This window comes from Trichosurus vulpecula, chromosome 4, assembly GCF_011100635.1.
Source record: "Trichosurus vulpecula isolate mTriVul1 chromosome 4, mTriVul1.pri, whole genome shotgun sequence".
NCBI lineage: Eukaryota > Metazoa > Chordata > Mammalia > Diprotodontia > Phalangeridae > Trichosurus > Trichosurus vulpecula.
Genome location: NC_050576.1, coordinates 148,184,846 through 148,329,024, shown reverse-complemented (window position 1 = coordinate 148,329,024; position 144,179 = coordinate 148,184,846). Strand labels below are relative to the sequence as shown.

General features: G+C 37.7%; 2 protein-coding genes across 5 annotated transcripts; one reads left to right on the top strand and one right to left on the bottom strand.

Moving 5' to 3' along the window:
* Positions 1-22,647: 22,647 nt before the first annotated feature.
* On the top strand, positions 22,648-31,844 carry LOC118847577 (cytochrome c oxidase assembly factor 6 homolog). 4 transcript variants are annotated; one of them, XM_036756113.1, is made up of 3 exons: positions 22,648-22,734; positions 24,446-24,597; positions 31,235-31,844. In XM_036756113.1, the coding sequence occupies exons 2-3, from the start codon at positions 24,454-24,456 to the stop codon at positions 31,328-31,330; spliced, it is 240 nt and encodes a 79-aa protein (XP_036612008.1). In that variant the 5' UTR covers positions 22,648-22,734; positions 24,446-24,453; the 3' UTR covers positions 31,331-31,844. The 4 variants fall into 4 exon arrangements, 3 of the variants coding, with proteins under 3 accessions (XP_036612008.1, XP_036612006.1, XP_036612007.1); XM_036756111.1 differs by lacking the exon at positions 22,648-22,734 and adding an exon at positions 23,002-23,184; XM_036756112.1 differs by lacking the exon at positions 22,648-22,734 and adding an exon at positions 23,201-23,220.
* Positions 31,845-32,906: 1,062 nt separating this feature from the next.
* TARBP1 (TAR (HIV-1) RNA binding protein 1) lies at positions 32,907-108,527 on the bottom strand. The gene is made up of 30 exons (XM_036756110.1): positions 107,437-108,527; positions 105,606-105,703; positions 104,011-104,080; positions 102,415-102,563; positions 101,234-101,286; positions 99,398-99,495; positions 96,174-96,309; positions 93,598-93,694; positions 92,731-92,820; positions 85,864-85,999; positions 80,287-80,386; positions 78,604-78,776; positions 67,806-67,903; positions 67,288-67,449; positions 63,645-63,832; positions 63,004-63,262; positions 62,717-62,905; positions 61,979-62,178; positions 61,714-61,785; positions 59,887-60,007; positions 55,042-55,152; positions 52,442-52,591; positions 50,944-51,030; positions 47,468-47,664; positions 42,308-42,389; positions 40,080-40,251; positions 36,584-36,775; positions 34,168-34,292; positions 33,573-33,709; positions 32,907-33,222 (listed from the first exon to the last, which is right to left on the bottom strand). Exons 1-30 carry the CDS (start codon positions 108,482-108,484, stop codon positions 33,057-33,059), a joined length of 4,956 nt encoding a protein of 1,651 aa, XP_036612005.1. The 5' UTR covers positions 108,485-108,527; the 3' UTR covers positions 32,907-33,056.
* Between the last annotated feature and the right edge of the window lie 35,652 nt (positions 108,528-144,179).

Sequence of the window (144,179 nt, the reverse complement as noted above, 5' to 3'; positions counted from 1 at the left end):
AACTTTGTCAACAAATATTTTTTGAGTACTCTGAGGAAGCATAACACCATACTAAGCTTTCATGGAGGTATGGGGAATGCTTACCAAAAAAAGAGAACCACGCAAAGTACATGCTGAAAGTGGGACCCAGGTTCCTCATTTTATCGTTGATCACAAGTGCTAAGAAGCATGATAATATTAATCACCTCCACACCAGGATGTAATCCTGACACTTTTGGTAAGAAGATGGAAAAGCCCTAAATATAATTGGATTTATTAAAGAATAAAGAACTGCACAATTATTTTTTTAGTAAGCTTTCCTTTTTTGTGCAGTAGGGAATAGGTCAGTCACTATGAAAGACATTTGAATTCTGCACAGCACAAGGAACAGAAGTCAGACTGACGATTTAATGCAACATTTAGCATTCTGGCCTTTTTTGCATGGATGAAAGAAGAGGTAGAGAGACATACAAATATGACTAGAAAAGGCCAAATATCACACCAGGGGAATGTTCACTTTATATCAAGTTTCAGCATCTCTTAGATGACTCTCTTTATACCATTAAAATCTGAGGTTCTTCAGTGCTGCATCTCTATGGGTTTCTATGGAAACCAGCTCTATTGCCTAGGCAACTGAGGACTCATGCTGGCACCATTAGATTACAAAATATGAGATTCTTTTTCAAGTTGAAGTCTATTCAGAAAAAAATCATGATACTTGACTAGGTATAGAAATTCTTATCCTTTATTCCCTTGTACCAATTTAAAACCCTCTATTTAATTTTTCTAAAAACCCAATCAACAAAACTTTCTCATTTATAAATCCTTCAGCTCATTGTTATCATCAAGGATTAAGGCAGACATACTTGCCTGGAGCATCTATGGTCAAATAGTTTGGTAAAATGATTTTCCTAAAATTTTGAAAATCATTCCTCTGAATGACTGAAAGTCAAGGTAAAGAAGGACACTCAATCATCAAGCCCTAGAAGCCCAGAAGAAAAGGTCAATGGACAATAGACTCCTTTTGTTTGAAGTATAATATTAGCTGACACTTGACTTAAATTGAACATCTCCCTAGTATGATACTGATTTTTTTAGGCATAACTAATCTGTTAGATCAGAGAATCAAAATACAAAAAACAAAGCAAAACAAAACAAAACTCTATAGACATGGGACAAAATAAATAATGCAAAACCTAACAAGAATAAATAGTAAGTTCTGCATTTAGGTTACAAAGATAATAATTGTCATAATATCATTTAATAGTGCTTTAAAGTTCACAAAGCAATAATATGAAGGCACATTCTGGGGTTTTTTATCATATAAACATTTTATTAAAAAAAACTTCCAAGTTATAGTCTAGGGTCAATACAGAGGGTTTTTTTTTGTTTTTTTTTTATGGGCTTTTTTTACATCTATGGTATTTTATTATCATAATTAGTCACCCAAATTACCTAGAAACAGTAAAAAAAATCCTACTCAACCAAGAAAGTTTCAGGTATATTTACAACACTGTACTTAGACAATAAAGTCTTTAGAAAAATTTTCAGGTACAAGCACTTTTCTTTACAGGCTTTTATTAACTGCCCATTATATGCCAGGCACCATTACACAGTAGAGAAACAAAACCAATGGTGAAATAGACCCTTATCAAGAAGCTTACCTTCTAACAGGGAAAACAACATATACATGTATTAGTAATACAATAGTACTACTAAATAAGGAAGAGGAAGGGGAGCAAACACTAGCAACTAAGGCAACAAAGAAAGGCCTCATGCAGAATATGGCAGTTGTTCAAATCTTGAGGGAAACCAAGGATTCCAAAAGGGAGATAGGCAGAGGGAGCATAATGCAGGCATGGGAGATAGCCCATGCAAAAATAAAGAGATGAGGAAAACAGCGAGATGACAAGTTTGGCTGAATTAAGGAGTTCATGGAGCAAAATAATGCAAAATAAAGATGTAAAAGTAGGTTGTGAAGGGCTAAATGCCAAATAGAGGAATTTATTTTTGATCTCCTGTTGGTTATCAAGTAGAAAAGTGGCATGGTCAAACCTGTGATCATTTTTGGGGCTGTGTGAATTAAGGAAGACAGCTAAAGGGCAGGTCACAAGAAGATTTTCGGCTATGAGTTGCCTAAAAGCTAAATACAAGCTAATACTGTAAAAGGACTGAACAAAATAAAAGGTATAGAAATCTTAGCCTGCATTAATAAGAATGCCCATATCAAGGGAAATAATTTTGTTATTTGGTTGTTCCAGTCGTGTCTGACTCTTCGTGAACCCATTTGAGGGTTTTCGTGGCAGAGATACTAGAGTGGTTTACCATTTCCTTCTCCAACTCGTTTTATAGATGAGGAACTTGAGGTAAACAGGGTGAAGTGACTTGCCCAGGGTCAAACAGCCAGTAAGAATCTGAGGCCAGATTTGAACTCAGGTATTCCTGACTCTAGGAGTTCTATTCACTGTGCCACCTAGCTGCTCCAGCGGAAATAACAGTCACGCATGATTCTGTACTGGTCACATGAAAGCCAAAGTATCATTTTATTCCTCCCATATTTAATATAACATATTTTCCATATTTCTATTTGTCTCTGTCTCCCTCTGTCTCTGTCTCTGTCTCTCTCTTTCCTCTCTACCACTCTCTCTACTAACTCCTTTACTTATGCTCAGGTCTCCCCTATCCTAAAGAAAAAACAAAAACAAAAAACATATCAAACTGTCATCCCATCCCTCTCCTAACCTTCAAGGTCAGATCTTTTTAGACTACTGTTCTCCTCGCCTCCTGTACTTATGAAGTTGATTTTGGGAACTCAAGTAGAAGAAATTTATCTCTACAACATTTCATCTTACTAGATTTACTCTAATGTTTTGGATGGCCAAGATCTTTTTGAATCTTGACTCTGTCATTTAATTTGTTAGCTGCCACTACAAGGGTTTTTTGTCATCTGCAAATTTGATGACCGTGCCATATTACTTGGGAAGGGAATAAGCATTTATCTAGCACCTACTATGTTCCAGGCTATACCCTAAGCACTTTACAAATATTACCTCATTTGGTTCTCATAACAACTGTTGGGGGGGGGGTGCGTTATTATCACCATTTTACAGATGAGAAAACTGAAGCAAACAGAGGGTAAGTGACTTGTCAAGGTACACACACCTAGTAAATACTTCAGGTCAGACTGGAATTCAGGTCTTCCCAACTCTAACCCCAGAGCTCTATCCACTGCACCACCTAGATGCCTCTAAACAGCATTCTTATAAGAGTTTAGATTTGCTCTGATTAGCCCAGGGGGTAAAACTGAGAGCAACAGGTGCAAACGCAAAGTGGCAGGCATAACAAAATATTTGACATAAGGAAAAGGTTTCTGACAAATACAAGTGGATGATGACAAATTGGAAATATTGTAGAAGAGGTTCCTGTTCGTAGATCAGTCACACTAGGTGACCTCCAAGTCCCTTTCTTTATCATTCTGTAATCTAGAAATGTAGACAGAAAAGGAGTGCTCAGGGATGTAAGGGGAAAGCCAGGGAAGTGCGGTGTAATGCAAGTCAAAGGATTCTTTTTCCTATTTGAGTCCCTATGTAGGTGTCTATGACAACTGCCTTGTAATATTGCACATATTATAAATAGCACAGTCTGTGGGCAGCAGCAGAAAAACAACAACACATCAGTTTTAATTGCTAATGGGTGTCTGGCCCAACCCACCACCACAGTTCTTAGAGCTGCATAGTTCAGTCCAGAGAACACCCCCACAGCATACCTCCTTTGGGTAGCAACAGCCAGTGCAGAATGTTTTCTGTTCTTCAAACTGACTTCTCCTCACCTCCTCTCTTCTCCAAACATAGTCTGGGAAGAAGATTACATCTCTTTTGTATAAAAACACAGTCTGTTTTTAATTACCCTAGAGGATCCATATTCTTTTATTTGCCCACCTTCTGCAAGATCTCATAAGGTGAACATAGACACCTCAGTTATATTTTTTTTTAATTCTGCATTGATTCAACAAACATTAGACAACACTGTGATAGTTTTTTTTTCCTTTACTGTTCACTTGCCTTCCATTTTAATGCCTCTTTCTTCCGGTGTTCCAACTCTTTCCTGGGTACCTTCTGTCTCTCAGATGGCTGGACACTTTTAATCCTTGTCCCTAAAATGTTAACTGACTAATTAGGGTGTGGTCCCTTTCATAAGCATTGCCAGCAGGTCCCACTCACTTTTCTCCCTTTATCCACCCTCAATCATTGTGGCTACCATTGATTTGGTGGTTCTATGAAGCATTTCACTACCAAACCTGCTGACAGGCTGGGCCACGCACTCCAAAACAGCTTCTGGAGAAGGAAAATGAGCTTTCCAGTAATGGCCATGCCCAAGCTTAAGGGGAAAAAAATAAAAAGAAACATGGCTCATCACCTCTGAGAGGTTGCTAACTCTTGACCCAGGCATGTTGTCAGGGGTTGTAATACCATCAGATACTTAGGCAATAAAGAATTGTTTTGTTAAAGATATATTTGTTCTTGTTCTTTGAAAACTCAAGCTTTCTGAAGACAGAGATCATGTCTTCATCGTAGTAAAGTATGATAATTGGAACTTGGAGAATGTTATATACGGAAGAATGACAAAAGAAACATGTTTGAGGAAATAGATCATTCCAGTCTGTTATAGTTGTTTTCTTTCTTGGAGTTGTTTTGACAAAAAATGCAGACCAACCAGTAAGACAAATATAAGCCAGAGCCAAATAAATTGGGGGTCACAGCCAAGACGGCAGATTGGAGGCAGCAACACAGCTGAACTGTCTTAACATTCTCCTCCAAATAACTTTAAAATGAAGCTTCGAATAAATTTTGGAGCAGTAGAGGCCACAAAAGGTCAGGGTGAGAATTTTTCTGGCCTAAGAAAACTGAGGAGGTCAGGAGGAGAGGTCTGTGACACTCAGGTGGAGACCTGTCCAGAGTACATGTGGTGGCCCAACAGTGGAGTGGGTACAACAGCAGCAGATTTGGAAGCTCTCAGGCCAGAGATGGTAAGGGGGTCAGGCAACTGGTCAGAAAGTGAATATAGGTGACCCACTGCTGGCACTGGGTGCAGCTGGTGCTAATTGGCAACTCTATTACCCACAGGTAGTTCTGCATTGCAGTTCCAAGGTGGAGAGGTGCTCTTGTGGTCTGTTGTAAGGGAGCAAGGGCCCTGGTCTCAGTTCCAAGGCTGAAAGGAGTACTAGGGCTTGTGGCTGCAGGAGAGCAGGGAACCTGGTCACAGCTCCAGGGCCACGAAGGGTGTTAGTGCTTGTGGCTAAAGGGTTACAATTGCCTTTCCTGGATAAAGACCAGAGTACAGGCTAGGAGAGCAGTGACCATACCTTTCCCCAGATCACACCAGCTTTTGAAGCAAGAGACTTGCAGACCCCCAGAACTAGTTCTGAAAACCACAAAAAAAGCCTAAAGCTTGCAACAGTGCCACTCCCCTCCCAGGTGAGCAGAGCCTAACTTTAATACAAAGTTTAAAGTTGAGAAATAAGCTGGAAAATGAGCAAACAACAATAACAAAAAAAAGAAGACCTTGACCATGAAAAGCTACTACAATGGCAGGGAAGACCAAGAAACAAACTCAAAAGAAGGCAATAATGATAAAACATCTACAAGCAAAGTCTCAAAGAACAATGATAATTGATCTCAACCCCAACAAGAATTCCTGGAAGAGTTAAAGAAAAAGATTAAGAAAAGAAATGAGTGACACAAGAAAATTATGAAAAAAGAATTAACCGCTTGGTAAAAGAGACACAGAAATACTACTGAAGAAAATAACACCTAAAAAACTAAAACTGGCCCAATGGCACAAAAATTCACCAAAGAAAATAAGTCCTTACAAAGCAGAATAGGCCAAATGGAAAAGAAGGCACAAAATTTGCTGAAGAAAATAATTCCTTAAAAATTAGAATTGGGCTAGTAGAAGCTAATGGCTCCAGGAGACATCAAGAAACAAAACAAAGTCAAAAGAATTTAAAAAATAGAAGAAAATGTGAAACACCTTATCAGAGAAAGAACTGACTTGGAAAACTGATCAAGGAAAAATGACTTAAGAATTATTGGACTACCTGAAAGTCATTATTTAGGAAAAAAAAAGGCTAGACATCATATTTCAAGAAATTACAAACAAAAACTACCCTGATATCTTAGATCTAGAGGGTAAAATAGAAATTGAAAGAATCCACTGATCACCTCCTGAAAGAAAACCCAAAATGAAAACTCCCTGGAATATTATAGCCAAATTCCATAGCTCCCAGGTCAAGGAGAAAATACTGCAAGCATCCAGAAAGCAACAATTCAAATATTATGGAGCCACATTCAAGATCATACAAGATTTAGGGCTTCCACATTAAAGGAGTAGAGGGCTTGGAATATGATCTTCCAGAAGACAAAAGAACTAGGAATACAACTCCAAAATAACCTATCCAGCAAAACTGACTATAATCCTCCAGGGGAAAAAATGGATATTTAATGAAAGAAAGGATGACTTTCAAGCACTTCTGATGAAAAGACCAGAGCTGAATAGAAAATCTGACATTCAAATGCAAGACTGCAAAGCAGCATAAAAAGGTAAACATAAAAGAGAAAGAAATCATAAAGTACTCGATAAGGTTAAACTGTTTACATCAGGGCTGTCCAAAATGAGGCCCAAGGACCACATGTGGCCTGCAGTGCATTTTATGTGGCCCACCTACAAGCACAGAAATTTACATAAATGCTTTAGTAAAGAAAGCTGAGCTACCTCAGAGCTCTCACTAAAATGGAAAATCAAAATATATTATCTACGTTTCAATAAAAACCTAAGGTTAGACAGCCCTGGTTTGCATCCTTACGTAGTAAGATAATACATGTAGCTCCTAAAAAGTTTATCATTACTAGGGAAGTTAAAAGAAGTTTACATAGACAGATGGCATGAGTGTGAGTCAATTATATTGGAATGATCTCTAAAAAAATGAAGGTGAAAAAGAGGGATGCACTGGGAGAAAGGAAAACAGAGAGGCAGAAGTGGGGAGATTTTCTTACATAAAAGAAGGGTATGAGGAAGAGCTTTCACAGTGGAGGGGAAAATAAGAAAGAGGGTAATGCTTGAAGCTCACTCATTGGAATTAGTTCAAAGGGGGAAGAAGATACACATATGTATAGATAGATATACCATATTTCCCCATGTATAAGATGCCCCCTTTTTCGAAAAATTTGGGGTCTAAAAACTGGGTGCGTTTTATACAGTGGTTGTAGATTTTTTACTTGCATTTCCTGCTTTTTCGTGCTTGTTTTTGCGCTCATTGTTGTAGATATTTTTACTTGAATTTCCCACTTTTTCGCGCTTGTTGTCTTTGCACTCATTGTTTCACATTTGTTACTGCTATATTAGGTTATGTTTTGCCACATTCTGCCCAGAAATGGCTCAGAAAAGATTTTTGTACCATGATGAATTCAAGTTAAAAGTGATCCAGCTTGCAAAAGTGAATGGAAATCATGCTGCTGAACGTAAGTTTGGTCCTCCTCCAACTGAGAAAACAATCTGCGACTGGCTACGGGAAGAAGAAACCCTACTGAAAACACCACAGCAGAAGAAGGCCATGAGAGGCCAGTAGGCAAAATGGCCTGATTTAGAGAGGGAATTGAAGATATGGATTGAAGAGTAAAGGACAATTGGAATTCCTGTGTCCACAAAGATGGTTCAGCATGAGGCAAGAAGAATTGCTGATGAAAAAGAAGTTACTGATGTCAAAGGAGAACACAATTGGTGCTTCAGGTTCATGAAATGGAATGAACTAAGCATGTGTACATGCACCAGACTTGCCCAAAAGATGCCTGAAAGCTATGAGCAGAAGGTCCTTGAATTTCATCATGTTATTGTATGAATTTTATGCTGAATAAAACTTGAGTTCAATAACTTTATGTAATACATTTTTTTCAAATTTTGGGCCCCAAAATTAAGGTGCATCTTATACATGGGGAAATACAGTAGATATATATGGATGGATGTATATACACACACTCGATAGGAAGGAAAGGAAATAAGGGAAAGGGAGGGGATAAAAGAGAGGGCAAATTAAGGAAGGCGGTGGTTAGAATCAAAATAGACTTTTGAGGAGGGACAGAATAAAAACAGAGAGAGAAGGATAAATAGAAGAAAACAGGATGGAGTCAATAATCATAACTATGAACGTGAGTGGGATGAGCTCACCCATAAAATGGAAGTATATAGCAGGATGGATTAGAAACCAGAATCCAACACTATGTTATTTATAAGAGACAAACTTGAAACAGAAAGATAAACACCAAATTAAAGGGCTGGAACAGAACCTAATATGCTTCAGCTGAAGTAAAAAAAAAAAAGGCAAAAGCAAAAATAGAAGTAATTAAAAGAGATATCAGGGAAATTACATTTTGCTAAAAGGTATCATGGACAATGAAGTACTATCAAAAAAATTTATAGCAAGTTTCTCTGATAAAGGCCTCATTTCTCAACTATATAGAGAACTGAGTTAAATTTGTAAAAATAAGAGTCATTCTCCAATTGTTAAATGGTCAAAGGATATGAACAAGTAGTTTTTTTTTTCAGAAGAAATCAAAGCTTTCTATAGCCACATGAAAATAATGCTCTAAATCACTATTGACTAAAGAAATGCAAATTAAAGCAACTTCGAGGTACCACTTCATACCTGCAGAAATGACAAACGCTAAAGGAGATGAGGGGAAAATAGGTACACTAACGAACTGTTGTTGGAATAGTTAACTGGTCCAGCCATTCTGGAGAATAATTGTGCATATACTTTGATCGAGCAATGGCACTACTAGGCCTATATCCCAAAGAGATTAAAGAAAAAGGAAAAGGACTTATATCACCTTATATCAGTTCTTTTTCTGGTGGCAAAGAACTGGAAATTGAGGGGAAACTCAGAAAAAACAAATTGTGGCATATGATTGTGATAGAGTACTACTGTTTTATAAGAAATGATGGGGCAGGGGGGATTTCAGGAAAACATGGCAAGACCAATGTGAACAATGCAAAATGAAGTGAGAACCAATAAATCATTGTGCACAGTAACAGCAATGTTTTAATAATGATCAACTGTGAAAGACTTGGCTATTCTAGTCACAATGATCTAAGACGATTCCAAAGGACTCACAATGAAAAAATACTATCCACCTCCAGAGAGAGAACTGATGAATTCTGAGCACAAAGTGAAGCCTAATTTTCTCACTTTATCTTTTTGCTTTTTTGCATTATGGCTAATGTGGAAATGTTTTGCATGATTTCTCATGAATAATTGATAAATACGGGTATGTGTGTGTATAGGGCCTAAGGCTGCGTCATTTGTAGAAGACTCTTCTCATTGGTAAAGAGGATACTGATTTAGTATAACATGCATGTTTGAGGGGCAGAGTTGGTATTATAGCTTGGAAGAAGAGAGATATTATTTTTCCCTTCCTATTTTGAGATAAAATACTTTGGGAAGTAGCAGACTCATAGAGGAGTGGGCACATCTATTTGTCCCTGATTTCCACCAGGTCCCCTAGAGACTTCAAGGAATTTATCCTTGAGTTTGAATCTAAATCTCTGTGTGTGTCTCTGTCTATCTCTGTGTCTCTGTCTCTGTCTCTCTCCCTCTCTCTTTCTCCCTCTCTCTCTCTTTCTCTCTCTCTCTCTCTCTCTCTCTCTCTCTCTCTCTCTCTCTCTCTCTCTCTCTCTCTCTCTGTCTTTTTCTCCTTTACCCCCTTCACCCTATCTCTCTGCAAGAAAGGGGGAGGGAAAAATTGTCTCTCCTCTCCCAAGCTCTTTCATGCCACCTCTTCCCCTCACCATAGAGACATAGCTTGAATCTCCACAAATGAGTTTTATGCAAATGGTGAACCCTAGACTATTCTAAGAATAAGTCTTTATTACAGGTATATTTTAACTCTTACAAGAGAACATAAGGCCCAGTTAGAAACTCCTGATGGCTTCAGGGAGAAGGGGGGATGGAAGAGAGTTTCAGGGCAAAGGATATCTTTGGCTCTCAGTCCCCTCTGGGGACAGGATACAGCCTCAATACCAGCAAGAGCATTCAGAACACAACAGGAGGAGGAAAGATGTCGATGGAGTTATGACAGGCCACCCTCAAGACCTGGCACACCTCGATTATTCCAAGCTGTCAGTCCTCCTAGTTTGATATGGGGACACATGGGTTCTATCTTCTATGCCATGGCCACTTGGTAATGCAGTTGAGGGCCAAATGAGGATTTATAGAGAGAGGGTAGAAGACATATACGAACTGAGGCTGTATGAAGCAAGTCAAATCAGGAAACAATATTTACAATAATTGTAACAGTATAAATAACACTCTTCATTTGTGAAAATTACTACTTTCTTGAGTGCAAGACACAGTGTAATAGAAAGCATTAGAGATTTGTATTAGTAGACATTTATCAGAGATGTTTTATATGAAAGTTGTTTTCCCAGCTGACCATTTTCCTTTTTATCCTAGTTGCATTGTTTTTACTAATACAATATTTGGGCTTGGGGGAGGACCATCTACCATAGAAAGTAGGGAGATTTGTAGTTTCATTTCATTGATATTTTCATTTATACTGTTACAGGCAGTTTTCAGAGGAAGAAATTAAAGACATCTATAGGTATATGAAAAAAATGCTCGAAATCACTACTGATTAGAGAAATGCAAATCAAAACAACTCTTAGATACCACATCTCTCCTGTCAGATTGGCTAAAATAACAAAACAGGAAAATGATAAATGCTGGAAAGGATGTGGGAAAATTGGAACATTGTTACATTGCTGGTGGAGTTGTGAGCTGATCCAGCCATTTTGGAGAGCAATTTGGAACTATGCCCAAAGGGCTATAAAAATGTTCATACCCTTTGACCCAGCAATACCACTTCTAGGGTTGTATCCCAAAGAGATCACACAAGCAGGAAAAGGACCCATATGTACCAAAATATTTATAGTGGCTCTTTTTGTGGTAGCTAAGAATTGGAAATCAAACGGATGCCCATCAATTGGGGAATGGCTGAATAAGCTGGGGTATATGAAGGTAATGGAATACTATTGTGCTATAAGAAATGGGGATGATACAGACTTCATAATCACCCGGAAAACCTACACGACATAATGCTGAGTGAGTAGAGGAGAGCCAGGAGAACATTATACACAACCACAGATATATGGATTCTGTGAGGACCAACCCTGACAGACTTCGCTCTTCTCAGCAACACAAGGTACAAAGACAACTCCAAAGGATTCACGATGGAGAATGCTATCTACATCCAGAGAAAGAACTATGAAGTATGAATGCAGATTGAGGCACACTTCATGCTAGCCTTTTTCCCTCCCCTTTTTTTTCTTTTTCTCTCTTTTGTTTTTGTTTTTGGGTTGTTTTGTTTTTTGGTCCTGTTTCTTCTTTCTCATGATTCATTCCATTGGTTATAATTCTTCTCCACAACTTGACTAGTGTGTAAATTAATTCAATGCGAAGTTATATGTGGAAGTTATATGGGATTCCATGTCATCTTGGGGAGGGAAGAAAATCTGGAATTCAAAATTATGTAGAACCAAGTGTTGTAAACTAAAAATAAAAAAAAATTTTAAAAAACCAGTAATTTTTGTGATAGCAAAGAATTGGACACCAAATGCATACCAACTAAGCAAATTGTGGTACATGAGCATAATGGAATTTGAAAGATGAATATAATAAATACAGAGAAGCATGGAAATATTTACACAACCAGATACAGAGCGAAGTAAATAGAGCCAAGAAAATTATACACACAATAACTACAACAATGTAAATGGAAAGAGCAACCATAAAACAATGCTGCAAAATTACAAAGAACTAGCTTGTCTACGAAGAAGAGATACGAGAGGATAGCCGCACCCTATTCTTCTGTAGAGGTGAGTTCACTGGTGTAATAGATGGCACATACTTTGAGACTTTTTTGATGTTTTGCTTAGTTTTGCTGATTTTTTTCCTCTTCTTTAGAAAATATTATTTGTTATATACTATGGCTCTCTTAGAAGGAGAGGGATAGTAGAAAAAAAATTGATATAAAATTTTTGTACAAATTTTGATATGAAATTGAATTTTGGAGTTTGATTTAATATAATTATATGAATTTATTTTTTAAATCAACAAAAATTTTCTCTAAGCAAAATGCCCATACCCTTTGTTGCAGAGATTCCACTGCTAGACATATACCCTCAAGGAGATCAGATACAAAGGTGCAACAAGCACCAAAATATTCATTGTAGCATTTTTTTTTTGTGGTAGCCAAGAACTAGAAGAAAAGTATGAACTATTTACCAGAGAATGGTTAAACAAATTGTTGTATATAGCTGTAATGGAATGTTATTGTGTCCAAAGAAATGATGAATATAAAGAATTATTATAAAAGGGTAAACTGAAACAGGCTTTCTCCAAGCAAAGTTAGCTTTTATTAATGGGAGTGCTACCCACAGATAAAGCAAATATTGTGGCCCCTCAAGTAGCCAAAAAGATCCCAATTTGAGGATGCAACACATTTTTACAAGCAAAAGAAGAGAACAAAAATCACATCACTGGTTATACAATTGTTAACATCATGGATTTAGGAAATTATGATTAGTTACATTAAGGAAGGGACATATGACACACATGAGCATCAGACCCACCCCTCTCTGTCTCTAAAAACTGTGTTTATGAACGTATGGGTCCAGCTGCATCTTAAGGTGTAACAATGTGACTTGCAGCTACTGTGGCTTTGTAAGGCCAATAACACCAGCAGATAGGAGGGCTGCTAGCACAGCTACTTTGATCTGCTTTTCTAAGGAAAGAAACTTTAAGGGGTTTACAATCTCACTTTAATTAAACATACATATATCATTCACTTAGTTCAGGGGGAAAGTCAGCACCCTGAACTTCAGAGCAAATACAAACAAATTACAAACAGAGAAAATATAAACAGATCAAATAACACAAATCAACAGGCAGGCTTCTAGCTGTCTGACCAAAGCTATACATACATAGTTACCAGACAAAGAAGCACCAACATCTAGATTTTTCAAAGCTAGGGGCTCCAATGGCTACCCAGAGTCTTGTCTGGTCAAACACACAATACTCTTCTAGTGAATGAGTCCCTAAGCAAAACCTCTCCTCTTGCAATTCTGAGAGTTCTCTTCTGAGTTCAATGGCTATCCTCTGGGTGTGCATACCCTTCTTAGAGCCTGAGGGCTTCACATCTCTTCAGGGTTTCCTAAGTCTACTGACCTAATTAGCAAAACAGTGTGGGCCTTCCTACAAACAACTTCCTTTCACTCAGAGGAACTTGATTGCCTTAGTGGTGAGAAACACTCCAAAAGAAAAAAAAGTAAAAAGTCCCACTTTGCTTGCCCTTACATAAGGTTATAGATACTTGACAGGAACACCAGACCTAAAGGTGCCTGTGCACCATAGAGCCACCTGAAATTTACAATGGGGACTTAGGATGGGCCAAGGTCAATTTGGTCCAATTCGCAAGGATGACACACAGATATCATTCAACTTCTCAGAGTTAGGAGCTATATGAAGCAACGAACCTTCCATGGAAGGCCTAATATATAAGTGTTGCTGAGATAACAGTTCCCATGCTCAGAGTTCCTTCTTAATTAGCAATGTTCATGGGAAAGCAATGGCTTATACATCCAGCCAAAGACAGTGAGGCTGAATTTTTGGACTTATGAGCTGCTAAACTTAGAGACAAAAAAAGTATTAGAATTACGTGGAATACAGAATATGGTTACAGAATAGAATTACTTCCAGAAGGAATAAAATATAAAATACAGGACAGAATAACAGAATTTAATATAAAATACTAAATCAGTGTCTACTCCTACCCATTTATTATAGGCCAGTGAACCTCTGAACCAAGGTCAGAGACAGAGGGCCATGACCTAAGCAGTTACAAGACAAAATCAATTAATTGTAAATAGGATCAATAAGAAAATGATACAGGATCAATTTTAATTTTCTCAGAAACATGAAAATTTATACAAATTGATATACAGCGAAGTAGAACCAGAAATACAATGTACACAATTATTAGGACATTGTAAACTGAAAAGAAAGAAAAAGAAATTGTATTCTATGTTCTATTAATGACTAAGTTTGGCCCCAGAAAAGAGTTAAGAAAACACACCTCTCCTTTCTTTGAAGAAGTGGGGAGAATATGGGTATGGAATATTACATATAATCAATAGTCTCTGTTGATGTATTGGGTGTTTTTGCTCAACTGCTTTCTCTATCCCCCACCTGCCTCTTTATTTTAAATCTTTGTTACAAGGAAAGATGCAATGGTTTAGGGAGAAGGGCAGAATATATTCAGAAAGAAATGTGCTATCAAAACAAAAAGTATCAATTAAAAGATATTTCTAATAAGATCTTTTTGCAAAAGTGATCATTTATTTGAGCCAATTCTTATTTTGATGAAAAATGATTTGCATATTTTACGAGTAAAAATGTACCCCAATATGAGCTATATATTTTACTTCTATAATATTTAATAGCTAGCATTTATATTGTGCTTTAAGTTTTTCAAAGTGCTTTATAGATTATCTCATTCGATTCTCATAACAATTTTGTAATGTAGGGACTGTTACTAGCCCCACTTTCCAAATAAAGATAATAAAGTTGAAAGAAGATAAATGACACACAAGATAAAGTGTCTGAGGCTACATTTGAACTCAGGTCTTCTTGGCTAAAAGTGAAGATCTTTAGTCACAAGGCCACCTACATTTACACTTTTTACTTTTGAATAAAGACTAAGAATGTAAGTTGTTGGGCATAATTTACTAAGATATACTTTTACCAAAGCTAAAAGGTTCAGGTTCAGGAATCATAGATTGTGTCTGAAAGAGGTGAATGTCTCTCAAAAAAAGTTTTGCTAACGTTATTCCTTATCTGTTCTTCACGTTTTCCGATGAGTGCTGTAATATTCCCAATCAAAAAGACTTTTTTATAATGTATTTTATTTCTTCTATAGTTGTGGTGGTCCTAGTGTTTCAGTCCAGTGAGTTATTCAGTCCAATCAATTCCACATTAGCATTATCTCTTGCATCTATTCTCCTCTTCCCTCCCATCATCTCTCACTACTATCGTTATAACATAATTGTTCTTCCCATTTCCAGTTTCTTCTATCTCCAGTCCTTCTCTACTCTGATAGATTTATGATTTTATCAATTGATATTTCCTTCAACATGTCTTCTTATTCTCTGTGACTTTTATCCACATCCTCCACATCTATAGGTGGTCCACTGAATGTTTTGGGTGGCTTCCTCTACATCTTCTGATGTTATGTGGCTACCAAATTGAGTACAATGTTGAGCCATTTGTTAACTCTCATCCTTGGTAAATCACCAGCCCTTTTACTTTTCTGATCATACCTATCTTTGATAAGTTTTATTCTACTTCTTATACATAATTATTTCCTGGAAATGTGATACAGCCTATTTTTAACCACTATTGTCTTTTGAATGACATATAATTTTGATTCTTTGGAGATTAAAGTATTTAATAATTCACATCCCTATAGGCTCTCCCCAAAAGTACTGTTGTAAAAAAAAGGTTTTGTTTTAGTAAAAAGCCTAGGGTTATTAAAAGCTCTACATAATTTCCCACATACTGTACGATCTAACCTTCTTTCTTTCTCTATTTCAATTCTGAGACTAATCCATTAATCACCTACAGTGGTTTCAAAGATATATTCATTAATTGATCAACTTTATGGGCTGTCCAACCAATTGTATAATATAGTTTGAATACTTCAATACTTCACTCATTTGGTTTTGGGAAAAAAAATGTTTTGAGTGATTATAAATTTCATTTAGTAGACCTGCAGTAATTCAGGGACTGATACCATTGGTCCATAGCAATCATCTTCACACTGGTGCAAAAATAATCTTCCTATTTTTCTGACCAAGTCACTCTCTGGCTCAAAATTCTTCAATGTTTCCCTATTGCCTATAATTAAGAAGAAAAGGTTCCTTGGCTTGACACTTAAGGCCCTTAATAATCTGGCATCAGCCTTCCTTTATGTCCCTATTTCCTTCACACAGTCTACATTCTAGCCAAATTGTACTACACAAATTCTACCTCCCACTTCTTTGTCCTTACACAAATCATCTTCCATGCCTGATTAATGTACTGCCTCCTCTTCTATGGCTCTCAAAATCCTCATCTGCCTTCAAGGTTGAGCTCAGGTGCCACCTCCTCAGGAAAGCCTTCCCCAATTCCCCAATTTTTCCAGCTCTCTCACTCTTCATATCAATCAACAAACATTTATTAATTTATAATAATATTTATTATGCTATGTGTCAAACACTAGGCACTAAGCAAACAAATGCAATAAATGGTACAATCATTATCAAGGAGCTTACCTTTTAATGGGGAAGAGGATGACTAGGACTTATATAATTACATGCTAATAAAGAGAAAGAAAATAAATACAAAGTGATTACATACAGAACTAATTGAGGAGGTCACTAGCATTTGAGGGAATCAGAAAAGGCTTCATGTAAAAGGTAATGGTTATGCAGCATCTTTAAGAACAAAAAGATTCTATGAGGTAGAAGTGAGGAGGAAGGGCATTTCATTCATGAGGAAGAGCCAGTACAAAGACACTGAAATCTCAAGATGAAGTGTTTTCTGTGAGGAAAAGAGAGGCCAGTTTGGTTAGATCAAATGGTATATGGGGGGAGGGGTGGGTAGTAATATACAATGAGGCCAGAAAGATAGGCTGGAGTAAGGTTATGAAGTAAGTTCTATTCATAATGAACTTACATTCTAAAAGGGAGTATGTTTAAACACATACAGAAAAACCAAAAATTTAATAAAAAGTAATTATAAGATAAGGTAGTTTGTGAGAGAGAAGGCTCTAGCAGTTATGATGAGAAGGAAAAGCTTCATAGAGAAGATGGCTCCTGAGCTGCATCTTAAACATATTGAGATGGGAGATGGAGCATCACGAGTGCAGAACAGAGAAAAGGCCAATTTTGCCGGATCAAAGAGTACGAGAAAGGGGAATAGTGTCCAGTGAGACTGGAAAGAATCAGTTGGGGCCAGGTTGTGTAGGAATCTAAAAGCTAAAGAGTTTCTATTTATCTTAGAGGCAGCAGAAAGCCATTGGCATTTATTGGGCAGGACAGTGACATGGTTAGGCTAATGCTTAGGGAAAATCACTTTGGCAGCAATGTCTAGGATGGACTAAAGCTGTGAAAGAGAGAGACCCGGGGGCAGCTAGGTGGCGCAGTGAGTAGAGCACTGGCCCTGGAGTCGGGAGGACCTGAATTCAAATTCGATCTCAGACACTTGACACACTTACTAGCTGTGTGACCTTAGGCAAGTCACTTAATCCCAATTGTCCTGACTTCCCCCCTGAAAAAAAAAAAAAAAGAAAGAAAGAAAGAAAGAAATAGAGAGACCAATCCACTGCACTAATCCAGGTGAAAGGCAATGAGGACCTGAACAAAGGTAGTTATTTCGTGAGTAGAGAGAAGGAGTCAGATGTGAGAGAAGTTATAGAGGTAGAAATAGCAAGATTTGGCAACTAATTTGGGGAAGGAAGAGTGAAGAATTGAAAATAATGCCAAGGTTATAATTCTTATATTCAAATGATCTCATATTCATTCATCCGTATAAATTCTGTACTTCCTCCAACACCAGAAGAATGTCAGATCCTTCAAAGCAATCTTATTTTCATCTTTGTATGCTCACTGTCCAGTTCAGTGCCTTTTCACATAGTACAGGCTTAGTGTTTGTTGCTGAATTCAGTAAGAACACACAATATAGTCAAACAAGATTGTATCTTTTTAGCAACCATAAGAGAAACATTCAAAATAGCAGTTACATTTACAATGCACTGATGCTTAATAAAGTGCCACCTTTGGACACGGTATAAAAGGAAAATTAGCAAGTGGTTCTAATAACACCATACAGTCAAGAGTCCATCTGTGTTATTAAATGAATCGATGACATTTCCCATTCTGAAGAACATAAGCGTGGTGGTGGTTAGCATCACATAAACATCTTGAAAATCTGCCAATGTTGACTGTAAAAGATCACAAATCAGCCCTAAAGAACTAAATTGAATGATGTTTATGTGCTTCTGAAACCTTAAGAACATACTACAGGACGAGAGCTCTCAACAGATGGAATCTGTTTCAGAAACAGATTGTGGAGAATTGACCTTTATTCATAAATTTTAATAGCAAAAACTGACCTCAGCCAGTCAAATTAGAGTTTATTCTTGTAAAATTGAAGTATTTTTCAGAAAACTTGCAGAGATAAAAAGAAAAGGGTTGAAAAGGAGCAAAAAATGATAAACACAATAAAGCAAATTCATTTACTGCACAAATATTAAGTGCCTACTGTACTTGGAGTACCATACTAGATCCTGGAGGAAACATGAGAATAAAATGTGGAGGTTTAAACAGGGGGATACAAGGTATAAACAAAGATAAATAAATATAATGCATATTATTTCCTTCCCAATCTTCCCCTCACCCTAGCCCAATCCCATGACAATTATCTACTCCTACTTAACCCCTATAACTCTCTGGTGAAATTCCGATCCTGAGAATAATCCCTAGCTAAACACATTTTAAAACTTTAAAAGTCATATATCTATAAACTATAAGTTTTTTTGTTCAACAAATCTCACAATATAATTATATGGACCATCTAATAACTTGCCTATTTTCTCAGATATAAAGGAAAGCTTGGGGAAAGAACCTATATTCCATATAAATATAACTACTACTGTTGTTCAGTCATGTCCTACTCTTCATGACCCCACAGACAAGTCCATGGTTTTCTTGGCAAAGACACTGGAGTGGTTTGCCATTTTCTTCTCCAGTATGTCTCCATTTTACAATTTACTGAGGTAAATAGGAATTAGGTGACTTGCCCAGGGTCACACAGCTAAGTGTCTGAGGCTAGATTTGAACTCAAGAAGATGAATTTTCCTGATTCCAAGCCCAGTGCTCTATCTACTGCTCCACCTAGCTGCCTCAAGTTTTCCTGGGAAGTCCTTACTGAAATAATAATAGTAATAATAACAAAACAGTGTAATCGATATCAATTTTAGGGGAGTCTCCTAAAGAGTTCTTTAGGGATCAATTAGCTGTGCTACTTAACATATTTTATCAATGACTGAATAAAAGCATAGATGGCACGCTTATCAGATTTGCAAATGGCACAAAGTTAGGGATATCAAACACATTCAATGAATGACAAGTCAGAATTCAAAATGGTCTTGTCACATTAGAATATTGGGCCAAATCTAGTAATAGGAAAGTTAATAAGGAAAAATGGAAAGTCTTACAATTGAGTTCTAAAACTCAAGATCAGATAGGAACTAGTTATTGTTGAATTCCCTAATTATCTCTAGGATCAAATACAAAGTTCTGTTTTGGTTATTCCAAACCTGGGTCCTTCTACCTTTCCAGTCTTCTTATACTTGGCTTTCTTCCATGTCATGAATTTTATAATCCACAAATGGCCTACTTACCAAACAAGATAATCCCTATCTCTTACCTCCATGTCTTTACACTAATTGTCCCCCAGAGGTGAAATGTCCTGCCTCCTCACCTATGCCTCTTGGTTAATTGTCCCCCAGAGGTGAAATGTCCTGCTTCCTCACCTATGCCTCTTGGTTTCCCTAGCTTCCTTCACAATTCAAGGATCACCTTCCACAGGAGACCTTTCCCAGTCCCCCTAGCTGCTAGTACCTTTCCTTCTCAGATTATTGCTCCATGGAGAAATATTTGTATGCACGAGCTGTTGCATGTACTAGTTATTCGCATGCCTCCCCCATTAGAACATGAGCTTTTTCAGAGCAGGGACTGTTTCTGCCTTTCTCTGCATCCCCCTAGTAAGTTCTTAATAAACGCTTGCTAATTTAATGGGCCCCTCTTCTCCTTTTGCTCTCACTTGGTGATTTCATCAGCCCTCATTTAGCATCTCTATTACTATGGTTCCCAAATGTATATATCTAGTCCTAGTTTCTCTTTAAGCTTCAGTATTATGTCACTAACTGCCTACTGGACATTTCAAAATGGATATCTGACAGTCATTTCAAATCCGCCATGTCCGAATTTAGTATCATCATCTTGCCTACTGACTTTATCTCTATGAATTTCCCTATTGCTGTCAAGGGCACCACCTTCTCCTAGTCTACCAGGACTGCTACCTCAGTCTTCCTAGACTCCTTTTATTCACCCCACATATCTAATCAGTTTCCAAATTTTGTAATTTCTTTCTCCGCAGCATCTCTTGCATATGTCCCCTATTTATGTACAGGTTATTTCCATTAAAATCTAAGTTCCTGAAAAGCAGGGGCTATTTTTGCTCTTTCTTTGTATCCCCAGAACTTAGCACAGTACCTGGCACAGTGTTTATTATTGCTTGTTGACTGAGTGTAGCTAAAGAGCAGTTTGTATGAAAAAGTTGAGGACTATAATCTTATCACTGTGATACAAACACGATGGAAAGAGTGCTAACATTTGAGCCAAGTCACTTAACCTCTCTGGGCCTCAGTTTCCTTAACTATAAAATGATGGGTTGGACTAGGTGACCCCGAGCCCCTTCCAGTTCTAAATCTATTAACTGGGTGTGTTTTAGGCTAGAGAAAACTTGATATGAGAGCTATTATCAAATTATTTAAAAAGGTCTAGATGAGTTAAAGTTGCAAAGAGGTGAATTTGTCACAATGTAAGGGAAAATTTTTATTAACAAAGTAAGAATTTTGGAAAAGTAGTTGACTGGCAACTTTGGGCAATGAATTTTTTCACTTAAGGTCAGACGGTCACCAACCACTTATCTGATATGCTATGGAAGAGAGGTTTGTGAGGTTGTCTCTTCTTTCCCCCTCTACTTGCAAAACAGATTGGACCAGATAGGCCCTGAGATTTCTTCCAAATCTGAAATTCTTATGAAATAGGGAGCCCTGGAAATCTTTCCAGTAATAACTAATAACTCAAATTTATATGCTGCTTTATGACTTAGAATACTTTTTTTTTTTCTCACAGTGGGTAAACCACAGCTCAGGGAGTAAACTTAATATTACAGCTGGTAAGTGATAACTCAAGGAACAGAGGACAGTTAGGTGGTGAAGTGGACAGAGCCCAGGGTCTGGAGTCAGAAAGACCTGAGTTCAAATGTGACCTCAGACACTTACTAGCTTTGTGACCCTGGGCAAGTCACTTAACCCTGTTTGCCTCAGTTTCCTCATCTGTAAAATGAACTGGAGAAGGAAATGGCAGTATCTCCTCTAAGAAAACACCAAATGAGGTCATGGATCCAACTGAACACACACACACACACACACACACACAGCACAGAATCCTGGTACTCTGAAATCTAGTGCCCTTTCTACCACCTGATGCAAACCTTTTTTGTGTCAGACCCTGCTGGTAGTCGGGTGAAACCTATGAACCCTTCACAGAATGTTTCTAAATCGTTATTGAAAATCCTAAATTTCTGTTTGAGATTCGTTAAAATAAAGATTTATCCCCCTATGCTCACTGATCACCTGCATACATAGTCCATGGACCACGGGTTAAGAACCCCTGCCCTTTACCAACAAATCCTTATTTAGCACCTGCTACGGGCAGTGAACTGTACCAGATGGGTGAGCTACACAATTCAGGAAAGCTAGCTCTAGGGCTTATAGTCTAGTAGGGGATGACAATAATCGGAATTGGTAAAACACAATAGCTATTATTCGCATTTGAAAGTTACACATCAGGGTTCTATGAGAGGTCAAATCAATCCTGGGATTCAGGGCAGGCTTCTTGGAAGAGATAGGATTTAAGGAGGGCTCCCATCACAGGCTGGGAGGCACAAGGGCTAAAGAGGCAGAGAGCCCCAAAGCCAAAAACCTTAGTTTAAGTTCTGTCTCTAACGTATATCGGCTGTATGACCTTGGCAAGTCATTTAACCTCTCAGTTCTCTGGGTGTTTAGGACTATAATTTACAGGGTAGGTGCCCACCTGCCTTGCGAGGAGCTCGCTACACAAAGGAAATCAGAGGTCCGGCCCTCAGACCTATCCTTTTTAAGGGTGATACACCTGGACTTAGAGGGGGGTCTTCGAAGTAATCCAGTCAACCCCTTCATTTTGCAGACGAATAAACGACAGCTCGCACGTTAACCGACTTTTGCCAAGGTCACCCCACTTGCCACAGCACTTTAATTAGAGCCATTAATGAGACTCTCACAGGTGCAGGTTACTTCCTAAAAGTAGAATCCTTTTCCAGACACTATTTTACGATTGGGGTTTTCTAAATCACGTTCGCCTTACACGAAGCCTCTTCCCTCGGTCCACCCCCTACCGTCTGCCCGCCCCAGGGCCCTGACCCACGTCCTAGCTCCGGGACAGGGAGGGAGCCCAGGGAGAGGTAGACAGTTGAGACGGCCTGCCCACGGCGGAAGTGAAGGGGAGAGGGGAAATCACGGCGGGGAGTCGGGGGCAGGATCCCCACGGTAAGACCACCAAACAAATCCGCGTCTCTAAGACTAAGGCCATTTCATTCCGTAACATCCAGACCCGAGGTCAGCTAACTCGTACTCCAGACCAGCAGCTTCCGGCTACTGCCGGAAATCACTCACAGAGAAGGGAGGGGAGCGAACAGAGGAAATCCCGCCCCCTCCGTCTACAGGAGACGGTGGCTCGAAGGAGTCGTACCGGAAGCGCTAGGTGTTCTCCTTCAAGCAAGTAAGTCAGTGTTCTTGTGATGGTTTCCTGATTGCCGTGGGTCTGTACGGTCTCGGTCGCTAGAGAGACGGGCCCCAAGGAGACGGGCCCGTTCTCAGAGCCGTGTTTCTGGGCTGGAGGGGGAAGAGGGGGGGGGGGTGGCGTTTCCCAGGACCTGCTCCCCTCTCGCTTTGGGGGGCGGGGCCAGCGGGCGGAAGCAGCGGGGAGGAGGTGGCCGGGTTCTTCTGTAGCCCAAGGTTGTTCTGTAGGGTCAGGAGAGATAGCAGAAGTTTTACAAACTTTAAGCCGTTATGGATGCGTCAGTTAGTAGGTCGTTGGCCTTGAGTCTGACCGACCCAAGTTCAAATCCTGACTCACACCTGTGACCTTTCTCTCAGTTTCCTCGTCTATAAAAAGGGGATAGCAATAGTCCCTACCTCACAGGGTTGGGAGGATCAGATGCAATAATAGGTATAAAGCGCTATGGAAATACTCGTCATTATCGGGGTAGGTAGGTAGGTGACTCAGAGTGTGCCGGGCCTGGAGTCTGAAGACCTGAGTTCAAATCCCTCCTCACAGTTAACTAGCTGTGTAACACTGGGCAGGTCATTTAATCTCCGTTTGCCTCAGTTTACCATGGAAGTAACAATAGACCTTACCTCACAGGTTGTTGAGGGTTAAATGAGATAATAATTGTAAAGTGCCCTCATTTTATGTCGCGTCCGACTCTCTGTGACCCCCATTTGGGGTTTTCTTCGCAAAAACACTGGAGCGATTGGCCATTTCCTTCTCCAGCTCATTTTACAGATGAGGAAACTGAGGCAAACAAGGTTCAGTGACTTGCCCAGGGTTGCACAGCTAGTAAGTGTCTGAGACCAGATTTGAACTCAGGAATTGGAGTCTTCCTGACTCCAGGCCCAGCACCCTATCCACTGCGCCATCTAGCGGCAACAACTGTAAAATGTATGTGCCAGACATGTGCTATATAGATGTCGGGTGGTGGTTGTAATAGCAGTACTAGTAGTAGTTGCCATCATCCTTAGCCAGTTATTTGTCTGGTGCAGTAAGGACCTGGAAGCTTTCAGTCTGTAGTCACTTTCCTTAGGAGCATTTCTTTGTCCCTCCCTGGTTGAATTTTGGCAAGAGCTGATGATGGAGGAGAGGGGATAAGATTTTTCCCAGTTGATCATTTCCCTTATTTTTACTTCCCTATGCCTCATCTCTTCACCTATACTTTGCCTTTATTATCTCTAATCCTTCCACTCTAATCATTTTACTTATCTCCCCAATCTTCATCACCTAGTTAGCCAAGTTCAATTTCACACACTGTCCTCAGCACAGATGTATAGGACAAAGTCATTCCCTAATGGATAAATAGTCAAAGGATATGAATAAGACATTCTCAAAAAAAGAACTGCAAACTATTAGCAAATGAAAGGTTGCTCCAAATTACAAGAGAAATGCAAATCAAAATAACTCTGAGGTTTCACCTTTCATTCAGCAAATTTTCAAAGATGACAAAAGAAGGAAACAGTCAATTCTGAAGGAGTCATGGAAAGACACACTAATATGCTATTGAATTGGACTTAAAGGCAGCTCAGTGCACTCAGGCTCCTTGGTATCATTTGTAAGCAGGAAGATTCTAGTAGGATTCTACCTTCCCTTCTTATACAAGTTCCCTAGTAAATGAGGGGAGTCCCTTCAAGTAGTGGTCCTTTTTTTTCTGTGATAGAAATAAAAATGACAGCACCTTCCATGAAAGAAAGGCAACTTTGCTGGGGAGCTCGCGATGACTACTGGAAGTGCTTGGATGAAAATACTGATGATGCCTCTAAGTGTAAAAAGTTAAGAAGCGTTTTTGAATCAAGCTGCCCTCAACAGTGGGTAAGTAATGCTGGTATTTACTTATCTTTTTACATAAATAGGGAGACACACTTTCATTTTTAATAAACTTTATTAACATTTAATAAACATTTAGTACAGTGTCACATAGTAAGCATTTCATAATTTTATGAAAAATGCCTGAATATATTGTTGCTCATGTTTCTGAAATAAAGTATTTTGTAGTAGAGGGAAAAGCTTTCCAGTTGTCTGTTCAAAAGACTTGGATTCACATTCCAGATTCTGCCACTTTGTGACCCTGGATAAGTCACTTCACTTCTTAGCCTTAGTTGCCTCATCCATAAAGTAAGGGGATTGAACTAGATGATTTCTGAAATCCCACTCAGCTCTAAATTTGTGATTCTGTTAACTGGATGATGAAGTTCTCCTTAGTTCTTAATTCCCACTTAACAATAACTGACATTTGTATAGTACTTTGAAGTTTACAAAACACATTATGACTGGGATGACACTTAAGCCAGTGCCATTGTATTTAATAACAAACCAACCAATCAGGTGTTTTATCTTTTATAAAATCAGCAGTCTTCTCCAGAATTTTCCTATTTTTGTATAGTCTGTGTTCAGATACCATGAATAGTATCACTGTTGGTGCTAAACATTATCCTTTCTTACCATTGACCCTGGGAAGGATGGCTATGGGGCAGGAGGGCAGAAGGCTAAGAGAAGGTGGGAGGTAGACAGAATAACAAGAGGCACCTGATGCTGTCTCTGGTAAACCCTGCCATCTGTCCCCACGTCTCCATTGCTACGCACCCTGCGCCAAGCCCTTATCACCCCTCACTTGGGCTATTGCAGTAGCCTCCTAATTAATTGATCTCCCTGCCTCAAGTTACTCCCCTCCCCAGCCAGCTCCATGCAAAGTATTATTCCTAAAGCTTAGGGCTGACCTAGTTCTCCCCTCCTCCTAACTTCATTGGTTCTCTATTATCTTTGGAAACAAGTACAAGCTCCTCTTTTTGACATTTAAAGCCTCTTACAACCTGGCTCTACCCAGCCTTCCTAGCTTTATTCTTCAGGCAGGCTTTGGTCCCTGGTCTTATCCAGCTGCCATTCTTGTTCATCAAACATGATGTTCCATTCCCCACCTCCTTGACTTTGCACTGGCTGTCCCCCATTCCCATGTACAGAATGTACTACCTCCTTACACTTGCCTCTTAAAATCTGAAGTTTTCTTCAGTGCTGAGCTCAAATACTACCTGAGGCCATTCTTGACCCTCCCTAACTCTTGGTGCCTTTCTTCCCAAATTATTTTATTTTTATATATATATTTAGAAGTACTGATGGCATGCATATTGTCTTCCCTCAGTAGAGAGTAAGCTTCCTTGTGGCAGGAACTTTTCACTTTTTTTTTTTTACTCTCCCGCTGGGTAGTAAGTTGGTTGGTATCTTTGCAATGTAATTCACTCTTGGTTTTATGTTGAATACAGGATAAGTACATGTAAGTTTACGTGTACTTTCCTCACTTTACCTTATGTTAAAGATCAAGTTATCCACTAAATTCACTTATAGATGCAGCATTAAAAGTCAACATAAATATTTGCTTAATTTGTAAAATTACCTAAATCAGCTTATCGTTTGTATTGAAAGTTATACTTTCTTGATAATTGAGTCAATTGACAGTTTATCTTGTTTCCCCATTAGACTTTATTCTCTCTCACTGGGACTGCTGCAGTAGCCTTCTAATTGGTCTCCCTGCTTCTAGCCTCTCCCTACTCCACAGCTGCCAGTGATTTTCCTTGAATGAAGATCTGACCATGTGGCTACCCTTCTTAATCAACATCACTGGCTCTCTGTTGCCTCTAAGATAAAATAGAAACTCACCTATTTGGCCTCTGAAGCCCTTCACAACCAGGTGCCAAATTATCTTTTTAGCTTCAGTGTTCTCCTCGCACTCCAGCGTAGCCCAGCTAGCCTTATTGTTGTCCCTCCCACGTGACACTTTGTCTCCCTTCTGTACCTCTTCACTGGCTGTCTCCATTGGCCGGCATGTACTCCCTTCTCACCTCCGCCTTAGAAGCCTTATCAACTCATTCTGCACAGAGCCTTTCCTAATTCCACCCACTGCTACCCCTCCTCCCCCGCCAGGGTCCTCCCTAAACTGACTTGTATTTTTTTATTCACCTGCAGGTACTTTAATCAATATTTATTAAATGCTAACTAAATTTAAGTATGGACCTACCCCCAGTCTTGATAAAAATAATATTAGCATAGTAGAGGTTATAAAAGACTCATGGTTGGTGCGAGGCAGAAGACCTTGAGTTTCACTTGACTTCTGACTTTGAAGTTAATCAAGAAGTATTTGTTAAATGCCTACTATGTGCCATGTACTGTGCTGGTGAAGACACAATCTCAGGGAGCTTACATTTTATTGAGACAGACAATGTGTACACATGTAAATATATGCAGAGTAAATACTAACCAACCGTAAGGCACAAGGAAAGCACTAAAGGCTGAGGATTCAGGAAAGGTATATTCAAGGTGATGCTTCAGAAGCTGAGTCTTTGAGAAAGTGAGGGATTTTAAGAGGTGGAAGTGAGGAGGGAGGAGTACCTTCTATAGGCTAGGGAAGGGCTAATAGTTGTAGATGGGAGATTGAGGATAGTAGGCGGGCAACAGAGATGAGGTCAGTCTGGGTGGACTACTTTGTGGAAAGGGAAGTAAAATCTGAGACTTAAGAGGTTGATTGAAACCAGGTTATGAAGGGCTCCAGAATGTCAAACAGAGAGGTTTCTCTTTGGTCCTAGAAGCAATAGCTACTGGAGGGTGACATAGTAAGACCTTTACCGTAGAGCAGATGGACAGTAGTGGGGAGAGACTTGAGGCAGAGAAAACAAATTAGGGGCCATTTGCAAGAACCCAGTGGAAAGTTGATAAGGGCTTCGACTAAGATTGGTAATTGTGTGAATAAGGAGAAAGGAGACAGATTCAAGTGTTGTAGTAGTTTTAGAACCAAGGTTTGGCAAATAATTGGACAGGTAGGGGAAGAACCAGAAGGGTAATGTCATGAAAACCTAAAGAAGAGGGTGTATATAGAACAGATGTACTTAACCTCGAAGGTAGGGGGTGGGGTGGGGAGTGGGGGGGCGCTCTGTAGATAGAGTTGGAAGCTCCCCCATGGGGCACATTTGTGAACTTGAATAGAAGTGAATTACAACTTCATTTTCACAAACTTCTAGCTGCAATTTAGCTCCTGCCTCCCATTGTTATAGAGAGCCCCCTGTGATGAACTTGTATCAATGCAGATCTTTTCTGCATCTTCCGGTCTTTGAAGTGCCTGAGTAGAATAAGTAAACAAAAAGAGCACATGAATATCCACCTCATTATTAGAGATGGCAAGGAGGGAGGCTGGCGGGGGCATTACATGAAGGGATTTTGAGATGTTGAGATAGGCCCTGGTCAGTTTTCTCAGTAAATTAAGAGGTCACGTCCTCAGTTGAGAGGGGGAGTAGGGAAAGATACAGGATGCTTGAGGAAAGAGAAGGTTCAGAACAGCCTCTATGATCAGTTGTAAGGAGAATCAATCAGGGAGGAGTAAAGAGAGGCCTTGCTTTGGAGTAGTGAGGTGACATCAACTTGTTACCTAGGTCAGCTGGGTCGTTAGGCTTCTTCCACCTCTGTTCAGCAGCATGTAAGTGGGGGTGGAGGGGGGGAGGCAGATTATAGGAGTTATGCAGGGTTGAGGTTTGGCAAGAGTTGAGAATAGGGGATGAGACAAGGGATCTTAGAGTTTAGTATGGTATGAAATTGAACTTCGTTAACTATGTGATCAAGATTGGGGAGGAAGTTTAAAATTGGAGTGGAAGGATTAGAGATAATATACCTATCCCTTCCACATTGCATCTTTTCCCCATTGTGGTTTCAATATATCGTGGGTTGGCATAAGAAATTACAGGGAAAGTTTTTGGGAGCTTCAGATGACATGGAAAAAGTTTACAAACTCAGAAATGCATAAAATATATGTATAGTATTATATAATATAGCCTATGACCAAATACTTAACCCAAATTTTACAATAAGGTACTGTAACCACCACCACCACCACCCCCCCACCAAAAAAATATAGTGAGAAAAGAAATTCAGACTTCTTAGGTATGAAGGGAAGTCCAAAAATTTTTATGCAGATTTTCCAGATCGCTGGGACGCCATGCCCCAAACCCTGGGAATGTAGAAAGGGTAATTGTATTGAAAGCAAAGTATAGGTATGATCAAAGGAGTGTCATATATGTACAATTTCTTCTTACAGATTTCTTTCTGGACAAACACTATGTACTTGTTAGTAGTCTGCATATAGTTTTATCAGGATATATAAAAATCAGTGAGTTTTTTAATTTTATTTTAAAATAGAAATTGCCATTTTGGATTGTTATTAAAGTCCTTCTTAATGAAAGGGAAATAACTGACTCCCTCCAAACTCCTATATATAAACAGATGTCATGATATTACTGAAAACAGCATACCATAATTTTTAGAGCCAGGAAAGCCTTGGTTCAAGTCCCACCTTTGATCTAGACTAGCTGTGTTGACCCTAGGAAGGTACAGTACCATTGGCAGCTCTGTCTAGAAAAAGTCCCAACCTACATATAAGAGTTTCTTCATCTGGGAGTTCCCAATACCAGTTAAATAATAGCTTCAGTCCCAATGACTACTGAAACCATTAAGAAAAACTGGTGTTTTACTCTTGGAAGAGACCTTAGCAAGAAGTCCTCAGTGCAGCCCCCTTATTTTGAGCCTAGGGAGGCTCAGGCTCAGAGGGCTAAAGAATTCTGCCTAAGATCACTCACTAACTTCATGGTAACCCCAGACAAGTCTGCTTCCCAATCCAGTGATCTTTCTACTATATCATGCTGACTTCTATTACAGCTTTCAATAATACATTCTTTAGAAAGTTTTGATGCCTTTTGTTTTTATACATAGCTAGGTGGCCCAGTGGACAGAACAAACACTGACTGGGTCTGGAGTTGGGAAAACCTGAGTTTAAATTTGGCCTTGGATATTTATTAGCTATACTACCCTAGGCAAGTCATTGAACCTGTCTGACTCAGTCTCTTCATCTGTAATAAGGAGATAATTATAGCACCTACCTCCCAGGCTTCTTATGAGGATAAAATACCTGCCAAATGTTTTGCAAACCGTAGAACACTATAAATGCTATTATTATTATACCAGTTATTTCCCAACATACCCTCCTGTATAAACCAAAAAAAGAAGTAAAAAAAAAAACATCTGACAGACTATGATACATGCAGCACTATGTACCTGTGGTCTCTTATTTCTCTACTGAGGTAGACTTGTGCTGCTTCATCTGTTCTCTAGGACCAAGATTGGTCATTACAAGTTCACCAGTTTGGCTGCCTTTTGGTTTTGTTTGCATCACTGTAATCATTGTGTTTATTGTTCTAGTTATTACATTCTCTGAATTCCTCTTTCTCATTTCTTGATAGCATAGTAGGACTTTGTATTCCTGAACATATGGTATCTAAGATGTAAATAAATTTATGGCCTTTTGAAGAAAGTTTTATAAAGAGGCAGGCCATAGAAACATTTTGCACACCAGGAACTCTTGTGTTTTGTGAAGTATCCATGATAGTTCTATGAGAGGCACCGGTATAGTTGAAAAAAAATCATTGAAATTGGAATCAGAAGACTTGGGTTCTAAAGCCAGTTTTGCCAACTTTGTGACTTTTGGCACTTAACCTCTTTGGGCCTCAGTTTTTCCATCTGTAATCTAGGGGGAGTGGGGCAATGGCGGTCATGGTAGATGAGATGCACTCCTTCTCAAATCCCTTCATGCTTACATTTTGAAGCCTTTACATAATGGGAGGTCCTGCCACAGCCTTTTCTCCACTGGTAGCTTCTTCTATCTTGGGAAGCACTGCCAAATTTTTGCTATTAGTATAGCCTTCAAGATCCCAAAGTTACCTCTACAACATAATGACGCTTATCAAAATGAAGTACATTTTGTATTAAAAAATTTATTTTATGTACTCATACTAATGATTTAACATAGTCACTTTAGTGTAAAAAAAAAGCAACTCAAGTTTTAAAACTACTAATTTTACTAGCAATAGCAAGCATTAAGTTGTAAGAATGACATCTGTGCTTCTCCATTTTGTGAGAATATAGTGTATTTAAAATTAGATTGTATTTAGACACATTAGTTACTTTGGATTGACTATTAATCTTATGTCCATTCAGGTTTTCTATCTTTTTTTTTTTCTATCCAAGTGGGTAGAAACATGTACTTTCTTAGTGTCCACACACTTTCTATAAGGCATCTTGGTTATCAATCCTACATTTACTTAACTTTTTAAAGTTATATTTATTTATAACTCTGCCTTACTGTAGGCTGCTTTCAGCTTAAAAAGCTTAACCATATTCATCCTTTTTAATGAAATCTTAATATTTTTATTTTAGGAAAATTTTTCCATTAACTCATACTGATTTGGCATAATTACTAAGCTTGCTTCCAACTCTAAACTTTGATTCTCACATATGGACATGCTGTAGAAATGTTTTCAAATAGTGATTCAATTTATTGACTGCTTTTAAATCTTTGCTCATTTTGCCATGCTGCATGGTGTCCTCTTTGTCTCCTTTAATTATGTTCTCTTTTTAATAGATTAAACATTTTGATAAAAGAAGAGATTACTTAAAGTTCAAAGAAAAGTTTGAAGCGGGACAATTTGAACCTTCAGAAAGAACAGCAACATCATAGTTCTTTGTAAAAAAAAAAAATTTAAACAAACGCTGAGACTATTCTTTGTGGACATCAGTAAATATTCCTTTGAATACCAGTTTGCCTGAATTATGAAGTGTGACAGATTGGACTCATTGTCAGCACAGCTCTCCTACTCTCAACAGTACTGAAAATGATCAAGAATCCAACAGAGTTAGAATATTTAATTCATCCAGTGAATGACTTGAATAAAGTGGTGTAGAACGCATTGTGGAAGTGGGTTTTATTGTTCATTTTCATAACAATGTAAACAAACTAAAAGTGATTTTTTTTTTCTTTTCTGGCTGAGAACTACATTTGAACTTGGTAAAACCGATTCTTTTAAGTGTTTATATGTGGAATCAATATTTTACTTGAATGAAATGAACACCTTGAAAGCAAACGCTGTAATATGATACAATGTAAAATTTCAAGGGGCCAAAGTTTATATATGAGTCAAACTTTAAGTATTATGCTATATGTAATGGTTAATAAACAGTTAATTTGTAAATAATGTAGTCTCCTAAGAAGATATAAATCAAGAGGTCATAATCTTGGGCCACACTGCTTTTATCTTTAGTTCCATAACTGCCACATCTCTGCATTTATAGAACAGAAATGTTTGACAATTGTCATGATGACTCAAGAGAAAAGATATTGGTAAGCTTACTCTATTGATTTATATCCCTCTATTCTTACTCTCACCTCTTTGTTTTCAGAAGCAGTCATAAAAGGATAACTGGGCCCAGGAGCTATACCTTTTTAAATGAAATTATACCTTTTCAATGTAATACCTTTTTAAAACAATATTTTAATTTTCTCCAATTACCTGTAAAAACAATTTTTAACATTCATTTTTTTAAAATTCTGAGTTCCAAATTAGAATATAATACCTTTTAGGTATAATAGAAAACACTAGGCATCAGAAGGCTGAGATTTTAATTCTCCTCCTCCCTGGTCCTGTGACTTTGCATTTTATCCTCAGAAGCTAGGTTTCTTCATCCAGAAAATTGGGAGATCTTCTGCTCTGCCCATCTCCCAGGGCTATTATGAAAATCAAATGATTAAAGAACTATGCAAATCCTTTATTTTGCAGATGAGGGAATGGAGGCCCAGAGGTAGAATTTGAACCCAGATTCCTTGGCTCTCAATCTAGCATACCACACACAGCTAATGTATGTGAAATATAGTATAAAGATTCCACAAAGCTTCCCATCAATTGTACTGTAACTCAGCTCTACCATCCATATGTTCAAAACTTTGAACTTTACTGGATGGATTCTGACTCCTCTGACTCCTCCCTACCACCAACCCTCGTAATGACTGACGACTACCTCCAAGACTTTATATAGCACTTTTCGAACCTCTTTCATAAATGATGTATCAGTGTAATAGGTGGAAAGCTCTCTGTCAGGGCATGGTCTGTGTCCTATCTAAACTGTGTATCACCTTTCCCAGAACAGGCCTCTGAATGTCTAGAAGAGCTTAATATTTCTTGAGATGAAATATGAATCATGATAGAGCCATAACTTTTATTAAAGAATACACGCAAAGTTACTTATTTCAGTTATATTTAATATTTTAAACCAGTAAAATAAATATACCACAAAAGACTTAATACAAAATTATCCTCAAAACCTATTCCATAAGTGCATACAGAGTTTAAAAATATATCTCAATAGCACCATTAGGTTCAGATAAGGCACAAAACTTTCTATTTTTGTAATTACTTTATATCTCTTTGCTTGATTATCTGTTGCCTAGTATACTCCCAAATTAGTAAAGCTCCACTCACATGAACATTAAGGGAGCGGATGATGCCATGTTGAGGAATTTCCACACACACATCCAAATGCTGAATCAGGTTTGCTGGGATTCCCTCACGTTCATTTCTAATGAGGAGAAAAGGAAATAAAGGCAGCTTTTCACATAGTCATAATGAAACTAGAATACCAGATTTTAGGCATGCAAGGAAAGTAAATACAAGAACCCAAAAACTTATATAAAATACAGGCGATCTCAAGTTCATGTTCTATGCAAAGGCAAAACTTAGGATAACAAAAAAAAACCTTTTTGTGAGCACACAACCATTGGCTGTTGAGTGAGATTTCCTTTCTTGAACCCATCTAAGTGAATGCCATACGACACCACAGAAAAACTAACTTGGATGTCACTATCATTTAGGTAAGTAGTAATTTATTCAACTTACTGAAAAAAAAAGGATTAGACAAAAGGAAATTACCCCAGTAAGAGCAGAGATTTCTCAGGAAAACAATATTCTGTTAAGTCTGAACTTTTGGCAGTTTGTTCCACACCTATGGTAGTATAGCCTTCTGTTTTTTTCTTCTGTAAGTAATCAACAAGCTGAAGTGGTTTTACCTAAAAATTTAAAAAATGAATGATGAATGAAGAATTAATTCAAACATCAGAGAATTTCATCTATAGCCCTTCTTAGAGAAAAATCAACACCAGAAAAATTTTAAGAGAAGTTTTAGTATATGAAATTCTCAAGACAAAAAGCTAACATACCTTCTAGAAGAATACCATATGTAAGTCATATTTTGTTCATTTAATTTACTAACATAAAAATTAATAGCTATACAATGAGTTTGACTTGTAATGAGATAATTGGGTCACTTCAATAAGACTACACTAGGGCTAATAAAAATAAAACAATAAATGAGGAAGGAGGAACTAAATGGTGACTACCTGCTGTAGGGTATTTTAAGGTTGGCTTGCTGTAAAATTTCCACAGAAATGTTATTTAAAAATGAAAAAAAAACTCTACAAAACATTTCCAAATAAGATAATTACATAGTAAATTGCTTTTTACACACCTCCACCAGAGGAAGCCATTGTTCTGCAGAAACACTGAGGTGCTGAAACTGCTTATCATTGATATAATGAAGACTACCTACTACTAGAGCTGAGGCCCCAAATATTTCACAGGTCCGGCACAAACCTATAAGACCAAATTAAAAATGACAAAATTACGTACTTCCTTTTATAACATGAAGCTTTTCCTGATCATAGTAGCTAGGGTCCTCCCCCCCCCAAACTACCTTATATTTAGCTTTTCTTGACTTTATATTTTAATATGAATTGATCTCTATTAGAATGTAAGCTCACTGGGAATAGGAAGTTTCCTTCTTTTCACTTGTATCTCTAAGGCCTAGCACAGATCTTGGCAGACAGATTGACTGTTCACTAGGTGCTTATCTGAAGCCTTCCAAGGTTGGTGGGACCTTCATTCTATTAGCACAGTACCTGAGAACCTTAGGTTATTTTCACACCATGATGAGAACTTTAGTGGAGAACTTGGGATGACAAATATTTTAAAATCTGTGACTTATGTAAAGCAAGAATTAAAATGGGGAAGAAAAAGTTTCTAATTAAACTTCTATCAGTGAGAAGGAAATAAAATTACAGTGAACTTTCCTTTTATATTTTCTAAAGAGACTAAAAGATACTATTTACAAGTAGTAGGGAAGATTAAACTGAGACATGCTACCCGTTATATTGTAATAGCCCAAAAAACCCACCATAACCCTATCTATCTTTCAGTCATCATGCATTTAAGTGCCTACTATGCTAAATGCTAGGATACAAACAGAAAAGCAATATAGCCCCAGCCCTCAGGGAGTTAACATTCAGTTGGGGGTGGGGAGGTACAAGGAAGTACAGACTATATACAAAATAAACACCCTGTGATGGGGTTAGCAGGGGAGACTAATAACCGGGAAAATAATGAAATGTGATTGCCAGGGATGCACATGAAATAAGCTTTCCACAGATCTTTGAGTCCCAAGAGCTGAGGAGGCAGAGCATTCCAGGAATGGATCCAGCTCATGCAAAGGTACCTCAGAGACAGGACGTGAGAGCTCACATACACGGAACAATCAACAGGACAATGTGGCTCAACTGAACTATGTAAGGGGGAGCAATGTGTAATCAGCCTGGGGGAAAAAGTGGATCATGAAGTTTTATATGCCAGAGGGTAGCCACTGAAGTTTCTTAAACAGAGGAGTGACACAATGATATCTGTTCTCTAAAATTTATCAATTTGGAAAATGAGATATCCAGAGATATAAAACTGAGTGAGTGGAAGTCAAGAATGTCTCCTAAGTTCTGAACTTATGTGACTAGAAAGACAATGGTACCCTTAACAGAAATAAGAAAATTAAGAGGAGGGTGGGTTTAGGGGGAAATGTAATGAATTCTCCCTTGGATATGTTGAGTTTAGCGTGGTTAGTCTTCCTTAGACCTAGTCTTTCTAGTAACAATCTTTCTGTTTTAGATAAAACTCTCTTTTCTGGAATTTCCATGTGGAAACTTCCTCCCATGCAACCTTAGTAACTGGCACCTCCCTGCTTGTCACATCAGAGGTGGGAAACAAAATTAGGGAATAACGCTGGCAAAACAAGGGGTTCCTGAGACCTTGTCCCTGCCCACTACTGACCCTCGCTGTTTCACTAGTCTCAGTAGTCAATCTGCACTAGGTCACTCTAGTGTGTGGGCTGTCCTAATATGCATGTGATGTGTCAGCGTATGACCTCTGTTTTGAAGATGCTAGCTTCCAATTCCAGTGTGTCAGTGTACTTCACTAGTCTGTTATAGACACAGCAGCAAAAAAAAACAGTGATTGTTTTGGGGGGATGATGAGGGTAAGATGAAGAGGAGAAAGTGCTAGTTACTGTCATGATTGAAGAAATGAGATGCTAATAGTTGACTTCCTACATTGATGAGTTGCCTATAGCTGAAATTTTGAGTATCAAGATTGAGGAGCAACTTCTCCAGAGGACTATCCTTGAATTTCCTTCCTTCCTCCTCCCTGCCATGACCTACAGATATCCAGCAACCAGTCTGTATCTTTCCATTGTTGCCCTATGATAGCTTCTGTGTTTCCACCTTACACCACAAACTTCTTGTTTAGGGTCAACCATACCAAATAAAGTCTTCTTACTTTTATAACCACTGCTTTGTCTCACTATTTTGAAACTGTTTTAACAGACTAGGATAAATCTTTTAATCTAAACAATACAAAAGCATACTTCAATTACTGAATTAAGAGGTTACCCTGGATCTTTTCCTTTCTCTCAAGGGGCAGATATCATCCATATAATATAAAGACATCAAATAGGTCATCTTATAATACTGGTAAATTTAACAAGACCCTGTAAAAATTTTTTAAATTAGTAAAAATTCCCAAGGATGAGAGAGTCAAGAAACCTATCTATTAAACTATGATATTACCTCCTAAATTGGTTGGTTTATCAATTAGTGAAGCTACTACAATCAATCTACTAATGGATTTTCCAAGTTTAGCAGCACGATCCTGAAATACCAAATCAAGTTCTAAATCAGGAACATTATTTTTCCAAGGGATCATCTTCTTTTGAACATCAATCCATTCCGATTGGTTGTCTCCCTCAATTGAGTTGGAGCCTGAGGAGAAAATCAAGATGATCCAAAATAATTGTTTGAACCAATATCATTAATGAAAGTTTCAAAATAAAATCCTGGCAAAAAATTGCAGCACTTTATTTTTAAATCACTAGATCTGATCAAGATGGATTTAAAGTGGGGATGCAAGGATGGTTCAAAATTAGGGAAGCAATGCTACTATACTTTAAGAAATACAAAAACCATATAATTAGATGAACATAATGCAAAAAAAAGCCTTTGGTAAGGTATAAATATATTTATGCTAATGAACCTATAATGCATACTCATGGAAGGACATTTTTTAATATGATAAAAAGTATCTGAAACTGAAAGCTAGCCTTATATGCATTGAAAAAATACTAAAAGTTTTCCCCATAAATACAGAAATAAAGCAAGAATGCTCCCTTTCCCTGATGTTATTTGATGTGGCTCTAAAAACATGAGCAATAGCAAAAAGACAAGAGAAATAAAAGGCCTAAAGATTTCTGATGATATGATGGTTTACTTAGAAAATCCCAGGGAATCAGCAAAAAAAAAAAACCTAACTTAAACGATAGCTTCAGTAAAGTAATAATATACAAAATAAACCCACAAAAATGAGTATTTACACATAACAATAAAAGGGAATAACTGAAACGTAAGTCCCGTTCAAAAAAAAACATAAAACATTTCACTTAGTACTTTTATGAATACAATCAAAACCTATTCATTAAAGAAATGAACTTAAATAATGGAAGGGATATTCACTGACACTACTCCCTAATTGATGTACATATTTAGAGCTTTGCCAATAAAATAACCATAGGTATATTTCATAATTAGACAATATAGTGACAAAATGTATTTGAAGGAACAAAAAGATAATAGAAAATAATTCTTAAAAGGAGAAATGAAGGGGTAATATCACTTCCAGACCTCAAACTATTTTATTAATTAGTAACCATAAAACTATTTGGTACTGCTTTAAATAAAAATTAATGAAATGGCCTAAAAAATGAAGAATAAAAAATAACTTGATAAACCAGAAAACATAAATTACTTAAGAAGGACCTTAATTGACAAAGATTTCTAGGAAAACTAGAAAATAGTCTGAAAGACTTTATGTAAAGAAAATAACTAAAACATCCATACCCTTTGACCCAGAGATTCCACTACTAGGCATATACAACAAAACAGCAGCTCTTGCACTAGCAAGGAATTGGAATGGCTAAACAAGTTGAGGTAGATGTATGCAGCAAAATGCTGTGCTGCAAAAAAACAAGAGAAGTATGAGTATACTTCTGTGAACTGATACAAGTGCAATAAGCAGAATCAGAAAAACTATACACAATGACCACAAAATAAAAGAAAATAAGAAAATTAATGAAATAGAAAGCTGTGACATTATAATGATCAAGCTTAGCTTTAAAGAAAAGAGAAGCCAACTTCCTTCTTGGCAAAAATAGGGAGGGAAAAGGGTGTGGAGCACTGTAGAGAATGTCAGACTTTTTCATTCTTTTGTTAATTGTGCTGTTGGCGGAGTTGTGAACTGGTGCAACCTGGAACTATGTCCAAACCATGCATACCCTTTGACCCAGCATTCCTACGACTAGGTCTATATTGCAAAGAGATTTTTAAGAAGAGAAAAAAGACTTATTTTTACAAAAATAAAGCAGCTTGCGAAGAATTGGAAAATCGAGGGGATGCCCATCAATTGATGAATAGCTGAACAAGTTGTGGTTTATGACTGAGACAGAACTCTACTGTGCTATAAGATATGATGAGCCAGGGTGGTTTCAGAAAAACCTGGCCAGACTTACATGAACTGATGCAAAGAGAAGTGTGCAGAAGAACCAAAAGAACATTGTAGACATTGACAGCAATATTGTAAGGATGACCAACTGTGACTTTGCTACTCTGATCAAAACAACAATCTGAGACAATTTCAAATGACTCTCCAGAAAGAGAGAAGTGCTGAGTTCTGAATGCAGACTGAATCATATTTTTTAAAATTTATTTTTCTTGGAGCTTTTGTTGGGGGTCTGTTTTCTTTTGTAACGTGGCTAATATGAAAATATGTTTTCCTGACTTGACATATATAATCAGTATCAAACTGCTTTCCTTCTCAAGAAAGGGGCATAGGGAGGGTGAGAGGAAGGGAATTTAGAACTCAAAAAAAATTTTTTAAATGAACGTAAAAAAATTTTTTTACACAGAATTGGAAAATATCTAATGAAACAAAAAAATATTTAAATGTTTTGTTAGTTCATCCATTTTTAAGTCAATGTTTAACATTTCCCTTCTTTTTTATTTTTAGTTTTAAGGGACAGATCTGGGGGCACACTGGAAAATGCAGGTGATAATAAACCAAAAGGTACCAATACAGTCTATCAGAGTTGTATTTTTAACATTAAGTCATTCAATATGCTTCTAAATACAGGTGTACTTTAATTAATGTGTCCTGGATAAGGTTCTCATAAATCATCATTTTATACATACTTAGGTAACCTGCTGCTTAAAAGCACAATAGGTCCCTTTGCTCAGTAAAGAATCTTTTGAAATAGAAATCATCCATTGTATAGGTTATGTTCAAATTTTTTTATATAGATTTTATTAAAGCAGGATATAGCTATTGTCTTTAATCTGTCCTGTTACAACATTCTAGCCTCTGGGAGGTTAGAATAAAGAAGCAAAGCTGTAAAAGTCCTCAGGAGGTAGTTCATCCTTTCAGACAGGAGCCCACAGAAATGAACTTTCTTGAATATAACTTACCTTTATACAGCATTTTTATGATTACAAAGTTTATACACACATATATGTATGTATATAAGTGTGTGCATACATGTGTCTATGTACACATTATACACACGTGTACATGTAAATATATACGTGTGTGTACATGTATACATCTTATGATGCATTGCAGTATGTTTTTCCTCACATTCCTGTTAACTTTCTGTTTTGACTTAACTGCTTTGCTGCTCTATGTAAATTTAGATTGTATAGTAAGAATTATCCCTAAACCTACCTTCAATACTTTATCATGTTATAGGCCCTCAATGAATGTCAAATTATAACAAGTTATAAAACAAAATCCAATGGGTTTAACTGACCATCGAAGGGTTCCACTTACAGGTTGTGATATTATGGATTCCCTGTTTACTGAAATTTACAAATCTACCTTAAATATCTTTTCTCGAAGTAGAAGATTAAAATTCATTGGCATAGTAAGGTGAAAAAAATCCAGGTATATTTATTAATTAACAAATCACTAAGATGGAGCCAAAACAACAGTAAAAAGAAGACAGAAATAACCACATTTTACCTATATCTTGTTGAGACCAGTCACTTGGTTTTTGTTCACAAAGTTCAGTTTGAGAAAGGTACCACTGAAATGCTGAATCTATCGGAATGTCAGTAAATTTTATGAATTTACCGATTGGGATCCACTCATCTTCAACAAGTTCTGAAAGGCGTGGAAAGGTATAAAATATGGTCTGAAAAAACAATTGTTCACAAATTTTAATTTCTTTCCTTAAGCAAACAAATGGAAGGCATAATAAACAGCTCTATGACTTTCTATTAACTATGTAGTATGCCAGACTATAAGCATACTATAAACATACACACAAACACACACACACACACACACACACACAGCATACTGTTTTAGCCTTATTTATTCTCTGTGTTCTGTATGTATGTCTTGTGCTCTGTAAGTACATCATAAATTACTTGAGGATAGAGACCATATCTTCAACTTCTTTTTTCATTTCTAAAAGTTCCTAATGTAACAAATATAAAAGCTTCAGTTAAGCTGTTAGTTCCAAGCTCTTTCTTCACCAAATCTTTTACCACAATGAATAATACAAAAAATGTGTTTCCCCTCCTCTTCCTCTTCTGAAAGAGGTCTAAGTAAAGCCATGAAATGGCAAAATGAGAAGTAGAAGAAAGGCCATGGATAATACATAAAGAATAAATTTCTGAATTATTGAAAACTAATAGTAGTTCTTTTGGTATCTATCTACCATAGGGGGGAAAAACAAAACCTAACAGTAAAAAAAAAAAATCTTCTTAGTAACTATTACCACTTAGCAAATACAATTCACATTAAAAGTATAAAAGTAAAATTCAAACATTTAAGCCATCACAGGTTTTCACATGGCACTGAACTTGTGGAAGTTGTAGTTGGCATAATTATTATTATTGTTATTTACCATTTATTAAGCACCCAAAATATTAAGCACTAACTCAGATATATTAAAACAATCCCTGCCCTCAGAAGGCTTAGATTTAAAATGTCCTAACACACATACAAATATAGAAAACATTTAATAAAAAGCTAGTTTACTTATACTTCATTTTCCCATCCATTACATCCTTCCTCTTTTTTTTGGCACAGGGTGGGGGGAGGAAGAAAATCATTTTTATACCTTGACACTTAATAGTATTCATTATATAGACATTTAACTCACAGAATTTATGTGAGGAATGGAAAGGAGAGGGAAAAAACCATGAGACTGTAAGAGAAAGGGGTCAAAGAAAGACAAATGTGGGAGTTCATCCAGCCAGGCCACAAGAATGTTGACAAAAGATAGTTAGTACATAGTGATGATGTGAATACTTCAGAAATATGTCAAAGCATTGCAGACTTGAAAGAACATAGAGAGAGAATGTTGGGTTTTTTTTAATAAATGCTTCCTATTTTTAATAACAGAACTAAAATTGTGCCAACATTTCCAATAATTAAAATCCAAAGTACATACCATAGCACATACTGGTGAATTTAAAAATACGGGCCAACAATAAATAATGTAAATTTACAAACTTAATTAAATAAGCAGCATGTTAAGATACTTAAGGTTATAGGTACTTTTGAACTATTTAAAGGAAAACACAAAAGTGAAAGGTTTAAAATTCAAAACTAGAATATTACAAGTAAGAGTTTTTAAAATCAGAAAAGCCATATAGTTTATATCATTTTCTGGTGTTTTGTACTGTGTTGTAATTTGTCTGCTTTCAAGAACAATGGGGGGGGGGGGTTGTTTCCTGTTTTTAAACTAATATAAACAAAATTCCACTACTACTAAGTAATTTGCTATATAGAACTTTTGCTCTAGAATTTCAGCCAACCAGAAACAGAAGCATAGTTTTAAAAAAGGACTGAACTCTATGTTCTTTCATCATAATGGGCTTTATTACAACAAAATCTCACCTGCACAAATGTTTTCACTCATTTCCTTTTAATGTCAGAACAGATTTCTGTTTAGAGTTAAATATTCCCTTCCAGTATTTACAAGCCAGACACTGCCTAAGAAACAGAAATTGAAAATGACTAGCCAATTTGCACTACTCAAGAGTGAAGTGCAAGCAAGTCATCTACAAAATGACAAGAAATAAAGTTAACAGAACTTTAAAATCTAACATGATGCTTGTAAACGGGGGGAAAAATTAACCTTAATTATCTCCCCTCAATAATTATGACAACAAAAGCAGAAAATGTTAATGTTAAGGGCACAGCAAATAAAATTTCAAATGCTATTCTATGCTTACCTCCAGGCTATAATCCTTAAGTGGATGAAATGTTGCAAAAAAGAAATGCTCTTGAATTCTTTGCCAATTTTTTTTGGCATTCCTGAGAATTTAAAAAATATATATACATGATATTGTAAGAGTTAAGTTGAACAACTCTAGGAGGGAGAAAAAATCAATTAGATACCTTAAATAGCTACTACATATTTTAAAAGGAAACTGAAACTTTGTCATTCTAAATTTAGTCATATAGCATATTTCTCCAAGACAATTGAAAACCCTTTAAATACATTTTATTCAATCATACAACACCCCTGGAAAGGAAATAAGACCAAGAAAATGAAATGCCATTTTCAAGGTCATAAATGAGTCAGCAGTTAGGCTAACAAAAGAATCTAGCAAAATCTAAGACTCTCCAACAATCCTTAGACCTATCTCCAAATAAAATAATAAGAATCAAAAAAGGGTGAAAAAACTACTACTACAAGAAACAATTTCACAAGAATAGGCAAGAGATCATTTTAAAAGAACAGTGAGGACCAAATCCAGCTGACATATCTGGAGCGATAAACTGAAAATTTTTTCGATAATAAACTGAAATATTTCACTTGGGCACTCAATATCACATATTTGAAGAGAACAAATGAACAATCATTACAGATAACTGTCAAGTTATGTTTGTTAAAACCTTGTTTCTTAAAATCAACAATGTGAGAAAAAATGGCAGTTTTGAGAAGTCAAGACACATCCAGAAACTTAGCATAAGCTTCATGATCAATTAAATGGCTATATTAGTAAAATGACTGTAATTCGAATATGTCTAATATTCTTGAAAACAGGAAAATAAATACAGAATTACAAACTCTGTTATATCACTAACGCTACACTTTTTTTTCTGTGATTCAATATGGAAAGGCCCAGTTACCTCAAATGCTCCTGCTTAGCTTTAACCGCTATCACGACCACCAAAGAGAAAGAAAAAACTGGAAATTTCAGAACAGATAATTTTTACAAGTCATCTTTTATCTTAATCTACTTGTTCTCAGATCTAATTGACCTTATTATATTAAGTTTATGTAAATCGACATGTGAAAATAAGCTCACCAGTTTTCACAAAATACATTCTAAATGGAAGTGGGACAAAGAAAATGGATCACAGATTTTCAAGCTGGAAAGGATTTAGGGGGTCACTTTAGGGCAAATTCTCATTTTACAAATGAGAAAAATGATCAAGTAGTGAAGTGACTTTGCAAAGCCATGCAAGTAATGCTACTTACTCTAAGTGGCAGAACCAGGTTTTATACCTGCATCCTCTAACTCCAAATCAGTGCTCTTCTTTGCACTATACCAGATAGTACGAAACCAAATAACTAATATAATTGCATATTTTTAAAAAACACCCAAGAAATAGCAAAAATCCTCCTTTATCAGAGCTTGGCTTAGTTAATCGTAGTTGGAAAACCAAGAATCTTAGACATTTATACTGTCATTTGTATATAAAGATGACTAATTGTCCACCATAAGTTTCTTATTACAAAAAAAATGTAATTTTATGGAGCAAATATTTATTTGTTCCTTTTGAGTTCTAAATATGGACTACACAATAAAATAAAAAATGCTGAAATACAACGAAGCCTTATTTGCAAGAGACCATGTTCTAGTTCTTCGATTTCCTTGTTGGGGGATCTCAAGCAAATCACTTATTTAGCATTTCTGTAAAACGCTAAGATAATATGGTCCAAGTACAATGAACCAATGTACCAGTACCAGGCACTGACTTATTCCTTGAATCATTCTCATCACCTTCTGCATTTGCTTCTACACACATGCTGTTGAGGGAAGCTGGAGAAAGTTTAAGTGATGCTGAAGGAGTGCACTACAAATTTATGTTACTTAACTTCAATTAGGTCCTCAAGGCAGCAAGGAAATCCTTTTATACTTCTTTAATTAACTTAGTATTCTACCCATCACAAGAGCTCTTCCAGATCTTTCCATCCTTTCACAAACCTCCCAGAGCCCTCCCCTTCCCTGACTCTCAGCTGAAAAGCTTGCTTCATATTTAACTCAAAAATTGAGGCTGTGCACTTTTTTGTTTCTGGATAGACGAGAAAGATACTCCTTTTAAAAGAAGAAAGATCTTCTCCCCTCTTCCTTATATCAGGTTATCACCCAGATGCTTTCCGCCCTCTCTCCACCCCTTTCTCATGTGAACAATTGGCCCTTCTCCTTGCCAAGGTCAGCCTTTCTACACGCACAAGTGACCCCATTCCATACCATCATCTCCAGCAGACTGGCCCCTCTCGATTATTTTCAATCTGTCTACTAGATGTTTTCCTAGTGCCTATAAATATGCCCATGTCTTCCTCATCCTCAAAAATCCCTAAGTCCATCCTTCCCAACAGCTAATGGCTATTGTCCCCTGCTCTCTTCTCCCTTTTGTGGCTAAACTCCCTAAGAAAGCTGCCTACAAAAGGTGCCTCCACTTCCTTTCCTCTCATTCTTCTTAACTCTCCTCTGAAGTCTGTCCTCCAACTTTATTCAACTAAAACTGATCTCTTCAAAATTACTAACAATCTCTTAATTGTCAAAACCAATTAATGGCCTTTCCTCACTCTTCATCCTTGTCTTTTCTGTAGCTTTTCACAACGCTGTCAAACTTTTCTCCTTGATAGCCTCTTCTTACTAGGTTTTCATGACACTACTAGCTCCTATTCTGTGACTTACTGGACTGCTTTTTCTCAGTCTCCTTTGCAGAATCCTCATTCAAGCCACACCCGCTAATCTTGGCTGTTGGGTGTCCCACAGGGCTCTGTCCTGGGCCTTAATCTCTTCTCTACTCCTTCCAAACTACTTCACTTAGTGATCTCATCAGATCTCCTATTAAATTCAATTATCTTCTATAAGCAGATGGTTTCTCAAATCTACTTAGGCAACTCTAACATCTCTGCAGACGTACTGTCTCACATCTCCAACACCTATGAGACATCTCAAAATGGAGTCTTAAATATAGACCTCTTAAACTTAACACAGCCCATGCTGAATTCATCATTACCTTCACAAACGTTACCCTTTTCTGACTTCTAACTTTCTAACTTCCCTATTACTACTGAAGATTCCACCAGCCTCCCAGTCATTCAGGCTTACAACCTGTCATCATTGACTCCTTCCTCTCACCTCCATTGCCAAGACCTGTAGGCCTGTTGATTTTACCTTCTTAACATGTCCTGCATACACTGCCTTCTCTACTCTGACACTGTTATCACCCCTCATGCAGTGCCCAACCACCTCACAGCTGGACTAGAGGAATAGCATCCTGGTTGATCTGCCTGTCACAAGTCTCTCTCCACTCAAGTCCATCCTCCATTCAGCTATGAAAGCTATACATTTCAGTGGCTCCCTATCACCGCCAGGATCAATTATAAATCCTGTTTTGGTGTTCAAAGCACCTCAAAACCTGTACCTCTTCCCCAATCCCTCCAGTCTTTCATACCTTATTGAAGGGAACCCTGCCCCTCATGTACTCTTCAATATAGTAACACCAGCCTGCTTAGTGTTCTTACAAAGACTCCATTTCTCAGCCCTGAGCACTTTCTCTGGATGTTACTCACACCTAGAATCATGTCCCTCCTCACCTCCCTACTGCCTTCCCTGGCTTCTTTTAAGTCCCAACGAATGTCCCATCTTCTACAGGAAGCCTCTCCCAACCCCTCTTAATTTTAGTGCATTCTCTCTCAATTATTTCATGTTTGTCCTGTAAATAGCTTATTTGTACATATTTGGTCTTTGCTGTCTCCCCTATTATATGGTAAGGTCCTGGAGAAAATGAATTGTCTTTTGCTTTTCTTTGTATCCCTTACACTTAGCATAGTGCCTGGCACATAGTAGACACTTAATAAATGTTTCTTGACTGACTGCCTGAAATACTTTCCTTTCTGATGATTAAAACTGTAAATACTAATACAACACTAGTTCACATAACTGACATAATAATTTCAAATTTCCTATCAGCTATGTTTCAAGTGCTAATAAAATATATTGCTTCCAGTTCTTATGTAAAAGCACTACATAAATGTAAATTATTGTTTTTCTTGTTGATGAGATATATACATGTCACACACACACACACACACACAATTTTTTTTTTCCGGAACCTATGATTTCATTGGCGTAGGGAAATCTAGATGAAAAACTTTCCTTCACAAATGCAGATCAGACCCTTTCTGTAATTTAGTCTTAGCTGTTTGTAGGACTTAGGGGTTGTTGCTAATAGTCAGACACCAGATATGTGATCATCTTGGCTACAAGACTAGGTCTCTATTCACTGTTTCTTTTAATGCCTTAACTATAAATGATCGGCACTTTTAATAATGAGCTACATTCATTTCCCAGGCCTCTGGAAATTAATACACCTTTCAGAATTCTCAAGTTAATTATAAATGGAGACTTAGGAAGCCTAATCACTCCACTGATGTAGAGAGAAAAACAAGCACAGTAAAAGTAGGACTAAAACTGGAGTCAGAAGGTTTAGGTCTGAATTCTCACTCAGCCAGTTATTAATAGGGTGACTTTGGGCAAGCTGCTTCACCTATGAGTCTCAGTTTCCTCATCTGCAAAATGAGTTGGTCAGATTCAATGATTTCCAAGATCCCCTATTTATCTCTAAATCCGATGATCTGATAAGTATTTGCTAGGATTCTTATTATTTGCTAGAATTCTTACTATTTCTATAACCAATCAACAAGTTTTTAGCAGCACCCTAAATAACCTTATAATCTATTGAAAGTCTAACACATACAACCAAAATAAACTGCCTATAGATCCGTTTGTTCCAGACCTACATAATGGTACTTTGTACAAAAATCTGAAATTGGTTATTACCTTTGTATAAATCTCACAGTAATTCTTTCTGAAAATACATAAAAATGATACAAAGAATAAAAGGTTTGGAAGTATAAAATTACAAAAGTTAAAAATCAGGCTCAATGTAAATAAAATTACCATAAAACTGGACAGATAAGAATTTACTAAGTGGCTTTAGTATCTCCACAGTCCATCCAATACAACATTCAAATAAAGGAAAACCAAACACCTATACAATCTAGCAAAAATATTAAAGGACTAATATCATTTTAAAGCCTAACCAGAACAGAAACAAAGCATAAATTATAACATTTTACATACCCTGCTCCATGCATGTTTTCCACTTGATGAAGGCTGGATTCTATAACAGCAGTCAAAGCATCAAACTCCTCTATGTGCAAAGTTTTGCACATAGCCCAGATTTTCTTAAGAGCTAACAAAGCATACAATCGAACACTAAAATTATGGTTGAAACACCACTGGAGTACGACAGTTAGAGCTTGTTTTAGAACCGGTTTCTAGAAGAAAAGACAAAGAGAATCTTCAAATTTAGACACGAATCATTATCTGTTACCAGCTGAGTAAAACAGGTTAAAAAATGATGGAGAGTCCATATTAGTAAAAGAGAACAGGACTTGGAATAAGAAGATCTCAGTTTGGTGTTTAGTGGCTAAATGAAAGTCAAGTCATTTAACTGCTCTGTGCTTCGGTTTCCTTATCAATAAAGTGGGAATAATAACACTCATAGCACCCACCTCAAAAGCCTATAGTGAATAAGGAGTTAGGTACATACAAGTAGCAATCATCATCATAATATACTTTGTATTAGGACTCAGGAAAATTAACAAACCTATGCAACCACATCTTTTTAGATTAGGTGTTTTTCCATTTGCATCTTGAGAGAAAAAAAATGTTCTCTCAACTCCATGGTTATTTAACGCTTTTAAAAAAACTCACTTTAATACTTAGGTTATTTTGGACTAAATTCTAGTGCTCCCCCTCTGTTGATTATTTCCTGTTTGCTGATGGACCAAACTGACTTTAGAGGAAGAAGACCATTTCTTAAGGGTATGGTCTAAGTTTGGAGGTAGTATCTGCTAGACATAGTCCAGGTAGGCAGCAAAAGGAATGATGTAATGGTCAAGGCACAAACAACATAAATGACGTTTGGAATGGCGCAATGGGAATAAAAAGAAATTGGCAAAATTGAGATTTATTATAGTGAATCAATACGACGAACTGTGAAAGACAGAAGCCAAAGACTAAAAGGGGAAAAAGATACTCAGCTCAATTTCTGGCATTCATCTTAAGTTAATAACGTGGCTAGAGCGTGGATCTGGGAGTTGTTCTTATACTGGCTGGTAGTAATTGAAGCCATTTATTGTAAAGAATAACAACAAAACTCTGTCTACTACAGTAACAGCTCCTTAATTTTTAAATAACAGAATGAGAAATTCTGCCCACATTCCTTCCAAATGACAATAACAATGCTTTCAATTTCCGCAATTAAGAAAAAAAACTTTTTTTATTTGGGGGCCAAAATATTTGGTTGGTTTTAGCAGGCATGTATGAAACATTTTAGAAAAGAAAATAATTATTGCTGTTCTAAGCAAATTTCCCTCTTTGTTCGCAAAAAAAGAAAATGCTTCTACAACTGAGAGTATCAAAGTATACTTTCTAAAATACTGCCTATTTTTGCCTTCTTTTGATCCCAAGACACTATCCTAAGATTCTATATTAAATGAAGATATTTAGGATAAAGACACAAAAGACCCTAAAAACCATCTTTCAAATACTTGAAGGGCTTTCATGAGAAAGAGGGATATTTGATTTCTAATGGGAAGAAGACTTAGACTTGGAATCAAAGGAATGAAATTCATATCTTTAATCTGCTATGCATTATCTAGATGTCTGTGAGCAAGTCAATTCACATTTGGGGTTTCACTTTCATCATTTGGAAAATGAGAGAGGATAACAAGATCTAAGAGCACTTGCTTTGGAGCCACAATGAGTTATGTTCAAATCTTGCCTGATAATCACCTAGCTCACAGCCTCCCTGGGCCTTTGTTACTCATATGTAATATAAAGGGGTTAGATTAGATGGGTCTCCAGCCCTTCCAGATTTACATCAGTCTTCATAGATGAGGCCATGAAAGCCCAAGGAGTTAAGTGACCTACCTAACAGACAAAAGAAAAAACAGTCAGGATTGGAATCTAAGTCCTCTGGCCCCAGAGTCAGTACTCTCTCTCCCTTTCTTCCACTCTCAAATTCATTATATCCTCAATGTTCCTGACGCCACTAGTCCAGATTTTCATGTTTTGTGCCTCAATTACTGCAACTGGCTTACAGGTAATCTCCCTGTCTCCAATCTTTCCTACCAAAATAAACATCTTAAAACCCTGTCTTCATCCTGTTACTAAGCAAATTAGGGGAACATGGAAGAAACTGTCAGATCTATGGATGGGGGAGGGTTCATGAATAAACAAGAGAAAAGAGAGGTTCACAAGATGTGAAAAATATAATTTTGATTACATAAAATTTTTTTTAAAATTTGCACAAACAAAACCAATGCAAGCAAAATAAGAAGAAAAGCAGAAAACTGGGGGGGGGGGGGCGACTTTATAGCAAGTGTCTCTGATAAAGGTCTCATTTCTCAACTATGCAGAGAACTGAGCCAAATTAATAAAAATAAGAGCCACTCCTCAATTGACAAATGGCCAAAGAATATAAAGAGGCAGTTTTCAGAAGAAGAATTCAAAGCTATCAACAGTTACATGAAAAAAATTCTCTAAATCACTAATAATTAGAGAAATGCAAATTAAAACAACTCTGAGGTACCACTTCTGTCCTACTTCATACTCATTAGAATGGCTAACATGACAGAAAAGGAAAATGACAAATACTAAAGGTGATATTGGAAAACAGGTATACTGTTAGTAGAGTTGTGAACTGATCCAAGCATTCTAGAGCTATGCCCAAAGGGCTATAAAACTGTGCATACCATTTGACCAATCAATACAGCTACTGGGTCTGTATCCCAAAGAGATCAAAGAAAAATGAAAAGGACTCATATGTACAAAAATATTTATAGCAGCTCTTTTTGTTATGGGAAAGATTTAGAAACTGAAAGGATGCTCATCAGCTGGATAACGGCAGAACAAGTTGTGATATGTGAATGTGAGACAATACTATTGTGCTATAAGAAATGACAAGGAGGATGGTTTGCAAAGAAAAATAAGAAGAACCAGGTGAACAATATACACAGTAACAGCAATATTAAAAAGAAAATAACTATGAAAGACTTAGTAACTCTGATCAATGTAACTCCATAACTCCAAAAAAACTTAGGATGAAACATGCTACCACCTCCAGAGGGAGAACTGATGGACTCAAGATGCATAATGAAGTATATTTTTTTTCTCCTTTCTTTAATTTTCTAGCTTTTATTCATTTTTTTTTTGGAACATGGCTAATGTGTAAATATATTTTGCATCACATTTCCTGCCTTCTCAATAGGTGGGAGAAGGATAAAAGGGAGAATTTGGACTGAAAATAAAAACAAAATTTAAAAAACATTTTAATCTGCAAGTAATTTACTTTATCTACAAATTCATATTTTTATCTAACTTTTTCTTGAAAAGGGGGATAGCTATAATTTTATTTTGTAGTATGGAAGGTGATTAAATTGAGAGAATACCAAGTGTTCTATGCTTCAAGGAAATTACTACAAATGTTTAAAAACTGATGATCTACATGTTAAATGTCTATTTTTTTACCTTAAACATTTTAAACTTACCATCTCAGATATATTCTGAATAATGATATCCAAATGTGACAAAACTGATAAAAATGTACAAATGCTCATTTTGAGTTTTTCTTCACCCTAGCGAAAAAGAATCAATCAATTAGCATTGAGCAGGTATTTATTCAGTTACGGGTACTGTGAAGGTTACAAATAGGCATATGACACGATCCCAAATCTTAAAAAGTTCACATTCTAGCTAGAGAAACAAGGTTATAAAATCATAAAAAATAGAAATATTAATACGAGAGCTAAAATATAAATAGTATATGAAGGAATGCTGTCAAATAAGTGGTCAAGAAGAGAATGGTAAGTCACTGTGAATGGTCTGAGAAAGTTTCACAAAGGAAAATTAACTTAAATCAGACAATGAAACAAAGGTAGGGTTTGGCTTGAAGGCAAAGGGGCAGAGATTTCTATACTGGAAGAAGGGAGCACAAGGAATTAAAGACCAAATGTAGAAAAGCAGCAGAAGATTCCAGTAGGGGAGGAAGGAAGGCAAAGATGTAGAGTTCTCTATCACCGAGACTACAGAGGAACTTGTTTGCTCTGCTATGCCATATGACCTTTATGGGGCACAGTGGAGGGAGTGGTTATTATAGGTTTGGGGGCAATAAAGAAATATAAAGATGAGGGCGGCAATAGTGGTGGTATGTAGAATATATTGGAAGGGGATGCCTATAGACAGGTTATAGATTAGATTAGAAAGTTGCTGCATTATGGAGTCATAGACTGGAGGGCATAAGGGAATCAACACAAAAACGTTCATTACAAGCACAAGACAGATATTTTAGGTATATTTTTCACTGCTTTCCTAAGAATTCTTCAATCATAAATTCTAGAACTAATCTGTGTATTTGGGGTAGTCTAGCTCTATGAATTCATGAGTATAAGGAACTCCCAATGTAGAAACTAACTACAACAGTGCAAATTAGAAAGTCTACAACTTTGAGACATAGAAAGTTGCTATAAAGGCACTGTGAAATTACAGGATTTGTCCATGGTCCTATCACTAGCACATGTCAGAGGCAGGACTTGGACCCAGGTTTCATGACTCTAAAGATGGCTGGGACACTGCCTCTCTAATCTCTACATAAATGCCTTCAACGACTTAAGTATGTCACAATAACAAATCAGCGGGCTTATCTGATATACGTATGTGTATAAATTATATATGTCTGTGTAGGTATATAGATGTAGATATAGGCGTAAAGTACCTAATCCATTCTGATTGCTAATTACTATTTACAAAAGCTGTTTCAATTTTTTGTTTTGTAAATATTAACTAGTAAGACCAAGACTAAACGGTAACACAGTAGGCTAACTCTATTACTATTCTCTTTTTCACGCCTTCCATTTACTTATTAATAAAGTAGTACATCAGATTCAAAGCTGAGTTCATCAAATGTTTTGCTATGGAATATAAAACATGGGGCCACTAAGTGCGTGAAACTCTTTTCTAAACAAAACATGAAAACTGTTATTTACTTACATAACAAAAACAATTCCAGAACTTCACAAGAAACTGAGGAAATTTATTAAGAATCAATATAATAATCCATTCTATTAAATATTTTATGGATGCTTGGTTATTAACGAATCCTGCTTCAAAAATCTTGCCAATAATCTGATCCAAGAAGTTCTAAGTAAAAAAGAAAAAAAATCACAAAATCAGTTATTCCCCTGAGGAAAATTCATTTCTTGCACATTAAACATTTAAGCAAAAAATAAAGGACAAAAAACCCAAAAGCACCTTAATTTTCTTTTCATGAATTTTTCTAAAATATTTAGCAAACAAAACTAAACGCTGGATAAGGAAACTCAATAACCCTAATAGTCACCATCAATCTTAAGTACCATAATTATGTAATTTTTTTATTGTTTTGGTTCAAGATTTTATATAGCTGCCTTAGTACCTTAGCTACTATATCAATAATTTTAGGAGTTACTGAATGATTTAAATCAACTACACACTAAGAGCTGACTTTTGCAAAGTAATCAAGTCCACAAGGCGATTTATAACACTCTCAACTAAATAGCAACTTGATATCTAAGAGTGTGTCTTGTGTTTGTTCATCCCTTTGCAATCTTTGTTTTAAGGTTATCGGGTTTTTTTGCTTCTCTGTTCCTAGATCATCCTTCACTTCTGTGTATTTGTATTCCCAGTCAGTTCTCTCATTTCTTTAGTTTTCTGCTGTGCATTCAAGTTTATTTCTATTCTGTCAATTATTTCTGTTGTGCAGGCCACAAATTCTGCTTTCACAATTCCTATTTCTTTTTTATAGCATTTGGGGACAATATAGTTTCATGTTCTCTGGGTAATCCACAGGGTTCCTTGCCTCATCAGGTATTGATTCACTGTCCTCTGATTTGCAATATTTAGTCAAAGAAGTTGAGACTCTTTTAACTGATCTGGAGGCCATATTCTCATCTTCCCTTTTGGTTCATCTGCTTATTTCAGAGTCCTTGGTAATTTCTATATTTTTTCCTCATTTCTAACTTTCTGACTCTTCTTCTTTGATGACTGTTACCCCAAAGGATAGACCTTAAATGTGTCTCAGCATCCTCCCCTACTGGGTAATTTATGGTTCAATGGCCTTGGTCTCTGCTCCAAGTAACTTCTGGGGGGGGACAGAGATGGCCCCAGATGAATGCTGGGAGCTTTCCCTTAGTCTAAGTGATATGCCACACACACTGGCATCCTGCCCCAGTCCTCTTTGTTCTTCAGTTTTTTGTCCTTCAGTTCTTTTTTGCTGTACCACAGAGCACTGCCATGCTGCAAACCTACCAGAACAATTTTCTGCTTTTTGATTTTCGGGGAGGGACCTGGGGTTCATGTGCGTGCATGCGTGTGTGTGTGTGTGTGTGTCTGTGTGGGCACGCTTTCTATCTGTGTGCTCCAGACGATGTTCCTGAAACAGTGTGACTGAGCTAGATCTCGTGCCAAACCTCCTATAGATATTTTTGCTTTGACAGCTTTCTAGTTTTATGAGGCAAAAATACTATCCCTAATATTCTGCCACCCTCCTTCTTAGCGTTTTACAAGTTAGCCTGTATCCTAAACTATCATTACTTCTGCTCGGCAAGGAGATGGAGTCTACACTGGCTTGAGTGGTTCCTAGGTTCTTTTGTTGTCCGTACCGTGGTGACTGCTTTATATCAGCTACATTTTTACAGGAAAGAATGATAATTAAGGACATTACTAATGCCTTTTTCCATTTTTCTCCACCCCCCCCCCATCAATGACAAGTGTTTTGAAAATGTCAGCGTAAACTTGTTGGAATTGTTCGATATCTTCTCATCTTTATTCTTTCATCTAATCTGAAGTTGTGTTTTACCTTTGCTCTAAATACAAGAGTTAATAGGCATGGGGCAGCCAGGCAGCGCGATGAGCAGAGCACCAGCCCTGAAGTCAGGAGGACCTGAGCTCAAATCCTGCCTCAGACACTTGACACATTTACTAGCTGTGTGACCTTGGGCAAGTCACTTAACCCCAACTGCCCTGCCTTCCCCCCTCCAAAAAAAGATAGTTAATAGGCAAAGACAACTGATTTTGAAATGACTCCCATTATCAGTAACTGGATTTCCTGCCTGCTAAGAAATATTACTAGAGGGGCAGGGTGTAGGGTAATGTAATTCAGTACTTGCCATCTCTACAAGTCCCATGTCTTCCAATACTCTTAGTAAAGAAAGTATCCAAGCAGGTTAGATGTAGCTTTTTCCTTTCTTGGTGTTTCAAACCTAATCCACAGTTTCCAATACACTTGTTTGTTATTTTCCTCTGTGCTCACATTTGTATTTTAGTGAAAGTTATCACCAGATAATAAAGTATTAAAGGGGTACTGATTATGCTATTTAGTCCATTTATCGACTTATTTCTATGAAACTTATTATCCTAGTAAAGAAGTAATTAGGCCAGTACCTTTCTTCATAAAATGCATCTTCTACTTAATTTTAATTATGAAGCTTGATATAGGTATGTATTCCTCAGCCTAATCTCATTTAAAAGTATCAAGCATTTTTAAAACAGAACAATCTCTTAATTAAAAAGATAAATTATTTTTAATTATGTGTATATGATGAAAGTTATACCTGGTCAAATTTGGGGAAGAGTACAAGTAGAGTCTGCCATACTCTATTTTTTACTCTGTGCTGCAAAGAATTCACATAATAGCGTGTTCTAGACCTGGATACCAGTTCATCCTGAAAAGAAATTCAATTTTCATGTTATAGCACAAAGTTTAGAAAGCACTTATATGGTTTGTGATCAGAACTAAAACAAGTTACAAATGCAATTTTCTAGACCATAAATTGGTAACAATTTAACCCTAAACCCATCAGCCTACCACTACATTTGGAAAATAAATTCATGTGCAACTACCCCAGAAAGGAAAGGGGGAAAAGGAAGAATCTCATAAATGAGAGCCAAAAAAAAGAAAGAAAAGAAAAAAAGTAAGTAAATGCAGGACTTTTTTTTTCATTTTCTAAACACATAAACACAGAAGTTCAACTTGTTTCTAAAATTCAGAAAAAGGATGAAAGTTTATTTGTTAAATGAAATGAATGACATTAAATATGGCTTACTTCAATGATTCAAGGAAAAGGAACAAACACAATGAAGAAACTTTAGGGAATATTTAACAAAACTTCATTTTACAGATGAAAAACAAACTCTGAAAAGTTTTAAAAAAAAATTCCTCAAGATTACAAAGCTAATTTGTGGCAAATTCCCAACTACCTCTTCAGTCTAGTTAATTTTTTTTTTTTAACTCTACCAACCCTACCTCAAGGCATGAGTTATCTAAGGTGTGCTGAGGGGGAAGAAATGGTAGAGGAAAAAAAAAAAACCACGAGGGAAAATTTGTGGAGGTATAAAAATTTCAAAAAAATACTAAAACTTTTTTTAAAATGAGGTACAAAGGAAGAAGGATGTGCATGGAAGGGGCACAAGGAAAGAGGATACATATAGGGAAGGCAAGAGACCAGACTGGTCTGAACTCAAAACTTGTGCATGGTTATTTACATGTTGTCTCCTCTAGTAGAAAGTGAGTTCCTTGAGGGCAGGGCATGTGATGCCTTTCTTTGTATCCCAGGGCTTAGGATAGTGATGTTGTTCTGTCATTTTTCAGTCGTATCCAATTCTTCATGACCCCATTTGGGGTTTTCTTTGCAGAGATACTGGAGTGGTTTGCCATTTCCTTCTCCAGCTCATTTTATAGATGAGGAACTGAGGCACACAGGGTTGAGTGACTTGCCACAGTCTCATAGCTAGTAAATGACTGGATTTGAACTCAGGTCTTCCTGACTGCAGGCCCAGCACTCAATCAATTTTGCCAACTGTCTAAGCTGCTCGGCACATAAATGAGTACTTAAATGCTTGTTTGTTGACTGACCAAATTTAACAGAAAATTCTTTGAGAGAAAAAACCATATTTTATACCTCACCACAAGGTGCTCTATACACAGGCATTGAAGGGTGTTTCCTTGTGTTTTCAGAAGAAATGTGCACAATAGTTCTGGGGAGTTAGCTATCCTCCTCCACAAGTTTAAAACATTATAAAGAACCGTGTACTTCTTACTTGAGAACCAGAAGGAGGAACAGAGGGACACACAGCTTACTGTTTTAATATCAATCTCTTTCTCCACTATTTCACTCAAATTTGCCTATCAAGACAATGGCTATCAAAAAAAAATTCTTTAATTTGTTGCTCTCCGTGTTCTGTTTTGCTTTTTAATTTATTTTATGAAAACTGAAGCCCAAATGTACAATACTGCATTTCTGACCATGTGGATTATACACTGTAACTTCACTATATTTGCTAAGGTTCTACAATCTTTAGAGTCACCCAGGGTAGTAACCTTGAAATCATCCTCAATTCTTCCCTCTCCCTCACTCCTCTATTCAATCAGATGCTAAGTACTATTAATTCTACCTCTGTATCATCTTTTCCTCTCTATCCACATGGCTACTACGCTACTTCAGTCCCCTAACACCTCTTGCCTAGGCTACTGGAAGAGCTGTCTAACTATATCAGTAAGGCAGAATTCATGACTTCAGAGATAACCATGAATATACCTGAATGGTCCAGAATTGCAGGATATAAGGAATTCTCTAAGTAGAAGGCAGAGGAGTTAAAGCATTTATTGAAATTCAAAAGTAGCAGACCCACGGACCAGTGTTCCCAATTCGACATCCTGGCAAGAACCTTCCAAAGCCAGTATGCCCATCTCACGATAGTGACCAGGAGGCCACAGAAAAACATTATGGCAGCAAGCCAAGCCATACTGGTGCTTCCCCTGCCCTGCCCCAATGCCAGGGCCTTCCAGCAAGAAGACCACCCAGTGGCCTCAATCCCCTGCTCAGCACTCTCTGGTCTCCACAAAGGTCAGTCCTGCTTTTTGTAGCACCTGCTGCCATCGCCGCAGCTTCCGCCGCAATCTCCAAGCTGTGTTCCAGCTAGCTGACTGCTTCCTCTCTCCTTCAGCTCTTAACTGCTCTCACCAACTGCTTCTTAGCTCTGCTCCAACCGTTCAGCAAGCTCCTCCCACCACAGGCTTCATGTCATTATGTGGACCAGAACTCAGGTGCCTACCATTGGCTCCAGTCCTAGCCACTCCCCCCAGGACCCTGAGAGCCCCGCCCCCAAAGCCCACTCAAATGGGCTGGGAAGAGCTTCCTATTCACTGATTGCCTTTATACTAACTGACCTCCTTTCTTCCAATATTTCCCTTCTCCAATTCATTCTGTACATGACTGCCAAACTGATAATCCTAGAACAACTGTAACCATGTTATTCCCTTGATCAAGAAGTTTTAATGGTTCCCTAATGCTTCTAGGATCAAATACAAGTTCCTTTGGACATTTAAAGTCCTTCACAGTCTCATTCTAGCCTATTGTTCTAAACAAATTTCATATTACTCAATCAATAAAACAGTATTTATTAAGTGCCTACTACATGTGCCAGACACTAGCACTGGAGATACAAAGACAAAAACAAAATGCTCTTAATAGAGAAGACCATACAAGGTGGTTTCTGGAGAAAGGGCACCAGAAGGTGGGGAATCAGGTTAAATTTCATGAAGAAGGTGATGCTTAGCCTGAGTATTGAAGGAAATAAAAGATTCTCTGAGATGGAGGTGAAGAAGTACATTCTAGGTATCAGGGATGACCAATGCAAAAGCAAAGAGACAAAAGACAGAATGCTGATTGCAAGGAAGAGCAAGAAAGTCAGTTTAGCTGTACCATAAGATGTGGCAAACAGAGTAATACATAACAAGGCTGGAAAAACCAACTAGAGCCAGACTGTGAAGGCTTTAAAAAGCAAACAGAGAAATTCCCATTTTATCTTGGGAGTTAAAAGGAAGCCACTGTAGTTTACTTTGTAGTGAAGTAGTATCATCAGATCTACACTTTAGGAGAATAACTTTGGCAACTCTGCGGAGGATGGATTGGAGTAGAGAGATACTTCACAGAACCTGAGAGCTGAAAGGGACTTCTGCAGCTACTTAGAAATGCCCGCTATAACCTGTCCAACAAGTGACTGTCCAGGCTCTGCTTTAACACATTCCACTCCCTCTCAAAGTAGCCAGTTCCTCTTGGGCACCACTCTGTGAGGAAATTTTTCCTGACTTCATGCCTAAATGTGACTTGAGGTGAAGAGACCAAGTAGGAGGCAGTTGTAAACTATGATAATGACTATTTAAGTAGTAAAAAATCATGACAGATGCATGAGATGCAGGGGAGGTACTCCCTTTCCATTCATGCCATGTTCTAATCTAGACAACTTGGCCTACTGATTTTTTCCCATACGCAATATTTCAACTCCTGCCTTTACACAGACTGTTTCCTATACCTGGAATGCTGTTTCTCCTAACCTCCACCTGTTATGACTCTCAGGTAACTCCTTTCAAGGTTCAGATCAAATGCTACCTTATACAAGATGCCTTTTTTGAAAGCCCCAGTCATTAGTTCACTTACCGCCCCAAACCTCAAAATTACTTTGCTTTTCCTTTTATATATTTTTAATTTGTACTTGACATTCCCCTCCCCCTCCCCCCAGTAGTATATAAGCTTGTTGAGGTTAAAGACCCTTCCATTTTTGCACATGCATCCTCAACATCTAGCCCAGTGACTGACATATAGGAAGAATTTAATCCTATTGAGCTGAATTACTTTATTATTCTATTCCTTTCTGAAATCCCACCAAAAGAGAACCCAGCTTAGATCCTTGAACATTCCAAATTTCCTATATTTTCAGAATTATAAAATATTAAAGTTAAATTACCTTCTCTTCACAAAACAAGTCAGGGACAGAGCCATTACTAGAATTTACCTCTTTAAGCAATGGGGAATTCAAAACCACAGGACCCAAAAGCTGCTACCAATGCATTTCTGTCCAACATACCATTTAAAGGGTGAAACAGAAGCCAGATTGCTGCTTCTTTACTACCTCTTTTTTCATAAGATCTTATTTACTCCTAAAGCAACCAGAGCTGAGCATACAGTTACAAGAAATTTGCCTACTTAGCTACACTGATTATTTTAATAACGGAAAATTGTCATCAGAATTTATACAAAAGCAAATCCTGACATATTTTTCTGAAAATCCACAATCCAGGGCTTATAACAATACTTCTAAATTTATGCTGCCTGTTTTTTGGATATAAAAACTAGGTTCAGTAAAACAATTTTGCCTAACTTAGTATTTACACTAATATTGAACTTAAATATTTAGAAATAAATACTAAAGCTAATTTCTTCTGGATTTAGAGGGTTTTTTTTTAAACATCTACAATGCACTTTCTGCCTATATGAAAAGAATAATACACTTGCTGACTGAACCTGCTGGGCTAACACACCATTATATTCTTAGTCCTTTAATAAAAACAAAGATTATTTTTAAGTTATCTAAAAGGTAAAATAAAATAAAATCTTTACTTTATCGAGTAGCTTGATTGCAAGATCTTCTATAAACATCTTGTGGGAAATATTTGATCCATCCAACAAACAAAGGAATTTGATAGCGCAAACTCTCACATAATGATCATCTCTGTTAGTACTGGAAAACATATGTATTGAATAATATTCAGTATATATTGAATGTACAGTAAACAAATGAAACTATTTTATCAAAACAGTATTTAAAAAACCCTAGTGAAGCAAATTTTATTAAGCTAAAAGTCCCATATTTAATGAAAAGAATTTTTCCTTACTGCTTAACATTGAAGATAAAAAGGATCACATTTCTGTCAATTGGGAGAACTCTCCAAAGAGTATGAATAGATCAACACAAATCCACCCTGACACCTGTTCTTATTCAACATTCATACTCTATTGATATTGGACAAGTAGTATCACCTTCACATAATAAGGAAAGCACATCTGATATCACAGCCAAGTAACTGTGTACAAGATGGTGTACAAGACTGCAAATACTCCTTTTATCAAGTTATAACTGGAAAAAATATCAATTATCACAATGGTAAGTATTTTTCTATATTAAAAAACACAAGGCATCTGGCAAAGGGCACCTATATTCTTGGGACTCCTTTACACTCTATTTGAAAAACTACAAGAAACAGAGCTAAATATAAGCCATCTTAACAAAAATGATTGGCAGTTAATTTAATGAATTTCTACATCTCTCTATTCTATTATAAATGAGAATATTGTTTCAAGTTAACTGGAAATTTTTACATATGTTGTGTTCTACCACAACAGTTCTTAACATTTTTTGCGTCATGGATCACTTTGGCAGTCAGGTAAAGTCTATAGACCCCTTCTCAGAAAAAAGCTGTTTTGGTTTGGTTTTTGTATTTCAAAATTTAAGGAAATTCTCAATTTCCATTAAAGATTGTTAAAATAAAGATGGAATTTTTTTTCCCCATGCAAGTTCATGAACTCCCTGAAACCTATCCATGGACTTCTTAAGGGTCGGGGCCCTAAGAACCCTGTTCTACAGGCTCTCTCTTGTTTAAAACACAAACTCTTTTTTAAAAGTGGATAGATTTAGCTCCATGGCAGATACTCTACAATGCACCTGGGAATATCTTTCAAAATAATATATTTTATTGTCTATAACTTTTAGCTTTACCATGAAAAGTAAAGAATGATGAAATTCATTATGAGTTCTCACAAACAGAAATGAAAGTGAATAATACAATATTGTTCTCTTTTAGGGGACAAAATAAATTTCAAAAATCATGTAAAAAAGGTGAGTGTCAGAAATTTAAGAGAACAATTAGTCATAAAATGTGAAAACACTATCCTGAAACTTTCACAAGGCTGAGTTCACAGGATAGATCTAATCAGAGACAAAAACTTTTAAAATGTTTCAGACACATTTTGTTTGATATGGTATTATCAGTTAGCTATGCCATCTGTAAATTTTTATAACAAAGAAAATCTAAAGAATAAATCATTTTAGTATATTCTAAAGGGGCCAAAAAATCTGCTATAGTCAGTCATTTTTTTCATTCTAGGCTTTAGTGCAAGGGTTATAGTCCATAGAATTTTACATGGTTGGTAATAGCATCAAGAAAAACAATTTTCAAAGAATAGCATATTTAAATGTATTTTTTGAAAGTTGGCTTAAACAACATTGTTTCTTACTCATAACTAGTACTTAATTAATGTTAATTGAATTAGATCTTATTTTTTTTCTAACTAGTAAATATTCCATTTAACAAATGTATCTTTTCATAATAATAAGGAAACAATTTCCCATTTATGTTAAGATAAGGAAAAAATATTAAACATACTTACTTTTCTGTGACAACATTTGCTGCGCATTCATGTCCGAGATTTTCTATGAAGGCTTGTACATCCTGTATAAGCCTTGACAAATAAAAAAGACAAAAGAATATTTTTAGAAGATTAAAGTACAAAATAATTCCAAATCTCATAGTTTTTATTTCTCATTTTAATAGCTTCAGAACAGAGAAAAGCAATGTAAAGTATTTGGCACATATAAATCTACCCAATTAAGTATTTAATGTAAATATCATAGTATGAAATCAAGTGCCTTTACCTTTGATCTCGTCTAAACACAGTTCCAAAGATGCAGCCTTCAGTAACAAGTTCAATATAATCTCTAGCACTTGAGAAAGGATCTTGGGACAAAGTCAAATCATCTGAAGTAGGAACTATCCAAGACTGACAGCAATAACTTATCAATATATTCAAGACCCCAGTCTTTGTTGTGGACATTTCAATTATTTTATATATAATCTGGAATGAAAATGAAATGAAACAGAAGCAATTAACTTACTTGCATTTTTGCTTTCAAAGAAATCAGTGTCTCTATAAACTATTAGGTGAACAACCTGTAATTAAAGCTCTTTAACAGAAGCTGCAACATAATCAATACCAAGTCTGTAAACAAACCTATTCAACGCCTAGAGACAGTTCCAAAAAAAATAAAAAAAAATCATAGCACCAACAAGATCATTTTGTTTCCTAACTTTTAGTCAGTTTTTTAAAGTAGTGATTATCACCTAGAAATCTCCAAAAGAACAAATTCCCTCCCTAAAAGAAGAAAAAATGAATAAATAACCCCACTACTTTTCCATAAAAAGAAAACTTCATGGCATACTTAGGTTTAGATTTCCTTTTTAATCATATAAAGCTCATTACATTATGCTGGTTAGTTATCTTTAAGTTTGTAACATTGAAGAAAAGACAATATAATAAATTTAGTTGTAGCTTAAAGTTGCTCACCCACAAATGATAATCACAGAAGCTATGCTTTAAAAATTTTTTTTTTTACCTCTTTTATTTTTGAGTATGCCTGGCCCTTGATTCTGGCAGCAATGGTAAGAACTTTGATATCAAAGACAAACTGGACAAAAGCTTTTAAATTAGACCAGAATATCAGTTGTGTGTTGCTCAAAGAATATATAATTTTCCAAGCCATATCAAAAGACTCAATGCAGAGTGATTCTGAGGAGCAAAGAAGCTTTAAAAGAAAAAAAAGGGAGAGACAGTTACCACAATTTCAAAAAACTGTAAAACTATTTCTATAGCTAGATTTAAATTGACAAGTCTATTGCTTACCTTAGGAACCAGTATTTTCATGCAATGAAACACTGGTAAAACTTGATCAGAAGGAAGGATAGTAAGGGCTTCTAATGCAGACTGCAAAATGCCTGCTGGCTTTGGAACAACATGCAGAAAGGGTTCCATCTCACCCTCCGTGGCTGGTATGAGGGCATGGTATTTGTTTAACAGGAATGAGAGGCAGAGCCACTGATCGTGAACATACTGTGCAACTACTCTCCCCCATCCCTGGGAAGAGGATGATTCTTCAAACAAACTGTAACAAAAAAAAAAACACCATTACTATCTATGCTTATTTATAGTCAAGTTTTCTTTGCTTTGCATATACAGTACAATGTTCTGATAGAGACAAATTTAAACATCGCTACCATCAAGTTCCCCTGCCTATAAAAGAATCACTTAAATTGAAGAAGCCCATTCATCATCAGCTACCAGGAAGAAAATCTGCTAATACTGTTGTAGACTCAGACAAATACAACTACACATGGTCAAACCAAACTGACACAAGCAGGGCTGGGTAAGAAGAGTATCTAATTCAGTTATTTAAACACAAAGATAAGATTCTGGATTTTACGATTTCTAACAACAATAAAAGAAACATTCAAGAACATCTTAAGCTAGAAAGGATTGGTACAAACCTGTTTTTTTCCTCAGCATGTGGCTTTCTTACTATCTGGTTGAGGTGAAAAGAAGAAATAAATTTTTCCAAAATTCCAACATCTAGGGAATCAAGATGCAAGTCTGACTTCTGGGAGAGGATCCCACAGACCACTGCCAAACACGCCATACTAACCACTTTCTGAATCTGTTTACCTAGTTTTGGTTCCTGACAAGGAAAAAAAACCAAAATATTTTGTTTAACATAAAGTCAATTAAAGTCCATTATAACTTTAAATCATTAATAAGTCCACCTCTCTACAATTTCCACCCACTTCTCCTACTTCTGCTTTCTGGAGAAAAGCAAAAGGAATGTCATCCTTCCCGACCATAGAAGATGACTCACTGACGAATATGTCCTGTACTGTGTAAACCAATGCCTAGTGCCTTAACCACGTCGCCCAAAGTCATTTAACAAGCGCTGCACTTAGGAACAAAATCCTACTCTCTGCCAAGAGTAATCTAGATCAACACTATTTAATAATATTAGCTAACATCTATACAGTGCCTTAAGGTTTGCAAAACACTTCTAAAATATTATCCCATTTGATCCACAGATTAACCTTCTCAGGTGCCGTTATTATTCTCATATTACAGATAAGGATACTCAGGCCGAGAAGGTAAATGACTTGCTCAGGGCTACACAGTTATTAAGTGTCTGAAGCAGAATTTGAAGTAAGGTCTTCCTGACTCCAAGTCCAGTGCTCTGCCTATGATGCCACCTAGCCAACCACCTCACATCACTACACACATCCCAGTGTATGCAGAGCCTATGTAACATGCCTAAGCTTCCAACATGTTTACAAGAAACTTTCACTTCTGCCCACTCTGTCATTCATATTCTGTCAGCTGTGATTCCTGTGCCTTTCCTCTAAGATTATTGTCCAGCTATCTGTGTGTGTTACATATGTATGTCTATTCTATATACCTAGTTATGTGTTTATGTACATAGTTACTTAAATGTTTTCTCCTCCATTACAATGTGATCTTCTTAAGGGTAGAAACGGCGTTTTGTCTTTCTTAGTATTCTCGGTGCTTTGCACAATGCCTGGTATTTAGGAGATGCTTAAATAAGCATTTAATAAATGCTTGTTAAATTTAATAAATGCTTATTGACTGACTTGTGTACAGGCATTATAAATCGTAATCTGTAATCTAGAAGCTTGGGTGGCCACACACTCATTTTAGGAAGTATCAGTTATGGTAGTATGTGACAGCCTTAAAAAAAAGAGGCAGAAGGAAGCATTAGTAAAAAGACTCCAAGGACCATAGGTGTCTCACAAGTTGCTGACTGGTCATGTCTACATCACACGGCTTGAAGGAAATGTTTACATTTTCCCTATCCCAAAGTGGGGGACAAAATAACCAATGTCTATGCAGACCATTTTGATATTACAATACTTTTTCAGTGAGGAATTTAATTCCTTTATATGTACTATGACCCTTCCTAACCTGAAAAAAGTTCAAAGCACTTCAAAAAGTGCAATAAAAAAGAGCCCTTAAAAATTAAATATTTTAATGGTGCCTGTAGTGTATTAGAAGCATTCAATCTGGCATCAACAGAATCTAGGTTCAAATCCCAGCTTTGATGATTATTACTATCTGGGTAACTCTGGGCTACTTCTCTGGGCCCCAAAATGAAGAAATATAAGGTTGGATTAACTCAACTTAGTAATAGATTAGAAAATTATTCATGAAAGATCTTTTATCACTGTAGATGGAAGCTTTATTTATGCTAGCCACCTTGTCCAGTAAGAACAAAAAGTTCGCTGAAACATATATATACTACGAGAAATTGCATCATTAAGTTTTGCAAACAGAACATGCCTACCTTTATAAAATTATAATTTTATGTAGTACCTGCTATTTTATTACATAACTACAAGAACTTCGCTTCATATTTACACTCATTAGAAATAAACAAAACAATTTTTTTATGGAAGAATACAATTTTTTATATTAAATTTTTTTCCTTTATCATCAAAATACAATACGAAACACTGGAAAGAATGCTGCATTTGGAGACACAAGACCCAGGTTCAATTCCCAGTTTTACTACCTGTGTGTCCTTAAGTCACTTAAGGACTTCTCTGAGACCATTTCATCATTTATAAAATGAGAGGTTTGGGGCAAGGTGATATTCAAGGTCCTTTCTTGATCTCTTTCTATGACTCTTTGGTCTTACTGGTCTAGAGAAGTCCATGGATGATGCATCCAAACGTGTTACAGAGAATGCGTGAAGGATGCCTGAAGCACAACACACACGAGGTCTTGGTGCCACTGCTCCTGAGTGAGAATTCTAGGTAAGTGAGCCAACTTTACATGAGAACACTGTCTTCCACCATAGAGTCTTGGAGTTGTGCAGAGGACTTTCCCATCTGCTGCCATTTCACCCTTACTACAACCCTCGGGAGTCAGGCTAACACCATTGTCTTCATCTGACACAATGACGTATTGTTCCTAATGATGATGATAACAGCAACAAGCAGCGTTTACACAGCAATGTAAGGTTTGTGAAGTGCTTTACAATTATTTTCTCAGTGGATCCTCAAAACAACTCTGGGAACTAGGTGTTGTTATCCCCATTTTGCAGATGAGGAAACTGAGGCACACAGAGATTGACTCATGTCCAGCATCACGCAGCTGCTGTGAGGCAGGATTTGAACTCAAGACTTTCTGACTCCAAGTGCTGGGTTCTATCTGTTGTGCCATTTAGTTCAGCCTACCTAAATCTGAACCTGGGGGTCTGGGCACATCTTCATTCTCCTTCTAACTCAGTCATGCTCCTTTTCACAAGACTATGTGGCTGCCTACATTCTTATGTTATTATAGGTCATAGGATCATAGATTTAAAGATGAAAGACACTTTCAAAGTCATAGAGTTCAATCCTGCTATTCTACAGCTGGAGAATCTGATGCCTAACATAATGAAATTAGTCAATTGTGAATGATTTGTAATTTTAGTCTCACTATCCTGTAGTCATACCTCAGTTCCCAAAGTGATTTTCCTAAAGCCCGTGTCGGACCATGTTACTGCCCTACTTAACAAACTGCGCTGTCTCCCTATTTCCTCTACGATCAAAAGTAAGCTCCTCCATTGAGCTTTAGCACCCCTCACAACCTGGCTCCAACCCGCCTTTCCTGCATTCACGGTCACGCAAACTGATCAGTTTCTGTTCTTCCTCTCACATGACACTCTATCTTGTATTCTGTGTATTCGATTGAAGCTGTCCTCCATGCCTCCATGGAATGGATTGACTGCCACTTCTTAAAATTCTTTATTTCAAAATTCAGCTGAAGCACCACTTTCTACATGAAGCCTTTCCTGGATCCTCCCAAGTGCTAGTGCCCTTCTCCACAACAGAAAATTTACTTTGTATTCAATGTGTATATGTTTTGCTTATTTATGTGCATGTCTCCCTCAAATGAATTAAAGCTACTCGAGGGCAGAGAGTGTTTTGGTTTTTTTTTTCCTTCATATCCTCAGCTCTTAGCACAGTGCCTCGAACAAAGGTGTTACTTAATAAATGCTTATTAACTGATAAATTACTGCAGTTAGATCTAATAATATTTCTTGTAAGCTACACCAAGCTCACAAAAAAATTACATTATTAGAAAAACTACCTTTTCATTACTCATGTCTTGCAGATGCAGAATGGAGGCATTTTTTAGAAGGGAAATGAATTTCCAAATGGAGTCACTGTTTTTCCAACCAAATTTCCCATGTAAATTCACAAGTTCAGATAATATTGTTAAGTATAAGTGACAACGTTCTAGATCTGAAACCTAAAACAAATAAAAGATATGTGTAACTGGTATTAAAATATCTGTAAGAAAAAAATTACAAGTAAAAATCAAGATTCAATGATCCTTCACAAATGGATTACATATTAAAACAAAAGCTAGGAATCATAATCAAAGATGAAACATCTCATTTTTACAAATATTCACACAAATAAATGGGTCATTGGGGGAACAAGAGAGAGCCAACAATCATTTGGCAAAAGAGTTGGATGGCAGGCATCACCCAAATTCTTACATATAAAAAGACTTGTTTTTAATAGATTTATCCAAGGGTGAAAATGTTACGTAATATTTCAATTTAACAACACAACTGGCAGGTTATTCCATTAAATACTTACAGTACTCAATTCGTTGGCAGTTAGCCTTCTAACAATAAACTCAGAAATACTTTCTGTAGTGGACATGACAGAATTCTGAAGAAGAGTTAGTACACCATCTGTACCAAAAGAAAAAGTACATTACTCCAGAAATATCAGAAATGTAACTAAAAAAATATTACTCAAGACAAAAAGCATTTATTAAGCACTTAGTATGGGCCAGGCACTGTACTAAGCACTGGGGATACAAAAAAGGCCCCCCAAAAAATTTGTGCTTGAAAACTTCCTTGAGAAGGAGTTTACAATCTAATAGGAGAGAGAGAATACGCAAAGGACTATGTACAAACAAGATCTATACAAGATAAATTGGAAACAGCATTAGAGGGAGGGCACTAAGTAAAAGGACGAGTGGGAAAGGCTTCCTGCATAAGGTGGAACTTCAGCTATGATCACAAAATGTATAGAAACTGATGTTGAGTACATCATTATACATCACAACAGCTGCTCAAACTGGACCCCCAGTGTAAAGATGCCACAAGCTAATGATGGATACAGGGAAGCAACTTCTTCAATAAAAGTGTTAATTTTGCATCCCTACTCATCACCCAAATCATGAAAGGAAATAAGACGTTAATTTCTTCTTCATTTTCTTGTCTACATGACATTCATTTGGGCCAGTCCTATGTGATCAGAAGTGACTAAGTAACTAAGAGTAGTTATACATATGACAATTAGTATACACAGGATATTTAAATAAATAAGAGAGAATGTAACGTTTGCGGGCACACAGCCAGGTAGTGAGGTGCAGGACAGTTAGAACACAGCAGTTCTTTTTCTTTGCACCATTACCACCACGGTCCCTACACAAGCTCTCTGTTATTGTAACAATGTGCAACAGAAAGCTCCTTACTGACATACTCCCTATACCATGTAACCTTTGATGTGGTAACGCCTAAGCTTTTCATTTAATAAAAATGAGTTCACTATTTAGTTAGTAACTTTGCTTCATAGTTAGAAAAACTGAAAGATCTGGAATACAAACATACAAATTTGGCACAACCCTCCTAAGCCCTTTCTAGAAGGCCTCGTGACTGAGTAATATAATATAATTTTCCTTCATTTATATATAAACACTACAGCTAAGCTTTCTTTTTCAAGAAATGTTAGGAACAAGGGCCATCATATTTCCCAGTGTGCAAGAGAAGAGTGAGAGTAGTAGACACACGCAGAAAAAGAAACACTTTAAATAAAGAAGTATACAGAGCGTGACTATAAAGTAAGGAGTCCGAATTTTGTCGCAGGCTCATGGGCTGTCTCATTCTTTAATCGTCATAACTTGTATACCTAAAAAATTGCTCTGTAATAGCAGCAGTCAAATGTTTCTGTTATTAGTGAATAGAAAAAAGTGTGCATGGCCCTTTTTAAACTAAATGTAAGATGCTTATTTGAGTCAGGCCCTGACATCATATGACATAGACTGCAACTGAGAACACAAGTGAGAATAACCCAAGAGAGCAAAGAGGTGTGAGACAAGTTCATAGCCCTTATCCTGCCAAGTTCACCAAAAGACAGAGGAGGTCAGAGGTGCAGGGGACTCAAAGGCAGCCAGAGGTTACAAGCAGTAGAGGGGCCACGCTGGGTCCATTACTCTCACCTACAGAGTGCCAGGTTACTTTTTATGTTTAGTACTGAGAAAATTATATAATTTATAACGCTCTCTCAAAATACCGAACACGTTTCCTTAAAAATGTGGGTGTTTTCTAACAGAAGAAACCCCTTCTGACAAAGTATTTTTGTTGCTTTGCCTCACTTTTATTCTCTTCTTATATCGCTAGATTTCTCAATGACACCTTCCCCACAACAACATAACCGTGCTTTGTATTGAAGTTTAATTAAGCAAAATAAATCAACACCTTCACCACGTGTCACAATGTATGGCCCTCCTATAGTTCTATTCCACAACCTCTCTGATGAGGCACGAGGTATCCTTCAGTACACTGATGTCACTAGTCACTCATCAGAATTCTGAATCTTTCTGATACTGTTTTTCTTTATGCCACTGTGTCCACCATATAAATTGTTATCTTGTTCACTTACTTCACTCTGTCTTCCCAATTTTTTTTATATTATTCACGTTCATCATTTCTTGTGGTGCAATAACAAGGCATTATAATCATACAATCATGATTTGTTCAGCCGTTCCCCAATCAATGAGTACCCACTTTTCTTAGTTCTTTGCTACCACAACAAGTGCTGCTATAAATACTTACTAAGCTTTCTTATTACACAGAATTGGATACACAAATCAGGTCTAGTCAGGCCCTAAAATACACTGCATATGGTAAAAGTAAGCTTGATTTAACATGGATTTAAGTCTTTTTCCCAGTGGTACTAGAATTATAAAGGGGTATATTGTACATGCCCCAACTCCAAGAGACAAGTCCCCAATAAAACAAGCAGCCTCAGATAGCTATATACAAATGCACAACCACAGGCAATAAATAAAATAAACTGTAGATCCTACTACAAGGAAACAGATTTGACCTCAGGCATTACTATGGCTTTGTGACAGAAATAAGTGTAAACTTATTTCTAGTAAGTGTAAACTAGTAAGTGTAAAACCTTATTCAAAAGGAATGAGAAAGGTAAAAGCAGCAGAGGTGGAAAGTGCACAGCATGGTACATTAAGAAAGATATGCAGATACAGGAACCAGGAAGGAGGAAAATGGTGGAAAGAATTTGGGTAATTATCAATGAATACCAAAACAAAAGTGACACTGTCAAAACATTATACTACAGCTCATCAGGACAAAAAGGAAATGCCTGAGTTCAAGCAACAAATCACAATCTTAACAAGGAAACATGACATCACAGGGATGAAGAACTTCAAATATCCAGGTATCTGCTGGAGCTATGTCAAAAACAGAGCAACTAATAATTTCCTAGACTGCCTCAATGATAATTTCATCCTTCAAAAGGTGAAGAAAGCTTTGAAATAAGCATATTCAGAATCTGATTCTCACCAATCAGGAGAAATGGATGTTGGAATAAAAATTATGTTGGCCAGTTAGTCAATAAACATTTATTAAGTATATACTATGCGCTTAGCACTGAGAGAACACAAAGAAATGCAAAATCACTGGGAATATAAAGAAATACAAAAAACAGTCCCTGCTCTCAAGGAGCTCACAGCCTAATGAGGGAGACAACATGCAAACAACTATGCACAAACAGGCTACGGACCAGATAAACTGAAAACAACACAGGAAAGGCACTAGAATTATACTGGATCAGGAAAGACTTCCTGTAGAAGGCAGAATTTATATTTTATGTGTGTAAGGTAGAATTTACTTGAAAGAAGGCAGGCAATAATGAGGAAAAGAATTCCAGGCATGGGGGACGGCCGGTGAAAATGTCTGGATGTCAATGAAGAGAGATATTCAATGGAAGTGACCGCATCAATTCAGAGAATTTATGCTAAAGTGAAGGAAAGGAAAGCAGTCTTGACATGCACCCCTAGACTTTAGGAGATAAGAGAACAGGTGGGATCTCATGAGCTAAGTCAACTCAATGCAACAGGCAGTAAGTAAGCATTTACTACGTGCAAGGCCCTGAGGAGACAAAGAAAATGAAAACTACCTAACTTCAAGGAGCTTCTATTCCACGGGAATGATACAACATGAAAACAGTTAAGCACATACATTACAATTTAGGGTGTTATATTTACTAACAATTAGCCCCTAGAGGAATTCTCTCTTGAGAATGAAATTCTGAAAGCACAAGAAAGAAACAATTCTAATAATGAGGAAAAGGAAAAGTTGTCTTAAAGATGGTTTTTTAAATATCTTTAGAAAATGGACACTAGAGCAAATGAGAGAGAGAATACAACAAAGGAAGATCCTATAAAAACTATCAGGAGAGTTAAAAGTCATAATGAGCTGATAAAAATACCAAGAGCAAAAAGTTGTTTTGTTCTGGGGGTTTTCATGTGCTAGGCCAATGAGGATCATCAAAAAAAAGGATTGGGATAGCCCTTTGCATTGGGGTTCATGGGATACTAATCCATAAGAGCCAAGCCAACTCTCATTTTGCTTGTTTTCTTTGCCAAGTAGAATAATCTCTGGCTCATATGGAGTGAAAACCCAAGATTAGTAAGGAGAGAATAAGAGAGCACAGCACAGGCATGTAAGAATTGGATTTGGAGTCAAACAGACTCAGTCCAATCCAGTCCTGCCTCTTACCACCTGTGTGACTTCAGGTAAGTCATTTAACCTCTACAGGCTTAAGTTTCCTCACTTGTAAAATAAGAGAGCTGGACTAGATGACTTTTGAGGTGCCTTCTAACTCTAAATCTATGCTTTATAATCTATGTTCCACATAAATCAAGGCCCAGCTAAATTACACTCTACTTGAAGACCTGGCATGTATGACTACTATCAGTGACTTCTAAAAGATTACGAAAAATGGGAGAGCTGATATAATATTAGAGAAAGGAAAGTTATCCCTTTAAAAAAGAAAAAGTATAATCTTTAAATTAAAGCCAGCGGGCTTCTCAAAATACTAGAGCCCATTACTAAAGAATCACTGAAAGCATTCAGAACTGGAATCAGTGATTTCTAAAAGTCCATACCGTACTGAGTTTTCATTTTTGACAAGGTAACTAGACAGAAAGGATTATGGTAGTAACATAAATATGATATACCTGTATCAGCAAAGCAAAAGCAAATGACAGTCTCTAATGCTATCCCTAGAGACAAGACAAAGAGCCAGAGTCTAAATATGCCTCACTACAGTAAAGTATATTCAGAATTGGTTGAATGATCTCAGAGGTCTATAATGACATGTCCTTAGCCCTGTTCTGTTCAGCACTTTTATCAGTCATTTGAACAAAACAACAGGAAGGTTTGTCAAAGTAGCAGACGACAAAAAGCTCAGAGAGATCACTAACATGCTAAATGACAATCAAGATCCAAAGATATCAAACTTTGGGCTAAATCAACTGAAATTAAATTAAAGACCAATAATGTAAAACTCGGGAAGCTAAGTGGTGCAGTAGATATAGTGCCAGGCCTAGAATCAGGAAGATCTGAGTTCAGTGTGACCCTCAGCAAGTCACTTAACCCTGTTTGCCTTAGTTTCCTCATCTGAAAAATGAGCTGGAAAAGTAAACGGCAAACCACTCCAATATCTTTGCCAAGAGAACTCCAAATGGAATCACAAAGAGTGGGACACAACTGAAACAAACAAATGTAAAACTCTATACTTGCTTTCAAAAAATCAACTTCACAAATATTGGATGGTAATGTGTCACAGCTAGACAACCACTTCTGTGAAAAAGATCTCAATGTTCTAGAAGGTTGTGAACTCAAAATGAATCAACAATTTTCTGTAGCAGTCAAAAATTTCTAATATTATTATAGCCTGCGTTTAAAGGTAGTGTCCAGAACAAGTGAGGTGATAGTCCTCCTGAATTCTGCGCTAGTCAAATTACATCTGGAGCACTGTGTTTAGTTCTAGAAATAACTGTTTAGAAATGACATCACAAAGCCAGTAGGCATTTAGAAAAGCCAGAATGAGGAAAATGGTGATCAACAGAACAAGAGGGGCTTAAAGGAACATGACAATCATCTTACAGTATTTGGAGGGCTTTCATACAAAAATGAGATTAGCCTTCCATATGGCCCTAGAAGGCAGAACTATGAGTAGTAAAGATAGAATCTGAAGACAGGCAGATTCAGACTTGACTGAAGCAAAGAATAAATTAAGGGCAATGACAAAAAATAAGTCTGGAAAAGTAACCAGAGTCAGATTTTAAATGACGAGCTAAGTTTTAATTTGATCCCAGAGGCAGTAGGGAGCCACTAAAACTCCTTGAATAGGAGAATGACAAGGTCAGAAAGTGCTTTAGGAAGACTGACTTTGGCAGACTATTCCCAGCATTTACTATCCCCCAAAATATGATGTGGGATCCCAAAGACAGTGAGGTATACAGGTAGGAGCACTGGGGTGAACTCAGGAGATGCAGGTTCTAGCCCTTGCTCTGCCTCTACACTGTGCAGCTATGAACAAATCACTTAACCTCTCTTTGGGTCTCAGTAACCTTACCTATAAAATGAAAGAGTGGAAGTAGAATATCTCTAAGGGCCATTCTATCTCTAGGAATCATGTTCTATAAATCATTCTATGAACTCTAAGTCTGTTCCTTTTCTTATGCTGTTCCCTTGACACTACCCCTTTAGCTTTATCTACTGAGTTCCAGCCCATCCTTCAAGGTCCATTTCAAATGCTATCTTCATATAATCTTTCCCAATACTTCCAGGCAGAAGTAATCTGTCTCATCTGAGCTCCTAAATCCCTCTGACCTTCTTACTATCTTCCACATTCCATCTTGTGTTACACAAAGTCACTTAACTCCTATTTGCCTCAGTTCCTCATCTGTTATACACATACACACACACACACACACACACACACACACACTATTTATGTATATGTATATATGGCACCCTAGAGAAGGAAATGGCAAACCACTCCAGTGTTTATCAAATTTTCGAATGTTCCAAATTACACTGAGCAGTCTGATTTAGAAATAAGTAACACACAATCACCTCTCTTTTTTATGACCCTGATTCTTCTACTTCCAATTTGGTCAGTGTCTCCAGAAAGGTCAAGAGACTAAGTAAGTCACAAGTAAATTAGTGCACCTAAATATTTAGGTTATTTTGAGAGCCTCACCGAAAATGGCAAAGACTAAGTATATTGTTGACTTGAAGCAGGCTTTTAAATTTAAAGTTCTCACTCTGACACTAAAGTTGCATAATACTAGACAAATCTCTTTTAATCTGTCATTTTCTTCATTGGTCAAACAAAGATCACTAACATCAGAGTTGTGTGAGTATTAAATAAGATAAATCTAAGTCAAGATATAAACAGAAGCTATCATCATCTGTTACTTTAACGGATCTGTGATCCAATCAATGCATCCAATCAATCTAATTCCCTCCTATAATGAAGACTGAACCCATCTGTGCTTTCTCATCCTATGTAATGCTTGTCTTTATAATGTTTGTAATAAATTCTCTACAGGGTTCCACCCAATATACTGGGAGCTATCTACTAGATCGCTAGACATCACACGGATACCATTAGAGCATATGGGATATCCATCTGTTATCCCTTCCTCTTAATGCATGTACAGACCATGTCCTTTTCCAATCATGTGCATCTATCTTTGTACCATATTCTTGTGCAAAGTATTTTGTTGGCAACATGCTACAACCTACGACTTACACCTTACCCATACCCACCATGCATCTGTCTGTTGCCCTTTAAATGATTTGTAATTTTGATTCTTTGGACACTGTGGCAGTTCATCATTTGTTACCATATAGAATCACCAGAATAATACTAATGTTAAAAAGTTGGGGTTTTGTTTCAGGGAGAATGATACGGTTATGATAAGCACTGTGCAATTTACCAAATACAATACAATTTGCTCTGTTCCTATTCAGTTTTGAGTCACTTCACTGTCCATCTGCAACATTTGTCCAAGATCTAGTATATGAGTGACTGAAGAGCACACTGTATATGTAGGCTGTCCATCTACTTTGCTTGGTATAGTCCGGATAAAAGGCTACACTAAATCTTCATCTATTTGACTTTTCCTTTGGGGATCACTAGGCCAAACTCTTCTGAGTGACAGGGTTCTCTTCAATGTTCCAGGTCCTGATGCAATCAGCACAATGTCATCCACCAACAAAAATACCTTGAGAACTCACAGGCTACAGAGAATCCTGCTTCTATTTGGACTCCATGGTGTATATCATCCATAACAGCAGAAAACACCTTTGGTAAGCATACATACTCATTTCAAACAAAATTATCTCTGCTGTTCCATCTTTCAAATATTTTAGGATTTTAACATATGCATGGGAGAAACCTTGTTGGAAAAAAGCAATAAGGGTGGTGTTTTTTTTTTGTTTTTTTTTTTTACCAGTCTGCTATAGAAGACAGTCTGCCTGTTCCTATTGCACACTTTCATCATATGTCTTTAATAATAAGTTATTTTTCTTATTAAATGATAATTTCCCCTACTCACAATACTGTCTAGGAAAATGACTCTCCTGACCATCTCTTTTCATTACTCCAAGAAAAACAATTTCCCGATACTTGTAACTCATAAGAAATTTCTCATTATTAGGGCAGTTAGAAGGAGTATGTATATAGACAGATGGCACAGGTGTGAGTTGAATATGAGGGACAATATCTAAAATAGAATTAAGGGATGAGAGAGAAATGTACTGGCAGAAAGGGAAAGAGAGAGGTAGAATGGAGTAAATTATCTCACATGAGAGGCAAGAAAAAGCTTTGGAGAGGAAGTGGGGTAGGTGAGGAAGAGTAAATGAACTTTACTCTCATCAGAATGAGCTCAAAGAGGGAATAACATACACACTTAATTGGATACAGAAATCCATTTTACCCTACAGGAAAATAAGAGGGGAAAGAGAATAAAAGAAGGGGGTCAGTGTGATAGAAGGGAAGGCAGTTTAGGGGAGGGGATAGTCAGAAGCAAAATACTTTTGAAGAGAGACAGGGTAAAAGGAGAGAATAGAATAAACAGGAGGAGGGGGAATATGATGGGGAATTAATAACTGTGAAAAAAAATTTGAAGCAAGTTTCTCTGATAAAGGCCTCATTTCTCAAATGCATAGAGAACTGAGTCAAATTTTTAAAAATAAGAGCCATTCCCCAATTGAGATATGAACAAAAGATATGAACAGTTTTCAGATGAAATAATCAAAGCTATCTATAGCCACATGAAAAAATGCTCTCACTACTGACTGAAGAAATGCAAATTAAAACAATTCTGAGGTACTAGGTTATACCTATTAGATCGGCTGATACTACCAAAAAGATAATGAGAAATGTTGGAGGAGGATGTGGGAAGAATGAGACATTAATGCACTATTAGTGAAGCTGTGAGCTGATTCAACCATTCTACAGAGCAATTTTGAACTATGCCCAAAGGGCTATAAAATCATGTATACCTTTTGATCTAGCAGTGCCACTACTAGGTCTGTATCCCAAAAGAGAAAAAAAAAAAAGGACAAAAAATATTTACACAGCAGCTCTTTTCTGGTGGCGAAGAATTAGAAATTGAGGGGATACCCATCAACTGGGTATTGGCTGAACAAACTGTGGTATGTGATTATGATGGAATACTATTGTACTGTAAGACACGACGAGCAGTATACTCTCAGAAAAACCTGGAAACACTTACATGGGCTGATGCCAGTGAAATGTTCTGTGTACAAAATAACAGTGATAGATCAGCTGTGAATGACTTAGCTATTCTCAGCAATATAAAACCACCCAAGACAATTCTGAAGGACTTACAATGAAAAATACTATCCATCCCCAGAGAAAAAACTGATAGTGTCTGAATACAGATTGAAGAAATACTTTTTTCACTTTCTTTATTTTTCTTGGTTTTTTTTTTGGGGGGGGGGCTTATGTTTTCTTTCACAACATAGTTATGGAAATATTTTGCATGATCACATATGTATAACATCAAATTGCTTGCCTTCTCAATGGGGGAGGAGGGACAAAGAGAGAATCTGGAGCTGAAAGTTTTAAAAACGAAGATTAAAATAGTTTTTACATGTAACTGGGGAAAAATAAGATAAAATAAAATAAGAAATAAAATACAAAAAAAAAAGAATTTCCCCATTGTTTATGAATAATGTAAATACCTTAATTTGTGTATGTATTTCATGTTTAAATTAGGTCTATAGAACTTTGTATGTGATTCATAACTATAATCTATTAAGTTATATAATTGCTGGAAAAATAAACTACAACTACCACCACCACCTCTTCTATGGATCACGTCTGTTTAAATTTATACCAACAGTTACAAAAACAAAACATAACATTACCTGGTTTTAATTTGTTTTAAATAACACCTAGCACCATCTCATAAACAAGTAGATGTTGCTTAACAATTTTGTAAATTTGTAAATTGCAATGATATTTCAATTATCTGGAAAAGGAATCAAAGATCTACAAAATTTTTGCTAGCTAAAATACAAGGAAATACATGTGACAGGAAACCTGGACTCAAATCATACCTCAGACACCTGGTAGCTGTGTGACCCTGGGAGAGGCATAGCATCTATGTCACTCCTATTTTTTTTCCAAACATGCCACTTGCACTCTGGGCTTCCTCTTGCTCCCAAATGAACTCACCTCTGCCCTTGGGTTGTGGGCTCTGATAAGGGAGCTCTCCCCTTATCTTGTCTGGAACAAGGCCACCCCACCGTTCTTTTTTTTGTGGGGGAGAAGGGAGGTTTGAGGCAATTGGGGTTAAGTGACTTGCCCAAGGTCACACAGCTAGTAAATGTCAAGTGTCTAGTCTGAGGGCGGATTTGAACTCGGGTCCTCCTGACTCCAGAGCTGGTGCTCTATCCACTGCACCACCTAGCTGCCCCGACCACACCATTCTCGGCCATTCCTATAAGCTCCAGAAGGGCAGAAGTATCCTACTTGTTTTTGAATCCCCCATGCTTAGCACAGTTCACAACACCGCAAATGTTTCACAAATACTTCTTTCTGTTTTTTTGTTTGTTTTCCCTATTTAGGCTTCTAAAAACTTACTTGTTTACTTATAGATGTTTCTCCACACTGACGAATTACATATTCTCGCAAAACTAAATGCTAAAATACTTGAAGATAGTCATTTTTATTTTCCCTCATCCCTTCAACCCAAACCCAAATGATAAATAGCCCAAGCATAAAACTAACAGAATTTATCACTTACCACCTTGTGTTGGGGAACCTTTCAATGAACAAGTCTGCAACAACTTCAGTAACAACTGTAAGCATCTGTCAGTTTTCAACAAGGGTATGTAAGCATTTGTGCCAAGCTTCATGAGGACATCCATAAGAGGAAGTAGGACAGTCTTTAGTTCATTCTGTGTTTTCTTCCTTTCACTATACATTAAAAACAAAATCACGAAATAAATGTTTCAAGCTAAGACAAATCCCATTCAACCTACAACTTAGGGAACTGCCTCCCTAAAATTGCTAAATATTAATCTATGTTATAAATTACCCTTATAATTTAATTTATGATTGTGTGCTTCCTATGTGGCCAGATCTTTGACTCTGGTCTTCCTAACTGCCCATTTTAATCATATTTTTTCCCCTTTTCCCCCTTTCTCCCTACCCTCTCCACTGAGTTTAATAATATTCACTATAGAAGGAAAGCCCTGTTAAGTATATCCTATATTCATTTCCAAATAAGTACAAATACAAAAGAAACCCTTCAGCTAGTTTCATTTGAAAAAAATAAAAAGTTTCAGCTTTATATTACTTTTTTCCAATGAAGAAAACTTTTGGTAGCTAGAATGCTGATAAAATCAATTAGATATATTAAACAAAATCTGAGAACAAACAGCTCAAAAACATTTACTTCATTATTTCTCAAAAGTACCTCTGGCCAATAAAATAACAATCATAAAAATTTGAATTTACACTGCACTTCAAAGTTTACAAAACACATTAGTCAAAATAACACCATGAACCAAGGGTCACAAATACGTTAAACGCTTTCTAACTTAAATTTCTTCTAACAAGAGTTTAAACAATATAGAATTGTATTTGTACAGGCCAGCAAACTTCAATCTGCCACCAGCTTTTGTATGGCCCGTAAGCTAATAATGATTTTTTGTTTTTTGCAGGGGGGAAGGCAGGGCAATTGGGGTTAAGTGACTTGCCCAAGGTCACAGAGCTAGTAAGTGTGTCAAGTGTCTGAGGCCACATTTGAACTTAGGTCCTTCTGACTCCATGGCTGGTGCTCTACTCATCCCTCCACCTAGCTGCCCCCTTACAAATGATTTTTACATTTTAAAATACAACCTTCTTTTTACATTTTTAAATAAAACTGTATTTTAAAATGTAAAAACTAATTTTAATTCATGACCTAGTTTGGCCCACAGCCCATAGTTTGCCAGTTCCTGCTTTATCAAGTCACCATGAACAATGAAACTTTGCAATTTCAAAGCAATATAGTTTGGACTATTCATATTCTCCACCACATTATGTACATTATAAGATATTCCTTTCTGCTTGTATAAGGGCCAAGATTTTTTAAAAATACAAAATTTTCAGGAGGGGAAAACTTCAGGAAATTTCAACTATGATATTAATTAACTTTGTTAACAGTAATTCTGTACCTGGTATACAAAGCATAATGAGTTTTTAGCCCTTAACGTCCAAATCAGCTCTTTTGGTACACAGCTTTTCTTCTTCTGTAAATTGACTAATTTGCTATTCTTCAAAATCACTGATTATTTTTGAACATTTTCTTAATAGGCAGACCAAGATGCTAGTCATCCCACCCAAGACACCATCAGCAAACCTAATGAGTAACCCTCTGCATCCAATCATCTGAATGGAACTGCAGACCTGATTAGCTTTCTTTTTAAAGCAACATACTTACCTATATTTATTTTTCATCTCCTCCACATCTGCAGCAAGCAGGACCATCACAGCAACAAGTTTAGCTTCATACCAATCAGGCATAAAGCAATTTCCTCCTGCTTGAACAATAATATTTAAAGCCTGTAAAGCCTTAGAATGAAGTTCATATGTGAATCAATTACTACTCAATTCTTTGGTTAACCTACTGACATCTCTCATATGACAATTTTTCATAAACAGTAAGTAGCATAGTACTAGATAACATAATTGTAAAACTAGAAAAGAATTAAAGTAAGTGAAATTAAATATAGCAGAATTTCCATTATGACAGTTCATTTTTAAAAAAACATGAATAAACTATCCAAGTAAATCCCCTAAATAAACCAAATACATACAAGACCATAAATGGTTAGCATGTAGTTCAATTAAAATATAGTATTTCATATCTGTTACACCTGTTATACAAGACACAGCACAAGTGTAAGACAGTCCCTGCCTTCCAGGAGTTAAGTGAAAGTGATGGGAAGTAATTTGGAATTAAACGTAGCATGTTATCTCTTCCATTAGACTGTAAGCTTAAGGGCAGGGACTGATTTTTTTGTTGTTGGGGTTTTGTTTTTTGTTGTTTTTTTTTGAGGGGGAGGAGGGAGAAGGGAGAGGACTTTTTTGTACTCCAGAACTTAGCACAATGTCTAGCACATAGTATATGTATAATAAATGCTTTTTGACTGTAAGAAATGGTGAAGTAAATGGGAAACAAGGAAAGATTTATATGAATTAACACAAAGTGAAATGAGTGGAGCTAGAAAAACATACACAACTACAACAATGTAAATGAAAAGAATCACCACAAGACAACAAAAAATCAATATTGTGAAAATAAAGAACAATCATGGCCCCAAGAGAGAAATGAGAAAACACCTCCTCCACTCCTTCGCAAAAGCTGTGGGGTCCATGGATATAGAACACTGCATAGAACGTCAGATTTTTGTTTTGATGTATTGATTGCTTTTACTGATTTTCTTCCCTCTTATGCTTCTTTTCCTTTTTTTCCTCTTAAAAAAAGTCATTTGTTATATGGAATGGTTCTCTAGGAACAGAAGGGAAAGGATGCACGGAAAAATCTACGTGATATAAAAATAAGCATCAATACAAACTGATTTTAAAAATCTAGTATCATTCATTCAAAAATCATTTGCTAGGCATTTACTGTTTGCAAGGCACTGAGCTAGTCAAAGTCAAGGAGTATTAAGACATAATACTAAAAAGAACTTATCAATAACTAAATACAGTGCATTGCACATAGTAGGCACTTAATGACTGCAGAATAAATGTTAAAAGTGATGCAATGTCACTTCACAGATCCCTTATGAATAGAGCAGACATTAAGAAAGGTTTCATGGAGAAGGTGCCATCTGAATTGATAACCGATGGATAGGTAAGACTTGGATGAAGCCAGGTATAGAAAGTACAACTTACATGTGGAAAAAAGAAATATAAAACATGTTCGGCAAATAATGGAGTGTCTGGAACACAAGGACATGAAAGAGGTGGCATGGTTTAGGGAAAAGAGCACTGGACCTGAGAGTCAGCAGATCTGGTTTGATGAGTCCTAGCTTCAAGACTTACTTTATTATCCAGGTGAGCCAGACAAACAGATTAACCTCTCTGTGTCTCCATTTCCTCAACTATTAAAATGATTACATAACCTTTCTATTGCCTCACAGTTATGTCAAATGAAATAACACATGTAAATTATGGTACAAGAGGGACTGTGATAAAAATGAAGAAAGGGGTACAAAGCATAAAATCACACTAAGTTAAAAGTATAACAGGTTCAAATGGTTCAACAACAGAAGTAGATATGGTTTCATTGATGGAAATGACATTGAAGAAAAGGCATTACCATCTTCCCTGCCAAGACCACTGGGCCTTTCCATCCATCTGTCCTGCAGATGAACCTTCCTATACATAGTGCCTCTCCCTAGCAGAACAAGCTCCTCGAGGGTAAAGATCATTTCACTTTTCTATATGTATCTCTAGCATTTGGAACACTATAATTATTTAATTTAAAAATTTTCATTTTTTTCAATCATTTATGTAAGGAAAGAGCACGAGATTTAGGTTCAAATTTGGTTCTGATCCTTGTATTACCTCGGTTAACTTTATGTAAGCACTTAACATCCCAGCTTATTTCCTCATCTGTAAAACAAAGGAGTCAAGACTAGATATTGAAGTTCCCCTAGAGCTCTGAATCCTGTTTCACCACTTTAGATCTGAATAAGGGAAAATTCATGAAGGCGGTAGAGCAGTTGTTAGTCCCATCCCTGAAAAACACTGGGGTTCCAACTATTTTAGAGACTAAACAAGTCTAAAATCAATATTTTGGCTAGCTTTTTCTAAACAAACCGCAGAATACTAAATTCTTAAACAGTTGATAATGCTCCCCAAAGAAAAAGAATAATAAAGAATAAATGGGCCTATTAGACCAGTAATTTAAACTCTAAACTTTTGGGGGGCAGGGGGGAAGGGAATGTGGAGTGAATAAAGGAAGTTCCAAAACACTCTAAAATAGGATTTTTAACTCTGAGAGGCAGCACTCAAAAATGACAGAACCTTAACAACTGGGTTTATAGCTGCCATAAGATATACTTCACTGTTAATCGATTTCTTTGGAATATCAATCCCTTTTCAAGTAGGTACAATGTGATGTTTGACGAAAATGTTTTGTCTGATATGCTGACTATATTTGGAAAAAAATAGGCTAATCAAAAGTAATCACAAAAGATCTCTCTATCTAGTTAATCCAAGCTCAGATAAACCTTTACATCTATTCATTTCCAGAGCATTCTGTCTATGACTGAAGGCAGATGTCAAAGGCCTCCTTCAGTTTATTTGTAGAGCCCAAGAAGAGGATCTTCAAAAACAGCGTCTATTTTGATCTATGTAACAGGAACCACAACATAAGTTTTCTAGGTTATTGCGACTAACTGCCCTCAAGAACAAGTTTGGAAAAAGGTATGTTCCTCATGTTGAATTTGTGATAAACATTTTCAAAGTGAGCTGGGTGTAAGAGGGTCACAGTTTCGCATATAATTTTCCTTTGTTCTACTTTGTATGTGGCAACGTCTTTTTTGATGTTCAATTAGTTCAGAATAGAAAAATAAGAGATATCAAGCGTCTCGTGTAAAAAAAAAAAAAGGTCTGTTACTTACTGCCCGACACAGACACGTTCTTAACTTATAGTTTCTCTTTTCTGCATCGGCCGCTTTGAGAAATCAGAACAAAAGTTATTTTAGATGCAGCAATTAGCATGGTGATGCTTTAGCTTGATGATTCTATCAAGCCAAAATCAACTTTAGAATAGTACATCTTTTCATCCTCGAAACCTCAATTTAACTCTGCTCTGAGCTGTATAACCTACTTTGAAAACCACTACATTTAATTTTTGTACTCCCAAGTTTTGCAAGAGTTTTTGGTCAAAACCATTCAAGTTCTGATCCATGTATAGTTGTCAACATAAGAGACAGGGACTCGAGCTGTGATTTCATTTGTACTGGGAATTAAGAAATGAGGAAACTCCCTCTGCAAAGGCAGGTCAACACCTTTACAGCAACTTAAAATGTTAGAGCTTAGACCACTTAGATGAGGTCAGGTCACACAATCAGGATTCTGTCAAGTGGGACTTCAACCCAGGTCTCCCTGGCTCTAAGCCCAGCTCTTTATTTACCACCCCACACTGCCTCTCAGTTCTTACACCGACGGCATTTGCTTCCTTTTCCTATCAGGTCACCAAAGAATTTAAATTATGAAAGTTAATTTCCATTAGTCACTAGTTACACATCAAGATCTCAACTCCTTAAATTTTTAAGGAACAAACTTTGTTCCTAACATGAAATCTCATATATTTAATTAAATACATAGTTAATTTAATACATATTTAATTAAATTTGAAAATCTGTGGTATACATTACAAGATAATGAAATTGCATCCCCATAAATTTAGGTTGTTTAAGCTATGTTAAGTAGAACACATACTAAAATTCATTTACTATTAGACCAAAGAAAACAATCTCCTAAGTTAATGGATATACAGAACTTACATAACACATGGAATACTGTGCAACAGACGAATACTCCAGCAGGAAAGAAAGCATGGTACTATTCACAAAGGGTAATCACCTGTTAGCAAAGACCACATGTCTTTGACTGGCAATATCAATATATGAAACTACAACCTGGTCTGTGACAGTGCTGGCAAATACAAAAGGCGAGAAATCAAACTGTAAAATTCATGCAAATTATCACTTATTCATAATACTAATGGAGAAAATCCCATTAATGAAAGAATACCTTATTTAAAACAAATAAACAGCCTTGATACCAGGAAAGTAAATAGGATCCATAAAACCTTGAAAGATGGAAAGTATCCTAGAGATCTCCTAGACCAATCTCCTCCCTACCTTGTACATGAATTCCCTCTATAACAGGGGCTCTGTTAACCTGAGATACACAGATCCGTAGATAGATTCCAGGGGATCTATAAACTTGAGTGGGGTAAAAAAATTACATCTTTATTTTCACTAACATTTGGTTTCCTTTGTAATCCCATGTATTTTAGTCTATGCATTTAAAAGACATGATTCTGAGAAGGAATGCATAGACTTTACCAGACTGCCAAGGGGTCCATGACACAAAAAAGATGAAGGACCCCTGCTCTACAACATCCCTGGGAAGTGAGGGTTCAGGCCACGTTTTAATTCCCAATAATGAAAGATGTGTTATCTCATGAGGCTGTTCATGTCATTTCTGAATAGTTCTGACCATTAAGACGTTCTTTATCCTGAGCCAAAATATGTCCTCTCTCCCCAGTACCTTCCAACATACTGGTCCCATCATGACTTCTGAAGACATATCAATAAGCCAAATATTTCTTACATATAACCACACACTCTAGTTATATGAAGTTAGAAATCTCCCTTTTCTTCTTTCAGCTAAACATCTCTATTTAATACTAGAAAATGAATTTGCTAATTATTCTTTTCTGGACATTAGCTCAAGAGGGATTAAAGTAAAATAATGATAACTTTAAAGTTTATCAATAAAACTGTTAACACTTTGATATATAACGGATAATCTGTACAAATAAAAAAATTTGGTATTGCTCAAAAATAGCTTATTCTCAAATCCATTTTTGTGATAAAATACATTTGTCATTTTTAAATCCTTCAACATGCACAATGAAAAGTAAAGGAGAGCGCCTTTTAATAGATACCTCCTTCTCTTTCAGACATTTAAGGAACATATTTATAAAAATGGCCAGACTGGCAACCAGACATATATAATATAGTGCTCTCTAGTTCTCAGAAAACACCCTTTTGGAAATGCAGACACTAGCAGTTATGGGAGCAATGATGCAACCATCCAAAGATGAGTCTAGTACTGACATTTTGGCCTCCATACTGAACTGAAATAAGTTACTGCTACCAATGAGCAAGTAAGTGTGTTAAGCCCAGATTTCACTTGCAGAGATGGTTTAATACCTCCTGAAAATATTTTCATTACACTCATCAACAAAAACTCATTTCCAACTTACTTTCCACGGTAGGTGACTTAATGTAGTCTTGTACCAGTGTCTGTACATACACATTTAAGGAACACCTGCCCGAAAAGCCCACGCAGCTGGGGATTTCTCCAAAGTAGTTCTCATTAACCCGTAACCAGTCACAGAGCTAAGACAGAGAAAAAATATTAATTACTTCATATAGTCATATAGATGTAAACAGATAGATAAAATATGCCCTCTGATCTCTCTCAAGGAAATCATACTGGCTTTAATGCCTCCAAGAGCCAGAGGTTTCACTCATATGGGACCATTAATACAGATCACAACCTCTACACACTTTAGTAAGCATTCTTAATGAGTTGCTATGCCCAAACCATTTATCAAACATTACGGGTGGCCTCTCAGGGATGAAATGAGCCACTCAGAACTAAGCTCAGCTCACACTCAGATGACAAATAGTTCGTCATCACTGGTCTATAACTGAAGCCTTCCCAACTTGGCAGGGCTTGCCAGAGCTTGTACTCCACTAGAATAGCCTTCAGTCTAGATCTGGGATTTCACTGGTATATATCTCAAATAATCTCAATAACCTTAAAAATGGACACATAGCTTGAATATTAAATGTCAAACAATTAGAAGAGAACCAGGCATCTTTCACAGATAAGACTAGAGGGAAAAATCTAAACAAAATATCAAAGGAATCCTCCAGAGCCTTCACTCCAGACTCTCCTCCAGGACTTTTCACTACCATGACTCCACCCAGTTAATACAGTACTCTGTCTCTTCCACCCTTAACCTTTCCAGCCTCCTTTTAAATGTCTTGTTATCTCATTAGAACATAAGTACCTTGAGGTCAGGGACTGTCTTTCTGCTTGCCTAGTATTCTCAGACCTTAGCACAATGCTTCACACATATTAAGTGCTTAATAAATACTAGTAGCCTCAAACTAAACTACAAAATGGATAATTACATAAAATTGAAAAGTTTTTCACCAATAAAATCCAGACAACTAGAATAAAATGTTGATTAGGGGAAAAAATATTTGAATCAAATATCTCTGATAAGAGCCTATTAACAACCAAACTATTAACAACCATCAACCAATCAATAAGTATTTATTAAATTTATCAAATGATTCCCATTTGATATGAGTTTATTTCCTAATCGGGATAAGTACATATAAAATATACACAGCATAACTATGAAGTTAATAAATAACATACATGTACAAGTAGTTAAATGTTATGAAATAATTTTCCATCTGCTGACTCTATCTACGTCTAGTGAAAGACAAGGTCTATACGGCTGTCTGTGGGCATCCAATGCATGTCATAAACTGAACAACAGACATTCTTCACCTACTTGGTTTTTCCCGTGAGGAAGGTCAGATTAAAGTCTTTTGAGTAGTTACCGATCTCTTCTGGGAGGCTCCGCAACATTTCATGGTTTCATGCAACCAGTATGTCATCCACCAACCAGTATATCTAGAAGACGTTACCAACCCACTGAGAAACCCACTTCAACTGGACTCTGCACTGGATCTCGTCCATCACAGCAGGGTGACCATATCATTTTTATAATCAGAGCACCACTGAACCAGGTTGTAATTGTTGCCACGTCTTTCAGGCAATTGGGAATGATTTTGTTACAAAAGGGCCTTTAAGGCAGAATTTTGCTCTACTGAATCAAATGTTTTTTTCATAATAAAAAATAATATATAAGCATAATAAGATCATAAGGGGCCTAGATCACTGAATCCTTCATTTTATAGATGAAGAAACTGAGGCACGGAGAAGTGGATAGAGTACCCAGCCTAGAGTCAGGAAGAACTGAGTTCAAATCAGATACTTACTAGCCTCAGATATTTACTAGCTGCGTTACCCTGGGCAAGCTATTTAATCCCTCTGTGACCCGTGACACGGGTATGATAATCACAGCACGCAGCTCCCATGGTTGGTATGAGGGTCAAATGAGATGATAACTGCAAACCTTAAAGTGCTCTGTAAGCGCAAGCTCTTTTGCTTTTGGCCAAGTCCAGAGAAGTGATTTGAACAAGGTCACACAGGCAGTGGATTGTAAAGCAAAGACGTGAACACTAGCCTTCTAACTCTAAACCCACTGATCATTCTTTCTACTGTATGACATCTGCCTTTATATAATTGGATAAGACAGAGATGAGATCATTTATTCTCTTTCACTCGTTTGAAAAATGACAAAGATATGACCCACTGTTAAATATCACTTGTGAAGAATGCCCTTCATATGCATGCAGATTAGTCATGTAATGATTTGGGCAGGTAGAATTATAGTTGTTTGCTGTCACCTTGTGTGTGTGTGTGTGTGTGTGTGTGTGTGTCTTAATAAGGAACGAGATTTTTTCCTGCACCTCAAGTATCTTCATCTCCTTCCGATGTCTCACATATCCACTCCTCACTACTCTCACAACCATCTCTTCTCCAGCACAATTCTCTTCTAAAAACACCTGGTCCAATCTGGCTATTTTCCCCACCATCTTTGTTGTCTTTAGTGCCATTTCTAACTCCCCTACAGGCAAATCCAAGACTACAATCTGAGGGTCCAAATATGATGAAGCTACTGCCTTTGATGATTAAAAGGAATATTAAAAGGTTTATTATGGTAGTCTTTACAGATCTTTTCTGTTTTTTTTTCTATTTGTTATCCTCTTACCATTTGCATCTTTAAGTGCCCCTGGCATGACTTTGCTTAGTTGGATCTCTTGCTAACCTTTCTGTCCACTATCTCTTTTCTTTCTGAGATGCTAACAGCCTTCAAAAGATTTTACAAAGAAGTTTGTATTGTAAACTGGTGTTGCCTTTGGCCACCATCTCTGCTTGTCAAATATATTCCAATGCATTTACTTTTTAAAACTGTAATACTTATTTCTTTAACGCCTTTTAGAAAACATGTGGAAATGAATACTAATCTAACATCAATTTTATTATTTGCTTTTGACAACATAGCTATATGCTACCAATAAAATAATACCCCCACTCATTTTCCCAACAAGAAGTCCTGGCTACAGCTTGCTGGTATCCTCAATTGTCTTCTCATTGCTACCATTGCCCTCCTCTTTTCTGAGGCTCCCAAAACCTAGTTCTCCTGAGAGAAGAGAAAGTCGTTTCCTTTCTTTTCCTGCCTTTCTTCCATTCCCTTAATGTAAAAGAAAACCGCCAATGTTTTTTAAAAGAGCTTTGCTAAAAAAAACCCTATAAGGAAATACAGATTTAAAAAAAAAAAAGAAATTTCACGAGGTCTAAAGGGTCTCCCTCAGTCACTTTGTTGGTATTCTCAAGCCTTCTACATTTTTTCTCTAGAATCAACCCTGTATTTCCCTGGCTTTTTGTCTTTTCCTAAGTTCTTCCAGAATTCACTCTTCCCTTTTTCCCTCGCTTCCTCAAAGACACTCCAGACGTCTGGGCGGGACAAGAGGCAGTGAATAGGTCTCTTCAGTTTCAAGCAGAATTTGTCTACAATTCAGAAGATCTACCAGACTATCACATTCTACAGACCACCTCTTCTAAGTTTTAGATAACAATTTAAAACTATTTTTAACTACCACTATTTCAAAGAAAAGATACTTATATATAAAGTTATAATTACAAAGGAGACTTTTTAAAAATAATTTTTATTTAATTTTGCACCCACTACAAGCCAAAATTTCATCTAAGAGCTACGCTTCCAACTTAAGCCTGACTTGACATGGGAAAAATATGAGGTTATTTGTTTGGGGTTTTTTTTACTGTATTTTGCAGAATAAAGGTTTTCATAGATAGTATAAATACAATTTTAAAGTGATTTCCTTTTTTAAGTATGTACCAATAATCAGCCTCATTCATATATAATTACTCCTCATTTATTCAAGAGTTACTTATTCTATAGCCTTAGCTCTCTGGGATATAGCTAAAAACTTTTTTAAAGGTTATATTAAAAATATAACTAAGAGAAATTAAACAAAAAAGTCCTCTGAAGAGCTAAAACAGATACCCAAAACTTACATAATTCATCTCTAAGAGCACAGGCTCCCAAAGTGGGCAATACTGTCCCCCTGGGGGGTACTGGAACGATCCAAGGAGGGAATAGATGCCTCAGGTGCCATTGGGGACACAGAATAAAAATAAGGAGGTAGTGGAAGCATAAAGAAAGAAGAGAATTTTGAAAAACCATTCTTACGTGTTCCACCTGTTGTGTAACATAGTTAAAGTCACAGTGATTACACTATTTTTTAAATAAACACAAAATGCAAGTTATAAGCCATCAGTGGTCAAGTCCATCGACAGGTCTTAACAAGTGAGTGTTGGCAGGTGAGCCTGTCACACATTGTCGGGATGTCCAGCATGCATCAGCAGGAATATGTGCATGTGATGACTTGTTTTGTAATATGATACTATACAGTTACATAACACAATACTGCATCATGAAACTTTCAATGCAGGAAAAACTCACAAATTTACAATAAATTATTAAATTTAATATTTGTCTTTTTTAAATTTTTTTTTTGAAATGATGTTAATTCCCCCCAAAAAAAGAAGAAAGAAAGAAAGGAAGATAAAAAGAAAGAAAGAAAAACAACTGTTAAAGGGTTAAAGAAAGTAGATTTCCAGGGGGGCTCTGAGTAATTTTTTTTAAAGGGGGCAGTAGGCCAAATAAGTTTGGGAGCCTCTGTCTAAGAGGCCTTTGGCACTCATTCAAAGCTTTCATTTTTACATGCAGTTTTAACAGTTTAAAGTTTTAATCTGCTGTCACACATAGCAGATCGCTAACAACAGATTAGAAAGACTGGAATAAAGTAAACAAATGTATGAAAGATGCCATTATAAGCAGGTACGCCAACATTAGGAATTAATAACTGACAGTCTCACATTGAAGGAATAAACAGAATAATAATTTTAAGGTCCCAGGAAGTAAAAAAAAAAAACTGTCTAGGCCATTTAATGTAAGGCAAACATTTCCAGACTCCTGAGGCCACCACTGCATTAAAGAATAGTATTACTGTACAATACATTAAAGAACAGTATAATAACTGAGCTCTTAATGATGATGATGAATCAGCAACCTACTCTTTTAGTAGAGAAGCCTATTAGAAGCATTTTAGAAATATTTCCATCTATTATGGAAAATGTTTAGCTTGCTAACAGCCTAATTTTAACTCTGAAAATTTTACTTATGTGGATTCTTGGGAATTCTGCATGCCTGAAAAATCACTTCAGAGAGCCCAACAGTAACAGGAACATCCTTTTCCTTCCCAACCAGTAGGAAGCCAGAGCACAATCTGCAGGTGTGTGCTTTCATCACTAGATGGCAATCCAGAACTAGTACAGCAAAATGCTGTACCTGATGATTCAGATGCTGCTGCTGGTGAATGAGTAAATGAGTCAATAGAAAGTGAAATGCTTTTGAGGCACTGCAGAATGAACTGGTCAGCAAAATCTGCAGCAGCGAAAAACCAGGACTTCGATTCTGTCTGGGGGAGCTTCCGAGGAAAAGTATATAAAGCTACAGCAATGCATTCTGGGCAGGAGATGACACAACGGAATCAACCAGAAGCTGGACCTTTCAATAGTCACACTGTTCTCCAAACTAGTCAACCTGATAAATAAATTATTCTATACCTCTCATATTATTGTTCATGCAGATCTTTATCCCTCTTCCACAGGCAGGTTCTGACATACCATATTTATATGAAGTCATGCTTCAATAGCATGTCCTTATTTAATGTCCTTGTGAACTGGATGTTCTCACTGAATCCAATCTCTCTGCTCTTCTAATCCACTGTGTATACCAGTGGCAGGCCACTAACCCATACTTAAGTACCCCTGCAAGCTGCATATTGACTTGGGAAATAACATATTAGTATTACCTATTTATTACACTTTAATCATATATATTATATACCTATATGTTTTTATTTATTTTGTTAAATATTTCCCAATTAAGTTTTAGTTTCATTTAGGCCACACATGGGAGTGTTGTGGACAACAGGTATTTTTCACAGGCCCGTATCTGACCCCTTTGCTGTATACTACCACGTACTAATCAGTGCCTGTCCAATGGCTACCTTATCAAGTTTAAACTCTGAGTCCAGGTCTTTAAGACCTTCGCTATTCTGGTCTCCTCCTGTCAACATGGTCATTTCTAGCTGGCATTTACACAGTACTTCAAGGTTTGCAAAGTGCTTTTCGTGCGACCTCATTTGATCCTCACAGCAACTCTGCAAGGTAGGTGCTTATCCCCATTTTACACAAACTGAAGCTCAGAATTACTTGCTCAATGTCACAAGACTGGAAAGTGTCTGAGGCAGGACATCAAATGCCCTTAAAGGCAGTTCTCAAAGAGAACCAGTTCGATCAGCTGCCCCTTTTAAATCCTGCTCATTCCTTCCTGCCCTCACCTTTGCTCATGCTATCACAGTGTATTACTAAGAATACCCTCCTCCTTCCTTTCTTCATATCCCAATTCTACTCATACTTCAAGGACAATCCCCATCGAGTTCCAATTTTCTCCAGAATGTTTACTAACCTAAAATCAATGGCCCTTCTCTTAGTTCCTATTGCATTTATAGGCTACATTATACCATTTTTCACTTGATTACTGTCCTATCGTGCTCCATAATTATTTCACGTCTTAGGTCACTTCCCCAATTCAATTAAAGCATCCTCAAGACTTCTTTTGTATCCTCCATACTAAAAAGCACAACAATGAGTAGGAGCTCAACAAAGAATTTTGTATCTGGAAAGAAATGGGGAATTCATGCTATATTCCAGGGACAGATAACTAGAAGGAGCTCAGGCTTTTTGTACAACTGGCCAGTATAAAAATTTACTAGATAGCAATTTTTATACAATTCCAAAGACCAGATCAATTATTTTAAAGTCTTACCTCTGTCCACAATGCAGTACCTCTGCCTAAGGATTCCTCTTGTCTCAAGGACATGAGGAAATTTGAGACATCTGAAAATGACACCTTTTCCTAGAGAAATATGAAAGAAAATATTTAGCCAAAAAGATCAAAATAGTTTTAATAAAATTACTTTGTTTTAAAAAATCAAGTATATTAAAATGTAAAATATAGCATTACTCCTAATTAAGTCTAAAAGTAGGAAGCCTATTTCTTTAAAATTATACAATTTGATTTAATTATACAATTCAATCAAAACAATAATTAATATTATTAGGGAAAAAATCAGCATATCTGCAAACAGAGTAGTAGGTTTTATTCTATAAACTTATTTCCCTTAAAAATGAAGTTATCATTTGTAAGATATCATATCCAAATTCTTAACTAAGGATGTCGTTCCTACAAACGTCACTTTTAATCAATGAGGTGCTGTTCTTTTCTATTAACTTTGTTCATCTGAAGGTTAAATGATTAAAGAAAGTTTTCTCCTAGGTCTTCCTATTCCTCTAGAGTGAGGCTATAGATTCCTTTAAGTGATGGAGAAAGGTGATAAAAAATTCCATTGTTACTAAAGTAGTTTTGCCTCCATGTTGAACTTAACTAAAAGCAAGGAAGCAAGTCATTTGCAGCCCTTCTCTTTGGATTTTTCCATTACACCATAGGCAATCATATCCTTTCTTTAGGTATGTAAAAGAAATTAAGGGGAAATTCAAATTCAGAACCACAAGAGCTCCAGAAATAAGAGTTCCTTGCCAATTTGTTTTTTTAAAAATCTATTCATTCATGAAAGTAACGACTGGATTCTAAAAGGCATTTTTGACTGAAATACTGGAGAAGTAAAGAACTTACCACATCTATCAAATTCATAGCTGTTTGAAGAAGGTAGCACTGAGCTGCTCCCCTCAACAGAATCTGATGTGTGATCATAGTACACTGAAGAACATCCCTAGAACCAAACATTCTTTTAATGTACATTAACACATGTATGTTAACTATATATAATAGCTCTTAAATTATGACTCATAAATAATGCCTGTGCACTGACAAAAATTAATATTTATATATATTTCATCTCTCATTTCTTGTGATGAAAAAGTCATCATTAAGATTTTTTATTCCTATGATTTTTAATTAAGACCATCAAAGCTCATTTTCAACCTGAAAAATTTATTATTACCTAAAAACTGATGTTTATATAAGTAAAGTTATCTAGTAATTTCACAGATCATAGATTTTACAGGGTTATACAGTTAGAGGCCATCTAATTCAACCCCTTCATTTTACAAATGAGGAAATTCTGATCTGGTATGGTCAAGCAGATTGTCCAAGATCAAATATATAATAAACAAAAGTGGCAGGATTTGAACCCAGGTCCTCTGAGGCAGCATTCATTCCACTGAACCATGCTGACTGTTATCTTCCTTATTTTGATATTTAAATTAAAATTTTAGAATTGATCCAGAATTACAATTAAATGCAGTAAAGGGTATAATGGCCTTGACGCAAAAAGTTAAGTCTGAATCCCATCTCCAAAGTAGTGGGCCAGAGTGACTAGAACGATGGTTTAACACAGAAGTCGGGGAGAGAGAGAAATGAGTCGTATTTTAGACTTGCTGAGTTTGAGATGCCTATGGGACATCAAATTCAAGGTATCCAAAAGGCAGTTAGTGATATAGGACTGGAATCAAGGAAAGACTAGGGCTAGACACATAGATGTGGTAATTATCTACAGAGAGATAATTGAACCCAAGTAAAATAATATTCAGCTAAAAGAAGAGACCCAGGACAGAGCTTTAGGAGATGCCTATAGTGAGTAAATCAATTAAGGAGGAATAGAATGCTTTCCTTGCTGCAGTGAGGGCCCAGTTGAGATTAGACAAATTTGTTGGAGACCTAATCAGTAGTTTTGTGATGTCCCTCAATTTTTTTCACCAGCACTTAAGTAGGAAAAGGAGGCAGATGGTAAGAATAACCCAACGTTGAAGTGTAGTAAGGAATGTTCAAACCGGGCAAGGGGGATTTCATATGTACAACTGATAGATGTCACAGGCACTGAAATCATACTGCTTGCTTGCTTCCTCAATGAGTAGGGGAGGTATTAATGAGAAGAAGAGAATCTGAAACTCACAATCTTAAAGAAAATGAAGGTTAAAAGTAATTTTTAAAAAAAGACAGGGCAAAGGGAGAGGGATTTGAGAGTGGTCAACAACGTAGAGTTGAATCGGTTCACTGAAGAGCTGAGACAAGAAAGGAGGGAGTAGAGTTAGTGCAGAGGTGATGGCCTGGAGAGAAACTGGGGTATGGAAGGAATGGAGAACAAGATGAGCATAAAGAGTAGGTTAGGCGTTACAAAAAAGGGAAAGATGGAATAACACAGAACACGATCAGATAAAGGCATTTCAGAGATTACAAATAAGGAAGCAGAACATTTGTGGGAGATGTAGCGATCAAGGATACGACCCTCTCTACATGTAGCTTAGATGGAATAAAGGAAGAGGTCATGAGAACTGAGTAGCTTGATGAACTAACTGGGAGGTGTGGGTATTTGAGGTATGGATGAGGGCAGGATGCTATGAAGGACAGAAACAACTTCCTTAAAAAAAAAAAACGAAGTCACTGAGAAAGGAGGAAGAATATTGTTATTACAGTAACAGCCACTAGGATCTGGATAGGGTAATAAATGGAGAGAGCGTGAAACTCAAAGGAAGAAAGACCGCCTAATGAAAGAGGGAGAGTCTGGAGGTGGCTATAGAGAGCAAGGAGTATTCCAGTGCCAACCCCCCCACCCCCACTCTGCCACCAGTCAGCTAGGCAATGTAAGAGAAAGTATATCCGGTACTGGGAAGTGTGGCAAGACAGTGGTGTCATCTGGAGGGATCCAGATTACAGTGAGGGCCAGAAGACTGAAGGAATAAGAAAAGAAGCCTTAATCACTTAATATCTCTTAAGACTCATGTTCCTCATCTATAAATTGGTGTCTTCAGGGGGATGTTGTGAGGATACAATGAGACAAGGCACGTAAAGCACTTTGCAAACTTTTTACTATGCTATTTTATATACATGTACTATATAAATCCAGCTATTATTCTATCTTTACTTGATTAAACACTAACATGCAAAAGTTACTAGTGCTACTCAAAGTGCTTCAGAAACCTAAAGATCTGTGCCACATTATTTATATTAGTCACACATAAAAGAAGACATGCCCAGAATACTCAGCTTTACACTGCAGCTTTTTTGTTTTGTTTTGATTTTTTCCCCAGGGCAAGTATAGATGTGAAAATACATGGTAGTGTTACCATGGGATCCAACTTCCCAACAGAAAATTAAAACATTTAATTGGTGAAGAAAGCTCAATACAGTGAAGGAATCCTTCACAATGTATGTCATATTAACCTAAATATTCACTGAATATAACTGATTACCTGAGAGCAAGGAGGCCTTCTACCCCAAGCACTTTACATCGTGGGATGTGTGCCAGAGCCCTGGACAAGAATAAAATGGGAACAGCACACCAGTGCCTACTTGTCATCTTCTTAATAAATTTCAATAGGAAACTACCTAAAAGAAAAAAAACACAATATGAAATAAGGTTTCTAATTTACTTTTCCCCTTCATTAGCTAGGTTAGGTATTCCGCTTTACTAGAGTTAACTCCAGAACATAACTAAATTAGGTATTTATGTCAAAGTTAGAAAATTCTGAAAATGATTCAAATTGTATTCTCCACATCATTACTTGATATAAGTACATCCAGTAACCATACTTAAGTACTCTGTACACCCAATAATCATATCGAAAAAATTTAGCTGCATCTGCCATATTAATCTCCATGACATGTTACAAAGTTCAATACCAAAAGGTAGAAAAGGTTAAGAAAAAAATCCAACCTGTACTCTCTGCAGAGACAAGTAAAAAAAATCAACACTACTTTCTTTGACCAAGTAAACTCAGAACTTCTTTTCCGTATTATATTACATTTTCATTTCTTCAGCTTCTAGACTGAAATCTGCTAAATATATACATACATGCATATGTATGTGGTACTACATAATTGCTAAATACTGACATCATCTGACAGTCATAAAGTTTTATATTTTCATTATTCATTAATCTTGTGGGGATAAGGAGAACATATTTCCTCTCAGTCTATTGAATTCCTAACCATTCATTAAAGTTTACCCCAAAAACTTGTACCTGCTCCCCCTAAGTGGAAATGTTTTCCCCCTTTAATCTCCGATAGTAAGTACTTCATACTTCTCTCTTAGGTAGTTGTGTGTTATTTTGTACTAAGGTTATTTCTGACCCCCTGCTAACCTATAAAGTTTCATGGGAGCAAAGATTTAAATTTTGTATACTCCCAGTGCTTATCACAGGGCTCTGATACATAAGGCACGGAATAAATATTTGCTGAATTACGGCTTAATTCACGATTTCATGAAAATATCTGAATTTTATGTAAAAAATCCACTGACAATGGCACAGAAAGTCTCTTTCTATTGTGGATTTCATCTACCTAGACAGAGATACTGAATATATTTTTACTCAGCTACACTTTTAAGTACTTGTTTTAGTTAACACAGCTTACTCATTGATTTTACTTTTGGCTACTTTTCCCCCCAAAGCTACCCTATCATGATTCTCTTAGAAAACCAAGATCAAATGCTATCTTTTGATCAAAAATTCATGCCACAAAGTGCTACACTACATTATTTAATACCACACCTAAATACCAGATATCTCAATTTCTCCCCACTGCTCTTTCTGCTCCATTTTCCTGGCAAGATCTTTATATAAAGGAAAAGGGAATATATAAAGAGAATACATACATATATATATATATACATATACACACACACACACACACACATATATGTATATATATGTATATATACATATGGAAAGAAGAGAAGCTTGAATGACAGTCTAAATATATTGTGAATAAAAATCTTTTATTATAAAGCACCTTTCTCTTAATATATCTTCTAAATTCTATACATATATATTATCAGCGATCATCTTAACAGCCCATATACAAACTCAATTATAGGAAAATAGGAAGGTTATATGATATGACCAGGGCCACTCAACTATTATTAGTAATATTAAAGTGCTAACATTTATGAAGTGCTTTAAGTTTTGCAAATATCTTTACAAATATTATCTCATTTCATCCAAACAATAACTCGTGCTACTTATAAAGGATGATGTGAAAATAAAGCCAAAGTATCCTAATGTCAAGCATTGTCTGCTATTAGCAGGATGATATCACCTCTCTGCTTTGCTTGTCAACTCAGTAAACCTCCCCTTCCTAACCTAAGTGAAAATCACCTTGGACATTTCCAGTTCATTAGCTGTTAACATGAAGCAAGTCTAGTATCTCTATCTAAATCTGGCTCTATAAAGGGGTTACTGTAACAATGATTAATTTTATTAGAAATGAGAATTAAGGGATACCTCATATGCCAATAGGTAAGATATAGTACAAAGGGCTCTTATAGTTAGCCAACTTAAATACTTTAGTTTCAGAAATTTTCTAAGCCCGGATTTTCTTCATCTTCATTCATTCTAAAAATTAAATGGCAGATGACCTGTAAAGCTAGCTAGCTTTAGAAGTCCTTCATTAATACACTAATGTATTGATGTGCAACAGCAGTCTCCCTGAGTAAATCACAATATAAGATACCTCTGTAATTTTGACAGAAAAAGGACATCAGAAAGAGGAGAGCAATTTTGCACTCCTGTTAACAGTATTCTCTCATTATCTTTCCACTAAAATTGCCCATCCTCCAAAATTTGAGGGAATCATCTTCTTTCCAGTTACCTACATTTGCAATCTCGAGGACATCCCTCACTCTTTCCTCTCCCTCACGCCCCATATTGAACTGGATGCCTATCTTGTCAATTACCTTTACATCACATCCTTCTCTCGATTCATATGGCCACTATCCTACTATATACAAGCTCTTATCATCTCTCACCTGGACTACTGAAATAATCTCCTAACTGATCTGCCTACTTCCAGCTTTGCCACTCCCCAATCCATGTTTCATATAGTTACCAAATTAAAATTCCTAAAGTCTGACCATGTCACTCCTTTGGCAAAAATCTTTGATGGCACCATGTCCCCAAAATAAAATATAAACTCCTCAGTCTAGCATTTAAAAACCACCACAATCTGGCTCCAGCCTGCCTTTCTAGCCTTATTTCATATCACTTCCCTTCATATAAGCCATGTTCCAGCCAAACTGAACTACTAACTCCCAATACTCAGTGTTCTATTTCACATCTCCATACCTGTCATGCAATTTGTCCCACATACCTAAAACACATTCTCTACTTATATAGATCTGTAACACTTAGCATCCTTTTTGCAAAGCTGATCTCAGGGGCTACTTCATCCATGAAGGCTTTGCTGATTCTGCTAGTTGATTTGTCCTCAAATTAATCTGTATTTACTTCTCTGTGTATAGGTTGTCACACTGCTCCCTTACCCTTCCACCTCTCCAAGAGACAGCATACACTCAACAATTAGCATACTGCCTTGAATTGCTGTTTAATTACATTAAGAATGTGAATGCTTCATATGCTAAAAAAAAAACCGAGGAAAGATACTATTTCATAGAATAAAACACTCCATTAAAACCTACTCTTTATATCTTCTGAAAGGAGGGAAACGTAAGTGACTAAAAATGTCTGTAATTTCATTCCCAAAGGGGAACAGCTTCCTATCTTGTGGCCTGGGGACCTGTAACAGAGGGGGAAAAAAAAAGGCAATGTTAAATAAATTTCTTCATGAAACATGACACTGTAGTTCATTTAAATGCTCCATGGCCCATAAGTCTTTCATGATAAAACAAAATTGAAAGTTTGTTTTCTTGAGTACATATTCTATTTTGTAGTACATTTAGAGGGTGGATCAGGATTTTCTGCTTACAGAGACCAGGATCTTATGTTTTGCCTCTTGAGACTGGATATGGCCTAGTATAGTATTACATAAGCATGGCTTGTGCTACAATATCTTACTTTTTAATTTAAGAATATGTATAAATTTTGTACATATAGAAAATATCCTCCAGATGTAAGACTGGAAAAGGAGGTAGACTGGCAATGTAGCAATGGACAACATGTAGACAATCCAGGTACAATGCTCTATCCACAGAATGGTCAAATACCTAAGGAGGAAGGCCCAGAGCACACTGGATGGATCCCTTATGGAAGGTTATCACAGGACATGGAGAAAAAAAGTCACTGTATGAGAAGGTATGGATGAATTACTATTTGCACATTTAGAAAAATACCCATATCAATTAGATCAATCCAATTAAATAAACATTTATTAAGCACCTATTATGTACCAGGCACTGTGCTAAGCTCTGGATCACAATGCAGTCAAGTATTGAAGTATATATAAACTTTGACACCAAAATAACATTACCAAAAATTAATTTTTTGCTAGATAAAAAAATAATATTCATGACCAAGATAGATATTAGCAATAAATTATTTCTGCTATAGCATTTAGTTGTTCACATTTACCAGTCATTTTTCCTACTATGAGATTCTGCCATGAAGATTATCTGTCAATCGAACACATCAGACCACTAGAATCTAAAAGCATGCCATAATAAATGTTTTTGAAAACTTATAGAAAACATTTAAGTGTCTTCATTGGTTTTACTGCTCTCCAGCTGTCTAATTGATACAGCAAACTATTTAAGAGTAACGAGTTATTTCAAAACTACAAAATAATTGGCACATCAAGTATTGCTATACTCCTTATGTAGTGATTAAATTAGGCTAAATATTAAAATAACTTAGCACATAAAATCCTGAAATAACTAATTTATTTAATCGAATTATTAAAAGAAAGAAATATAGACAAATATGAGTTTTCTATAAATATCAAACATAGACATGTTGAACACAGGAATGTTAACTTCTACTTCATGTTATCAATATTTATGAAGAAAATGACATTTAAAAGCTGTGGAAAAAATCCTGAAAACAAAGTTCAGATACATAAACAATGCAGCAACTACTCAAATCTCCTTTTATTCAAGACCAGAGCCTCCAACTTCAACAAGGCCAGGCCCAAGTAAAAGCCAAAACCACTCACATGTGGGGGCTGATGATGATGTGCTTTCTAAAAACCAAAAAGAGGAAGTCGCGAACGGGGGGGGGGGGGGGGAAGGGGACACATACTAGAGAAAGGAAAAGAATGAGGAAAAAGAGAAATAACACAGAGAAGAATTGGGAAGGTTTTGTTTGTTTTTAATTAAGGAGAGAGAAAAAAAAAACTGATATAGGAATCAGACCAGGAAAAGAAGGGACAAGAGAACAGTCACAGTAAAGAGTAATGGCCCTATTAAAACAAACCATCAATTTAAAGTCAGGCACCCCACAGGATATTTGGCATTGTACCAACCTAGGACATATTCTTTTCCTTATTGTTTTGCATCATAATTAAGTATTAGAAGATTTACCTGCTATATAAAGAACTTTCTGAAAGGGCTTCCATTAGTGGTCCAATAATAAACTGAAAAAAAAGACATATGGTTTATATTAACTTGTATTTATAATTTTGAAATCCAGTAAATAACTAGGCTTGCTTTGATTTGTATTCATCCTACACAGGGAGAAGGAAGGATGGCTATAAACAAAACAGACCTCTCTCACACTAAAGTTGGACTCCTCAGTTAACAGAAGCCAGAACACAATGATGTGCTTTTTAAGCAGATAAATTCTGCCAGAATGATAAAGCCAGTAGAGCAATTTGCCCACCTGATATAAAAGTTTGGGATACTGAGAAGAGGGTTCATGTGCTGGTTCAAGGAGCAGGAAAGGAACCTGAAGCAGTAACATGCTGGAATAAAGGCAGTGACAGAAAGAGAGAATAAGGTGCTCAAGAGGAGATTCAAGCCCCTTACCTGGAAGTTAAAGGAAAAAAAAAGGTTAAATTAGATCTCTGGAATTTTGCCAGACATTGGTTAAGGTGGTAAATTCACAAACAGGATCATGGGACTTAACGAGATTAGTTACATGGCATTTCTAAGAATATCATGTTAGCTATTCAGACAGTAAGTAAAAGGGTGGAGCAAACCTTTGTTATAGCAGAAAATCAGTATTTTTCCATAAGCAGTAAACTATTCTAAAATGACAAAGTTTACAAATGTATCTTTAACACTTACAGACTTGGTTTTGTGTCAATGTCCCTATAAGCATAATTTGTTACATGTAATTACTAAAAAACATAATTATGAGTTAGGATGATCGTGGGCCAAAACACTTAAAATGGCTGCATTTAATGAAAAAGTATAGCCACGATATAACTGTTTTGATCATAGGCATAACTTCACTAATAGGCCTTATTCTAAGTCATAATTTGCATTAACAGTGATAAACATTTATGTGGTCTACATTACTAATACAATGAAACTTTTTTCATAATGGTAGGCAAGACCAACATCTACTTTATAAGCTAGTTTTGCTATCAGTTGGCTTTTCCTATACGTAGTAGCTATGTTTAGAAGGGTAGAGTTTGTTTTCCCTAAAGCCATGAAACAAGTCATGTAGTAATGATGTTCCATTAATTCCTTAGGGATAAAAAAGTACAACAGATGTCTTTTGGTCTTCCGGCAATGGGGACAGAGAACACTACCATTACCTCAGAAAATCCTGGTGCACCTGGAAGACCCTTTGTTTCATAGAGCTCCAAAAAGTGTATAACGCCTTCTTTGGTCAGGGTTTTGTTTTCACTTTCAAACATTCTTTTATAAATACACATATGCCAGGATGGATGGAGGAGCCAACATGCTGTCAAAACAAAAGCCCAATTTTGCCTCTGGTCTGAGTTATCAAATATTCATCTAAAACACACATAAATTTGAACCTCATTACTACACTGATGACTAACGGGTAGAATTCAGTAGGAAGTGGGTCAGTATTGAATGCCATTTGAAAAAGTTTAATTATCAAATACCCCCCAAATTTCATTATCAACTGGAGTCAGCCAGTCTTACATTGTAGCAGTAACTATGTAATATTTGGGAACTGCCAACCAAAGAAATTCCTTCCTTTGGAGATGTCCAAGTTTAGAATTAGCGATAAAAATTTTCAGTATTAAATAACTCATATTAATAGAACGTTTTATGGTTTACAAAGTACATTCCACACAACCCTGTGAAATAGTCATATTAAAATTATTACCCCCATTTTACAGATGAGGAAATTGGAATGAAAACTTGTCTTGGCTGGCTCCGATTTACTATACCTATTTCTGCTCTTCAGAAATGAACATTTTTATCTTTAATTCTTTTATAAAATTGATTTTTCAACATCTATTCACACCATATTATAAGTAAATTAGTTCATTATCTACAATCAACATGAAGAAGCTTTTAAAATTCTTTGGCAGCAGTAATTTTTAAAAATCATTCATTGCCATTTGATTTCATTTTCCAAGAGCTGTGGGCAAAACATAATAATAAGCGTATCATTTTAATACTAGATAGCTAAGTGAAGTCACACCAGGATTCAATTAAATTCTAGCCCCAGGTGGGACCATAGATTCTTATGGTCTGTGAAAATCCCAGTGCATTCGAAGATTACTGCAATAAGCTGAATAAGGCTCAATTCCTAATGGGTCAACCTATTAAAATTGTAATTATCTGAGACAGGTACTAAAACCCATCTAACCCAAGTTAATTCTCATATGTAAACACTATAATATAGTACTTAATCATTCACATGAATACAAAATAGTGTTAACCTATGTTTGCTTATTACACTGACGTGAACCTCAATTTCATAAAACTGTCTTGTAAGACATCAGTAAAAATTATCTAAATAGTTTCTATACATCCTCCATTGAAAAGAATCTATAATACTGGTAGTAGTTAAGGCCCAAGACCTCTGCTTTAGATTTACCTTGGAATTCTCTATGCCTGACTAAGGAATCCCAGCTATGTGGCAATTAGGAATAATCATCTATCTTCTGTTACTGTCAATGCAATAGAAGCAGGGACTCTGATTCATTCTCATTTGTAATCCCCACCAACCTTAGTATGCTAACACACCTTTTACGTATCTATTCAAGTAAAATGTCTCTAAAGGTCCTAAAAAGTAATGCGCAATCATTGAGGTAAAACCAGATATTTTAAAGGAATAACGATGGGCTGCAACAAAAGTAATACTACCACACAAAAACAACATTTTTTAAAAGCTTAGGAGTAAATCATCTTCTTGAAAGAACAACCATTACCTTTTTCCTCTGACACTGCATAGTCAAATAAACTGTTTAGCTTTGGTAAAACAGGTTTTATAACATGTATCTGAAACATAAAGACAAAAGGTTTTGTAACTAATGAAAAACACTTCCAAAAACTGATTTAGATCTAGTCTCATTACAACAGTATTACTTCTTAAAATCACACTGGAAAATTGTTAACAATTTAATGGTTATAAACACGTAGTTTCTTTTACACAGCACAAGGATTTCACATAGGTTCAATCAAGAGACCTAGAATTATGAAGAACAATGGGGATATGTGCCTTAGAATATATGCAAAATACAGATTTTAAATGCCATTTTGTGATTTTTAATGCCCTTTTACATTTCTAATTTGATCTTTGATCCCTAATAGCATAAGGTAGGTAGGCATTATAGACACCAATTTAGAACTGGAAGGGCATCAGAGTTGTCACCTAGTATTAGCTCCTCATTTCACAGATAAGCCCAGAAAGATCAAGTGATATATTCAAGTTCACATTGGTAGCAAATGGCAGAGCTGTATTACACCCATTTTAAAAGTGAGAAAACTGAGGCACAGATTCCTGAGTTTTCCCAGGATCACTACAAGCAGCAAAATCACAACTAATACCCAAATCTCCTGACTTTTAGTACAGTCCTCTTTCTCTGTAATTGTCAGTGTCTTCACAACACCTCTGCCTCGTAAATATGGGAGAATCAAACTCCTTGAATCACTGTTTCACTCTGCCAGGAATTCCTAAAATCATACAATATAAAAACTAGAAGAGATCCTGGTTCATTTTACATTTGAGGAAACTGAGCCCCAGAAAATAAGCCACATACCCAAGAGATCACGGATAGTAAGTTGGAAACTAGGACTGGAACCCAGATTTAGGTCCAGTGTTCTTTCCACTACAGAATTTCCTAATACTATTTAAATGTATATGTGTGTGTGTGTGTGTGCGCGCACACACACATATAAATGCATTTCAAAGTCAACTATAAACTACTTTAACTTCCAGTGTTTTAAATCGTCCATAGAACTGATGCTTTCATCAGCACTTATAAATTACCTAAACGCATGTAACATAATATGTCAATAGACATACTATGCTTCTAAGAAACCTCAGTATTTAAAGATCCAAAACGACAAAAAAGATAAATTATTCACTTAAGAAATTAAGTCATGGTTGGTTTCCTTGAAATAAGTACTCACTTGGTATGTTCAATTATTTGTTCATAGAACATTCATTTGGAGAGACCAGGAATCTAACAACTAAATTTTTAGGAACCACTAGAAACTGAAGTTTACTCACAAAAAAAAAAAAAGAAAAAGGGGAAAAAAAGCTGCACATTTCCATAATTATAATGTTAAGTCAAAGGAAAATTTCATCTATAAATATGATTTGTATTCAACTTAGGGACACATTTCTACCAAAAAGTGACACGCCCACCTGTACTTTATCATTCTAAAACAAAGCCAAAAGAATGATTTTTACATGTCCTATCCTGAATGTCGAATGTTGAAAATCTGAAGAATTCATTTTGCTGTATCATGGAATTTGTCCTGAAAAGGCAAGGGTGATAAAAATCATTAAATCACTTACCTGATTTCCTTCTAGAGTTTCCATTATTAAAATATAGTTTTCCCAAAACTTCAAGAGTTGTTCTTTTTTCTTATCTGACCACCAAAACAGATTTGGTTCTAATGTAACAAAAAGACACAGTTATTTTTGTCTATTACTAACTCCAAAATATTCACTATAACAATGTCATTAGCATTATAAAAATAACGTTTTCTAGCATGTAAAAATCGAAAGAAAGCCCAAGAGCAAAAGTTCAGTAACAGAGGAAGCCTGGTCTAAAAAGAAATTAAGAAGCAACTAAGAATAATTAATAAAGACCTACAGCACTACAAGTTTTTTCAACAGCTTATGGTCACTTTCATAAATTGATTAATCATCTTCTCATTGTCAAGTATGCGAACAGTTAGTAAACTATGGGCTGGTAAGAAATGGTTTGTAATGAAGCTTTTTAATCCTACTAGCAAATGATGACTGATTTTATACAATTACAACTGCAGCAAAGGTTCCCTGCCAAATATCCAATACGTATTTTTTCTAAAACCCTGTGCAATTTACAGTATGTTTGTGACCCCGCATTTTTTTCCTGACTACCTAGATGTAATAAAATCTGGGAACTTAATATCCTTTGAAAAGAATGTTTCTCCTACTACTTGCATTTACTCCTTTCAAAAAATGACACCTGTTAAGACAGAAATTTGATTCCAGGGGAATTGAACAAATACAACCTACTGTAAATACAACCTACAGTAAACTTTAATAGACTTCTCAAAAAGGGCTGAGTCAAATGTTCTTGACATTCTTGAAAAACTGAAGTCTACTATAATTGAAATAAAAATTAGAGGCTTTAATATTAAATCTGTTCTTTTCACAACTACTTCATTAAAAGATAGTCTAAGTAAAGATCGGAAAAAAAGAATCATTCGCAACTCAGTCATTCTCCTTCTGTTTCCTCTGATATGTCTATGAAGTGATATTATCTAGCAGCCTCATACATCCTCTAAGTAATGCTCCCAAGTGAATCACCAGAGATGATTCTAAAGGAGTTTGTAGTAACTGGGACTAAAAGGGAATGAAGTTAAGGATGATACCTCCACATCAAAGGAAATTAAGGCATAAATCATTTAATGTGAAGGTCCCAAAAACATCAAAAGAAAAAGATAATAGGCCGATCTCATTTAATATCTTAAATTTGGCTTTATCAGTTTTAATAAAGATCCAATTTTTTTATATTCTGCAGATTTTTATTACACACACCTTTGTGTGCCCTTCATTTTCACAGAAGAGAATTCTATGAACTCTGTTTTCAGCAAATTTGCAAACACACTGGTATTCCCAAACATAAAGTCATCGATCTGTGAGGTCATATTCACAGGGGAAAAATAGGCCTAAGGGTTCAGATCTTATGAAGGCAGGGTAAGAGCTGATGAAATCTCAGCTAATGGGGGTGCAGCTTAACCTAGTGGATGACTTCTGACACAAACTAGCCATTTCAATTGGAAATATACCACAAAATTGATGTGTACAGTCTATGCATCTTTCAAAAGATGTAACAGCAAGCAGCCTCACTTAGAGGACCACCTATGATACAAACTAGCCATTTCAACTGGAAATATACCAGGAAATTGATGAGCACCGTTACGGCATCTTTTAAAAGTCTATAAAGTGGCAGTGTGGTCTCCCGTTTCTGACATATAAACTGTGTGATCCTGGGCAAGTCACTTAGTGCTGTTTAAGATCCTCAGTTGCCGATCCTCATTGCGAGAGGAAAATCGAGTAGGAATCCAAAAAGAAAAGGGTAGGGGAGTGGCTAAGTTGGCTAAATTCCCCCGCCCCCCTGCGGTGAGGCATGTACCGTTTGCATCGCGAGCCCCGCAGCTGCACTCGGCCGCCTGCCCCCCGGAAGCCTCCACCGCCTTCTGCAGCAGATAGCGGGCTCTCTTGCGGGTCAGCCCGTCCGTGTGTACCAAGCCGGTCTGCACCGCCCTCCAGAAGCGAGTGCAGCGCCACGCATCGGGCACCTCCTCCTCGGGGGCGCCCCAAGCTCCGCCTACGCCCAGGCTGGTCAGCAGCCTCTCTGCCAGAGCACTCAGTACCAGCAGCAGCCTCGCAACACGGGGCGCGTGGAGCACCGGGCCCCATTCCCCCGACTCCGGCTCCTCCTTCTCCTCCTCCTCTCGGGGCAGGAGCCCGTCCCACAGCTCTCGGAGAGCCACAGCGCTGCTTCGACCCAAGGCCGGCAGCAGCCGCCCGGCCACCAGTGCCGCCGCTCCCTCGTCGGCGCCGGGCTCCTCGTCGTCCTCGTCCCCTAGAGCTACAGCCAGGGCCGCCCGGGCCACACGCTCCAGCAGCGCTCGGTCCTCGCGCGGCCGCAGGCAGGGAGCTATGGCCACCAGCACCTCTACTGCCTCCTCGGCGCCCAACCCGCCACGCTCTCCCGGTGCTACCCGGGCCTCCTCCTCCTCCGGGCCTGCCGCAGGCCTCTGGGCGAGCAAGTCGAGGAGCGCCTCGTGCACCAGCCCGGCCGCCAGCTGGGGGCCTCCGGACAGGCGGGCGCACGAGCGCAGGGCCCCGCCCGCCGCCCTCAGCACACGGCGCCGGCGGTCGCGAGGCCCCGAGGTCTCCCCCTCCGGCGCCCCCGCCCGGCTGCCCCGCAGGCTTCGAAGCAGAGGCACGAGGTGCCCCGCCGCGACCTCGCGCACCGCCTCCTGCAGCAGCAGAGCTGCAGGACGCGCGCTCGTGCCGCCGCCACGCTCCTGCTCTTCTTCGAGCCGCTGGAGAAGGAACTGTAACGTCTCCACTTGCTCCACTGAGGTCGGGGACTCCCAGACACAGAGCGCCTGGAGCAGGACGCGGGGATCCTGGCTTTGAGAGAGCAGGGCTTCGGCTAAGACCCGCTCCATCTGTCACGCGCGTCCCCGGTTCGCAGGCGCCGCGGCAGCTTTACTTCCCTAGGTCGCCTCAGCGCCGTGTGCGTGCGTGCGTGCGTGCGCGCGCGTGCGCGCGCGCTCCCAGGGGTCCCGGGTCAGGGCACGCGCCTGGGACCAAGCTAGGGAGGGGCCTTGCGCCTCCTGACCTTTTACGTGCCGCTTCTTGAGCTGCTTTCCGCAGCACCCTTTTTGCGTGCAGTTTGTGCCTTTTTTTTCCAACCAAAAATACAAATCTGAATTCAGAATTCCTGCCTAAAATCTAACTTTGAAACATAATCTGAAAATATTAGAGCTGTAAGAAACCACATTTGACAACAGGGTATGAGCTCTGGTTTTATAATTAGAAAGTTCAGATGCCAGTTCTGAATACAGTCATTTAATCACTTTTAACCCTCAGTTTCCTTTCCTATAAAAAGAGACTTTTACTACTTAACTCTGTAAACGTTATAATACCATGGAAGTGGGAGTTACTGTTTACAGATGAGGAAACTGGCAAAGTGAGGGAGAGGAAGGGAATAAGCATTTATTAAGTGCCTACTGTCTGCTTAGTGCTTTAGAAATACCTCCTCATTTGATCTCACAATAGTCCTGAAAAATAAATGCTTTAAAGTTGGGGAAACTGAGGTAGACAGGTGAAGTGACCTGCCCAGGACAAGTAACTTAAAGCTAATAAGTGCCTGAGGCTAGATTTGAACTTAGATCTTCTTGACTCCAGGCCTAGTACTCTATCCACTACACTGCCTGGCTGCCAACAGCAATAACTATAATAATAATAACTAGCATTTATTTAATGCTAGGGCTTTACAAATATTCTCTTATTTGATCTTCACAACCATCTTGACTATGATAATGTTGTTCAGTCATATCCAACTCTTCATGACCCCATTTGGGGTTTTCTTGGCAAGGTTACTGGAGTGGTGTGCCCTTTCCTTCTCCAGATCATTTTACAGATGGGGAAACTGAGGCAAACAGGGTTAAATGACTTGCCCAAGATCGCAGAACTAATAAGTGTCTGAAACTAGGTTTGAACTTAGGTCTTCCTGACTCTAGGCCCAGTGTTCTATCCACTGTACCCCCTAGCTGCCATTAATAGCAAATAGCTAGCATTTATATAATGCCAGGGCTTTATAAATACTATCTTACTTGATCTTCACAACAATGCTATGAGGCAGATGCTATTCTTGTCGTATTTTATATTTGAGGAAACTGAGTTAAGCAAGTAGTTACCCAAGATCACAAAAGCTAATAAGTGTCCGGGTCTGGATTTAAATCCAGGTCTTCCTGACACCGGGCCTGATGCTGTATCCGCTATACCATCTAGCTGCCTCACTTAGTGAAGAAGGAACGGTGGTTTGGGAGACAGAGGATCTGAGTTCAAATCCCTTCTCTGAAGACCCAGCTCTACATCATGGACTCCACGATCCTGTGATTGCTGAAGGTCACACAAGTTAGTGGCAGGAATAAATCCCCGAGTTTCCTGACTCCCACTTCAGTGTTCATTCTACATAAATTGCCACCCTATTGGAAGTCAAAAAACATTGAAATGTGTGCAACCATTCATTCAAACATCATTTGTATGAGACTGTAGGTGGAGATTGATTACTCCCCACTTGCGTGAGGGGCAGAATTGGACAGTTACCGATCAACATAGGTAGATGTGTCTGTATACAATCTATATGGATTTTGTTGCCTCGCCCAGTGAGTACCATTGGACCCTCCCGGCTCCTTTAATGTGTGTGTTCCTTCATTAGAATGTGAATTCCTCAAGGATGGGTGTTTGCTTTTTATGCTTGTACAGTAAGTTCTACCATAAGGCATGTTTCAAAAACACAAATTTGTTCCAAGAACATTGTGAGCACTGTTTGAATTTTGAATTTGCTTCTGCACAATTTCTTATGAGAGAAACATTGAGAATGCAGAAAACTGTACAATTTCATAATAGCTTGGGCTAAATAAGAGGTAGCTCAGTGGATAGAGTGCTGGGCATGGAGTCAGGAAGACCTGAGTTCAAATTGGACCTCAGACACTTGCTAGCTGTGTGACCCTGAGCAAGTCCCTCAACCTGTTTGCCTCAGTTTCCTTATTGGTAAAATGGGGATAATAATAGCATTTACCTCCCAGGGTTGTTATAAGGATCAAATGAGATAATTGTGAAGTGTTTACCGCAGGGCCTGGCACACTTTAAGTGCTATACAAATGTTAGCCATTATTATCTCACAAGCTACAACCCTTCCAGTTATCACTTCCACCAGCAGCACACGTCAGGGCATTGTCAAGGTAAAGTGCCGTGTTTGTTTGTGTCATCTGGTCTATGGGGGCTGTGGGTGTCTGCACCGCTCCCACCTCCTTCCTCCCATGGCCTCCCAAGACCCAGAGTTTGTGGCCTGCTCAGTTTGCTCATGCAGCCCTGAGACAAGGCCTGGCACCATCCAGAGTAGCATTTATATATTTTGCAATCATCTAATGTGTATAAAAGTGTGCCCTCAGTTTTTATTAAGTTTCTATCTGCTATTTAATATGTTAGGCCTACAGAGAAGAAGCCCTGAGTTCAAAACTGGCATCAAACGCTAACCGTGTGACCCTGAGCAAGACACTGTTTGCCTCAGTTTCCTCATCTGCAAAACGGAAATGATAATAGCACCTACCTGCCAGGATTGTTGGGAGGATCAAATGAGATACAATTGTAAAGTGCTTCGCACAGTGTCTGACTATATAAATATTAACTTTTATTATTTTCCCCATAATTCTAGTTTTTATTGCACATATCTAGGGGACCCGTATGTCTTGTTATAGCAGAACTGATATATTTCTGTTCTCTGTGCGTAGCCCAGGACCTGGCACCTAATAAGCACTTAATAAGTGCTTTATCCAGGTAAAATACAAATTCTCTTTTTCAATTCCATCTTTTATATGGAAAGTAGGGGGTTTTTTGGCATTAAGTTCAGAGTGAATAAAGTAAAAACAAATAAATGTGTAAAAGACCTTTGACAGAACGTTAGCTTTATAGTAAATGCAAAAACAAACTGTCCAGCCAGCTAGTTCAGAAGACATTTCACCCCACCTTCTAGTTCCATTTTCCAAACTAAAATCTGGAATCTCTAAATAATGGGTTTGGTTTCAACCTATTTTCTAGTAATCTGAGCCAGGTACCAAGATCCTCTATATGTAGTAGATGTTGTTAGGTCCCTATGGCCAAGTAATTTAGTATCATCCACCTCAGTGAATAAGTCTAGACATTCTTGGAAACCCCTAGTTGAATACTAATAGATATAAAATGAGGGAGTTAAACTATATTACCTTTAAGGTCCATTTCACTTCCAGGTATCATAAACCTTTGACTTCTAAGCAGATATGTTTTCTTCAAGAAATAGAGGTCCTTAAAAAGAAACTACGGTATTATAGGAGGTTTAATTTGCATCTGATTCATCACTTAAGTGACTTCTCTCACACCTACAGCAGAAAACTTTTCAGTTTTTTGTGCAGAGCACTGCTAAGTGTCAAGAGTTATACAAAGTTTAGATAAGATAGTACTGACCCTTAATGGAGCTAACAGTCCTACTGGGCAATCTGAGTATAGCAATCCTCCTTCCTTAGGAGCATGCCAGGGTCTGGACACCCTTGTGCCAAATGGGTCCTGGATCTCCTCTGGTGATATGTGTAGTCTGTGGATCTGAGGCCCCTTCCAGAGACACATGTACCCTGTCCCCTTCTGGTAGACCCCTTGATAAAATCACAAACAACCAAAACTTCTGGTTGGCTCCCTTGTACACTCCTGGCTCTCCAAGGCTGGGTCAAAGAGAATTGCCACTTAACCAGCACAAGCAGCTGTGTGTGTCCAGTGTTTGGAACCCTTTTGAATCTCTCCCTTGGACACTCCGTGTTGGGGTAGAGGTAGTAGAAATCGCCTGTGTCCAGCAGGTATAGAGACTACGTAGTCACTTGCATAGGGGAGCAAGAGCTAGGGAAGCCAAGAGTCAGAGGTGATGAGGGAGAATTGTGCGCTCTAGGCTGGCCAACACATCTGAACCTTGAGCAAGCTACTCAGAAAGCAGATCTGAGTTAAAAATGAAACTCCTGTACATGCTTTTAATCCTTGTATCATGCTTTAAGTGATTGTCAGTACACATTTATTAGTCTTTTGTGTTTTGTTATTTTTGTGATAGAGGAAATAAATAGCTCTCCTATACCTGGTATATTTTGTACATTGAGTAGTTTTCTGGAAGAACCCTGTTAATTCATTTAGGGAGAGACCCTGGACATGAACCAAACTTGAGCTTTGTTTAAGTGATTGTCCCCAGAATTGTACTTTGTGGTTGTAGTATTTTGAGCCAGAGAGTTCCAGAACAGCCTAGCCCTTTCTTTGGGTCCAGGCTTCCCTCAGTATGAACCTGGTCTGAATCGGGAGGGGGGGGGGGGCACTTCCACTTTACTGGGTGAGGGTGTCCCTGAGTCATGGACCTCTGGGCTTTTACATGATATTCCCAAAAAACTAAAATGCATTCTAAGTACTTTAGAGAAATATTAAACAAAAGACTACTTGAGTTTCAGTTGACAAAAGGTAATTACCAACAAGATGACTAGGAAAGGGTTTGTGGAGAATGATTTTTTGAGTTGAGTTTTAGAAGAGCAATAATTTAATAGGTGAACACGGTAAGGAAAAATATTCTAGGAAAAGTGTGAACCAAGGCACAGAAACAGGAAAACAGAATAGGCTCTTAACACAGAGAGTTGTTCTGTTTGGCCAAAGAATAGAATATATATTGGGGAATAACATAGTATTAGAAAGGCAGGATACTATCAGATTGTGGCAGACCTTAAATGAATTTGTACTTTATTTCATAAACTCTAGAGAGCTAATAAAGAAGGAAATGACCAGATTGATGTAGAAGGAAGATCAATCAGGAAACCCTATAAGAGATAGATTAGGAGGCTGGTGTTCTGGACATGAAAAACCATTCAGAAGGGTTTCACACACTCAAAAAGGGTTTTAAAACATTATATTAAACAAATGGGTTTCCATGATCAAATAATTCATCTACTCGCAATCAATCAACTGATGCTAAGTTTCATTATAATGGCCTGGACAGTAGTCTGTGCCTTATGTAGGAATTGACTCACTCATTTCCTGTGCTTGTGTCCCTGAAAGCTGCAAATTAGTCTGTAGTTGGGATAATATCTGAAATCTTTCCAACTTAGTAGAACCCAACAGAGTTTTCATTTTGCTAGCATAACCTTTGAGAATTCAAGGGTCATGCCTGCTGGAGGTTAAGGCATGAAATTTAATGGATATACTTCATGATACGGCAAACATTTCTGAAGATCATTGAGCTATTTACAAAATTAATACAAGAAACTAAATTATTTTAAAAGATGATTGGAGAAAAATCACTTTATCCCTGAAGAATGAAGGTCTAGAAGTTGAAATTTTTGCCATATGGTTTCTCATTAAGTAAATTACAATTTGAGGAGAGCACAGAGACAGAAAACAGTAAATCTTCATCCTTTTTTTAAAACCATAGAATAGTCAATTCATTCCCACATACACAACAACAACAACAAACTGGAATTTTGCATAATAAAGAATGATTAGAAACTTACCGCTCACTACTAATACAATCAGTTGAAAGGTTAATATTCATGTCTCAGTGGGTCATAAGGAACCTTCTTTGCAAGGTTGCTAATTAACCATTTCACATTTCACTTCCACTAAGTACAATCTGAAAAAACACTAAGCAGGATATTCTTTCCGGTGGCCTCACTTTCTTATTGATAGTAATTCTTTCCTTGACACTTGTCCTCTCCCACCCATAATCACTAATTTAGTTGCCGCTGCTTGAAATATGGTGTTCAGACTTTTTTTTTTAATTCATGGTTTTCACATAGTCCTATAATTCTTAAATTATCTTTCCTTTATCTGTTTTCTAGGACCAAATGGATTCACAAGTCAGTTTTATCAGACATCAAAGAACAATTAATTCCAATACTACATAAACTGTTTGCACTAATAAGAAAAGAAGGCACTCTTCCATACTTTCTGTGATATAAATATGGTCTTAATACTCCAACCACGGAAGAAAACTATAGAATAATATCCCTAAGGAACATTGATGCAAACATTTAAAATGAAACAACTTATTAGAAAGATTGTACGTTATGTCTAGATTTGGTTTTGCCAAGAATGCATGGTTGCTTCAACCTAACAAACCATGTTAATTGTGTAAGTAATAAAAACATATGTCAATAGAAGACTTTTGACAAAATGCAACATCTATTTTGATAAAAACTAGAAATCATAGGAATAAGTGACCTTTTCATTAATGTAGTAAATAGTATTCCTCCAAGTGCAAGAAAAAACATATGTAATGAAGAAAAGTTAGATGCCTTTCCAATAAGATCAGGGGTAAAACAAGGGTGTCCATTATCACCACTACTATTTAAAACTAGATATATTAGCTATAGCAATAAGACAAGGAAAGCTAATTGAGAGTATAGGCATAGGCCAAGCAGAAACAAAATTATCACCTTGTGGACACTATGATGGTGCTTTTAGAGAATTCTATAAAGTGGCTAAAAACGAATAACTTTAGCAGACTTGTAGGCTATAAAATAAATCTACAGAAATCATCATCATTCATGGGTATTACCAACAAAGCACAGAAGGAAGAAAGAGAAAGAGGAATTCATCAAAATAACTACAGAAACTATGACATATTGGAGGGTTTATCTACCAAGAGTCACGCATGAACTATATGAAGCCAACTATAATACACTCTGCAAAAATATAGTAATTGGAGAAACATCAATTGCTTTTGTGCCAACAAAATGGCAATGCTACATAAATTTATTTACTAATTCAGTGTCCTACCAATAAAACCATCAAAGGAATATTTTATAGATTTAGAAAAAACAATAGTGAAATCCATATGGAGGAACAAAAGATCAAGACTCTCAAGTGTAATAAAAAAAAGTGGGAAGGAAAGGGTTTTATCAGTATAAGATCTCAAACTGTACTACAAAGCAATAATCATTAAAATTATTTAATACTGATTTAAAAAAAGTTTCATCAGTGAAACAGATGAGATATATAGCTTTCAAAAACAAATAAACACAGTAACATAGTCTTTGATAAACCCAGAGACCCTAGTTTCTCTTGGGAAAGGCTAGTTGACAGACTGCTGGTAAAAAAAATAAATAAAATTAGAAATCTGTTTTGGACTAGCATTTGACACCATATACCGAGATAAGCTCCGAATGGATACATGACATAGATATGAAGATCATAAAACAAATTAGAACACTAAGGAAGAAATTGCCTTTCAGATCTTTGGATGGAGGAAGAATTTATGACTAAACAAGTGATAGAGAGGCAAACTGATCTATTAAAAAGTTTTTCAGATCTGAGTTGACTGAAATCACCTTGTCCAAACATATCACTTTACAGATGAGGAAACAGGCCCAGAGGAGTTTTCGTTTGCCCAAAATCACATAGGTTATAAGTAGCACAACTTAAAAAGAAGTGTTCATGCTAACATAATGCATTGAAAAGCTCGTTGGATTTTGGGTTGAAGGACCTGGATTCAAATTCCAGTTCTGTTGCTCACTACCTGTTTGGGAGGTGAATCACTTAATCTCATTGAGCCTCAGTTTCCTCATCTGTAAAAAGAGGGGGTAGCACTGATGACCTCTAAGATCTCTTCTAGCTATAAATCTGTGGTCCTATTTTCCTCTTACAGCATACTGCTTCTTAAGAGCTTGAAGGGACATTGGAGCTTATCTAGTGCAATCCTCTTTTTTATACAGGTGAGGAAACTAAAGCCTAAAGAGATGAAATTATTTGTCCTGAGTCACACAAGGGCAAGTAACCAAACTGGTATCCTCATCATCTTTATCATAGCTAATATTTATAAAACACTTGCTATGTTTGGGCACCTTATGAACATTATCTCGTTTGATTCTTACAACAGTTGGGAGGTTGTGACTTACCCAGGGTCACACAGCTAGTAAGTGTCTGAGGCCTGATTTGAACTCAGGAAGATGAGTCTTCCTGACTTCAGTCCTGGCACTCTATCCACTCTATCAACTAGCTGCGATATGGCCGATTTCTACTAAATGCAGCAGAAAGACAGGAAGAGACACTTATTTTCAAACAAATAAATGCACATACTTTGAATGATGAAAAAATTCTGCTGCATATGCCCAGTAGGTAGCTATTTTATTATGTCACCTAAACCTCTGGTGAAAAGTAGAAGGAGCACAATTTTTAGATTTGCTTGCTGCCAATGGATACCTCATCCTGGTTTTGCTAGGTAATCAAGTGTATCACCAATCCAGCTAGCAGCTGCTTTGAGGATGTAAAGCCAACTACAACCAGTTCACAGAATGCTGCAAGCCCAGGTCCTTTTCATCTGCTTTACTAAGGAAAGCAACCTTAAGGGGTTAACAATCTTACTTTAATCCGGCATACAAATATCATTTACTTAGTTCAAGGGAAAAAACCAGCACCCTGAATTACAGACTAAATACAATTTGTAGTTATCAACATCTGGGTGTTCAGCAGGGGAGCTCATTATAACGGCTGGCCCAGAGTCACGTGCCACTCCTGCTGTGGCTCAGAGCTCCAAGAGAGAATGCTAACCTCTGTGCTTATATATCCTGTTCAGGGCCTGGAGGGCCCTGACTTCACCCAAGCTGGCTGTGGAGAAGTTCCCCACCCCCGATATTACATCAGATACAAATCAATGGCTCCTAATTGTCTCAGCACTGAGAAATACAAAAACACCCCACTTTATTTGCCCCATTCAAAGGCCAGAATCATTAAAGGTCAACAGCAAAAAGTCCCACCTTATGTAATACAAGGAAAATTAGGAACCCCTGAGTAACCCCTAGCTACTGACAAGCACCCCCAGAAAGAATGGACTCAGATATCTTTGGCATTTAGCAAACCCCCTGCGGCTCCATGACTTCACCAAGGAATGTAAATGAGATTATCCCATTAGTACGATAACCTGACTGAATCTTTTGATCAGCCAGAACCTTTGTTCCTGTTTCCCTGCCCTGTACCCCCACATATCCTATATAAGCTAAGCCATCACCCCAACACAGGGCCATTGATTTATGGTGCAGTACCCCAATGGCCGCCGGCTAATAAATTCTCCACTTAAAACTTATACTCTGTGGTGTGTCTCGCTCGCTTCTGGTACAACACTTTGGAGGCCCCAGCGAGATGAGGCGGTATTACGTGTTACCGCCCTGGAGACACACACAGAATTTCGGACCTCAACAGGGAGTCTCTATACTCTGTGGTGTGTCTCGCTCGCTTTTGGTACAACACTTTGGAGGCCCCGGCGAGATGAGGCGGTATTACGTGTTACCGCCCTGGAGACACACACAGAATTTCGGACCTCAACAGGTAGTCTCTGCCCCCGATCCACCTTCTCTCACTTCAGAGGGCCAGCTCCTGGGGATTTCTTTTCCTAGGACTCTGATGTGGAGTGATGGTCTCGGAGAATGGGCTCTTTGCTGACCTGTCCCTTTTCGGCCTACAGAGAATTCTGGTTTTCAGACCTCTAGAGTGAGGTTTTTCTGGTTTGGTTTTTCTGGTTTGGGGCTAGCCATTGGGTCTCTGTTATCATGATAAACCCTGACGAGGCTGTGGTACAGAGCTAGGGGGGCTGGGATGCCACCCTTCCTATTGGGGTGTGGGAAGATTGGGGTGTTTTCCTTGAAGAGGAAACCTGGTTTATTTTCTTTCCTCTGAGGGGACCTGTTTAGCCTCCAATTAACTCATGCTAATGGCTCTCTGTTTTGTGTTGAGGTGTGAGAGAGGTTGGGAGTCGTATCTTTGAGGAGGAAATCTTTCCTCTGAGGGGACCTGCTTAGCCTTCAATTCAATCCACACCATGTTTTTTGTTACATTTTGAGTTCGTCTCTGTTCGTGTGTCTATGTCAAAATTGTGAAATGTCTATGTTTTGTTAAAAATCTGAAATGCAGGCAGCCAGAGATTTCAGGCTGCAACTAGGGAAACAAATACTCTTTCCCCTTGTGGTTCTACGTGTGGTCGACCTGGAATCACAACGGAAAAAGGGTTAAAATTTTGGCAAATTCTGGGTTTTAAATTGATAAAAAGTTTAGAAACTGGTTCGTTGAATTTGGGAAGAAAGAACTCCTGAAATTGTAAATCTATTCCAGGAGCTCACTCTTGCTGAAAACACCTCCTCCCAATGAATGCCTTCTGGCTAAAACCTCCGTTAAAGTCTTCAGTGGAACTCTTCCGCATTTGTCTTAGTCCCTGATTCCCTTAGATTCAAGTACAAAAGTGTTTTTTGGGAGTGAGCAAGGGGGTGAAGTTTACTTGAATTACAATCATTGAGATCTTTTCAGTAGGGCTGCAGTAAAGGTTAGAGCAGTTAAATCAAACTCCTCTCCTCTCAGATCAGATTAGAAGAGAATGCAGGAGAACTGTAGGGAAAAACTTAAATCGCCCTCCCCACCGGGCAAAAGGAGGAGAGGGACAGAAATTCACAGACTGACAGTCAGTCCTGTGCCCCTGAGTACCTTTGTAGCCCGTCCTTGTGGTAAAGTTTAAAGGTAAAATTTGTGAAAGAGAGAGATAGAAAACCTGTATAAGGAATTTAGGGGGGTTGTAGAATAGCAGCTTGAGACTACCTGTCTAGTCAGGAGTCCATGTGCTCCTCATGGCTGCCATGTGCTCCTGGCCTCACCCTTCCCCCACCCTCCACATTGAAAGGTTATCAGAGCTGAAGCTAAAAGGAAACTTGTAAAGAAATAGGGCTGGTTAGTTAGTGCTTGGAAGGGTAGGCTGCTTTCCCTCAAGGGGCTGCCAGGCCCCACCTAGGGAGGAGCCCTTAGAAAACTAAAAGGGATTTTTTTCCTGCTCTTAAGGACCTTATCTTCCTTAGGAGTCCGGAAAAAAAATCCTTTTAGGCATTTTTGTATAAGATGAAGCTTGGAAAAAGTGGGTGCAAAAATTAAGTTTCTCTTTCATAAGTTCATTCATGGCCAGGCAAAAGTTCCTGATACCTGGGCCAGAGGTAGTGGTGCTGAAGAATATACAGCTAAATAAAGTGTATTTAAGATGTTAATGTATTAATATATGTGGTACATGTATTTATATATTAATGTATTAATATATAATATCAGAAGTAATAAGACCAACAATTCCTATATTGTATCTGGAAATGCAATTGATGTCATCTGAAATTTATTGTTTCTGTATTTCTAAAATTATACCGTATTTTAATTTGAGTTTGATATATGTGAATTGGATGCTTTTAAAGGATGTGATGAAAAGCTGGTAATTTTAAACTGTCACATTTGGTTTAGAAATGTATCTACCTAGCCTGAAATGAGTGGTTCAAATTTTACATACATAATAATGTTTAGGGCATCGTTACATTTCTATAATATAAAATTATTTTGTTAGAGTTGCATTAGGTTAAGAAGTTGGACAATTGCTGTAACCTAAGAATTTATTACCTCCAAGTTTTGCCTGGAAGTTCAGTTGAAATTGTTCTTGTTATAAATCAACTATTTTGTTAAAATGTGGTTTTATAAACAGTAACCTTTTCTTTTTCAATGCAGAAAGTATTGGGCCTTAGAAATTAAAATGTTACCACTAGTGGTTATGAATCAGATTTGATTTGCTTATCCAACTCAGTTATGATCACTAGATTGGTAATTAATTGGAATTTGTTTCAAGTTTTAAATACATGATAATTGCTTGTGGTGTACTTATTTCTAAGTTTGTTATTATACACAAATTGGTTAACATCGCATTACCTGTGCTGTTAGAGAATAATTTCTCTTATAATCTGGATGTTGTTAGATTAAGAATTGTACTTGATTAAGAAATTGAGATTGTTAACTGAACCAAGGACATTTAGATATTCAATCTTGTGAAAGTTTTCAGGGTAGAGGGATTCCTATAGACAAAGCTTCTAAAGTCCTGGTAAACTTTGTTATTGTAATAAAAGCTAATTTAATTGGGTCCATTACAACATCTTTTTGACTAAAGGATTTTGTGATATCTAGAAATTCTGTAATAACAAAGAATTGAGTTGTTATAATACCTTGAAAAATATAGGGGTATGATTTTCAAGCCTGTATCATCTAAAGATGTATTTATGCATGTTAATATGGAGGTTTATGGACTAATTTGTGAATGAATCCAAATGTTTAAAGGTTATTTTGCTTTAAGAAGGGAAAATACTTTTGAAAAATGTTCTGTAAAATCTTTTTGTATAATTTTAGAAGGCCTGCTGAATTTCCACCTGTAAGCCAATTGGTTGCAGTTCAAACCTATTGTGAGTTCTCAGAGTTTCTGGGTGAGAACCTTAATAGAATTATTAGAATTAATGCTTATCTATAGAAGCCTTGAGAGTGAGGTTGAAGGCCCATTCAATGTCTTATTCAAGGTTCTTTTTTGAGTGAGGAGGTTTGAAATGACAGTCTGAATTCCTTACTCCTCCCCGCCCTTAGCTTAGATAAGAAGAAAAGAACTTCACCTTAGCCCACCTGTCAGAAGGTAAGGAAAGGGGAGGGGCAGCAATAAGAGGACAGTAGAGGTCAAGAAGCCTCCAACCTGGCTTTTAAAAAAAAATGTATAAGATTAGACTAAGATTTGAGATGGGTTTCGCCTGGTAGTTTAATTAGTGAAGTCTGCCATCTGATGGAGAAGAACCCACCCTCAGGGGGAGATGAGATGGCAGATCTTTTTAATAAGTGTTCCCTTTTTTAGAATGGGTTATCATGAAAAACAAATCCCCTTTTTTTGTGTCTTTGTGTGTTTAAGAAGCTGGAATGGGATTCCGGTATACACAGTTATGACAATGAAAGTACTAACTTATGAATTGTTTTGTCTTATGGTTGAAATGTAAAGGAAGACTGAGTACTGGGTTTGAAAGATTTGGAAAGGTAAATTAAGGTTGAGGGAAAATAGGAAAGGCAGATAAGAAAGTTTGGGGACAAATGGGGGTTAGCTAAGCCTCTCTTGTCCCGAGAATGATAGTTTCAGATGGTCAAAGTAAGTTGGAGATGAGTGTGAGGAAGTATTTAGAAGATAGAAAAGTTATGTAGCTTGATTTGATAATTATTAGCTCAATAAAATTTGGGCAATCTTATCTGAAGGATATTTATTTTCTATTTAAGATTTTTTGGGGCTACAATTTAATATTGTCTTAAGCTCTGATTACAGGACTAGGTCACATGAAGCCAGTAATGGCATGGCAGGCATTGCAAGCTGAGAACTTGAAAGGTCTGTGCCTGGGAAAAGTCTTGAAGATGACCTTGGACACAGCCTAGGTAGGATCTTCCTGACTTTATTTCCCAACTCTGCTATTTCCTTTCTGAAAAGGAAAGTCCCCACCTGGTTACACCTAAGTCCTGCTTTCAGCACCTGGTGACTATAAGATTGGCTATCAGATATGACTCATGCCTGGAATCAAACAGAGCTAAGGAAGTTCTTTCCTTCTGTTAAGATATATGACATAGTCCCTCATTTCTTTCATAGCAAATTTAAATTATCAAGAAGTTTTGTAAGCACTATGCTAAATCTGTTAGGTAATAGATAGATGAATATTGAAATATCTCTGAGTTATTATAATAGGATACAGGTATGAATAGCTTACAATTTTAACCTATGTTCGTGACCAAATAAAACATTGAAATAATATAGGGATAACATCCTCCAAAAAAGGGAAAATGATTAGGCAAAGCAAATAAGGCAAAGATGTAATGTGATCAATGTCTAATAAAAGGAAGGGATAGCGAATTTTGAAAAAGGCAATAGGATCAGATTGATTCCCCTAAGAATTGTGTACAGATGCGTATGATTGGCTCTAAAAATTTATCGATTCTAGAAATCCGAGCTGATAAGTGTGTTTTGGTAATAAGATCTTAAATTTGGATGCTAGCACAAGAAAATTGTATAAGATAGTGGTACAAGTGAAAATATATCCCCTTTGTAAAGTACCTGTAAGTTATAGTAAGTTAAAATTGTCTGAGAATTTCTAGATCTGAACCAGAGAGGCAGAACTCTCTTTTACTATCAAGGGACCAGATAACTGCAATCAGGCATCTGGGATTTTAAAATACTGCTTTAAATGAACATTGTGACTATAATTTAAAGTTACTCTGTATACAAAATGTGCAATTAATCGCTGGAATTGAATCAGGAACATTTTTGGCTTTGTTAAGAATGGTTTGTGGACTATTTGTAAATGCCATCAAACAGACATGGCATGGCTAAAAGTTTATGATGTCATATATGATTGTTAATAATGATTGCATTACTTTGTATGGTTCAGGTTTAAGTTTTCTTGTTGTCCAATTTATGAATGTAGAACATGTGACATGCAAATCTCCCCCTCTATTGTGAGTCATCTAAGTAATTGGTCTGTACCTGACCCAATGTAATTGTGCAGTTTGTGAATTATGGGAAAAACTTTATTGTAATTGTTTGGACTCAGCCCTGTGTGGCTGGGATACTGAACTACTTGTATTTGTTTGAACTCAGCCCTGCGTGGCTGGGACCTATGTTGTGTTTCTTTTCTTACTCATCAAATTACATGTGTTCTGGGAACCCGTGTGAGGAGTGGACATCTGGGCCTATAGGAGACCTCGCCCTGCAGTTCTAAGAGCCTAAGAGGGACAGTGCCGGATGCAGATGGCTTTCTCACAGGATCTGGAACCAGAACCTGAGCAAAAGACCTGCTTTTTTCCCTTCTGCGTCCTTATGTTCCCAAGACTGTTTTTCCTGAATTTTTATTATGTTCCCTCTGCTTACTTACAGTTAGTTTACAATTTCTGCCCATCCCTGGGGATGTCCAAATACAGAAAAGGGAAAACCCTAGATAGGGATTTTAGAACTTCACCCTGTGGAAGATAGTTTTTTCTATACCTTTAGTTGGTCTTTAGGTGAAACTTTCAGTTTGCCTTTGACCAAAAAGGGGGAAATGTGGAATGTTTTATACCATTTTTTTAAATTTCTGGAGTGCAGTACCCGGGGAGGCTCCTTGGACTCTCCTTGAGTCTTCCAACTAGGTCTGGCCTTCCCCTGGGGCCAATGACCTAGCATTCCTTTTATTATCACCCCTGCTTAGCATTTTGATTGGCCTCCTAATTTTTATTGCTATGCTCCATCAGGTCATTCCTTTTTCAAGGATTTGAAACCCCCCACGAAAAAAAAAAGTGGGGAATGTAATACAAGGAAAATTAGGAACCCCTGAGTAACCCCTAGCTACTGACAAGCACCCCCAGAAAGAATGGACTCAGATATCTTTGGCATTTAGCAAACCCCCTGGGACTCCATGACTCCACCAAGGAATGTCAATAGATAGGACCATCCCCACTGAAGGATAACCTGGCAGACCCTTTCTAGCAGATATCCCTGGGGCTTCGTGACTCCACCAAGGAATGTAAATGAGATTATCCCACTAGTATGATAACCTGACTGAATCTTTTGATCAGCCAGAACCTTTGTTCCTGTTTTCCTGCCCTGTACCCCCACATATCCTATATAAGCCAAGCCATCACCCCAACACAGGGCCATCAATTTGTGGTGCAGTACCCCAATGGCCGCCAGCTAATAAATTCTCCACTTAAAACTTATACTCTGTGGTGTGTCTCACTCGCTTCTGGTACAACAATTACTATTACATCAAGTCAAGTCAGCAAGCATTTATTAAGTGCCTTCTATGTACCAGGTTCTATGCTAAGTGCTGGGGATACAAATAAGGGCAAAAAAAAAAAAAAACCAAACAGTCCCTACTCTCAAGGATCTCATAGTCTAATTGTGACATAAATTGGAAATAATCTCAGAAGGAAGACTAGCATTAAGGGGGACAGGAAAGGATTGTTGTAAGGTGTGAGATTTAGCCAAGACTTGAAAATTCAGGGGAGACAAGAGACAAGAGATGAAGAGAGTTTCAAACATGGCAGTAGGAATGCAGATTTAGGATTTGAATATGTTGTGCAAGAAACAACAAGAGGCCAGTGTCACTGGATTGCAGAGTATATAGAGAAAAGTAAGGTATGAGTATTAAATTTCAATCCTGGCTCTTGGCAAAGCTCTTTACTTTCTTTCATCTAAAATCAGTACTACATTTTTCTCTGTCCCAGTGGATCATGATCCCTGAAACTACAGCCATCCTATGGGAGCTATCTTTCCGCCTCCATCTACAGACACTTCTGTCATTGGCCAACATTGCTATTGTCAACCTGAGAGTTTGGTTAAAGGAGGCAAACAGACTAGGTGAAATAAAAATTAGTATAGATTTATTTTCCTTTAAAGCTAGTAGAACAGGATCATGGAGTCAGAAGCAGGCTTCTGACTAACTTGAACAAGAGAGAGAGAAGGTTTAAGCAACATTTCAGAGCTGCAGTTTATGATCTCCATATCAAAGAAAGGTAGTTCTTAGGTACAAAGTAATTGACAATCTAGGGTCACTTAGACATGCAAACGTTTCTAGCCCACAGCTCTGGCTGCAGACTTTCTGTCACCACAGACACAGATGCTCCTGGTCTTCGAAGTTGCTAAGGCAGGAAAAGGAGATTTTTAGAATAGAGGAAAAGCAGTTTGGATTGTTGGGGTTCAAATAATTTGAAAGTATCGACACTATGTAGCAGGATCTGCTCCCATTCCTGTTGCTGGTGGGACTTCTGATGATTTTGATGGATCTCCTGTCTCCTGGACACGCCCCTCTTCAAATGCTCATTCATCTAAAATCACAGAAGAAGAAATACACACACACACACACACACACACACACCGCAGAGGCAACACGTGCTAATACATAAATGGTAAGCAGGTGGGAGAAGGGCTGCTGCTCAATTTCCCTCCCAAAAGCTCACAGCAATTCTACTTTACTTGCTTCCAGGAAGGAAAATAAGACAAAAGGGACACCCAGAGAAGTAAATTAGTCCTTTGGTATGTACACTTGTCATCAGCCTCTCAGCCAACCAGAAAACTCTTCATCACCGCACAGTACCAACCCCTCAGTCACTCATGGCCAGAAATTGGCTCCCCCAAATATATTGGATTGGAATAAGGCAATACGTGTGTGTGTGTGTGTGTGTGTGTGTGTGTGTGTGTGTGTGTGTGTGTGTGTATGTATATCTGCACATGCTCTAAGGACTAAGCCCTCATTGGCCAATCCCCTCTTTACACAAGGACATCAATCACGGGTTTTTTGTTTTGTTTTGTTTCTGCATGTGCTACAAAACAGATGGAGAATTAGAATACAGAGAGACTGCTGATGGAAAATGTATGCAGAGGGCTGAGAATATGCCTAAGAGCCTCTTCTTAACTCTGAATATTTCTAAATTAAGGACTGAGACCGAGAAACCAACAGGTCTAGTATTACTATGTCTCTGGGCAGAAGATGAAGATATTGTTAATGCAGTTCTCTTTTCCATACTTTCTGCCTATTATTTAAAGCCACAGAGAGGAAAAAAGTGAATGCTGACCCTATTAAATAGCCAGAAGAGTTTTTGGCCCCTCTCTCCCAGGCCTGCCTCCTGTTACACGATGCTGATATGCTTAAGGCTTAACCATACCCAGTTCTAATTAGATCTGGCTTCTGAAAAGCTCCCACAAGCTTGCTGATGAGGCACAGTAATAATTCCACCTTCCTCATCCTGAATAGGCCCTCCCAGTTAATTTTTAGAGATTCCCCCCACTTTTGCTACTGCTCCATGTTCCTCGATTACCCTACCAGTGATGTGAAAGCTGCTGCTACAGGTTCTTTCTCTAAAAACCCTGTTAAAGTTTTGCCTCTAGTATGTCCATACCTTCCACTGAAATACAAATTCCACTGCTGTCCCATGGGATGATGAAGGTATTGGAGCCCACTCATGACTATTCCTGAATGATTTGCTATTCATCTGCCTCTACCCTCTTATGCTGCATTTGGTTGTGTATCAGTAAACTATCCTAACCACCCTAGTGTTGTGGCATGCCATTCACTCAAATTCTGCCCTAAATTTGCTTGACTTGTATACAAAGAAAGAATAATAATAGTAATTAGTGACTTAAGGACCTTCCTTATAATAGTCCTTTAAGGTAGATAATCTAAGGACCATGATTGCCATTTTACAGAGGAAACTGAAACGCAAAGAAATAAAAAGACATGCCCATGGTCACACAGCTCATGAAATATCATAGCTGGGATTTAATCAAGGTCTCCAGACTCCAAATCCAATGCTATTTCCAAAAGAGAAAGCAATTAAATATGTAGGCCAACTCCATCTCTGGACAGGTCCCTCAGGCTGACTTGAGAGAGCTGGAGGCTGGCCCACAAGGGCATACATACCGAGTTGCCAGTGACAGACACAGTTTCTTGCAATGTGAATTAAATAGTCCTACTCAGAGACTAGGAAGAGTGAGGTGGAAAACAATTAAAGGAGATTTTTAGCCCTTAGGCCAGGATGGAGGAGGACCTGGGGAAGAGATGCCAAACTGACACTGTAAAGTAGAAAAGGACATTGGGTTTGAAATGAAGTTTCAGTGGCCTCGAATGCAAATATAGGTGACTTTTTAAAAATTAATTATTCATTTGTATATATTTGTATGTGTACATGTGTTTTCCCCAGAACAGTCTGCTGGATGGCTCTTGGCTGGGCTTGTATAGTCTCAGATAGAAAGGTCAATCCATTGTTAGACTAGGTCAATCAGGTTACTCTTTGATGAGCCAGATCCTATCTGGGGTCACCTGCTGCTGGGTTATAATGGACGAGTTGTTTGGCTGCTAGTCATAGCAGCTACTGGGCTGGACCAGACAGGTTTCTTTCCTGCTGGGCAGCTGCTGCCAGACTGAACTGGGCAGATTGCTTTGCCACTGGGCTGCAGGAACCCAGGCTGATATGGACAGATTGCTCAATCACTGCGCTCTTCATAGAATGCAGCAACTTTGATGAATGGTTCAATCTGCTGGATTCCCTGGCCCTGCCCTTTGATGGGTAACTGTCCAACACCACTTTCAGGCACTAGCTTGGCTAGGTGTTACTGCATTTTTCTTTGTCAGCTGAAGGATTACAGTGCTCTTCATCAGCTAAGGCAATGACCATTATTAGCCTTGGATTGGCAGAAACTTCTGCTCTCTGATTCTCTCAGACCCTTAGCTATGAGGCTGTCACCTCTAAGTAGGAGATGGTAGCAGTCTAGCTTCTATTCAACAATCATTTCTGGTTTAAAGGTGACCTCCTGGATAGAGCCAAGATGGCAGGGTAAAAGCAGGGACTTGCTTGAGCTCTCCCCCACACTCCTCCAAATACCTGTAAAAAATGACTCTAAACACATTCTAGAGCTACAGAACCCACAAAATGACAGAGTGAAACAAATCTCCAGCTCAAGGCACAGACCAGCTTGGGCAGTACCAGCACAGACTAGGCAAGAGCAGGCCTCAGGGGATGGAATCACTGGAAGCTGGCAGTTTCCTGACTTCTCAACCCACAAATGCCAAAGAAGGTCAGTGGGGAAACTCTGTCAGACGTGGGTGAGAGAAGAGTATGGTTGGGCCCCAGCCCCAGGGCTCCAGAGGTGGCAGTGGTTGCTGCTGCTTCTAAAGCTCCAGGCCCACAGATAGTGGAAAGATCAAGAGGCTGATCAGAGGGAGATTGCAGGGATCATCTCTTTGCTGGCACTGAGGCAGGATTCTCTTGATTTACCCTGCTTGGATCTGGGTCACAGTCCTGGGTGGTGGTCCTGGGGTGAGGAGGAGCACTGGTGTGGCAGAGCTTGTGGCAGCTGCGAAGAGGGAATCCTTCTCACCGTTCCAAGGCAGAAAAGAGTTCTTGTGGTCACTCACAGTCCAGAAGAGGAGTAAACACATCTCCTTTGATCATACCACCTTAGAAGAACTGAAAATTTATATGCGCCTAGAAGTATCTCTGACACCAACTGTGCAAAACCCCTAAAACTTGGGACAGAGCACTCTCCATTCTGGAAGCAGAGTCATACCTTGACAAAGAGCTCAAAAGTCGAGTAGTTGGCTGTGAAAATGAACAAACTGCATCAAAAAAAAACCAAACTATATAATCTTACTTTGGTGACAAAGAAGATCAAAACATACAACCAGAAGAAGACAACAAAGTCAAAGCTCCTACGTCCAAAGCCTCCAAGAAATATATGAATTGGTTGCAGGTCATGGAAGAGCTCAAAAAGGAGTTTGAAAATCAAGTAAGAGAAGTATAGGAAAAATTGGGAAGAGAAATGAGAATGATACAAGAAAATCATGAAAAATGAGTCAACAGTATGCTAAAGGAGACCCCCCCCCCTCAAATAATGAAGAGAATAATGCCTTAAAAAAATAGACAAACCCAAATGGCAAAAGAGGTACAAAAAGACAATGAGGAGAAGAATGCCTTAAAAAACAAAATTGGCCAAATGCAAAAAGAGGTCCAAAAGCTCACTGAAGAAAATAACTCCTCAAATATTAGAATGGAACAAATGAAAGCTAATGACTTTATGAGAAATCAAGAAATTATGAAACAGAACCAAAAGATTGAAAAAATAGAAGATAATATGAAATATCTCACTGGAAAAACCACTGACTTGGAAAATAGATCCAGGAGAGATAATTTAAAAATTATTGGATTACCTGAAAGCCATATGATCAAAAAAAGAGCCTAGACATCATCTTTCAAAAATTATCAAAGAAAACTGCCCTGATATTCTAGAACCAAAGGGTAAAATAGAAATTGAAAGAATCCACCAATCACCTCTTGAAAAAGATCCCAAAATGAAAACTGCTAGGAATATTGTAGTCAAATTCCAGAGTTCCCAGGTCAAGCAGAAAATATTGCAAGCAGCCAAAAAGAAACAATTCAAGTATTGTGGAAACACAATCAGGATAACACAAGATCTAGCAGCTTCAACATTAAAGGATCGAAGGGTTTTGAATATGATATTCCAGAGGTCAAAGGAGCTAGGATTGAAACCAAGAATCATCTACCCCAGCAAAACTAAGTATAATACTTCAGGGGAAAAATGGATTTTCAATAAGATAGAGGACTGTCAAGCATTTTTGATGAAAAGACCAGAACTGAACAGAAAATGACTTTGAAATATAAGAATCAAGAGAAGCATGAAAAGGTAAACAGGAAAGAGAAATCATAAGGGACTTATCAATGTTGAACTGTTTACATTCCTACATGGAAAAATGATATTTGTAACTCATGAGAACTTTCTCAGTATTAGGGTATTTGAAGGGAATATACATATATATATATAGACAGAGGGCATAGAGTGAGTTGAATATGAAGGGATGGTATCTTAAAAAATTTAAATTAAGGGGTGAGAGAGGAATATATTGGGAGGAGAAACAGAGAGATAGAATAGGGCAAATTATCTCACATAAAAGAGGCAAGAAAAAGCTGTTACAATGGAGGAGAAGGGGGGGAGGTGAAAGGAAATGAGTGAATCTTGCTCTCATCAGATTTGGCTTAAGGAGGGAATAACATACACACTCAATTGGGTATCTTATCCTGCAGGAAGGGGGGAAGGGGATAGATAGGGAGGGTAGATTGGGGGAGGGGGTAGTCAGAAGCAAGCACTTTTGAAAAGGGACAGGGTCAAAGGAGAAAATAGAATAAATGAGGGGTGGGATAGGATGGTGGGAAATATAGTTAGTCTTTCACAATATCACTATTATGGAAATGTTTTGCATAATAACTACACATGAATAACCTATATTGAATTGCTTGCCTTCTCAATGAGGGTGGATGGGGAGGGAAGAAGGGAGAGAATCTGGAATTCAAAGTTTTAAAAACAAATGTTGAAAATTGTTTTTACATGCAACTGGGAAGTAAGATATACAGGCAATGGGGTATAGAAATCTATCTTGCCCTAGAAGAAAGTAAGGGGGAAGGGGTGGAGTAACAGAAGGGAGGGCAGATTGGGGAAGGGGTAATCAGAATGCATGCCATCTTGGGGTAGGGGGTAAGGGAGAGATGGGGAGAAAATTTGTAACTCAAAATCTTGTGGAAATGAATGTTAAAAATTAATTAATTAAAGGTGACCTCCTTCAGTTTTGGACTTCATCTTTACTTACTATGATTAGCCAAGTTACACTTCCGAGATTCTTGTTGGGTCTTATATAGTTGGGTGCTTAACTCTACTGAGCTGATCTATGGCATGGAGCAAGTTCTTGTCCTACAGGTATCTTCATACGCTTTCCCCTTTACATTTCAACGTTAAGTTTAGATTCCAACGTCTTTTGCTCCTTTCCAACTCTCAATTTTCCTAGAGTACAAACAGGGCACAGCATTCCTTTTATATTAAGCTCTCTCCTGAGTTCTGCCAATTGCATTTCGGACATTTAAAATGAATATCCCATAGGCATCCAAAACTCAATTATGTGCCAAACAGAACTCATCATTTCTTTACCACTAGCACCATTCCTCCCTATCCCAACACCTCCATAAATTTTCCTATTTCTGTTGAGGATACCATCATCTTTCCAGTTATCCAGGTTTGCAGCCTTGATGTCATCCTCAGCTCCTCACTCTCATTCATCCCTTACATCAAGTCACTTGCCAAATCTTATCATTTCTCTCTCTACAGCATTTCTCTATTTGTCTCCACTAACACAGCTACCACCATAGCTCAGATCCTTGTCGTGTCTTTTCTGGACCACTGTATTGGTCTCCTAATTGTTCTTCCTTCCTTAAGTCTCTCCCCATTCACATCCATACTCCACACAACTTCCAAAGTAATATTCCCAAAGTATAGATTCTACCATGTGATTCCCCTACTCCAGTGACTCCTTGTTACCACTTAAAGACAAATTCCTACATTTTGAATTTGAAGTTCTTCACAATTTGACTTCCATCTACCTGTCAAGCCTTTGTACACACATTATTTGGTCCAGTCACATTAACCTTCTTGCTATTCCTCATATGTGATATATCATCATGTCTTTATACTACCAGTCCCCCAAGACTAGGGGTAGGGCATCTCTGCCTTTGGAATTCCTAATTTCCTTCAATAATCAGCTCAAGGGACACCTTCACCTTGAGCTTTCTTCTGCCCACTCCCTACTCCCTCCCCTAGCAGCTGCTAGTGCCTTCTTTCCCCCTACCCCCTACCATGTCTCTTACCACCCCTGTCTTACTTTTGTGTTTGTATCCCCAATACCTGGCACAGTATCTTGCACACATTGGGTGCCTAATAAGTGTTTAATGACTTACTTCTTGATATATTGTTACCATCAAGCTGTCAAGTAGGTAGAAGATGAAACATCTAATTAGAAGACTTTTCCAAATTTCCAGACTGGGGCTCAAAACAGTTGTAAAGTATGACATGCCCAACCTGGCCCATTAAAGCCATTAGAACCTCTGGCAAAAAGTTTTATATATAGCAAATATATAGCTGAGGTCCTTAACGCTAAGCCTCCAAGGGACTAAGAACATTCTTCAAAAGCAGCTTGCTAAGCAAAGCCTGAAAGGTAGCACATTCTTTTACTTAGAGCCCTGTAACCATACTCCACAAAGACTGCTGTAACAGCATAGCCAATGGGTTTTCAGTGGATACCATGAAGGAAATCCAAACCAAAGAAATTCCCTGATGCCGTGATGATGAATATCTTAAATATTAAACTTGCCCAGTTTAATATTTTTAAACAACATTTACCATGGTGTAAGGGATATCATGGAGAGGCCCTGTAGTAACCCTAGGTGTCCCTAAGGAGCCAGAGGGAATCTATGCCCCCTTCACTTTCCCTCTCCAACCAGAGAGGTGTGGAGTTGAAATTCTCATAGACCAACCCTACTGGACTCTCTGAACTCCCCCTCTATTTAGGTAAAAGTGGTAGACTTTACAAACTAGCTGCCACACCCTCAGAAACACTATGGCTTCAATGTGTTTGTTATTTTGGAGAAATCTAAGTGAGCCTTGAGTCCAAGTTTTAATAGTTCTGCTTGGGAGAAATAGTTCCACTTGGGAGAGCTATAGGGTCATTTATAAAACTAAATTGTGATTTGATCGCCCCCAGGAATCTTTTAATTTTCAATGCCTGAACTGCAGAGTCCTAGCCTGTAAAATGCAACCCCCCCCCCAGTACTATCGCTCCATGTACTTTATAACCCCAAGTAAAAACGTGCCCCCAGACAAAGGAAACAAACGCATTTAAAAAAGAGAATCAAACTTGCTAATTACCATCAGCTGTGGAGGAAATTAAAAAATAGGACACAGTGGTTTTTTTTTTTTTTTTCAGTTCTGCCTAAATAGTTAGGGAGAAGAGACAGGGAAGAAAAAAGGAGATAACCCCTACTAAGGGTAGGAAACCTGGGGCCTCGAGGCCATATGTGGCACTCTACATCCTCAAGTGCGGCCCTTTGACTGAATCCAGACTTCACAGAACAAATCCCCTAAAAAAAGGATTTGTTCTGTAAAACGCCGACTCAGTCAAAAGGCCTCACCCAAGCAACCAGAAGGCCACATGTAGTCTGAAGGCCACAGGTTCCCCACCCCTGAAAGGTGTGTGCCTTCACAACTAAAGAGTGGTTGAGGGTAGAAAAATCACCACCTCTCTGTCCCTTTCTCCAACTGGATTGTTGAAGTCCCTTCTTTTGACGTGGGTGATGATGTAGCCATCCCAGGGAGACTCTGATTGATTGCTCTGTATTCCCACTGGACAAACTCTACTCTGTTTCTCTTTCTGTAGCCCAGTTCTTGTTTCTTCCTTTGTGCCATTGCAGTCCCAGCCTCACTCCCTCTTCTGTTCAAACTCCACCTCTCATCCCTAATCCCCAAATCTAGTGAGATATTTTCTCCCTCTTCTCCTGGGTTGGGGAATGGCTAGTGGGGGTCGGGGGTGGGGTGGGGGGACACTACATTCCCATGGTGCCTAGATAGTTCACATTTGCCCTTGAGATTTTCAGCAGGCAGGCTGTTATAGCAGCATCATTGGGAGAAGGACCCACATCAATGAGACCATATCTTTGTGGAAATATTAGATAAATGGTGTCAAGCATTTTATTTAGTAGTTTCAGCACAAAAGGGGCAGTACTCAGTCTCATTCCTGTCCAAACCACACAGGGTTTTATTGTTACCTGCCTTGGAATCAGGAATCAATCAATAAGCATTTATTAAACAGACACTATGCCAAGAATTGATGATACAAAGATAGAAACAAAACAGTCCCAGCTCTCTAAGAGCTTATGCAGAGTCAACTCCCAAGAAGTTGGGGAAGACATGTACGTGTAGAAGTATATATATATATATATATATATATATATATATATTGAGAGAGAGGGGGGGGGGAGGTAAGGAGAAAGTGTATTCCAGGCATGCAGGATCATCTTTCTAAAAGTACAGAGCAGGGGAAATGAATTATAGTGCTTAGCACAGTGTTGGACACATTTTTGTTGTTCAGTCATTTTCAGTCATGTCCATCTCTTCAAGGCCCCGTTTGGAGTTTTCTTGGCAAAGATGCTGGAGTGGTTTGCCATTTCCTTCTCCAGCTCATTTTACAGATAAGGACACTGAGGCAAACAGAGTGTTAAATGAGCTGCCCAAGATCACACAGCTAGTAGGTGTCTGAGGCTGGATTTGAACTCACATCTTCCTGATTCCAGGCCCAGCAATTTACCCACTGTGCCACCTAGCTGCCCAATGACGATTCTCTATCAGAGAGTAATTGAAATGGTCCACCAGGGTATGGATCCAGATGAGGCTGGAAGTAACCTAGGTAGGTTAATTCAGGGGCTGAAGAAGGAAGACATTCAGAGGCACAGCATGATAGTTCATCCAGGCTTCATTCAGCCCCATCAGAAGGTGGAGTCTCAGGTTTACATTCTCGGCAAGGAAGATGGTAGCTGCCACAAGCCATTTGTGTCACACATCATGTTAGACATATTCTCTCTCACATGAGACATGTCCATTTCTGGTTCTGGGGATCATCTACATAGAAATAATAAAAGAATACATTATATTGGCAAAGATGACCAAAAAAGGAAAATAATAATTGTTGGAGTATCAGTGGAAAGACAGGTATCCTAGCACACAGTTGTTAGAGCTGTGACTGACTTGGTAATATTCTGGATAATTTGAAACTATATGGAAAAATTCACTAAACTGTTTATTCCCCTTAATACATTGATACCACTATTCAGATTATACACCAAAGAAATCAGAGAGGGGGAAAGAATCCACATGTACAAAAATATTAATAGCTGCGCTTTTTGCTGTATTAAAGAAGTGAGAACAATGGAGAGCCCCATCAACTAGGAAGCAACTGAACAAATAATAGTATAGAAACCTAGTGGAATATTTTTACACCATAGGAAACAATCAAAGGGATGTATTCTAAAAGGCCTGGGAAGCCATATGAACTGATGCAGAGTACAGTAAATAGAACCAGGGAAGCAAGTGACACAATAACTACAACATTATAAAGGAAAACAACTTTGAAAGAATCGAGGACTCTGATCAATGCGAAGAACAACCACAACTCCAGAAGACCAATAGATCAATGATACTTCCCAACTCTTGACAAAAATGTAATTATCTAAAAGTATAGAAAAAAGGTACAATTTTTTTTTTGCATTGCTAGTGCATAGTTCTGCTCTGCTTGACTGTGTTGTTCAGTCATGTTTCAATCATGTCCAACTCTTAATGACCCCGTTTGGGGTTTTCTTGGCAAAGATACTGGAGTGGTTTTCCATTTCCTTCTCCAGCTCATTTTACAGATGAGGAAACTGAGGCAAACAGTGTTAAGTGATTTGCCCAGGGTCATACAACTAGTAAGTGTCTGGGTCAGATTTGAACTCAGGAAGATGAGTCTCCCTGACCTCAGGCCCAGCACACTATCCACTATGCTGCCTAGCTGCCCTGCTTTACTATACTTATTTATTATAAGGGTGGGTAACTTTTTGGGGAGGGAAGGGAGGATAAAATTGGGAGCATAGTAATAGTGATTTTTTTAAAGAGCATTAACAAAGCATTTACAAAATATTGTTGTTGTTTGTCCTTTGTTTTTGAAGAGAACCAATGACATCACCAATGATGTCTTGACTTGGCAGTGAATTGGATTTAAGTGCAGTAGAGTTGCATCAAAGTCCAATGGCAAGACAAAAATCAAGATGGTCTGCAGTGGCCCAGGATGCAGGGCATGACGTTGGCATCTTTTCTGTCTGACCGAGCTCTAAGTGCTACACAAAGCCGACTTCAGCCACTTTCATAGCAGTTGGAACAAATTGTTCTCATTCACCATATAGAAGACAGGGGAAGGAAGTTTAGCAAGAGATATAGACAGGCAAGATGATCCTGAAATGACTGTGTTAACTTTATGAGATACCTTAAAAATTAGCTATCCGTGGTTGAGATTCTTGGTTTCATATGCAATGTTTTTCTGTTCTTTGTATGTAGAAATGATCATGTTTGTTGATATCTGTCCATTTCATAATAAAAAAAGTCAGCCAAGAAAGACTTGGGTTCTGGTTTTACCTCTGGCACACATGAACCATCTGCCCATGAAGTCTTATAACTTCTCAGTGGCCCGAGACAACTCAGTAAATTATATGAGATTTACAGATCTACATTGGTTGAAGGAGAGTCCATATCAAATATGCCCTTCACTCATGAAAAATAGAGAACTGATTTCCCCATATCATGTAAAGATATATACACTTAGAAAGTTAGGTAGTCTGGTCATAGAGCAAGTGTGTGAATGGCAGGTGTCTGCCCAATATTAAGAGATATAGAGGAAGGCTCTCAATATTTTGGATGGACCCCCATGAAGGATGATTTGCTGGAGAACATGGGCAAGAGTCACGAGAGATAAGGTATGGTAAGTTTGTGATTTGATAGGCAGGAGATATACGAGAACATAGCCCTGTCATCTGATGAGTAGTTTTACGTTTTCTAATTAGAAGCAGTTTTCTGGTTTATTCCTCTCAAATATACACAGATTACTTCTGTGAACCTGATCTGAGAGACTTCTGACAGTCACTGACCACCACCATTACTCCATCCAAAACCTGTTCAGCCACCTTAATCAAACACTGCTGACCAGGGATAGTCCAAGGCAAAAATATAAAGTGGGCAAAGTTTAGCATTACCTCAAATCAACTATTGCAGGCAGCATCATAACTAGGACAGGATAACTTGAACTTTTCTCCAGGGAATAGAAGTTTAGAGGGTGCTGACAGCACTTATTCCTTGAGCTACATAGAAATAACCAAGCTTTGAACATACTCAGCAAGAATAATTATTTAAAACAGGAAGTCACCAGATGGATGCTTTCTCTCTAGGTGAATTACTCAGCTGAGTCCAGTCCTGCCTTGCTCTCCCCTTGCCTGCAGCAGTCTCTCCAACCTCATGGTATCCTGAGAGCTTTATTTCCAGAGGTCTCTCCCTTCTCTTCAATTCAATTTGTGCTAGGTCCAGAGTTGACACCTTCTTTAGAGATCAAGGAATCTATTTCCCTTGAGGTCATATACCCATAGTAAACCTAGTGCTTAAGTTGGGGCAGAGGATCCCAGCAAGGGGGGATAACCAAGAGGAAAATCTCAAGTTGGGTAGGGATGGAAACAAGATGGCCCTGGTGATGTCCAAAAGAAGAGAGTATTTGCCACAATAGTTTTAGCCTTCTTGACAGCTGCAGAATGTTACCCAGGCAAGCAAAGCAGAGAAGGGAAAATGTTTGGGCTAAAAATATGTGGTATTATGAAGTCTGGAAAGAGATTTGAGAGAAGTGGACCCTAAAGTTTGCAGTCCCTTACTCTCTCCTACCCCCAACCCTCTAAGAGAGAGTAAGTCAAACAAACAAGCATTTATTGAATGCCTACTATTGACCAGGTATTGTGCTAAGTGCTAAGGATACTAAGAAAGGAGTTCACAACCTAATGGGGGAGAGAATGTGCAAACTATTATGTATAAAGATACATACAGGATAAATTGGAGGTAATCTCAGTGGAAATGCACCAACTCTTGTGTGGACAGGAAAGGCTTTTTGCGGAAGGTACGATTTAAGCTGAGACTTGAAGAAAGCAAAGGACGCCAAGAGGCAGAGATGGGAGAAGATTCTAAGCATGAAATACAGCCAGTGAAAATGCATAGAGTTGGGATATGGAATGTTTTGGGCAAGAAACAACAGAAGTTGGTGTTACTGGATTACAGAGTACATGGAGGAAGTAAGGTATAAAAATACTGGAAAAGTGGGAAGGAGCCAGGTTATAAGAGGCTTAAAAGCCAAATAGAGGATTATATATTTTATTCTGGAGGTAAAAGGAAGCCACTGAAATTCATGTAATGAAGATAATGTGGTCAGACCAATCTTTTAGGATATCAAGTGATAACTGAGTGGGGGATGGATTGCAGTGGGGATAGCTTTGAGGCACAGAGACCAACTAGCAGGTTATTGCAATAGTCAAAGTGCAAGATAATGAAGGGCTGTACTAGGGTAGTGGCAACATCAGATTAGAGAAGGGGGCAGATGTTATAAAGAGATATTACAAAGGTAGAAATGACAGCACTTGGCAACTGATTGGATAGAGAGGGTGAGGGAGAGGGAGGAATTATGGGTGATAGCTAAATTGTGGGCTTGAGTGACTGGGAGGATGGTGGTCCCTCAACAGAAATAGTAGTAGATGTAGTAATGAAGAGGGGAATTTGGGGTGGGAAAATGCTAAGTTCAGTTTCAAACATACTGAGTTTGAGAAGTCTATGAGACCTCCAGTTCAAGACGTCCAAGAAGTAGTTGGAGATGTGAGAAATCATCTACTTAATGAAGATATTTGAACACCCAGGAGAAGATGAGATCCTCAAGCAAAATAGTGTAGAGGAAGAAAAGATGTAGAGCCAGGACTGAGTTTTGGGGGGACATCCATGGTTAGCAAGCACAATCTGAATGAAAATCCAGCCAAAGAGACTGAGAAGTGACTAGATAGATTTGGTTGGTTGGCTGGAGGAGAACCAGGAAAGAACAATATTACAAAAATGTAGAAAGAAGAGAGTATCAAAGAGATAATCAACAGTGTCAGAGGCTACAGAGAGAGCAAGAAGGATGAAGACTGATAAAAGTCCATTAGAGTTAGCAATTAAAGATTACTGGTAACTTTGGAGAGAACAGTTTTTGGTGGAATGATGAGGTCAGAAGCCAGACTGCAGAGAGTTAAAAGAGAATGAGAGGAAAGGAGGTAGAGGCAATGATTATGATGGCTTTCTCAAGGACTTTATTCATGAAAGGAAGAGCTATAAGGTGATAGATGGATCTAGTGCAGGTTTTTTTCTGAGAACATTGGAGACATGGGTATATTTGTAGGAAGGAGGGAAGTAGCCAGTAGACAGGGAGAGAGAGATTAGTAATGGAGTGAGGATGATAGAGAAAAAAGTTAAGACTTCACATAAGCACTCCCTATTAGTGTTATGTCTTTTGGAAGGAGTTTAAGATATAAACTACTCTATGGAGAAGGGAAATAAGACAAATCACCAAGATTGTGGGCAGTGGGTTCAACCATTCTGGAGAATAATTTGAAACTATGTTCAAAATATGCATAAGTGTGTGCATACTCTTTGACCCAGCAATAAGGAAAGGAAGAAGAGAGGAAAGAAAGGAGGAAAAGAGGAAAGAAAGAAAAAAGGAGGGGGGGAAAGAGAAAAAGAAGGAGGAGGAGGAAGAGAAATTTACAGGAGATGGGAGTAAGGCCAAGTAAAAATGAATGAATATAAAAAAATGAATGAATATAAAAATGTGGCACATTCCCATAAAAAATAGTGTCAGGGGGACTGAAATTCAAAATGAGAAGAGTCTGTCAAGGAAGATTAAGGAAAGCAAAAAGAGATTTTAAAGTCATAGTGGGGGAAAAGGTAAGATCAAAGATGTAATGGGTCCTTTGCTTGAGGTGAATGGGATGATGATAACTGATGAAAGAGCATAAAACTGCTCAGTTCCTGTTTTGCTTACTGGAAAATGGCTATGAGGGAATCATCTGGTCTTAATACCCAAGATAAATAAGGAAGCAGTGGGAGAGCACCTACTTGTCATTGATGAATTCAAGTCACTTGGCTTCATCTTCCTAAAAGAACTGAAAGCTGTGATTGTTAAGCCACTGTCATTAATATTTAAATAATCATGGAAAATGGGAAAGATATCACAAGACCAGAGAATGGCAAATATTGGCACAATGTTCTTTGTTGAAGGGGTGTGTGTGTGTTTCTGTGTGTGTGTTTGTGTATGCATGTGTGCTTGTTTTAAAAAAAATTGTCTGTAAACAATAAGAATATGAACTTGACAGATTCCTGGGAAAAGCCTAAAATGAATCATTATTCATATTATTTAAGACCGCTCATTTCCTTTTTGACAAGATTACAGTAGATGAAGTGAACTTATCTATGTAGTTTCTCTATATTTCAGCAAAGCTTTTAAAACAAGTATCTTATACTATTCTTATGGAGAAGGTAGAGAGATGTGAGTCAAGTGATACAAGTAAATTGATTCAGAACTTGCTGGATGGACAGATTCAAAGAGCAGTCATTAATGCTCCAATGTCAATGTCTTAGAAGGTTTCTGGCAAAATACTCCAGGTATATGCTGGGCTATATGCCCTGTGCTATCTTTAATATATTTATCAATGACTTAGATAAAAGCATAGGCAGTATGCTCATCAGATTTGAAGATGAAACAAGAGTGGGAAGGATAGCTAACATATAGAATGGGAGAGACAAGATTCAAAAAAGTTTTGATAGCCTAGAGCATTGGGGAGAATCTAATAAGATGAAACTCAATAGAAAGACATATAAAGTCTTACACTTGGGTCCCAAAATAAATATTAGCTTCACAAGTAAAAGATGGCAGGTAGAAAGCATGATTAGATAGCAGTTTGTCTGCAAAAGACCTGGGGGTTTGACTCAATGAATCACAGCATGGTATGACAGCCCAAAAAGCTAATGCTATCATAGGCTATACTAAGAGAGACACAGTTTCCAAGAATAAGGAGGAGATAGGCAGTTAGATGGGCAGCTACGTATCCCAGTGCATAGAGCACTGGGCTTGGAATCAGGAAGACTCATCTTCATGAATTCAAATATGACTTCAGATGCTTACTATCTGTGTGACCCTGGGCAAGTCACTTAACCCTGTTCACCTCAGTTCCTCATCCGTAAAATGAGCTGGAGAAGGAAATGGCAGACCACTCCAGTATCCTTGCCAAGAAAACCCCAAATGGGGTCAGGGAAAGTCAGACACAGCTGAAACTACTCCACGACAACAACAGGCAGTTAGGTGGAACAGTCGATAAAGTGCTAGACTTTGAGACAGAAAGATTTGAGTTCAAACCCTGCCTCAGACCCTTCCTAGATGTGTAACTGTGGGCAAATGACTTAACCTCTCTCAGCTTCAATTTATTCATCCCTGAAATGGCAGTCACAGTAGCACCTACCTCAGAACTGTTGAGAGGATTAAATAAGGTAATATTTGCGAGGCACCTTGCAAACCTCAAAGTGTTATAAAATGCTAATCATTGTTTATTACAATAGCTTTTTTGTATTTTGACCTGATCAAAACTAATCTGGATCACTGTGTTCAGTTGTGGGCTGCACAGTTTGAGAAAGACCTTAATAAGCCAGGGAGCTTCCAGAGAAAGGCTACCAGAATAGAGAAGGCCCTTGATGTGAAGGCACTGGGGATGTTAAGCCTGAGAAATGAGAAGAATCAGGGGAAAGATGGATTGTTGTGTGGAAGAGGAATTAGACTTGGGGGGTTTTGGCTCCAGGAAGCCAAACCAGAAACAATGGGTAAAGTTAAATTTGGGTTTGGATGTCAAGGAAAATTTAACAGTTAGAGCTATCCAAAACTGGGATAGGCTTTCCTGGGAGGTAATGGATTCCTATCTTTGCTGGAGGTCTTCAAGCAGAGGCTGGATGACCACTTGTATATGCGGCAGTGAGAATTCCATTTGAGAATGCGTTAGATTACAATAAATGGCCTTTGAGGTCCCTTCCAACTCTTAAATTTTCTGATTCTGTGGTTTGGCTTGAGAGGCCCAAGCCCCGTACTCACTCTATAAACACTGATATGGCAGATACATGGTAATAATATCTAATATATTATTATCATAATAATAATTCACATTGACATGATATTTTAAGTTTTACAAAGAACTTCATATTTATACAAGTTCCTGCAGTCATCATGGGAAACATTCCTATGGAAAAGTGGTCTGCTGTTCTCATTACCAGGAGCACCAAATGCTGACCACCTGCCACCAGAGGGGCAAGCAAGTCAATCTAACTGAAACAGCAAGGCACCCTGAGGAAGAGAAAGGAGAAGGCATGTATCAGGAAGGTCAAACCAGTGCTACTACTTTGATCATCACCTCTCTTCAGATCCCAGTAAGAAGGCCCAGAACCCTGGGCCCAAGAGTCTGAGGTATAGCAATGCATCTTAGACTAACAGTTGGGTTTCCGGCCTGACATCGTCCAGGGGAAGCAACCCTTGTGATGATGGGACTTGGCAACTGCTCTGCAGGAGCTATAATCCCAACCTCCTCAGCAACCACAACCGCTGAAGACCCAGGGGAAAAAAAAAAGGTCTAGTTACCCAAGTCCTTGCCATTGTTAAATGGATCAACAGCAGAAATAGTTCTATGGGTGGAAATGACCTTAAAGAAAACACATTACCATCTGTTGTGCTAGTGCCCCCTAAAGACTTCAAGTAATATCTTGTTTTTGTGTTTGTAGTTACAGTGCTTTGCTTAAAAAAATTTTTTTTAATTCATTCATTTGCTCTTGTATATCTACATCAGCCTATGACTGAAAGCTCAGTTTCTCCTGTCTATAAAAAAGAGAAGACAGATGTCTTAAGTGAGGTAATGTCAGAGAAAGTAGAAGCAGGATAAGGAGTAGTCATGAGAGGCCCCAGGAACTTCTGACCTCTTCAACAGAAAGAGATGGGAGCCACAACAGTGTGGGGAGGAGGGATGACTGCAACCTCTCCCCCAAAACCCACATACCTGAGCCACACTAATGCCACAGCATGAGAGGCCACTGAATCACCAGAACAGCAGGGTTTGTTGACTAGAGCTGAAGAACACTGGACAGAGATGTTGCAGAGAGCAATATCTGTCCCTCTGATGAAAACAAAACTGGCAATCATTAGTTTAGTCCTCTGTTTCCATTCTGCTCCTCCCATTTTCTTAAGGGAGAGGTGAATCTGTTTTTCCTCCCTAATCTTGTTTCCAATAAAAATTTGTTCATTTTATGTATTTGGCACGCACTTTTCAAAGAAATAGTTTTCTCTAAGATATTGTTAACTCTGTGTGTGTGTATGTGTGTGTGTGTGTTCTCTTAGGGGGATTAAAAGTATCTAAATGGGACTATGGTCACTCTGGCATCCAGCGGTAGAGACTGTCTTTCTAAATGGTACCTTGTCTAGGGCTCAAAACAAACCAAAGACATTTTTAGTGAAAGAGTTTTATTAAGCTCCACTCAAAGCAGAGAAAGCCAAGTGAATCCAGACCTAGCCATTGAAAGAGCCAAACAGTGTTATTCTCGTGGGAAGGGGGCTTAGTTAGGAGAGGCTTACTCTCTGAGCTCTCTCTAAGGCAGTAGACCTTGGGAAAATCTCCCTTCCTATTGTTCTCTCTTGGGCAGGTTAGAAGAGCTTTATTCTCTAACCCCTAATTCCCTACTCAGAATTGGAGAGTAGTGACTTAATAAAAAGTCATGGCCATAAATTATCAGAAGGGAGGAGTCAGGAGAGAGTAGCACCCTACCACATGAGAAGTGGGGGGAGAGAAAGGGAGAAGGAGAGGGAGAGGGAGAAAGAGAGGGAGGGACAGAGAGACAGGGAAAGGGAAAAAGAGAGAGAGAGAACAGTCAGTTTTCCTTTTTAGCCCAGCAACCCCAACCACCAGTCAAATGTTGGACATAGATGAGCTCATTTGAGCCTCATAGCAACTAGACATGGGTATATAGTTCTTCATACATCATTATCCATTTTACAGATGATGCACAAAAACTGGGTTTGAGAGGTTATGTGACTTGACTATGATCACACAGCTAGGAAGTATTGGAAGTGGGATTTAGACCCACCTTTCCTGTGCCCTACTAAGGCATTCTCTCCACTATATTACACTGCTTGCACTTGTTTAAGGCACAACCTGTTTCTTGTGTTTCACATTTCTCCTTAGGTTTGTTTCCTAGGACTCAGTTTCTCTGGTTAGTTCCCAGGCTTCTGTCTCCCTCTCCCTCTTCCAAATGGCCAGCCGATGGAAGACCTCACCTTGTAAAATAGTGATAAAGCTCCCTTGGTCAGGATCACAGACTTGCTACACTTGTCTTTTTTCCCTACTTCAGCTAACCTCTAAAAAAAAATTACATCTTCTGTTTTTATATCACCTTCACTTTCAAATATGTTCATTATATGTGTGTGTGTGTGTGTGTGTGTGTGTGTGTGTGTAATTGCCGCTCTCCTGAATCCTCCCTTGTTAGAAAGTAAAAAAGAAAGAAGTAACCAGTGCATCAATTGAGTCATATAGTATCTGTCATGTTGCACACCCATAGTCCCCCACCTGTATAAGAAGGGAAGAAGGTGCATTTTATTATTTTTTCAAGTTCATCAATAAACTTTTCTCTGCTGTGAGTGGTTCACTATCAAATTATTATTTATGAAAAACAAACCAACCCTCAGTAGTGCTGCCCTCTTTCAC

Excerpts from the sequence above, each read along its gene's own strand:
- TARBP1 (XM_036756110.1), bottom strand. The coding sequence starts at position 108,484 with ATGGAGCGGGTCTTAGCCGAAGCCCTGCTCTCTCAAAGCCAGGATCCC. Across the intron at positions 101,287-102,414 it reads GTGCACCAGGATTTTCTGAG|TTTATTATTGGACCACTAAT; the intron begins GTAATGGTAGTG and ends CTTTTTTTTCAG. Across the intron at positions 47,665-50,943 it reads TTCAGAATATATCTGAGATG|AAACCGGTTCTAAAACAAGC; the intron begins GTAAGTTTAAAA and ends CTTTTCTTCTAG.
- LOC118847577 (XM_036756113.1), top strand. The coding sequence starts at position 24,454 with ATGACAGCACCTTCCATGAAAGAAAGGCAACTTTGCTGGGGAGCTCGC. Across the intron at positions 24,598-31,234 it reads CAAGCTGCCCTCAACAGTGG|ATTAAACATTTTGATAAAAG; the intron begins GTAAGTAATGCT and ends TCTTTTTAATAG.